General features: G+C 40.8%; 3 protein-coding genes across 5 annotated transcripts; 1 reads left to right on the forward strand and 2 right to left on the reverse strand.

Annotated features, from left to right (window-relative positions):
• Positions 1-4704: 4704 nt before the first annotated feature.
• dusp3a (dual specificity phosphatase 3a) lies at positions 4705-45170 on the reverse strand. Its single transcript, XM_043675041.2, has 4 exons — positions 44996-45170; positions 37185-37445; positions 25608-25834; positions 4705-13129 (listed from the first exon to the last, which is right to left on the reverse strand). The coding sequence occupies exons 2-4, from the start codon at positions 37304-37306 to the stop codon at positions 12924-12926; spliced, it is 555 nt and encodes a 184-aa protein (XP_043530976.1). The 5' UTR covers positions 37307-37445; positions 44996-45170; the 3' UTR covers positions 4705-12923.
• A 54-nt stretch (positions 45171-45224) lies between these two features.
• Positions 45225-108171, forward strand: LOC122539890 (ras-related protein Rab-18-like). 3 transcript variants are annotated; one of them, XR_015752490.1, is made up of 9 exons: positions 45225-45433; positions 57966-58021; positions 58132-58193; positions 61275-61347; positions 64046-64164; positions 68146-68212; positions 92222-92384; positions 100209-100473; positions 107801-108171. XR_015752490.1 is itself a non-coding variant. In XM_087977848.1 (8 exons), exons 1-8 carry the CDS (start codon positions 45366-45368, stop codon positions 107820-107822), a joined length of 630 nt encoding a protein of 209 aa, XP_087833974.1. In that variant the 5' UTR covers positions 45225-45365; the 3' UTR covers positions 107823-108154. The 3 variants fall into 3 exon arrangements, 2 of the variants coding, with proteins under 2 accessions (XP_087833974.1, XP_043530974.2); XM_087977848.1 differs by lacking the exon at positions 100209-100473 and having other exon boundaries at positions 107801-108154; XM_043675039.2 differs by lacking the exons at positions 92222-92384; positions 100209-100473; positions 107801-108171 and adding an exon at positions 71171-72571 and having other exon boundaries at positions 45259-45433.
• LOC122539632 (deoxyribonuclease-1-like) lies at positions 102695-119214 on the reverse strand. The gene is made up of 11 exons (XM_087977847.1): positions 119079-119214; positions 117574-117721; positions 117413-117501; positions 116685-116768; positions 112780-112895; positions 110950-111062; positions 109796-109953; positions 109190-109286; positions 108956-109007; positions 106656-106862; positions 102695-102797 (listed from the first exon to the last, which is right to left on the reverse strand). Exons 2-10 carry the CDS (start codon positions 117709-117711, stop codon positions 106657-106659), a joined length of 1053 nt encoding a protein of 350 aa, XP_087833973.1. The 5' UTR covers positions 117712-117721; positions 119079-119214; the 3' UTR covers positions 102695-102797; position 106656.
• Positions 119215-127833: the final 8619 nt, after the last annotated feature.

Here is a 127833-nt window from a genome sequence, read left to right on the forward strand (position 1 = left end):
AAACTATTTCTACTGTTTGCTGATTCTAGAATCGGGGCACAGTCTAAGAGGTAGGGCCAGGCCATTCCGGAGAGAAGTTCAAAAGCATTTCTACACGCAAGCAGTAGCCAATGTTTTGTTAGCCAAGATTTATTTGAAAACTTTTAGTTTTGTCATTTAGTGACAACAGCCTGGACTCATGGAGAATGTTACTGTTGTACCAACTTTTATACAGTGCTATTTGTGGTTTGATTCAGTGCCTTGCATTCAAGCTCAAGTCTAAAGAACTGGAGTTAAATTTTAATGTAAATCACAACTGTATCACTGTGTGTCACTGACGTTACCTACGTCATAATTGGCCTGCAAGATTTTCCATACCACATGCAGTCAACGGAAATAGAACTGAAAAATAGAAATTAAATATGTTCAAGTTAGAATCGTAGAATCCCTACAGTGTGGAAACAGGTCCTCAGCCCAGCAAGTCCACACCGACACTTCAAAGAGTATTCCACGCAGACCTATTCCCCTATTACTGTATATTTACTCATGACTAATGCACCTAATCTATACATTCCTGAACACTATGGGCAATTTAGCATGGCCAGTTCAGCTAACCTGCACACCTTTGGATTGTGGGAGGAAGCCAGAGCATCTGGAGGAAACCCACACAGACACGGGGAGAATGTGCAAACTCCACACTGACAGTTGCCTGAAATCTCGATTCTCCTGCTTCTCAGATGCTGCCTGACCTGCTGTGCTTTCCCAGCGCCAACTCTGAACTTTGTGACAAACTATTGGACGGACTGGGAGTGGTTGGGGCGTGAGAATTGCTTATCAACTTTCACATCCTAATCTTTTAAAAGCTTTGAGTTCTTACTTGCAAGGCTAAACAAACCCTGTTTACTGGAAGAAAGCAAAGAACTGGGGATGCTGAAGATCTGAAACAATAAGAGGAATAGCAAGAGAAACTCAACAGGTCTCGCAGCGCCCATGGAGAGAAAGCAGAATTAATGTTTTGTGACCCTTCTTCAGAACATTCCTCAATTCTGCCAGACCTGCTGGGTTTCTCCAGCCATCATAGTTTTTGCTCCTGTTTTTCGGAGATGTATAGATTTTTTTCCATACCTATTCAGAAAATAGTAAGTTAGTAAATAACCCAGAAAAGAGACTTCAGAAAAGGTCTGGAGCCAGACTAAAGCCAGAAGGAAACTATGTAAGGGTGGAGGATGTATTACCCACCTGAAAAATAAGACTGAAAGAGGGACAATTTAACAAACAATCCCCTTCCACAGACAGAACCGTGAAGGGTCAAGCGACGATCCTGCCCATGTGGAAAAGGAAGATGAGATGGATTTTCTGCCTGCTGAATCTGTGGAAAATCTAGAACCAAATCAGCATCCTTGTTCCAGAAAAATCTGTTCAAGGCTTAGTTAGACAAAACTAAGACTAATTCTTGGACTTTCTTCTATTTTTAAACTTAAAAGCACATCTCTGTGAAATGAAAGGATTTCTTTTCCAATCATATCAACATGATGTGAGGTGCCTTAGAAGATAGTGGGCGTTTCGGGCAAGATCCCTTCATTGGAAAAGCCCTTCCAGATGAAGGGCTTTTGCCCAAAACATTAATTCTCCTGCTCCTCAGATGCTGCCTGACCTTCTGTGCTTTTTCAGCACCACACTCTCGACTCTAATCTCCAGCATCTGCTGTCCTCACTTTCGCCTTGCCAGAGATGATAGTTCAGTCCATATATGCATTTTGTTTTCTACTGAAATAATGACAATAAAATTACATTGTTCCATAAATACGGTATACCAGATCCAAGAAAACTTTTAACAATTCTTTAATATGAGCTGGATCTAGTCTGGTAGGGAAAGAGAACAAAAGGTTCAGCAAGGAAGCTACCTTATGAGGCAGAGCTTACTTGTTTTAAAGGGTTTCCTAATTAAATATCAGAAGAATAGTTTCTCATATTTGATGTTCTGGACACACTATTGCTGAGCTCCATTAGAAGGTGCTTCCCCAGAGAAATCACAAAACCTCATTATTTTTAAAAGTGGAGTTATGTCCATTTTGGAAATTGGCCCAAAATGTTGTCAAGACAGATTGATTTTACAGCAGATAGTTTATTTGCCGTTGCCTAAATATTCTGACATTTTTATTGCTCCTTTCTTGACAATGAAACATTGCTCCAAGTGCATTTGATGCCATCATTGCACTGTTGTAGCTGTTGCTGACATTGTTAAGTGTCTCCTGAGACATTACACTGTCAGCAATGCCCTCCACTTCTCTTTCCTATTCACGGAATTGATTAGCTCAGATTACCTAGAGGCTGCAAGGCAGCGACGTGGCAAGGCGTTTTCCCAATTTTCTCTTGCAAAATTCAACTCATATCACCCCTGTTGGTTTTTCTTTATTGTTCATTCCTTTGTGGGAGGTGGGTATTATTGGCTGGGCCAGTATTTATTAACCACCTCAACTTATCTTTGACGAGCCTTGTTCTTAAACCGCTGCAGTCCATGTGTTCCCATGGTGCTCTGAGGAAGAGAATTTCAGGGGTTTGGCACAGTGATACTTGAAGAACAATGACATGGTTCACGTCAGGGTAATGGGTGGCTCTGTATGTGCAGGTGGCAGTGCAGGCATCTGCTGCCCAAGTCCTCTGGATAGTGGAGCTCCCAGATTCCAATGGTGCTGCTGGGAGGAAATGTTTTTGCCTGATATAAGAACAATGATGAAAACTTGATGAAGTCACAAGTTTAGATCATCTCATTTTTGATTTATAATTTTATTTTCTTAATTGCCCTGATAGGGTTGAAATTCAATGGATTCACTAGCTTTCCTGATGGACCCACTCAAACATCTAAATGCAGTTTTATCCAAAGGTGAGTGACTTGAATCCAAAGCAAAACACTACTGGTACTGGAAATCCAAAAAAAAAATTAAAAAGGTTGAAAATGCTGAAAATACACAGAGGCCCTGGCAATGTCTGTGAAGGAACCAGTGACAGTTCTGATTTAAACAAAATACTGTCTCTGGCCTGGAATTTTGGCATGATAGAGACCCTCCTTATCATTATGAAAATGATAGAGGAGACTAGAAATCAGAAGTCCTGTTCCCAAACACATTACTCACCATTTTTGCAGAGGTGGAATGGAGACAGACCATACACAGTTCATACACACAGTTACTCACTGATAGCATCAACTGTCTTCACTCAAATTCAGTTTTGGAAGCTCAGGATTGTAAAACCCAAGTGCACAGAGAAGACCTAGTAAGTCCAAATTTTGTGCGTTTCTTTGGTTCACCAGGGCAGGTCTGGGAAAATTTTGGATATTGTTCCAGGACACCTTTAGGGGAGGTCAAGTGTCCTTTGAAACAGTAAAAATGAGCTATGAATATACATTAACAGTGCATAAGCTAAGGCTCATTACAACTATCCACAGACCTGTCAAAATTGACCGTCCAAACAAAGTGTCAAAAGCAATTATCGAAAGGGATTGCCAAGTTGTGAAGGCATGCAAAAGCACTGCCCTTTAAACCTTTAGGGAAAAGAGCCTGCCTGCAGTGTATAAAAATAAATATTGCTTTTTATTTCACTCTATTGACAAAGATGGAGGGTTTCAACTACTGGCTTAGTGCTCCATGACAGATTTCACAACCTCCATTATCACAGTAGGGAGCCTCCTATTTCACAGTTTGATTGACAGTGACAGGTGGTTATAGACTCTTTGAAGTGAAACTACAAATTCCAATTCTTGTTATTATAAGGGGCTGTACACTTGAATGACAAGTTTGTTCTTATAAGGCACAACGTAGTTGAAAGAACATAGATATAGTAAATGGGTTTGTATCAATGAAATGTCTTCTTCAATATATGAACTTGGAAAGAGACCATTAGAATTTCATTCTATTGTGTTTCAGTGTGGTTCCTGAGGTCTGCCAATATGGATACAGGCTGAGTTGTTATTCTAGGTTAAGGGCAAAAGGTGATGAATGAGGTTGGTACTAAGTTGACAAAGGCATGAAAAAGGGCTACATAAGTGGGTATGGTGGCATAGGATATTATGAGAGTTCCTGAATGTGTACAGGGCATAGATTGACATGAAGTGTGTGAGGGATTTTAGGGCAGGCACAAAGCATGAGGTGGCACCGAAGGGCAGAAGAAGGGAGTGGGTTGGGGAGGGCTGGTGGGATATTTTAAAATTTATTCTCTCTTTAAACATTTTGGATGTTATACTTCGAGACAGGCTTTCCGCGCAGAAACTTTCCCTGACTTCTCATATCACAGTCTCCTGCCTTCCAGGCCCAGAATGAACATCTGATGGTCAGACAGCCCCTTTTAAAGGTTGGGCTCAGCGAGCCAGAAATTTGTGAGTGATTCATGGGTGAAAAGTCAGACTTCTGTTTGTCTCTCCACTGATTCAGCCAGATCTAGAGTATTTCCAGTATTTAACAACCGGCTACACTAACCCCTTTCTTTACGTTCCTAACATTCTCTGTTTTAATTTCAGATTTCCAGTATCTGTAGTGTTTTGCTTTTATTTTAGTTAAACACATCTGCTTGTTTAATGATAACACATTGTTTTCCCGACATCCATTTCTCCACACTTTCTTTAGTGATGGGTATAAATCTCAGTTTCTCTGCTGCTGATCTGGAATCCAACATTTTTGCTAATGTCAATGGTGATGAAGTTTAAGAAAATATTTAACCAACTCTCAGAAAATCCTTCATGTCAGAAGTTTAATTTATCAGGTTGAGCTGTCAAACATAAAATCTGATGTAACATTCACATTAGTATTCACCTTCTCAAGATGTCAATTTTACATGGAAAGTATTCTGTCTTGTAAGTCAACCATTGTCATCAGCAATTGCTCTGTAGCAGAATTTTATTAAGCAAGAACTGATTATTTCACTTGTCATCTTTCATTTTTATTACTTGTCTATGAAATAATCCCATTAATCGCCAGGTATGGGGCTACCAGTGAAATATCCCATAACTTTGAGAGAATATTTGGAATACTTTGGATGTTCAACCATTGGATACATTCAAGGCTGATTCAGACATATTCTTGAACAATAGCAGAGTTACGGGGAACAGGCAGAGAAGAGAGTTGAGGCCAAGATTAGATCAATCATGATCTTGCTGAATGTTGGGACAACTCAGCATTGTTATATTTTTGCATTCTGTTTCCATACATTTATTTTAACATCTGTTGTTTTTAAAAAAATTGAATTATTTTGTAAGCCAAATACTGCTTTAAACAGGAAACCGACCTGAATCAAATCAAATGGAGCGATAATAACATCTACAACTTTTGATCAAAAGTAAAACAGAAAATTTAAAAAAGGGATAAAAGGGGAATGCCACAGTTAATATTTCTCTCCCCAAATTAGGCATTGTCAAACAACACTACAGGATTACTAAATGGTATTGAGCAAACTATTCTTGTCTGAATTTAACGCAAACAATGTGCACAACACATTCATCTATTGGTGAATGTCATCCTTCCCTTACTCAGGTGTGGCATATGAGTTTCCTATATTATGAGGAAAAGGGAAAAGTGCAGGCAAATTTAAAAGGTTAAGGCAATGGCCATTAGTCTAAGAATATACTCAATTGCTTTTCCCCTGGTTATGTATAACACACAGAATCATTGTCCTTGATTGTCAAAGTAGGAACAACCTCTACTTACTGATGAAGCTAAAATGACATTAATAACTTGCCTTGAAGGCTCTTTACAATTTTTAAAAACTTTTTCACCACAGGAAGACAGAATCTGACTATAATTAGACCATCCCTTTCAGCTTCCAATTAGTGATTTCAATCAATGGCGGAATTTCTTTTTACCAGTAAAAGGCTCTGAGATGTGCTCTCAATTAAGGAATATTGGAAGCATGTCATTTTTGTTACAAAGTGCACACAGTTAATATTTTCAAGGCCATCAGCAATTTACGCAGCATATAGAAAGAAACTATGGCTTCAATTGTAAACTGACAAATATTAACACAATTCTGAATGGTCTGCTTCATTCTTACTTCATTGGTTGTGTTTCAACAATCATCAGGAGTGAGCGAGCAAGTGCATTAATGCCTCCAGTTCGCATTCTTGAGTCATACCTGTAATATTCATTAGAAAGTTTAAATCTGCATCGATAGTTTTAATATGTGTTTCAACATAAATTGTACTTACAACCAATTATCTTTTACTTCAGGGATCTGTATTGGTTGCTCACTTACTTTGCTGAACTAGACTGTGGCTGGGATTTTAAGATTCAGAAGCCATCTATAAATGGTGAATATGTCACAACTATAGAAAAACATGATTCGGAGAGGCCGGTGTTGGACTGGGGTGTACAAAGTTAAAAATCACACAACACCAGGTTATAGTCCAACAGGTTTAATTGGAAGCACACTAGCTTTCGGAGCGACGCTCCTTCATCAGGTGATTGTGGAGGGCTCGATCGTAACACAGAATATATAGCAAAAATTTGCAGTGTGATGTAACTGAAATTATACATAGAAAAACATGTTCCAGTCAGTTTTTCATCCACGTCCATCTGAAATGTCCAATTATCTTGTGATCACCATTTGCACTTACAGCTTTATGGACTGAGTGGTTTTGTTTTGTCCCATTCATTCAGAACAAATAAAAACTTTTTACTCTTAGTCAGGTGAAGGAATATAGCTTCAGTATATTTGTCAGTTTACAGTTACAGAATTAGCAAACATCAAAAGGGAAGACAAATTGTTCCTCTCTGTTCATTAAAAGTCAACAAACATTTTTCAATGTAACTAAAATGTAAAACATGTTCATATACATATTCGAATACATTATATATAATTATATTTCTGGACTATTTGTGTGCCATGTTAAAGGACTGTGACAATCAAGAACTACATCAATACATTTCATTGTTTGATTAATAAATTTGGTACTTTATTTCCCCACTGTGATTTTGAAGAAATCATTAAAGTCAACAGCTGACACATTTTTCCAATTGAGTTCTTTGTTATACCTAGATCCTACAGTATTCCTAGGCACCCTATTCATTGATTCTCCTTCACTTTTGTGTTGTTTAATGTTACTGCTGTCCTCACACTTCCTAAATCATACATTAAGAGTTGTTTGCACACAAAGCACAAATTTACTAGTGTAGGGCATGTTAAAGATTGCTGTGAGGTTATGAGGGCAAGTCAATCAAACACAATGTTGGTGTGCATTATTTGATTAAGTTAGGTAATGCTAAGTTAAGAATGAACTGGTTTAATACTCAACACTCTTTTTGCATTGCAACAGCTAAAACCAACAAGTTTCTGACAGAGGGGACACTGTTCAGTTCAGCATTTGTTCTCATTTATTTGAAATGCTGACTCATCCTAAGTTACTGCAAAAGTTACCTAGGTTTATGAATAGATACTGTTATCTTTAACGGCCAAGTGTTGGTCACTACAATCAAGCCAATGTATCTTCACGGTGGTCACATATGTGCTTTTATGTAACTATCACTTGATGGAGATCATGAGGAGAAACCTCAGCTGATTTTATTGGCCCCTCCCTGACCAGGGCTACTGAGGTCATCTGCAGAAGCTCACTGTCACTTTTGCTGGGAAACATTTACTCAGCAAAGAACCTGGCACCCCCTTGGTCTTAATAGCTCAATCACTGAATGGCGCTGCAGATACCAATCAAGAAAAGAACTATTGTTTTAATATCATTTACAGTCATTATTTATCATACCATACTATATGAACTGGGTATGCATGTAAAAGAAGAAGCCAACAAATCTATAAGTACAATCCAAGCTTAGCATATATTTAAAATGACTAGACAATCTTTAAATTCAACAATTGTATCCAAAACCTCAAAGTGTGCACTTCTGCCAGTCACAGACTCCCCTTACTGTTCATCATCTGAACACACATGTATGCAATTATTAATTCAAGACTCTGGTCATATCTAGTCAAATTTAAGTACAAATAGTTTGATATTTCTCAAATAATTAAGCAGTACCAATGAAATGGTCTAGATTGTGAAGCCTAACCTCGTACCACTTGATGCTTAGTTTTAAATGCTACTGTCACAGCAGCTGAGTGAACTTTTGAAAAATTGGCATAGACAATCTGGCCGTTTAGAAAAAGGGAAGACTTACATTTACATAGTGCCCTTCATAACCACCAAACATCCCAAAGTGCTTGACAGACAAAGAAATTACCTTTGTAGTGTAATCACCATCTTATATAAGACAGTGGCAGCTAACTTGCACACAGCAGCTCCCTTAAATGGTGACGTGATTGATTTAGTATGCAATTGAGGCACAGGCTCTAATGTCTACTTCACAATAGTGAGAATAATATGTTTGAGATGACAATGCATAAAGCTAAAGATAGGAAAATTTTCCTGAGTTCAACACCTGCATTTCTATAACAGAAAGCATCTCTGTACAGCCTGTGTTAACTTGTAAAATAAGGAACATTTTAAATATGCAATTGATTTAAGTGCAGAGGGTTATAATAGAAAATGTTTATGCATATTTACATAGGCTTGAAATAAAATCAGTTAGTCTAAATTTTAAATTCCTTCAGAGTACACAGAAGCGCTATCTATAGACGACCACTAAAACATTTCTTTCTCTTGTATTTGGCAAGCCCATTTTATAACTTATCAATTATATTAATTAAATTTTATACCGATCCAGCACTGAACTCCCATTGGCGTACGATCATAATGCTGGTGAAATACATCCCTTATACTACAGTACACTATATTGAATTACAAGCTAGAAATGTCAGTTACATTAGACCTTAACGACCTAAATCAGAACAAGGGTAAAACAACAAAACTCTTTGTGGCAATTTATATATCGTTTCCTGAAACCAAGGAAAGTATAAGTTGCAGCAAACAATAACAAGACAAGAATGACAAGGCAACATAAAGGGTCTTGTGATGCAGTGGTAGTGTCCCTAAGATCCATGTTCAGGTTCCACTTTCCTCAGAGATGTGTCAGAAACATGTCCAAACAGCTTAATTAAAGTAACTACAAATAGGAAGAGGAGAGAAACAAAAGAGAAAAGCCTAGAGGACCTTTAGCTTCTCCTGGCCAATCAAGGCACAAATGATTAAACAAATTAGGAGGCCTTACAGTGCATTGGGTTGAAGTCCTAGCTGCTCCATAGTTGCGTCATACATAACGTGTTTGAAAAAGTTGGTTAAAAAGAATCCACAAAAAACTATGCTCTTCTTGAAACTACTTGGGTAACCTGCTGATCCCAGCTTGTGATTCTCCCAATTGTAACAGTGTGGTTATTCCAAACACCGTCTCTCAGAGTTTCCTAATTAATTTCTAAATCAGTGGTCACTATATTTGAAGATTGGAATCACATTAAAAAGCTTCAGTATTCAATAAATTGCCTTGGGCCAGTTGTTTAGAGTGACAGGGAGCACTAGAATTTGGTAGCTCAGTCCGGGTAATGCAATCACCTGAACACTGCTCTAAGTGTATTTTATCCCACTTCTCAAACAAAGGCAAAATCACAGCAATATTGAAAATATACAGATAAATATATATCATATTTCTATCAATAAAATGAAAATCCAAATTTAAATACATTCTCTTCTGAAACAAAATGCACACATCTCATATCTTACTGCAAAAATAACAGCTGAAAAACAAAATAATCCTTTAAACCCAAATATTTAAAAAAAGACACCCAATGAGTCTGATTATCCTGTCAACAGAAACTAGACGAACAATGACTAGGCAGCTGATTTTTCACCGCTCGCCCTAATTTTTGAAAACAAGATTTCAAAATTCTCTTGAGAGACTTGTTTTCCAGTCTCACTGTTACTTAGTTTGTAATTCAAAATCTTGGCAATGTTTTCCAAGTCAACAGAAAAGACAAAGTGTCACACTGAAAATTCTGCTGCCAATTCACTATGAGCTCATTTTGCATGGCTAACACAGACGAATTTCAACCCCCTGCCCCCAGCACAACTCCTAGAATATGAAACTGGGTTCAGTGAAAACTTCATTATCCACGCGCTGTCAGTTTTCATGGCAAGACATCATCCGACTAAACTGCTGGTTAACATTCTCATTGTTTAATTCTCTTCTACCTTTTCAATGAAATATAATTTCTCCTTTCAGATTTTAAAATTGTATTTGCTTTTAGGTGCTCGATATTGTTGTACCATTTATGGAAGCAGGGAGTTTGAGGGACCTGAAAAGATTCTCAACTTCCTCTTTCATTCACCTAGAAAGGGCAAGGATTTTCCTATCACTATGGTGGAGAACAAAGATTACATTGTAAGATAAATATTTACATTAACAAAAAGCATTTGGAGCTCATATACACTAGATACACTTTGTTGTTTAAGGTATTTACTGTCTATTACTGTAAGTCTACTTTCCAAATTATACACACTTTACATGCCCACATTATGCCCATTATATCTTTTCAAACCTTTCATGAACCAAATATAAAATTATCAATTCATCACATATGATTAACTTCAACTGTAAATCTACAGTTTTGCAGTTCCTGCATGTGTAAAGTCAGTTTATCCTCTACTTAGAAATGGAACAGCATTCATCTTACTTTGCTGACTGATGGCTACAAGGGACATATGCTATCAGTCACAAACAGAAGCCCAACCAATGTTAGTCATGTTTTCACTATACTTTGCTTTTCATAGCTACAAGTCTCAGTGTTGGTTTCCACCTATAACGAAGTGTTAAAAGAGCCAGTTAAGTAAGTATGATGTATTTCATTTGTAGCCTGAAAGCCACATAGATCAAAACCAGAGGTAGAATAAAATGACTCAACTCTCATCTGCCCCTCTCCCCATCCAAAATATTCTCCCCTTCCTTCTTAAAGGTAGCTACTCTGGGATACTATCCCATGGATTCTGGTGCACTGTTTAAGTAATTATTCTTCAAGTGTGAGCATTTGGGTGGTGAGAAAAAGCAGCTTAATTGGCCAAAGATTGTAGCATAACAGAATTTGATTCTGTACTCACAGAAACTTGGACACCTTTCCAACATGAGCCACAAGACAGCAACTGGTAACGGAGAAACTTGTTCATTAATCCTGTACCCAGCCTCTGAGCACCAAGGATGGCTTCCAGCTAATAGCAGAAAAGTTAAATTGTTCTAGATACGGAATCCTTCTTGTTACTTGAGATTCAGTGTGTCATAGTTCAATCGTCAGTCAAACTTTAACATGTAAACAAAAAAGGAAAGCTCTTGACTTGACATAACTAGTGATCAAAAATCACTAAACATTTCGGCATTAGATTTGGACAAAGAAACGTCCATTGCACCTTTAGGTTATCACCTTAAAGATAATTTCTGTTTCGTCCACTGGTAGCTAAAAACACAATAAAATATTTGAACAATTGCCAATTTGATAAATGTCTTACTGCTACTGCTAATGACACACACTTTCCAGAAATAAGAACAATTACAACATCTTGCAAACTCAAAGTTAGTTAAATCCGGCAAGGACCAAAGCTATTTTTCAAGTTTCTTCAGGGAACTCTTCAATCCACTTTTCTCCTTCCCCTACCTCCCCCATTCCCTCGACCTAAAACAAAGCTTTCTAAAGCTGACAAAGATGCAAACTGAGCCCTGTTCTTTTAAAGTCATGTGCTTTGCTATAATTAAAAAGGGGTCAGACTCTCACCAGTAGATTTGCCGACTTAAGACTTTTGACAAACTGTCAAAGTGGGGGCTGCAAAGCAAACTGAGCACAAGAGGGAAGTGTCACAACAGTTGAGTCATAACAAGGTTAACAAGGTCACACAACATTATGGCGGCCAATCACTTTCTGCCAAAGGAATTCAAACCCATCACCAAGTTCTAAAGTCCAAAAGAAGACATTGTTTGAATAATCAGTGTGCGCCTTCAGGATTGCAAGGAAGAATTTTTCCTTGTTGTAGGATAACTAATAACGTACATTTTAGGATTCACACAAGTTGTGAGAAAACATCTGACACATTTGGGAAAAATGTTGATCATGCGCTGTCTTTATTTCCTTAGAGGAGCTCACAGGCAATCACAACCAGCTATCGGCTGCCTGTTACAGAAAGAAATTATGGGTCTGATTTTCATCCATTCAAACTTGAAGATAAGTCCAGCTTTGAATCAGGCAAAGAAGCCTACTAATCTGATAGCAACTCAGTGTAAGGTGTTGATATTTTTTTCCAAAATGGGTTCACAACAAGAGCACCAAGTAGCTCATGCTCCAGACTTAATGTGCAGGTTAACTGCATTCAGTTAGTACCCACAGCCATTACCATCAGTGGAGGTAAGTGCAGACACTGAGCACTCTGACACTTCCATGCATTATTTCTACTGGTCTGCTTTTTTACTTGGATTGATACCTTCTCATTTTTAGTTTTTACTTATCCTGTTTTTCTCATCAACCTGTTCAGAAATGTCAGTACTCACCTCTGGAGCAGCTGGGACTTGAATCTGTGCCTCCCGGTCCCCGGGAAGGGACACTAACACTGTGCCACAAGAGGGCCTAAGAATATCCTTCCAAATCAACCAATTCAGAGACGATATTACATACCTCTGAGGTAGGTGGGACTTGAACCCACGCCTCCAGGTTCAGACATAGGGGCAGTACCACAGCATAGGTCACTATCCAGAATAGTTACATTCCACCGCACAATGAATCTTTCAAAGCTGATGGATGCATAATGAAATTGGTAATAATGAGATTAGTTTTAAAAACAAACTTTGAGCTGCTGAAACCATGGCTTTATACACATACACACACACGAAAAAATTCATTTAAAGAAAGCCAATTCCCCAGAAGAAAGAATTGAAATATTGGAACTTTGTCCTCGCCCTAAAATCAACACATAACATTTGGTACAATAAAACCTCAGGTATCTGTAAATTCAAACCAGGTGCTGGCTACTTCCAAAGTGGTTCTTTAAGGTTTAATTTTACCCTCCTTAACCAGTTTCTCATTTAATTGACAGAGTTGTCGCAGAAATCCATCATTCGGCCCAATCTCTCTTTTCTGGCGCACGGTTAAAAGGGCTGTCTTCACATCCATCTTGTGTCGGAGCATGAGGTAAGCGATAACGAGAGTAGGTGATCGGCTATATCCTTCCCGGCAATGCACAAGAACTCGTCCTGGAGAAACACAGCAACATAAAATTAGCCTCAAATGCCCTACACATGAAATAACATAAACCACTTGCTGCCTCAATTAATCTCCTGAACAGCCATGTAAATTGCACAGTAGAATGCCTAAACAGCTTTTCCAATGTTTTAAATTTCCTGCGTTATTATCGGCATAAAACAAATTCAGTTCTTGTGGATTATTTCATTGTTATTTGTGTTAGTTTAAATTTTTTTGTGATCAACCTGGCTCTGTGGTGCAGTGGCAGTGTCCCTATCTCTGAGACAGGAGGCCCAGGTATAAGTCTCACCTGCTCCAGAGGTGAAATAACATCTCATGTTAGATTAAAAGTTTGTACATCTAACAATAACTTATATGTTTATAGCACCTTTAGCATAGTGAAATCCCCCAAGTATCTTCACAGGAGCATGAGAAAGCAGAAGCAGAATTGTTAGTCAAGCACAGAAGGTGACATGAGGAGAGATAGCCAAAATCTTGAACTCTGAATAGTAACCAACTCAAACCCATTCCTCTACCCTATATTTACCCTTGACTAATGCACCTAACACTATGGGCAATTTAGCATGGCCAATTCACCTGACTAGCACAGCTTTGGATTGTGGGAGGAAACCAGAGTACAAGAAGGAAACCCACACAGACATGGGGAGAATGTGCAAACTCCACACAGACAGTCACCTGAGGTAGGAATCGAACCCGGGTCCCTGGTGCTGCAAGGCAGCAATGCTAACCACTGAGCCACCATGCCGCCCCCCGTCTTGAATCAAGAAAGATAAGCAGAGAGACAGAGAAGTTAAGGGAGAGAATTATTCAGCTTAGGGCCTGGGCAGCTTAAAGGCTCAGTCATGAACAGCAAATTGATTACAATCAGGACTGCTCAAGAGAGCAGAATTGGATAAAAGGGTGTCATGGGGAGGCTGTGAGGCTGGAGGTGATTATACAGAAAGAACAGGGATGAGACCATAAAGGAGATGAAAACAAAGATGAGAATTTTAAAAGAGGTATCACTTGACTGTACCCCAGTGGACGTCAGCAACCATCAGAGTGCTAGGTGAACAAGATTTGATCTAAGTAATGACATGGACAGTATTTTTGGGGTAATCTCAGGCTTTTGGAGGATTACATGTGGGAGTCAGGCTTGGAATATATTAGAATTATTAAGTCTAAAAGTAGTGTAGACAATGATGAGGGCTTCAGCAGTGGCTGAGCTGAGGTGGTGTGGAGTTGGGCCATGTTATGGAGTTGGAAATGGGCCATGTTTTTACAAAACAATACAATAAGGCACACACAGACACTTGGATTTCTGACAGAAGTGTCAGGAATTTTCTGGTGGGCTTGGAGATAACTTGAATTATTTGGATATTTCATTCGGGAGAACAATAATGCTTATTAACACAGGATCTTGCTCCATTGGACACGTTACTGAACTGTGAGTCAAAAAGCTGCACTCTGAAGTGCAGCTAAAGGATGCAGCTGGTACAATAATCTTCACTGAACCAAACCTCTTCGAAGGAACAGGAAGGAATTTAATAAAATAAGCAGGTTCTTTGTACAAGTTCACAGAAGATAGTTCAAGACTCTCAGCAGGGTAATGTCTTGACAGAAACTCAAAACTATTATCCTTTAATGGCTATCAAAACTGGTTACACATGGCATTGTTTATATTTATATATAAACCTGTCAGCAACATGGAACATTATTTTCTCCATTATCAAAACCTATGAAGGCCATACCTGTTATTTATGGCCCAAAAATATCATTCATTTGGAAGCAAACAAAGCTTGATTATCTCAGCAAACAGCCTTTCACAATTTTAAGGCCAAAATGGAATATTATTAGACAGGCATATAGAAGTCAGAGGATTACTAGAACAATATCATGGGACCAAGAAAGAAGTCTGAGAGATAATGTCAATAAATTTGCTCACTATGAAAATGCACTTCACAAATGGCTTGGAAATAACTATTTTGGCTTTCCTTTGTTTTGTCTGTAGCCAATGTTTGCTCACACGACAGAAATTTACTAACCCTAACACAAATCTCGTGATTATCAACTAAAACGATCAATAAATTAAGAAGAACTTGATTTGGATCCCAATTTCCTCTCAGGTGAGTTGGAAATAACCCAAGCTTGCATTTTGACCTAAGCTTTCCAAATAGAGGGTTTTTTTTGTGTTGGATTCCTGCTTGTGATAGATCTCCATAAAGAAAGGCTGGCTTTTTGTCTACAACTTTCTGGTCCTGTGCTCTTCTACTTTTTGGAAAGCTTCAGGTTTTCATGCACAAGTCGAGGTCCACATTGGAAACCAAGCCACTGCATTGTGTATTGTTAGGCGGATTTCCGTGAATCATATGGAAATTTATGAAGGCCACATTCATTCACTATATATTGAACAGTGTGATCTGAGCGGCCAAAGATGCAAACTAGATTGTCCTTGAAATTCCATTTGTGAAGGAGGTGTTATAATGTTGCAAGGGAGATAACAACCCTGTTAGAGGAAAGGCCTGTTTGAGGGAGGTCAAATCCTGCATGCTGTACCATTGTATCACTCACCAGGACTTTGTGGTAGATATGAAGAGAGTCTAGAGGTTGTACCTTAAATCACTGATGCATTCACAGACATTCAGACAGGTTTGTGTGGTTTGGGTTACATATTCATTAGATTCTGAAGTTTTTCATGGATTGACAGTTCTATGTTGGCTTCAACACAGTCCCACTCTTAGCATTTTTGCCTATTGGCATACGTCAGGAGGTGGGAGTATTAGACAGGAGTGGGAGTCCCTGGATTTATTTTTGTCTAACTTTTACTGGAACTGCAGCAAGTAGATGAAGAAAATAGGGAAAATACTTTTGTCTGACCACAAAGTACACCAGGCCATAAGATGCAGCAGGATTTTAAAGGTACTCTTGAGGAGAAATTTGCATGCAAATATCAGACCATAAAATGCACATATAAACATCTTACGATCCAGCAAACACAGTAATCTCAGTCTACTTTCTGCTCCAAAACCATTTTAAAGATTTAACATTGATAACTTGACATATAATCCATGAACATAAATTACTTTTCAGACCTATTACATCCAATTAAGACCATTGTCATTAATCTAGTCATTGGAGACACATTAATTTTTAAAATTCATTGTTCAACATTGACACGGGTCTATTACAACCAAGAGCACAAACATCCAAACTGATTCACAATGACTATCTAATCATTAACAACTAGGATGTTCTGAAGAATATTTTTGGTGCATTAGTTTGTTGATCTTATTTGGAAGCATATAGACATACTTGTACAATATACAAGACAGCACTAATAGATATAAAATATTGAATGTCTAATACAAATGCCTATTCTGTCGTTTTGTGGAGTGAACTGGACATTTAGTAATGAATGAGAAGCTGTAAGTTAACAAACCAGAGCTGCAGCAGAAGGTAAAATGGAAAACTGAACTGTGCACATTGTAATCCATTCAATTCTAAGTGCAACATACATACTCTACTAGTCGATTTTCTAGAGCTTAAAAATGTGTTGCTGGAAAAGCACAGCAGGTCAGGCAGCATCAAAGGAGAAGGAGAATCAACATTTCGGGCATAAGCCCTTCTTCAGGAATGAGGAGGGTGTGTCAAGCAGGCTAAGATAAAAGGTAGGGAGGAGGGACTTGGGGGAGGGGCATTGGGAATGCAATAGGTGGAAAGGGTGAGGGGGTGGAAGGTTAAGGTGAGGGTGACAGGCCGGAGAGGGGGTGGGGGCGGAGAGGTCGGGAAGAAGATTGCAGGTCAAGAAGGCGGTGCTGAGTCTGAGGGTTGGGACTGAGAAAAGGTGGGGGGAGGAGAAATGGGGAAGCTGGAGAAATCTGCATTCATTCCCTGTGGTTGGAGGGTTCATGGGCGGAAGATGAGTCGTGTTGCCATGGTCTGGCGATGGAGGAGGCCAAGGACCTGCATGTCCTTGGTGGAGTGGGAGGGGGAGTTAAAGTGTTCAGCCACGGGGCGGTTGGGTTGGTTGGTGCAGGTGTCCCAGAGGTGTTCTCTACTCTACTTCCAAATTCACAGCTCCAGCTCTGATGCAGAGGATTGGGAAAGGGTCTTGGAAAATGAATATAAAACAAAGAACTGCGGAAGCTGAAATTCTGAAACAAAAACAGAAATTGCTGGAGAAACTCAGCAGCTCTGTCATCATCTATGATGAGAAAGCAAAGTTTCTGAATTCAGAACTTAACTCTGCTTTCTCTCCACAGCTACTGCCAGACCTGCTGGCTTTCCCCAGCAATTTCTGGCCTAGAAAATTGAACCTATATTGGTAAACATATTGGGTGTTTACAAACTGGCCTTCTCAGAATTGGCTTGAGGATGTCTTTATGCCATTAATGAAAATATTGTCTGGCTGTAAAGTTTAAAGGTCACTATTCCGAAACATATCAATAAGGCAGTGGGACAGTGAGAGCATTTTATTTCCACTAATAAGCGCATCGCAGAATCTTGAGACTACGTTGCTGCATTCTGGGTTAATAGGTCGACAAAACTTCTCAATTGCATCGTAATGATTCACCTTCTCTGGTTTCTGAATTATTGTCGATCTGTATCTTTCCCAATTATTATTTGTACATAAGTGATGAATAATGTCAAATGCCCTTGAGAACAAGTAAATTCAGCACTGACAAAGATGAAGGAGGTTGGCTTCTCATGTTACACAATCAACTTTTCAGAACTCATCGAGCTCCGATTTTTATCTACAGGAAATGCTTAACTAATGCCACATCAGAATGTGTGGGTCATCACAAGGTTTTGGTCCAAAATTAAGCAGCTAACATCAATCTCCATTATTTTCTAATAATTTAGTATTTAATATAAATTGCTGGTGACCTACAATTTATGATCTCCTTTCAAATTATCCAATTATTTCTACTGTGCACTATGTACCTCACATTAATTTGCGAGTGGAACTCTGCAGACACATCAATGTGCTGCCACTTTATTGCACAAAATATTTTCATTTTAGCACCACTATACCAACTTAGCAATTGTTTTATTTAATATGTTACAATAGTAATAAAATATAGACAATTGATTTTCAAATTCTATCATCTGAATTTTATTCCTAGGACGTTTGTGTTCTGAAATAGTCTCAAAAGGGGAAAAAAAACACTTAAACATAACCACAGTAAACATCTGACCACAGATTGAGCCAAGTTTCATGGAACCATTAATAAACAACAACCAGTCAAACCTGAAATCAAAATTCTTATCAAAGCAACTGAAACCAGTCAAGTGTGAATTAACTTGAATCCCCTCTTCGATTTTTCAACATTATGAGAAGCCCACATATTGGAAATAGAAAGAAATGACCTCCAATCAGCCAACTTAGAGATAATGAACCCTGAAACTAGAATACACAAATGAAGCATATTTCAAGCATGGCAGAGCCAAGGAGATGGATTTGAATTTGGAACTAGAGGAAGGACAAATCCTAATGACAAAGTGAATTGGAGAAATATCCAAACACTGAGAACTCTAAGATATTGGCAATATTCATGGTTGTCCTCAATTTAGGATGTCCCTATCCAACCAGATTGTCAAGTCTTCAAGTCCTCAAATATACCCCAAGGACCGAAAACAGAATATTAATTTCTCTTCATTCTTGCACTGGACACTATTCCCATTTTAACTTTGCAAATTTTGTTTGTGTGTAAGAGAGTTTGCTATCACATCTTTGATTTTTTTTCTTGGCATCAGTCTATAAATAAATTGAAAGCCACAAATGCCAGAGATCACAGCAGGTCAAACAGCATCCATGGAAAGGAAACTAATGTTTGGAGCCCAGATGACTCTTAATCAGAGCTGAAGGCTTGAAACTTTAGCTTGCCTTCTCTCCTCGGCTGCTGTCCGACCAGCTGTGACTTCCAGCATTTGTTGTTTTCAGTAGAGATTCAAGCATCTGCAGCAATTTGCTTCGATAATTAAATTCATCAGATTTTCACTCAAGAAAACCTTGTATTTTGCTTCTTATTGTTTGTGGCAAACAGATTAACTACATAAGTGCTACATTACATTTTTGATGCAGCCAAGCAAAGAGGTTGGAAATGGGAGCTGATTCAACCTTCCTTTGTGGTTGTAGCAACTACCTCATAATTTTGCTACCCTATGCCAAATACAAATAGATTCTGTGTGTGGGAGAAAGTTGAGCTTTTTTGCAAGATAGAAACTAAATTATTTTGATCCTTTTTCTTGCTGTGTTAATGTAGGATGAGCCAAACCCTTCAGAGAACATTGCTGGTACACACACGCACCAACCAACCCCACCACCTCTTGGCAGAACACTAACTCCCCCTCCCACTCCCCCAAAGGACACGCAGGTCCTGGGCCTGCTCCATCACCAAACCCTTACCACCCACCACCTGGAGGAAGAACGTCTCATCTTCCACCGTGGGATTAAGGTGGATTTCACCAGTTTCCTCAGTTCCCCTCCCCCCATTTTATCCCAGATCCAACCCGCCAACTCAGCACCACCCTCTTGACCTGTCCATCTTCCTTCCTACCTATCCACTCCACCCTCCTCTCCGACCTATCACCTTCACCCCACCTTCGTCCATCTATCACTTTCCCAGCTACCTTTCCCCCAGCCTCACCCCCCTCCCATTTATCTCTCAGCTCCCCCGGCCCACAAGCCTCATTCCTGATGAAGGGCTTATGCCCGAAATGTTGATTCTCCTGCTTCTTGCATGCTGCCTGACCACCTCTCAACACTGGGGACAAGACTGCCCACCCATAATTGCTCTGGGGAAGGTGATGGTGAGCTGCCTTCTTGAACATCTGCAATGCTGTTACAGTATGGTTAGGGAGTTATAGGAATTTGACCCAGCAACAGGGAATGAAGAATAATAGTTTTGAGTCAGTATGGTGTGTGGCTTGGAAAGGAACTTGCATGTGGTGATATTCTATGCACTAGCTGCCTTTGTCCTTTCAGGTGATGGAGATTGTGTCTTTGGAAGGTGCTATCAAATCACGCTTGGTGATTTGCTCTGACGTAGATGTTGTATATGTTACATACTTCTGTCACTACGTGTCAGTAATGAAGAAAATGAATGCTGGACCTGGTAACTGGAATTCCAATAAGAGAAATACTTTGTCCTGGATTAGGTTAAACTCATTGAATGTTGTTGGAGATGCATCCATTCAGGCAAGTAATGAGTATTCCAGCACACTCTTGCCTTGCATATGATGGAAAGGCAACAGGGAGACAGAAGATGAGTTGTTTTTCACAGAATTCCTAAACTCTTATCTGTTCTTTTGGCCAGTTTTTCTATGACTGCTTCAGTTCAATTTCTGGAAAATGGTAACCCCCTAGGATGTCAATAATGAGTGATTCAGCAGAAATATCATTGAATGTCATGGAACAAGGGTTAGATTCTTTCTTGTTAGAGATGGCCATTTGTGCCATACATGTACCAAACAATGTTGCTTGCTATTTATCAGAACATGGTTAGAGACAAAAAAACTGCATAAGCTGGAAATCAAAGTAGACAGGCAGGAGGCTAGAAGAACACAGCAGGCCAGGCAGCATCAAGAGGTGGAGAAGTCGACGTCTTGGGTCTAACCCTTCTTCAGGACTGGGTGTGGGTGTAGGGAGAGCTGCAGATAAAGGGGTTGGTGGGGGCAGGGTGCTGAAGTGGGCATAGGTGAAGACAGGTAGAGGGTACAACCTGGTTGGTCAATGGGAGGAATGAATCCGATTGGTGACAGGGAGGAGTGGAAGGGATGGGGAGAGCTGGGAAGGGAGTTGGGGGATGGGAAGGGAGGTTATTGAAATTGGAGAACTCAGTGTTGAGTCCTCCGGGCTGTAGGCTGCCCAGGTGGAAGATGAGATGTTATTCCTCCAATTTGCGGTTTGGTTCGTTTTGGCAATGGAGGAGGCCAAGGATGGTCGTGTCAGAAAGGGAATGGGAAGGGGAACTTAAAATGGGTGGTGACTGGGAGGTCTGGTCAGCCCTTGTGGGCCAAACTGAGAAGCTGGGCAAACCGTTCCCTAAATTTACATTCGGTCACCCCGATGTAGAGAAGATCACATAGGGAGCACCTGATGCTTGGAAGTAGCAGATGTAGTGGAGGCAGAGGAATTGGGAGAATGGGATAGAGGACTTGCAGGATGCAGGGTGGTAAGAAGTGAAGTCCAGGTAGTTATGGGAGTACGTTCATCTGGAGACTGTCACCTGAAATGGAAATGGCGAGGTCAAGAAAGGGGAGGGAGGTGTCCACGATGGACCAAGTAATTTGAGGGCAGGGTGGACGTTGTGGGCGAAGTCGATGAATTGCTCCAGCTCAGCCTGGGTGCAGGACGCTGCACTGATGCAGTCATCAATGTAACGGCAGAAGAGTTGGGGCACAGTGCCTGTATAGGTACCTAAGAGGGACTGTTTGATATAGCTGACAAAGAAGCAGGCATAGCTGGGGTCCATCTGAGTGCCCATGGCCACTCCCTGGATTTGGAAGAAATGGGAGGAGTTGAAGGAAAGGTTGTTCAGGGTGAGGATCAGTTCGGCGAGGTGGAGGAGGGTATTGGTGGAAGGGGGGTGGAGGGGGACTGAATGGGTCTGTTAGAGATGAAGAAGTGAACGGCCTGGAGGCCACCCTTGTGGGAGATGGACGCGTATAAGGACTGCACATTCATAGTGAAGATAAAACGCTGGGGGCCGGGGAACGGAAGTTACTGAAGATATGGAGGGCGTGGTTGCTGTCACGGATGTAGGTGGGAAGTGCCTGAACCAACTCTCCAACACCACGTCCTACCTCCCCCTTGCCCACAACCCCACCATGAACCATCAGACCGAAATCATTCACACTGTCCATGCCCTCGTTTTCTCCACTGATCTCCCTCCATTGCCAACAAACAAATAGTTCCCCCAGTCCAGCACTGCCCGGTTCTACGTGTACTCCAAGATCCACAAGCCCAACTACCCCGGCCGACCCATTGTCTCAGCATGCTCCTCCCCCACCGAACTCATCGCGTCGTACCTCAGCACCATCCTCTCCCCCTTGGTTCAGGCACTCCCCACCTTCATCTGCGATACCAACCACACCCTCCATCTCTTCAGTAACTTCCAGTTCCCCAGCCCTTTCTCTTCACTATGGATGTGCATCCCCCACAAGGATGGCCTCCAGCCCCTCCGCTTCCCAACAGACCTATCCAGTACCCCTCCCACAATATCCTCCTCCGCCTCGCCAAACTGGTCCTCACCCTTAACAATGTTTCTTTCAATTCCTCCCATTTCCTCCAAATCCAGGGGCTGGCCATGGGCATCCGGATGGGCTCTAGCTACACTTGCCTTTTTGGCAGTTATGTCGAACAGTCCCTCTTCAGCACCTATACGGCACTGTGTCCCAACTCTTCCGCTGCTACATCGATGACTGCATCGGTGAAGTGTCCTGAATGAACTGGAGCAGTTCATCGACTTTGCCCACAACGTCCACCCCAACTTGGTCCATCTCAGACACCTCCCTCCCCTTTTTTGACCTCTTCACTTCAATCTCTGGTGACGGTCTCCAGACGGATGTTTACTACAAACCCACAGACTCCCATAACTACCTGGACTACACCTCCTCCCACCCAGTACTCTACAAGAACTCCATCCCGTTCTCCCGATTCCTCCTCATCTGCTCGGATGAGGAGACATTCCACTCCCAAGCATCCCAGATGCCTGTCTATTTCGAACAACATGCTTTTCTTCCATCTGTCATCCAGACAGTCCTCCATCGCACCACCTCCCTTCCCCTGCAACCGGAAAAGGTGCAAAACCTGCTGATACACCATCCCCCTTTCGCCTCCATCTAGGGCCTCAAACAGTCTTTCCAGGTGAGACAGAGGTTCACCTACCTCTCTTCTAATCTAGTTTACTGCAGCAGATACTCCTGATGTTGTCTTCTCTACAATGGGAAGATCGAATGTAAACTTAGGGAACAGTTCACAGAGTATCTCAGCCAGGCCAGCAGGGGCTGACTGGACATCCCAGTCACTGCCCATATCAATTGTCCCAACCACTCCCATTCCGACATGACCATCCTTGGCCACCTCCATTGCCACAATGAACGAAACTGCAAATTGGAGGAACAAAACCTCATCTTCCGGTTGGAGTCCAACTGGAACTCTATCAACAAACACATCAAGATGGACCCCATCTACCACCCCCTGAGAAAAGGAACTGGAAGTGACTTCACCACAGGAAATAACATCACCACAGGAAATGACATCACCAACCCAAAGAAACCCAAACATATAAATAGAAAGCAGGAATTTTCAGCATTGCTTCGCATGAGGCTCACTGAAGATGTTATCTAGTAAGGTAACGAAACATCTGGAAATGAACCTTTCAGCTCAGCGAGTAAACCTACATCCAAATCCTTAATCTGAGCTACAAATCTTCTCGCTAATATCTGGATGTTGTTCAGGTCTTGCTGAATATGGACATGGGCTGCTTCAGTGACAGAGGTGTTGCAAATGGTGCTCAACATTATCAACTCTCAGTGAACCTCCCAACATCTGACCTCATGATGGATGGAAGGTCATTGAAGAAGCAGCTGAAGACAATTGAGCCTAGCACACTGCATAGAGGAATTGATTGTCCTCCTTAATGTGGAAAAGATTGAGAGCTAAAACAGGACATAAACTTCACCTAAATTATATACAATAATATCATAAAGATTAATGCTTATAATCTCCCTTCAAGACTAGTTGCTGTTTAGTTGAGTATAAAACAAATCTGTGCATCAAATTTTAAGATAAATAAAAATTGTGTATTGGCATCATTTATTAACATCAGTGGCTCAATTTCAGTCTAGGCTACATGAAATCTAGAAAAGCATATTCAATGAGTACCCATATCAAAATTAATTGTTTTTATTTTAATGAGAGGTTTAGGCATATATCAATCCTATTGTCAACTAGAAGGAATACTTTACATAATCATTAGTCAAAGATAATGCAATGTCAGTGACTAATTTATTTTTGCCTGGTTAAACATGGGTTCTGGTTCACCTGGTCTTCCAAGTACCCCATGCCAAACCATATTTGCTGATTAAAACCATGTGTTTTAATTCCAACCTTGTGCTGCTACTGCTAAAGCTGGGTGCTGGGAAATGCTGAATGATCAACTCTCCATCCATTACTTTCATAGCACCATTTCAATCTCAGCTTTTGAGTACTTGAAGAAACTCAACAAGTGGGTGCCATTTGCAAGGTCAGGATTTACTGGTCATCTTGAGTCACTTTGCGAACGTGGTGGTAGGCCCTTGTCTTGAAGCTGTTTAATAAGAATGGTTTGATAAACCATATCACATCGCAGTTGGAGTCAATGGGGCTAGAGTCCCATTTAGGCAGCATCAGGAAAGGATAACAGGCTTCCTTTCCTCAAGAAATACTAGTGAGCCTGCTGAATTTTCACAATAATTTGATAATTTGATTACTTTTACTGATCGCAGCTTTTTAACTTCCAAATTTGTTCAAATATCATTGAAATTTCCCAAATGGAAACCATGAAAATTGAATTTATTTTCTTTATGTTATCATCCAAGCTTCTGGATTATCAGAGCAGTACATAGCCATTGACTATTTTGCATAAGTTAACATAACCAGGTCACACAATACCCTTTTGTAGGGACAAACCACTATGCAATCATGCCAGAGTACAAGATATTTATGTGCTAAATTCCTTTGTAGTTCGCCAATCTAATTCAGGCATTATTTTGCAAAGAGAAGTCCCCTTTGCTCTCTTGTACAGTTCAGTTTTGAGAATTTGAACTTTGTTCTTAGAATTTATGATCGAGTCCAGATAGATTACTCTTCTTATGAGATTGAAAAACGAAAAGTACTGTTCGTTAGTGCTATGTCTGTCAAAATAGAATTAATTCTTGCTAAATAACGAAAAAGAGGTTTATCTCATAGAGTCCCTACAATGTGGAAACAGGCCCTACGGCCTAACAAGTCCATACCGACCCTCTGAAGAGTAACCCACCCAGACCCATTTCCCTATATTTCCCCTTGACTAACAGACCTAACACTATGGGCAATTTAGCATGGCCAATTCACCTGACCTGCACATCTTTTGGATTGTAGGAGGAAACCGGAGTACCCAGAGGAAACCCAGACATGGGGAGGATATGCAAACTCCACACAAACAGTCGCCCACGGCTGGAATCGAACCCAGATCCCTGGCACTATGAGGCAGCAGTGCTAACCACTGAGCCACCATGCCGCCTACTTCATTCTTTCTTTTTTAGGACCCTATAACTTAGTGGGTACCAACTTAATGGCTGGCTTCATGTAAGGCCTGGTGGAACCTTTTTTAAAACCAATGACTGGCAGAATAAGTCAGTTATCATCACAACAGGGTTGTGGTGAGATAGCATAACTGTCTACAAACAAAACTAATAGTGATTACGATATGATAACATTTCTGCCGTATACTTTCTGCTTACCATCCTTTTGTGCTAGTGATTTATCAATAAAATCTGCAGCTTCTTCAAAGTAGGCACTGAGATTAAATGCTTCTGTGTCATTGGCCTTAATTCCATGGTAGACGATTCCAGACCCTGCGTAGAACTCGGCATTGGTGTTAACGTGCATGAATGAGTTGCCTTCTGCACTGTTCAGTACATGCGTTATCCCCAAACGCTCTAATCTCATTGGATTTTGTGCAACAAATCTGCAAAACAAAGGATTGAAAACCTTAGTCCTTCAAAAACCAGAAGTATTCATTTATGTGAATAGCTTCACAGTCAAAAAAGATTTGCCATTCCCTCCAGGACAGACCTAGGAACATCAGGAAATGGCAATTATTTTTCAGACAAGGAAGCCTGGAGAAGACTACTTTTGTTACAATTCAAGGCATATGTGTTTTTTCTCCACTGTTTGCTTTTCACATTCTGCTTCAGTTGCTATATCTGGAGTATGAAGTCTGAAGTGGTGCAGAATTAATATTAACTTCCAAAACAAAATTGGACTACAGCATGAAAAGGAAAGGAAAGGAAATGCATGGTTACTAGGCAAAAACACAGTTTGGGATAGTTCTTTCAAAGAACAGATGTAGGAATGATGGGTTGAATGACCTCCTTCTAGATGTACTATATATGTTTCAAACATTATAAAAATGATAAAAGTGCTTTGTCCTAAGCACCAATATAAACATATCAGTCTTTATTTGTTTCTTTAAAAATCTATGATTCTGTTACCCACATAAATATTGGAGATGGGGATATATTGTCGTTGGATTGGCAGTCAAGGACCATGTTAGTCGATAACAGAGATTTTTTGCTTTCCTACTGGCTTGTGAAGATGGACAGACATGCTGCATGCAAGGCCACTGGTTGGGATGAGTAGTGGAGGGGCAGCAGGGTGAAGCACTCATGGTGGTTATGGGGTGTGACCTGCATGATTACATGGCCTCAATGCAAAATAATTAAGGTAGGACTAGAAATTGACACGCTCGCAGTATAAAAATCTCCATTTCCATGTAAGAGTTTTTAATGCAATCTTAAAAAAAGGGCTAATACCCACATCAGGGGTAATGAGTGGGACAATGGGACAGTGTAGGTCAGTGAGTACAGTGGTGATAGGTGAACGGGATAGTGTAGGGTAGTGAGTACAGGGGTGATGGGGGAATGGGACAGTGTAGGTGAGTGAGTACAGGGGTGATGGGGGAATGGGACAGTGTAGGTGAGTGAGTACGGGGTGATGGGGGAATGGGACAGTGTAGGTCAGTGAGTACAGGGGTAATGGGGGAATGGGACAGTGTAGGTCAGTGAGTACAGGGGTGATGGGGGAATGGGACAGTGTAGGTCAGTGAGTACAAGGGTGATGGGGGAATGGGACAGTGTAGGTCAGTGAGTACTGGGGTGATGGGGGAATGGGACAGTGTAGGTGAGTGAGTACAGGGGTGATGGGGGAATGGGACAGTGTAGGTCAGTGAGTACAGGGGTGATGGGGGAATGGGACAGTGTAGGTCAGTGAGTACAGAGGTGATGGGGGAATGGGACAGTGTAGGTCAATGAGTACAGGGGTGATGGGGGAATGGGACAGTGTAGGTGAGTGAGTACAGGAGTGATGGGGGAATGGGACATTGTAGATCAGTGAGTACAGGGGTAATGGGGGAATGGGACAGTGTAGGTGAGTGAGTACGGGGTGATGGGGGAATGGGACAGTGTAGGTCAGTGAGTACAGGGGTAATGGGGGAATGGGACAGTGTAGGTCAGTGAGTACAGGGGTGATGGGGGAATGGGACAGTGTAGGTCAGTGAGTACAAGGGTGATGGGGGAATGGGACAGTGTAGGTCAGTGAGTACTGGGGTGATGGGGGAATGGGACAGTGTAGGTGAGTGAGTACAGGGGTGATGGGGGAATGGGACAGTGTAGGTCAGTGAGTACAGAGGTGATGGGGGAATGGGACAGTGTAGGTCAATGAGTACAGGGGTGATGGGGGAATGGGACAGTGTAGGTGAGTGAGTACAGGAGTGATGGGGGAATGGGACATTGTAGATCAGTGAGTACAGGGGTAATGGGGGAATGGGACAGTGTAGGGCAGTGAGTACAAGGGTGATGGGGGAATGGGACAGTGTAGGTGAGTGAGTACAGGGGTGATGGGGGAATGGGACAATGTAGGGCAGTGCATACAGGGGTGATGCGGGAATGGGACAGTGTAGGGCAGTGAGTATAGGGGTGATGGGGGAATGGGACAGTGTAGGGTTGTGCGCACAGGGGTGATGGGTGAATGAGACTGTGTAGGGCAGTGAGTACAGGGGTGTTGGGGGAATGGGACAGTGTAGGTCAGTGAGTACAGGGGTGATGGGGGAATGGGACAGTGTAGGTGAGTGAGTACAGGGGTGATGGGGGAATGGGACAGTGTAGGTCAGTGAGTACAAGGGTGATGGGGGAATGGGACAGTGTAGGTGAGTGAGTACAGGGGTGATGGGGGAATGGGACAGTGTAGGTCAGTGAGTACAGGGGTGATGGGGGAATGGGACAGTGTAGGTCAGTGAGTACAGAGGTGATGGGGGAATGGGACAGTGTAGGTCAATGAGTACAGGGGCGATGGGGGAATGGGACAGTGTAGGTGAGTGAGTACAGGAGTGATGGGGGAATGGGACAGTGTAGGTGAGTGAGTACAGGGGTGATGGGGGAATGGGACATTGTAGATCAGTGAGTACAGGGGTAATGGGGGAATGGGACAGTGTAGGGCAGTGAGTACAAGGATGATGGGGGAATGGGACAGTGTAGGTCAATGAGTACAGGGGTAATGGGGAATGGGACAGTGTAGGGCAGTGAGTACAGGGGTGATGGGGGAATGGGACAATGTAGGGCAGTGCATACAGGGGTGATGCGGGAATGGGACAGTGTAGGGCAGTGAGTATAGGGGTGATGGGGGAATGGGACAGTATAGGGTTGTGCGCACAGGGGTGATGGGTGAATGGGACTGTGTAGGGCAGTGAGTACAGGGGTGTTGGGGGAATGGGACAGTGTAGGTGAGTGAGTACAGGGGTAATGGGGGAATGGGACAGTGTAGGGTTGTGCGCACAGGGGTGATGGGTGAATGGGACTGTGTAGGGCAGTGAGTACAGGGGTGTTGGGGGAATGGGACAGTGTAGGTCAGTGAGTACAGGGGTAATGGGGGAATGGGATAGTGTAGGGCAGTGAGTGCAGGGGTAATGGGGGAATGGGACTGTGTAGGCCAGTGAGTACAGGGATGATGGGGGAATGGGACTGTGTAGGGCAGTGCGTACAGGGGTGATGGGGGAATGGGACAGTGTAGGGAAGTGCGTACAGGGGTGATGGGTGAATGGGACAGTGTAGGGCAGTGAGTACAGGGGTGATGGATTATATGCAGCAATGCTTTTAAACCTGTTGAGAACACAACTGAAGTCAGGAAACTTTGTGCATCCTCGATCACATTCAAAGCTGGCACCCTTCAAAGGATATTTTCAGCGATACTTTGATATTGCGGATTCTCTACATGAAAGGGGTAGGCAAGTTCTGTCAAACCATCCCTGCTGGCCAAACATAAGCATTTTGTTGCTCATCTTGCAACAGGAGAGTTAGATTATTTTCACGTCTCAATAAAAAAAAGAGAAGTGATTATGGCCCACTTTCATCTTTTCTCTTTTCCAGGCGGTGACTCAGACTTGGGCATTCACCCAAAGGGCCCTTTTTCATCTGGAAGTGTATGTGTGGGCAGATTATACCCACAAGGAAAACAATACTAAAGCTAGCGAATGACATGTACAGGTCTGACTCATCTCACATACCTCTAAATGTAGATTCAGTGCATTCATTTCCAAGTATGACAGGCTCTTTATAGTTTTTCTCTCTGGCTATGCAACCATAGGAATTAAAAACATCAGCCAGGAGCAATTTCAAGGCACTGGCAAAGCAGTTAGCTTTTGCTAGATTGTTTCTATCAATTCCCTAAAATGATTCTTACAACTAAGTTGCTTTATCTTGTCCTATAAGCCAATACTGCTGCTTACACATTGATATTGTAGGTAAAGATTCCATAGTCCCAGAGGACCACATAGCTGCTCTCCCATTGGAGAGAGATGACTGGTTGTGGTTTCACCTGAGGGTCACTCCACCTCAGAGGAGGGGAGAAGTGAGAGGTCAGACCTTCTTGGTAACTATAGCCAAGGATACCATGGTCTGAAGTATTTTGGACTGAGTGACTGCACCTACGGTGTGTCTTTATTCATTCATGGGATGTGACAGTTGACAGCGAGGACTGCATTTAGTGTCTATGACTAATTTACCTTGAATTGAGTGACTTGGTTGGTCATTTCAGAGGGCAGTTAAGGGTCAAACATATTACTGTAGTCTGGAGTCAGAGGATCATGGAGTTCCCTTCCCTAAAGTACAGTAGTGAACCAAATGGATTTTTACATCATTTGGGAATGGTTTCATGGTTATCATTAGAGCAGTTGCTTTTAAAAATTGAATTTCAAATCTCATCATCTGCCATGATGGGATTCAAACCATTAGCCTGGGCATATGGATTATTAGGAGAAAGTGAGGAACTGTAGATGCTGGAGATCAGAGTCGAGACTGTGGTGCTGGAAAAACACAGCAGGTCAGGCAGTATCCGAGAAGTAGGAGAATTGAGGTTTCTGGCATAAGCCCTTCATATGCCTCATTCCTGATTGAACGGGTTATGCCAGAAATGTCAATTCTCCTACTCCTCGGATGCTGCCTGATTTGCTGTGCTTTTCCAGCATCACTCTCTGGACATATGGATTATTAGTTCATTGACATTACCACTGTCTCTCATCATGTTTTATCCTGTGCTTTAAGCCAGTACTGCCACCTATATATAAATATATACTGATCTAGATTATCTTGGGCTGTTTGCGTCTGCACATAAAGTGGTGCCTGAGGTTGCTTACTCCTTAATACCACGTAAGACTCTTCAAGTCCTTTATGTGAGTGCTTCCCATACCTTTTTCAACTGCAATCCCGATGTGAAGCTTGAAGATTGTTGTGACCCCTCCCTTGGTGTAATCTGAGAAGGGGGAGGGCAGGGGAGAATAAGCCTACCAGAGTGAGTTGTACAAAGTTAGAAATCACACAACACCAAGTTATACTCCAACAGGTTTAGTTGGAAGCACTAGCTTTCAGAGCACTGCTCCTTCATCAGATGATTGTATACTCCAGTCTAACACCAGCGTCTCCAAATCAGAGTGAGTTGGGCATGCAGCAATCATGTGTTCACTTGCATCATTGTGATTTACACAAATCTCAATTTATCATATAAAAAGTACCTGCACAACTTGGATATTTTTAAAATCACAATGATAATACTGGAAGACAACAAACAATGGGAACTAAAAGAAAGACTTATTTAGAAGCTATTTTTGAAGAAATAGAGTTATCAGGTACTGGTTGGAATCAGTCTGACAGTATAATGCTACCCCTTGGAATAATGTGTGACTTTACGGATATTAAACTGAGAAGAAAATACTCCACTTGATCTGAACTAAAAGGTAGAGAAGCCAGTTCTTTTTTTTCTTCATTCACAGGAATATGGTCGCCATTAGCTAGGCCAGCAACGTTTACCCTTCCCTAATTGCCCAGAGGGCGATCAAGAGTCAACCACACAGGTGTGGGTCTGGTGTCAAATGTAGGCCAGACCAGTTAAGGATGGCAGTCTCCTTCCCTAATGGACATCATTGAACCTGGTGGGCTTTTCCTGACAATTGCCGAAGAATGTGGCACTGGAAAAGCACAGCAGGTCAGGCAGCATCCAAGGAGCAGAAGAGTCGACATTTCGGGCTTAATCAGGAATGTGTGTGGGGGAGGGGGGTGGTGTGGAAAGGGGGCTGAGAGATAAATAGGAGAGTGGGGGTGGGATGAAGGTAGCTGGGAAGGCGATAGGTAGATGCAGGTGGGAGGTGGTGGACAATAGTGATAGGTCGGGGGGGGGAGTGGAGCGGACAGGTGGGAAGGAAGATGGACAGGTAGGACAGTTCAAGAGGGCAGTGTCGAGTTGGAGGGTTGAATCTGGGATGAGATGGGGGGAGGCATCAGACAAAATGAATGCTAGTAACATGATTGATTTGGAGATGCCGGTGTTGGGCTGGGGTGGACAAAGTTAAAAATCACACAACACTAGGTTATAGTCCAACAGATTTATTTGGAAGCACTAGTTTTTGAGCACTGCTTCTTCATCAGGTGGTTGATGAAGAAGGAGTGCTTTGAAAGCTAGTGTTTCCAAATAAACCTGTTGGACTATAACCTGGTGTTGTATGCTTTTTAACTTTAGCAACATGATTCTAATTGATATCAATAGCATACATATGTCTGTTTGTCCCTCACACAAATTCATCACTCTGTGGAATCAAGCTGCTTCCTCTACTCAGGGAATGACACTGGTTGCACAGCGACCATTAGGCTCCTAACCCATATCTTTATTGAATTCAAATTCCATCTGTTATGGCAGGATTCAAACCCAGGCCTCCAGAATATTACCAGGGCTTCTGCATTAATAATCTAGTGCTAATACCACTGGGCTATCACCTCCCATTTGAGTGGGTAGCTCACTAAAGCTAAGTAACTAACAGTAGAATCTCATTGTGAGGTTTCAAGGGGGATATTTTTTGAAGGACTTTTCTCCACAAATTGTTTAAAACTTAAGGGGCTAAAATGTTAAGGGTGTTAAACAGCTCCAGCGATGATCTAACTGTTTGCCAAGTTGCCTGACCGGCAGCTGAACTGATGCAATTTCTATAATTAGCTCCTCATGTTCCTGACAGATGTAACATTTTGTTTGGGCTGTATTAGTGTTAAAAATAAATGCACAAGTCCCAGCATAGTCCCAAACCTTATACTGTACAGTATTTCAGACACATGCATTGGTTATAATTCAAGGTTGTGACTGAAATAACGTATGGATACGGGTACAAGATGCATATTTTCACAAATTCAGGCTGAAATTGCTGCAATCAAGTTCTAGAGTAACTAACTATTGTTAGACGTTCTTGAAAAATTCATTGCAATTCATGCATACGCTCCTGGGATGGCTGTAAATATAAAATGAGTCAAATAGCCTTGGATGCAACCTTCCTGTATAAGGCTTTCAGCCCAGCATGCCTTGACAGAATGACTTTTATTCACGACTTGTCAGTTTTTAAAAGGTTTTCCCAAGTCTGGAGTTTGAAACAGTGACTCCATTTTCTTCACTTGATTCGCTTTTTTCCCTCATTTCTAGAAACAGCTAGATTTGGCTTTGCAAAGTGTCATTCCCTGAGTGTGAGGAGGTAGCCTGATGCCCTTGAGTGATGAATTTGTGCAAATGGTCAAATGTGCTATTGAATTAAAGCTGCCTATCTTGAGAAGCAGCTGAATATTATGGTGGGAGACACGTCTCCCAATTTCCTATCCAGTGTGCTCCTACAACAGGCGGGCAAAGGGTTGGAATGAAAACCAAGTACTTCCTGACAGGGTATGAGGACAAACAGACACATGTACACTATTGATATCAATTAGAATCACATTGCTTGCATTCATTTTGTCTGATGTAGTACTTAATGTAAAGAAGCTCCAAAAAGAAGGTTAAAGAGAAAATAATACAACTGAAAGAATTGGCAAATATGTTATCTCAAAAAAGATCAGGAAGCAAAAAGCATTGAATTCATTTCTTGATTAATATGTCCTCACACTCAAAGGACTCCTTTCTCTCTTAACTAATCATGTTTGAAATACATCAATCCCACAGATCCCATAAATGTGTTTTCCGATTGCTTTTCAACAGAACCTTCCATTTGTTCCACAACCTTTAACTACACACATAGCTGTGTCACTAAACCCCATTAATGCACAATTATCTGCAGTTCATACCAAAATATGAAAAGAAGTGTACCATAAGTGAACCCAACGTTTACTGACAGAATTCTTTTCATAAAGGTTCTGTTAAACAAATCAGCCCGGGTAGTTACTTCATCACTTGATCAGAGGCAGGAGTACTTTTAAACAAGCCTTGCTATTTAGCTCTTATCCTGTCATTGACTAACAACCCGGCAATATCATAAGGGGAGTTGTTAGCGTAGTGGCAATGTCATGGTAATCCAGAACCCCAGATTAGTGGGGATATGGGTTTGATTCTCATTATGGCAGAGGGTGAAATTTAAATGCAATAAAAATCTGGATAAAAGCTAGCCCAATGGTGACCACTGTCCATATCTGTAAAAACCCATCAGGGTCACTAATCTTCTTTACAGACCTGGCCATACTAAATTGGCCTGATGTGTGCAGGCTAGGCAGATTAGCCTCAGTAAATGCACGGGTTACAGGGATGGGGGAGGGGATGGGGCTGGGTGGGATGCTGTTTAGAGAATCGGTGCAGACTCGATGGGCCGAATGGTCTCTTTCCGCACTGTAAGGATTCTGTAGTTTTATGATTCTTATAGGGTGTCCAATGTTTGCCTGATAAATAAAAAGAAATTTAAAAACCCATAGGACAAATCCAAAAGCAGCACTAGTGCAGTGAATTGAAGAGTGAATTATTTTTTAAAAAACGTTGTTTAAAAACAAATCTCAGTAAGACAGAAATACCCTCTTAACTGTCCTCTGGGCAATTAGCGACAGCAATAAATGCTGCCTTAGCCAATGACGCCCACATTCCATACATGAACAAAACACATAAGGACAACATAACATGGTGAAAGGTAGGCAAAGCCTTATTTTTGCGAGGCTAATAAATCAGTTGTAATTTCTGACATGGATTTCTGGATGCTCTGTTCTTGGCATGATGGTCACTACCTCATATAACTCAAACTGCCTTGTCCCCAGTGACAAAATGGTTAAACAAATGTGGAAAGAAAATTTGCAGACATCAGTGTTTTTGAGCCTATTTTTACTCTCCAGCAGATGTGATACAGTAAGTCAGCTGTGACTCCTCACAACTGTAATAAAAATGCAATGTATCCAAAATAGTCTGGCCTTCAGTGTGCTGCACTCCTTCATTGTCCAGCTGCTTTACTTTTACAACATCCAAAATTAAATTGCTCACTCTAACAAATATTAGTAACACTATTCATTTGTTCATACCTTCACAAATTATTAATTATGCAGTCTTAGCATTTCTTACAGCAACAATGATTCCAGGGGCAGCACTTACAATTAAGGAATTATGAAGTATGAAAGTCATAGTTTAATGTACTGCTTCTCTGCCAACAACACTGTTAAAACACTAAGCTGTGAAATAAGGCTGAATTCAGAGATTTTAGCAAAAGAACATCCCCTTTTACAATGCTGGCTTAATGTCAGGTGAGAAATCTGTAATTCTCCCTGTATAATGTGGTGTCCTGTGAAAACAATGGGAATCCAGCAATAATATAAAACAGGAAATGTCACTTAACTCTGAGTTTGTTTCCGTATTCAATTCAATCATTGCTCAAATCCATTTACTCACCTTTTTTCTGTATTTCTTCATATCCTTACTTAACCAAACTCTATTGATCTCAGTCTTTAAAAATTTCAATTGATCCACTATCCATATTCTTTTGGAAGTTAGAATTCCAGATTTCCAGTATTCTCTTGTAAAATCGTGCTTCCTGATTTCATTCCTATATGACCTTGCTCAGATAATAGCTGAAAATGTGTTGCTGGAAAAGCGCAGCAGGTCAGGCAGCATCCAGGGAACAGGAGAATCGATGTTTCGGGCATAAGCCCTTCTTCAGGAATCAGAATTCTTGCTCAGATAATATTAAGCCCTCTTGATCTAGATTCCTCTTCCAGAGAAAATCATTCTGCCCTATAATTGTGCCTTTACCATACTAATGACTTCAATCACTCCTCAATCTTCTCATTTCAACAGAAAATAAATGAAGGTAATGCAACCAATCTTCCTAATTTAACCCTTTAAGAACTTGTACCATAGAATTTTAATTTGAAATTCTCCACCATTCTGACTGAATTTTATTGGTTCATATGTATTTTTAAAAATCACACAAATTCCCAGAACATTCTGCTGCAGCAGAAATTAATTTAAATTGATCAAATTTGATTTAAATCTAATTTAAATGAAAAAGTGACAAGATAATGGCTGTCCGACAGACAGACAGGATTATGCTAAATAATCTAGCTGACAAACATAGGCTGTTCAATTCTCCAGAAAATGTAAGTTATTTTTGACACTGTAGCCCTAGAAATAATCTGACACTTTAAGGTAGACAAGATACTTACTTAATCAGTTCATACTTTGAGAAGACTACTACTTAAAACATCTAGAACTGTATTATTGATTTTGTTGATTTAAAAAAAGGTTTAAAATAATTATTAAAAGCAGCTAGGAACTCTATAATCCAGTGTGTTAGTGCTGTCTTTGGATTTGTCCTGTAGGTTATATTTTTGACACACCATTATCAGGCGAGTATTGGACACCCTATTGCCAGGTCCTCACCATTCTGTCCCAAGGTCAACCAAGGATGGTTCTTTCTCTAGCTGTCTTGCCTCTGTGTGGCACTGTATTTTTGTCAGTACTGTCGGTACTAATATGAAACGGAGATCAGTAGCACAGCACATGGAATGCTGTGTGTGCAACACATTATGCCAGTCCTGCAGTGCTTACGGAACAATTTCACCAGTCAATACAAATCTGCATTTACAATGAGTTTTATTAAGGGACAACTTCCAAAGGTGACACAGTAAAATTAATAATCACTTAATGTTTTCTGCCAGTTTTCTCTCCATCTGAAGTTGGCATCTGCAGCCCTCATTACCTCACTAAAGTAGTCACTCTTCCTATGTAAACATATGACTATTTGAGCTTAATCCTATGATTAACTCAGATGTAGATATTTTCTCATCCACCTGTTCAGAGATGTGGTTACACTCCTCTGGAGCAGGTGGGACGTGTACATTTAGACATTTTCTAAAAAGGTCACGGCAATGGGTTTCCTCTTTGGCATACCCAGGAGTCCAATCATAACTTAGCTCAAACTGGCCAGGAATGAACCTGGGACCTAAAACTTAATATTTCATCACTCACTTAAATAAGGGCTTGAAAACTTTGGTGATATACTAACCTGTGCTTAATTGTACATTAAAAAAAAATCTAATTTCAGATCCATTCCAATGTGGCAATCGGACTTTTGCATTATTAGGCCCCTGGTTGGACTGTGAAGCCATCTCCCAACCTCACAGAAAACTCCAGCTCTTGACTACTGCTTCTGTGTAGCAACAGGGCAAGGTGTGGGCACAACCCCTCTGTACAATATGCCCAGGTGAACAAATTCCAGGACATCTAAAACCATGAACAGAAATTTAAATATCCAGTTAAAAGGGTCATTTGTATCTTTAAAAAAACTGTTGACTTTGAAAAAATGCATTGCCACATTTGTGTGTGAATCAATTGTTGGGATTCTTCTGAGAACCTATATCTGGCCGGCTATAAATAATGTTTACAACGTGAGAAAATATGTTTAGGTATGATTAGATACACTGTTAAGATCAGTTCAATCGAATTGCTAATAAGGAGACTCAAAAACAGCAGCTGCTGCCTGTAAATGTAACACTTACGCGTTGCCCACATAGATCCTGGAGTAAACTTCATTGCAGTGCTGGGATGGGAGGCTGTAAAAGCCGCTGTCATTTGCTAAGAGCTCGTTGAGTTCCTCCACCATCAAGCGGTGCTCTGACATGTTCCGTGGTTGAGGCTGCACTCAGTAGCAGAGACGGAGGAGCTGCTTCGAGACTGTGTGTACACGGGCGTTTGTAAAGGTTGCTTTCTCCTCGCCGGTGTTAAAGTTCCCGCATCTCCAATGGACACGGAGGGAAGATCTTAAGGGAGAGGGGTGGTGGGGAAGAGAATAAGGAAGAAAATCTGAGAGGCGATCAGCTGTTGGCAGCCGCTGCAACAACGCCCGTCTCCAGCAGGCGGCACTCACACTGACACAGCAATCAGGAATAAATCCTTTCCGAAAGTGAAATCTGAAACACTCAGCTGCCACCAGCCAACATTCTCCAGCACACCCCAGTCCCTCAACCCACCTAGTGCTCACTCCCCAAAATGTAAACTTTGCAGTTTAGTCAGTGAGAACACCATGACAGTGCAGGAGAACTATATTCAGTAACAAGGGCATCAGGTGTGTTTTTAAGCTCCTGGCTGCCCACCGCATTGTTAAATCTGCCCACTGCTGCCTCTGCCTGTCTCTGCCCCCACACTTGCTCATCTGTTGCTGAAACTCTGGCCCATGCCTTTTGTTTATTTTAAGCTGGATGATTCCAACTCTCTGCTCGCTGCTTTCTTCCAGGAACAACCCCCGTAACGTTGAGTTCATCCAAAAATTTGCTCTGCATATTCTAACTGGTGGCTGACGTCCAATTAGTTTCTGGTCTGCCAATATCTCCTTTTTAAACTTATTTTTATCTCCAAGCCATTTTACAGCCTTGCTCCTTCCTATCACCTTACAATTATCTGAGAGCTCTGTGCTCCCTCACTATCTGCAATATTTATCATTATAGATATGGTGGCTGTGTTTAGACCTCAGGCACTTGACTTCCCTTCTTAAACCCTTCAAACTCTGTACATTTTCTTAAGATGCTTCTTCAAACCTCTCTGAATATGCTTTAGATCATCTTTCTTAATATCTCCTTATGTGGCTCAGTGCCGAACTTGTTTGAAATCACCCCTTTGAAACCCTTGACTCTTTTTTTATGTCAAAGGTGCCAATATAAATGCAAATTGTTGTTGACAGAACTATAGGTATGTTTACAGCACACAGGGAGGCAACTGAGCCCACTTTGCCTCTGCCAGCTTTTCATCACTGCAACCCAAAATTAACTCACGTACCCCATTCTCTCCACATTAACTCATTTGCCTATGCAGTAGCTAATAATGAAATAACAAGTGAAATGAACAAAGATTTTGCTTGTCTTCACTACACAGAAACATTCCAGTAATAACGGTAAACTAGGAGGTGGAAGAGAGAAAGGAACTTAATGAAATTATAATCACGGGGGAAGCAGTACTTAAACAAACTGATAGAGCTGTGGGATGACATCTATGTGTCCAGATGGTCTTCATCCTGGGCTCGAGGCTCTTAAACCTTAGTAGCCAGTAGGTGCATTGGCTTTAATTTTCCAAATTCCTTTTATTCAGGAAAGGTTCCATAATAACTGGAAAGTAGTCAATCTAACCATTTTAATCAAGGAGGGACAGACAGAAAACAGGAAATCATAGGCCTATTATTCAGGTGCGTTTCATAAAATCAATCACTAAAGTGATTCTTTGAAGGAGTAATATGATGTGGACAATACAGAATCTGTAGTTTTACTGTACTTGGGTTTCCAGATGCATTTGATAGCGTGTCACATCACAGATTATTGCAGAAAATAAAAGTTCATGGCACGGGGGTAACAATATCAGCATGGACATAAGATTGTTGCATGACAGAAAACTGAGAGTTTGCATAAATCGATCTTTGTCTGATTGACAGGTTATGACGAGTAGTGTCCTGCAGGGGTCTGTCCTGGCTTCTTAACTTTCCATAACTTACATCAAAGACTTAAATCTGGGGAATGAAGACATGGTCGCTAAATTCATGTAGTAAAGTATTTTGTAAAGAAGACTTAAGGAGATTGCAGATGGATGTTAATAGGTTAGTGAGTGGGTGGGCAAAAATCTGGCAGGTGGAGTATATGGGAAAATGGGAAGTTGCTCATTCTGGCAGGAAGAATGAAACAGCAGAATATTACTTCAATGGAGAACGACAGTGAAATTCCAAGATGTTCTCATTTTCTCCTACAAAATTCATCCGCAGATGCACACAATCAAGAAAACTAATGGGGTGTCATCTTTTATTACTTTTATTTTCAGTTCTTGTCATAAGGATGTTATACTTCAGTTATATGGGCCACCGGTGAGATCACATCTCCAAAACCATATGCAGTTTTGGTCTCCTTATTTAATGATAAATATAAATGCATTTGTGCTGGTTCAGAGGAGATTTACGAGATTGATCCCTGGAATGGGTGGATTGTCTTATAAGGATGTCCTGGGCTTATTCCATTGGAGTTTAGAAGAATGAAGGATAACTCCATTGAAGTCATACAGCAGAGTTTATACAGCACGGCAAGAGTCCCATCGGCCCATCATGTCTACACTGCTCATTATGCATCCATCAATTTTCGTCTCATTTTCCAGCACTTGGCTTTGTATGCTAAGGCATTTCAAGTGTTAAGTATTTAAGATCCAGAATGGTGCTGTCGAGATGGACACAGAAAGGATGTTTTCTCTTGTGGGACAGTCCAGAATTAAGGGCCACAGTTTCAAAATTTAATCTGAATGCATGGGCAATCTAAACTATTCCTTTACAAAATGATCTCCACTCAAAGTTTCTTCACCCCTACCTTCCCACTGTATAACTTTCAACCAGACAACTCAATCTTTCCATCGGTAAGGGATATGCAATATCAAAAGACCAATATTTCTCAAACCTCTGTTAGATTATCGCAAGTCTTGAGTGTGAATAAAGCTTTTATAGTTTTGTGCAAATTGATCTAAAGTTAGTAGGAAAAACAACACTTTACACCAAGATGCATTTCAAGTTGACAAAACTACATTCTCACAATTAAATATGTGTTTAATAAATTGAACTATGCACTAAAATCTTAGGAAAAACAAATATTTGTACCTTTTCCTGAATCTCTTTTCATTTCCAACTAGAATAATGTGTTAGTAAAAGTTCATTTTGGAATGTTAATTTATCTTGGTAAAGAAAAAAATATCATTGAATTACTAGTAGCTATGTTGGTATTGTAGAACTGTGTTGTTAATGTAGCACACTCTCTCCACATAATAAATAGACCATTTCTGCAATGTCCAGGAGGAATGTCTGAAATGTCCATTTCCAAGAAGACCCTCATAAGTCACTTGTGAAAAATGCAGCCTATTTCCAAAAAAACGTGTAATTCATTGTCACTGGTGTGATAATGTGAAAGCTGTGTAACAGTAATGTCTAATGTAGATTGTTTGACTTGTCAATATTCTTGAAATGGACATCCGAGGCCTTGCCAATAATCAGTGCAATCTTTAGTCTGCCAAGTCTCCCTCTTTATGTGCTGATAAATGCTATTTATTTGGGCTGTAACGGTGGCTCTGTGAATCACCAACATTTGTTGAATATGAAAGTGCACAAGTTGCTTGTAAGCTCATCGGTAACACACTGTGGCAGTAATTAGTGTTTGATCTAGTGTTAGTATCCTCTCCACAGAGAGTCAGGCTGCATGGGAATGCAGATTGCTGTCTCTGACATAGAACACAACATATCTGATTTGCCACTCTTTGATGAAGGTCTTGCAGATACATCCAAAAATTGCCCGAGAGCATTTGTTGAGGTCGATGAAGTATGTTTTTTTACCTTAAAATCCCAGGTAAATGCATGGTAATAGGTTGAATGAACAAGCTAGCGATTTGGCAGAAGCCTAAAGATTGGGACTTACAGCACTTACAGCACTGTGGATGTATCAATGCCACATGGAGCTAAGGCTCATCTGAGGGAGTTAGTGGACTGCAAATTTCAGTTCATTTTCTAGTTGGGGTTTGATACCACCATGCATGCTAAATAACTATCTTGAAAAGTTGAAAGTGAAGCAAGAGAAGTGAATGGCAGATGTGCCCAACGTAGATGGTGTGAGAATGTAAGATGGAAATGTGAACAGTTCTGAAGAGGGGTCGCTGGACTTAAAACACAAACTCTATTTTTTCTCCACAGATGCTGCCAGTCCGGCTGAGTTTCTCCAGAAGTTTTTGTTTTGGTTCAGAAAAACCAATACCTGCAAATTCCCCTCCAAGCCACATGCCTTCCTGACTTGGAATGATGTTGCCGTTCTTTCACTGTCACTGGATCAAACTTCTGGAACTGTTGCTGTAGCTCCACTGAAAGGACGTTCGTGGTTCAATTGCGTCATCACCATCTTCTCGAAGGTGATTAGGAATAGGTAACAAATGCTGGCTCCATCCATAATGCCTAAATCCCAGGAAAGCGTAAAAATCTGACTGGTGCTCAGCTAACTCTTATATTTAGCAAATGCAATTTAACGCGCTGTCTTCCAATTTCTGTTCTGAATTCTGAAAATAGTTTTGAGCCTGGATACAGCAATCTTCTCAGCATGGTACATTACTATCTTCTAAAAGGACGACATTCTCCAAGGCACATTACTTTGCCTGACACCCAACATGGGTTTGATATTTTCCCTGCCTTTACCGATGGGTTCTACTTTTTACACCCAGGATGAATTTCTTTTCTTTCACATATGCATCCATTCCCTCCTTTGTTCAATCTTTCCATATTCCCCATCTCTTTCTCCATTCAGGATCTTTGCAAAGTTTGTATAATTTTTGGAAACATTTCTGAATTCACAATTATGGTCCCCAGACAGTATTGCTTCCCTTAAGAAAAAATGCACGTCCTACATCTTAGCCACAAATATTTGATAAGAACATTAATTACTTTGGAAATTCAGTCACTTTTGTTACGTAGGCATAAAGTTGCAATGAATTTACACATAGAAGGTTCTCACAAACAATGACCAAAACAAATTAACAGTTAATCTGTTGTCTGGTTGAGGGAGGAATATTTCTTGTTTCACCTCAATCAGTGCTAATGGATCAGTTATACTCACCAATGATGCTTCAACAGGGCTATTGTAGTAGTGGTAGTGTTCCTATTCTAAATCAGAAGATCAAAAGTCACATGACACCAAGTTATAGTCCCAACAGGTTCATTTGAAACCTCAAGCTTTCGGAAAGCTGCCCCTTCGTCAGGTCCACCCACTGAGTAAAAAAAAACTATTCTCATCTTGGATCTAATTGTGCCCCTGGTTCTAAAATCTCCAACAAGGAGAAACAGCTTATCTGCATCTACCCTGTTTGTTCCTTGAAGTATTTTGTAAGTTTCAATGAAATCAGCTTGCATTCTTCCAAACTCGAGAGAATGAAGGCCCAGTTGCCCAGTCTTGCTTCTCACCATCCTGGGTGTATGTCTGAACCTTTGTTGCATTCCTTTTATAATAATAAAATCTTTCCTGAGAGAAGGAAACCAGATACCCAACATGGGTTTGATATTAGTAATCCAGGTGCGTTCTAACTAAGCTCTTATACAATTAAAGCAAGAATTCATTACTCCTGTGAACAAATCCTCTTGCAATAAAGATTAACAATGCTGTAATAACTTGCTGCACCTCTATGTTAGCCTTCAGTGACTTATTGACAAGGACATCTAGGTCCCTTTGTACAGCTATACTTTCCAATCTCTTACTGTTTAAGAAATACTCTGCAAATCTGTTTCTTCTACCAACGTCAATCACCTCACATTCTTCCACATTATATTCCATTTGCCATTCACTACACCTGTCCAAATCCTCCAGCAGCCCATTTCACATCTCCCTCCAACATACAAAGCTGAATGGGAATGTTTCATTTACAGATTTTAATATACAACAAACTTTGTTTTAATTGGGACCCTTTGAACCAGCACTCTTGACAAACTGGCAAAAAATTATAAAGCTCAAATAGCATGAAGTTTACTAAAAAAAAAGTTTACTGTATTACATTTGATCCCTAACTTTAAATAATTGACAACAAAAACAAAAATTGCTGGGTAAACTCAGCAGATCTGGCAGAGAAAGCTTTCTGCCCACAGATGCTGCCTGACCTGCTCCAATTTCCCAGCAAGTTCTGTTTTAGTTCCCGATTTCCAGCATCTGCAGTTCTTTGGTTTTCATTGTCTTTAGTAGATATTTCCAATCAACCTGTTCAGAAATGTTATTAAAAACCTTTTGGAACTTGAACCTAGACCTCTTGGCTCAGAAGTAAAGACACTCCCCCACAAGAATCCTTTCCTTCTTTGGTTTTCAGTTGTTGTGCTGTCACTGTCACTATGTCCTTTTTGGCATCACTGGCTAAGCCATCCCTAATTGCGCAGAGAGTAGGTAAGCACAAGGACAGCAGATTTCCCTCCCAAAAGGATATTAGTGAATCAAGTGGGTTTATAATTGATGAGGATGGTTACAATCCAAATTTTTATTGATTGCATTGAGGTAACACCAACTGCAATGGGATTTAAACCAATGTTCCCAGTACATTATCCTAGTACATCTAGATTCCTAGCCCAGTGATACCACCACTGTACCATCACAAGCCCACCTTCTATGGTTTTAAATCATTAATACATATTTCAAACAGCTGGACCCCAAGTACTGATGCTTGGAGTAATCAACAACTTAATTAAATAATGTACATTAAGTTTGACTCAAATTTGTGTTAGCTGTAAGAAACTTTCAATTGTACTCATTTTGGAATTTATTTAATATATCACGGCAAAAAAAGGTTAAAGTCACCATGTAAAATATTTGATTGGATACACGCGTGTTTTTACTGGGGGTGGTTAAAAAAAAGTCTCTGAAGTTGGTGGTGGCAAGGTGCTCAGAGTGTGATAAGACCTCTGGGTACAGAGAGAAATCTTGAAATCACCATAGTTCCAGAGGAACGTAGGGCGTCATACACAGAGTTCTGGTGGTGATTTAACCTAAAGGTCACCAAGCCTCAAGCGAGAGGCGAGGTTGAGAAGTTGGAGCTTGAATAATAATCTGAAGGTGTCATACTGTAATGCAAATCGGCAGTCCAACCGGCTGAACTGCCAAAACCATTTTATTCCGTAATGATAATAATTAATGAGCGATTTCATTCTTGTCGTTTGCGATTACCTGAATCATTTAGCTAGATTATTTTTGGCGTAACTCTCCACTAGTTTAGTAAGATATAATTTTCCAAATAAACATTCCTCTTCTTGCAAGTGATATCCCTGTACTGAATTGTAGGTGTGGAGACCCTGTATCTTTCCGGTCACATGCTCTTTACAGCAGGAAATCTTCCTGTTTCTGACATGACATCACAACGTACTCAGTGAATCGGAGATTACAAAGTTTAACATATTTTAAATCTGTTACACAAAATTGAGTTGGATGGCAACATTATCTTTAAATTTAGTAAACTTAGGAAAATTGCAAACAAATTGAGTCTTTCTAACAGACTCCCAGCCCTCCAATATTCTCTGCGATAGCCCCTTTGCTAAGTAAGAAAAATAAAGTTCCTGCCCTCCTCTTAGAAGGAAAACCAACCTTTAACAATTTATATATTGCAAAAATAAAACTGATGCCAAAATACACGCCTACCGCGAGGATTATGGATTGCCACACAATATTTCTTCAAAAATAACTTGGTGCGAGCCTTAACGAGTCTGAATTGCAATTGAAAGCAATACTTCAATTTAAAAACACGGACTGTATATTAAAGACTCACAGCAAACAACTTTTTTTAAAAGTATTACTTTTAGTTGCTATCCAGAATTCTGCTGCCCGCGAGTTTCACAACTGGCAATTTAATAAGTCCATGAACAGGTTTGAGAAATGATCAACAACAAAAAAAAACAGAAATTGCTCGAAAAGCTCCATAGGTCTGGTGGCATCTGTGCAGAGAAATCAGGGTTAATGTTTGTTGTCGGGTGACCCTTCCTCAGAATGACCATTGTTTTCAGACTGGGAATGCTGCTGCCCTGAAAGGTTAAAAGGGACGTGGGAAGAAATTGCGCGACTGCGTCAGCCCACGCTGCAACATCTATGTAAGGAGGGAAAGTAACAATTGGGTGATCAGCTGACGCGGCGTCTTTGTTCTTTTGGAATCCTGAAACATTCGGGACAATGGAAGAGGGAATTCTCGCTACATTGAAGATTCTGATCATTGGGGAAAGTGGAGTGGGCAAGTCCAGGTAAGAGGCAACACACAACGTGTCAGGTTTTGGCTCCCTGCAATTCACTGGCGACTGGTCTAGCCACTCGACGTGGAAGGCTAGGAAGGCGTCAATCCGCCTGAACAATTATTACATTTTTAGAACTAAAACAAAAATCTCTATAGTATTTAAAAATTGAAATTAATAATCCATCTGATTTACAGAAGTATATTTGATTTATGGTATTACCGTTGTTATATAACGTTTTTAGATTCGGTTTGGGGTAATGGCTGCCTGGCGTGTTCTCGAAATGCTACGATTTGCCCAATTTTACTTGTTTATCCTGAATCAATTTAAATCCGAATTACCTTTTGAAATCAGTGTCAGGAGAGTGGGAGGCATTGCCGAGGCGATTGTGAGAATTCGAAACGAATATGTTCCCAGCAAGAACAGGGGTGGGACTTTTGGTTTTGAGGCCCCCCCGCTCGTCCAGAAACGCAAGGTTTTTATTTTTTTATAAAGAAAGGGCCTTTGACAGATTGAGAGAGCTTAAAGCTGAGAGAACTGCATAAAGAGAAGGAATTTAATTAGTAAATAAATTAAGAAACCAAAGAGATGGTGTCAAAACATGCTGAAAGCAAAATCAAAGAAAATCCCCAAGATGTTTTGCAGAGAGTGGGACAATTTATTTTCTTCACAATTTTTATAGGATGTGGGTGTCTCTGGCAATTTACCCATTCCCAATTGCCCTTGAACTGTGTCACCTATTTAAGAGGACAGTTAAAGATCAGTCATGTGATTCCAGAGTCACATGTAGGCTGGACTGAGTGACTGTTTCAGTGCTGTCTGGTGTTCCCTTGAGGAGACAGAACAGTTCATCAACTTCACCAACATCATCTATCCTGACCTCAAGATCACCTGGACCATCTCCAACACTTCGCTTCCCTTCCTGGACCTGTCTGTCTCTGGATGCGGCAAATAACTTAACACGGATGGATATCTATTTCAACCCCACCAACATCCACAGCTACCTTGACTACATCGCCTCCCACCCCCTCTCCTGTAAAAATGCGATCTCTTACTCCCAATTCTTCCATCTTCACCGTCTATGCTCCCAGGAGGAGCAATTCAACCAGGACATTCCAGATGTCCTTTTATTTCAAGGACTGCAATTTCTCCTCCCACATGATCAACAATGCCCTCTATCACAACGCCTTTACTTCCCGCACCTCTGCCCTTGAACCAACCCCCACAACTGCAACAACGATAGAATCCTTTGGTCCTCGCATTCCACCCCAGGAATCTCCAGATACAGTTCATCATCGTCTGCCATTTTTGACACCTACAGTAGACCCCACCACCAAAAATATTTCCCCCCCTCCTCCCATCTGCGTTCCACAGAGACCATTCCCTCTGTGACTCCTGCGTTAGGTTTGGAAAGGCAAGGACTGATTCGGGATAGTCAACATGGCTTTGTGCGGGGGAAATCATGTCTCACAAACTTGACTGAGTTTTTTGAAGAAGTAACAAAGAAGATTGATGAGGGCAGAGCAGTAGATGTGATCTATATGGACTTCAGTAAGGCGTTTGGCAAAGTTAGATCTCATGGAATACAGGGAAAACTAGCCATTTGGATACAGGACTGGCTCAAAGGTAGAAGGGTTGTTTTTTAGATTGGAGGCCTGTGATCAGTGGAATGCCACTGGGCTCTCTACTTTTTGTCATTTACGTAAATGATTTGGATGCGAGCATAAGAGCTACAGTTCGTAAAAGTTTGCAGATGACACCAAAATTGGAGTGTAGTGGACAGCGAAGAAGGTTACCTCCGATTACAACAGGATCAGTATCAGATGGGCCAACGGGCTGAGAAGTGGCAGATGGAGTTTAATTCAGATAAATGCGAGGTGCTGCATTTTGGGAAAGAAAATCTTAGCAGGACTTATACACTTAATGGTAAGGTCCTAGAGAGTATTGCTGAACAAAGAGACCTTGGAGTGCAGGTTCATTGCTCCTTGAAAGTGGAGTCGCAGGTAGATAGGATAGTGAAGAAGGTGTTTTGTATGCTTTCCTTTATTGGTCAGAGTATGGAGTACAGGAGTTGGGAGGTCATGTTGTGGCTGTACAGGACATTGGTTAGGCCACTGTTGGAATATTGCGTGCAAATCTGGTCTCCTTCTTCCTATCGGAAAGATGTTGTGAAACTTGAAAGGGTTCAGAAAAGATTTACAAGGACGTTGCCAGGGTTGGAGGATCTGAGCTACAGGGAGAGGCTGAACAAGCTGGGGCTGTTTTCCCTGGAGCGTCGGAGGCTGAGGGGTGACCTTATAGAGGTTTACAAAATTGAGAGGCATGGATAAGATAAATAGACAAAGTCTTTCTTTTCCCTGGGGTCGGGGAGTCCAGAACTAGTGGGCATAAGTTTAGAGTGAGAGGGGAAAGATATAAAAGGGGCAACTGTTTCACGCAGAGGGTGGTACGTGTATGGAATGAGCTGCCAGAGGATGTTGTGGAGGCTGGTACAATTGCAACATTTAAGAGGCATTTGGATGGGTACATGAATAGGAAGTGTTTGGAGGGATATGGGCCGGGTGCTGGCAGATGGGACTAGATTGGGTTGGGATATCTGGTTGGCATGGACGGGTTCGACCGAAGGGCCTGTTTCCATGCTGTACATCTGACTCTATGACTCTGAGGTCCATGCCTGCCACTGATTCACCCTCCTCACTTGGCATGTTCCCTTGGTATAAAAAACCTGCGCACTCGCCTCCTCCCACGGCCCCCCCCCCCCACCCCTCCCCCCACCTCCTTCCAAGGCATGAAAGGATCATTTCAAATCCAGCAGAGATTTTCCTGCCCATCCACCTTCACCTTATTTACTGCATCCATTGCTCTCACAGTGCTCTCCTCTACATCGGCGAGACTGAGTGCCAACTTGCACAGTGGTTCAGGGAATATCTCTGGTTCACATGCACCAAACAACCCTGCCATCCTGTAACCAACCACTTCAAAACCACTTGCCAACTGGAGGAAGAACACCTCCTCTTCCACCCGGGACTCTACAACCACATGGCATCAAAATGACTTCAGTTTCCAAATCGCCCTCCCCCTTCCCCCCCCCCCCCCCATTTCAGATCCAACCCTCCAACTCGGCAGTGCCCTCTTGACCTGTCCTACCTGTCCATCTTCCATCTCACCCATCTGCCTTCCCCACTGATCTATCACAATTGCCTCCTTTCTACATTCATCTATCGCTTTCCCATCTACCTCAGCCCCAGCTGCACCCTTACCCTCTTATTTATCTCTCAGCCCCCTTCCCCTCCACATTCCTGATGAAGGGCTCATGCGCGAAACGTCGACTCTCCTGCTCCTCGGATGCTGCCTGACCTGTTGTGTGTTTTCCAGTGCCACGCTTTTTGACTCTGACTGTCCAGTATCTGCAGTCATAGAGTCATGGAAACAGACCCTTCGGTCGAACCCGTCCATGCCAACCAGATATCCCAACCCAATCTAGTCCCAGCTGCCAGCAGCCGGCCCGTATCCCTCCAAAGTCCTTCCTATTCATATACCCATCCAAATGAATCTTAAATGTTGCAATTGTATCAGCCTTCACCACTTCCTCTGGCAGCTCATTCCATACATGTACCATCCTCTGTGTGAAGAAGTTGCCCCTTAGGTCTCTTTTATATCTTTCCCTCTCACCCTAAACCTATGCCTCTAATTCTGGACTCCCCGACCCCAGGGAAAAGACTTTGTCTCATTTTCTGTTGGGTAAACCTGACAGGATTCCTGAAGGGCATGAGTGAGACAGATGGATTTGTATAACGGTTACTGATATTTGTCAGTGAGACTAATTTATATAATTCAATATTTTATGAATTTGATTTGAATTCCGCCAGCTGCCTTGGTGAGATTTTGGCTACTATTCCCAGAGTGTTTAGCCTTGATCTCTGGGTTGTTAGGCCAATGACTTTACTACTATGTCATCACCTCCCTAGCTTGAGATCTCAACATGTACCTTTTATGTGGAGGAAGCCTTAGACATGGTTCTTTGTCGGTGTTTGGTGTCTGCTTCTCAAAAGAGGGGGTTGATGTTGACATTGTAGTTGACATCAGGAGTGTGAACTAATGGATGGGATAAGCCCTAAGAAGAGGTGATAGGGCCAATCAATGAGGCAAATGTGTTTAATGCAATCAATATAGATTTTAGCAAAACTTTTGACAAGACCCCGTGCGTCTGACTGGTCAGAAAACTTAAGAGCTATGGGATCCAACAGCAAGTGACAAGTTGATTCTAGCATTGGTTTGAAGGAAGGAAAAAGGTTGCTGAATGCGTCTTGCGAAGGTTGTTTCTGATGTGGTTTGGCAGACGTAAGTACAGGCAGTCTTGTTTTTCATGCTACAGATTGGTGCTTGAGACTCATGTAGGGGATGCGATTTTAAAAGTTTGCAGGCGATACAAAAATGGGTGTGTGATTGTGAGGAAGATGGCTGCAAGTTGCTGAACAATTTCAATAGACTAGTCAGCTGGGCGAATGTGTCAACTGAAATTCGGTCTGACGAAGTGAGAGAAGGCAAACTAAGCGAAGAAATAAACAATAAATGGATGAGTACTAAGAAGTGTAGAGAGACAGAGACCTTGGGAGTACACATTCATAATCCCTGAAGACAGCAGAACAGGTAGATGAGGCCAGTCAAGAAAGGTACATTACGTACTTTTTCTTTCACTGAGGACAACCATCTCCAGCAAGGATGCTATGGTAGAAGTATGTAAAACATGAATTGGGCTATAGCTCAGGTAGGAGTACAGAGTGCATTTGCTACCATGGTCCATCTAGGTTGCAAGAAGTCCTTCATGAGTTACAGCAGTGTATCGTGTAGATAGTAAGCATTACTGCTGTTGTGCACTGATGTTGAAGGGAGTGAATGTTAAGGATGGGGTCAAGAGTGTGCTGCTGGAAAAACACAGCAGGTCAGGCAGCATCCGAGGAGCAGGAGAATTGACGGTTCAGGCAAAAACCCTTCATCAGGAATAAGCATTAAGGATGGGGCGTCAGTCAAGTGGACTTGTTTGCCTTGGATGTTGTAAAGCTTCTTGTATTGTTGGTGTTGTAAGTGCAGGGTATTCCATGACAGTCCTGAAATGTGCCTTGTAGATTACAGACAGCTTGGAGATATAGATGAGTTATTCGCCACAAAATTCTTAGCTCTGACTGGCTCACTCCTGTAGTCACAATACTTTATATGGATGGTCCAGTTCAGTTTCTGGTCAATGGTCACTCCCTGGATGTTGGGAGTGGGGAATTCAGGAATGGTTGGGTTTCCTTTTTAATGGAGACAGCTGTTACCCGGCACTTTTTTAGCTCAAATGTTACTTGCCACTTGTTACGCTCAGCTTGAATGTTGTCCATATCTTGCTCTCTATGAACAATCTTCAGGATCTGAGAATTCACCAATTGTGCTGAACATTGTGCAATCATCAGTGAATAGTCCCACTTCATACCTTATTAAGAAGAATGGTTGAACCTAGGATACTACTACTTCAAAAATGGAGAGCATATAATAATGTCTCTGAAGAGATTAATATTAAGAAAAATCCACTTTGGAAACCACTGGAGGAAATCCTCAGAGACTGTCATGAATTACTTTCAAATTCATTCAAATTTCTGTCTCTGGGTCCTCCTCTTGCCTACACCCCTGGGTGCTGCTAACTTTCCAACTTGGGGTCTTCCTCTTGCTCTCTCCTTTTATCACCAAAACAAAACAATTTTGCTCCAAAGTCTTAATTCATTTGTCCAGACAGATCCTCTAGCTACCAAACACCTTCACCTCCCACCCATGTAATTTGCAATTATCTTCCATTGTAGAAGCATTCTATCATCATGTACAGCACATGGACTGCAGCGCTTCCAGAAGGCAGCTCGCCACCACCTCAAGGGCAATTAGAGACAGACAATAAATGCTGGCCAGCCAGTGACAGCCACGTCCCACAAGTGAATAAAGCAAAAAATAAGCCATGTTTTTGTGGAAGTGGGTCAAGTGTGGCATGAACTTCCTGAGGAAGTGGTGGATGTGGCTATAATTACAATATTTAAAAAGGATAAGTATATGAATAGGAAAGATTTGAAAGGATATGGGCCAGGACCAAGCAGGTGGGACTAGTTTAGTTTGGGATCATGTTTGGCATGGATTAGTTGGATCAAAAGGTCTGTTTCCATGCTGTATGACTCTGAGAGTTATTGTTTTTTGAATCTGAAGACACTTGCCCATTTACCCTTAGTCTTCGCCACTGCTAGCAACTTCCCTAAATCTCCAAAATGACAGGTACAACAACAAATCAAAAAGATGATTGGAATGTTCGCCTTTGTTGTCAGAGTGTAGGATATAAAGGGAAGATAGTTTTGCTGTAATTATCCAAAGCTGTGATTAGACCACATCTGGAATATTGTGTATAGCTCTGAGCAGCACAGTTTGGAAGGGACTATGATGTGGAGGAGCCAGTGTTGGACTGGGGTGAACAAAGTTTACAAATCACACAACACCAGGTTATAGTCCAACAGGTTTATTTAGAGGCACTAGCTTTCGAAGTGCCGCTCCTTCATCAAGTGGTTGTGAAGCAGGACCATAAGATGCAGAATTTTATAGTGAAATATTAGTCTCATTGCAAGTAAAATTATATATTTAACAAATCTAGATTGTTGTTAAGTCTTTCATCTTTTAGAATGGGTTGCAAGTTTTGGTTTATTAATATGTAAATCCCAGAACTACTTTTAAGTCACATTCCTGAGATAACTTAAGGTTTTATTAAAAAAAAGTGACAGCTCAGACAATGCATTAAAAGTGTGAAGTCAGAGTCTGTCTGAATCCCAATCTTGAGTCAGACTGATTCTATTTTCAAAGTGAAATTTACAAAATATTATATGGATTGAATGTCTGCAATGACTGCCTACAGGTTGTACCTTTAACGCATTGTCACCTTTAAACACCCTTAATGCATTGTCTGAGCTGAGATGCCACTTTTTTTATATATATAAAACCTTAAGTTATTTTGAGAATATGACTTAAAAGAAGTTCTGGGATTTACATATTAATGATCTGAAACCTGTAACCCATTCTAAAAGATGAAACACTTAACAGCGATCTAGGTTTGTTAAACATATCATTTAACTTGCATGACACTGTAATCTTTTGCTATAAATTCTGTGTCTTATGGTCCTGCTTCACAACCACCTGACGAAGGAGTAGCGTTCCGAAAGCTAGTGCCTCCAAATAAACCTGTTGGACTACGTCCTGGTGTCGTGTGATTTCTGACTGGGAAGGGCCCAGAGTGGCCTTGGAAGTTGTGCAATGTAAATTTGTCAGCAAGGAGAAACTATATAAACTAGGCTTCCAGTTCCAACAATTATAAGGTCAGGGACAATTTAATTAATTTTTGGTTTTTTGAAGGAATGGATTAAATAGAAGCAGAGAGATTTATTTTTGACCTGGCCTGCAGTCTGAATCAAGGAGACATGATCTTAAAATCTGAGCCAGAGAGAAGTTATGAATAAAACACAGAATTCTGGATGCTGGAAATCTGAAACATAAACTGAACTTTCTCGAGAAACTCTGAGGGAGGGTCACTAGATTTGAAGGTCAACTCTGTTTTCTCTCCACAGATGCCGTCAGATCTGCTGAGTTTCTCCAACTATTTCTATGATATGAAATTGTATTGTAACTGAGATTGTATTTCTTGAGACAATGGGTAGTAGACCAGTAGAATCTCTCAGAAATGAGTAAATGCTAGCTGAGTTACTAATTGTAAATTCAAGTTTAGATTTTTGCTAGTGATTTAGTATATCAGGATCTGGAATCAAAGCAGCTAGATGGGAGTTAAGATATACGTCATCATGATCTTGCTGCATGCGGAACAGGAATGTGGTCCTAAATGCTTTCAGAATTCTCAATCGTTTCTTCATAGATGCAACTCCACATCACTAACAACTTTTCCATTACTTTGTCTTGCCTCTTCTACAAAGTACATGCTACTTAAAAATGTCTCGATAGAAAATGAAATTATTATTATTATGAAATGCAACAAATACCATTGTGTTTGCTCTCATTTCATGGAATATAGGGAGAACTAGCCATTTGGATACAGAACTGGTTCAAAGGTAGAAGACAGAGGGTGCTGGTGGAGGGATGTTTTTCAGACTGGAGGCCTGTAACCAGTGGAGTGCCACGAGGATCAGTGTTGGGTCCTCAACTTTTTGACATTTACATAAATGATTTGGATACGAGCATAAGAGCTACAGTTAGTAAGTTTGCAGATGACACCAAAATTGGAGGTGTAGTGGACAGTGAAGAGGGTTACCTCAGATTACAACAAGATCTTGACCAGATGGGCCAATGAGCTGAGGTGTGGCAGATGGAGATTAATTCTGATAAATGTGAGATGCTGCATTTTGAAAAGCAAATCTTAGCAGGACTTATAGACTTAATGGTAAGGTCCAAGGGAGTATTGCTGAACAAAGAGACCTTGGAGTGCAGGTTCATAGCTCCTTGAAAGTGGAGTCGCAGGTAGATAGAATAGTGAAGAAGGCATTTGGTATGCTTTCCTTTATTGGTCAGAATATTGAGTACAGGAGTTGGGAGGTCATGTTGCGGCTGTACAGGACATTGGTTAGGCCACTGTTGGAATATTGCGTGCAGTTCTGGTCTCCTTCCTATCGGAAAGATGCTGTGAAACTGGAAAGGGTTCAGAAAAGATTTACAAGGATGTTGCCAGGGTTGGAAGATCTGAGCTACAGGGAGAGGCTGAACAGGCTGGGGCTGTTTTCCCTGGAGCGTCGGAAGCTGAGGGGTGACCTTATGGAGGTTGACAAAATTATGAGGGGCATGAATAAGGTAAATAGGCAAAGTCTTTTCCCTGGGGTCGGGGAGTCCATAACTAGAGGGCATAGGTTTAGGGTGAGAGGGGTAAGATATAAAAGAGACCTACGATGCAACTTTCTCACAGAGTGGTATGTGTATGGAATGAGCTGCCAGAGGATGTGGTGGAGGCTGGTACAATTGCAACATTTAAGAAGCATTTGGATGGGTATATGAATAGGAAGTGTTTAGAGGGATATGGGCCAGGTGCTGGCAGGTGGGACTAGATTGGGTTGGGATATCTGGTCGGCATGGACGAATTGGACCGAAGGGTCTGTTTCCATGCTGTACATCTCTATTTTAAAGAAACTCTACCTGGATGACCCAACCAGACCTATTCTCTAATCTGGAAGAAAGAGTGTGGTTTGGAGAATGGGGAGAGGGGGGTATATTTGAAAATAAATCCTACCCTCGCCGAACAACTGGTTTTCTTTCAGTTTCCTAAACAAGCTTGTGGTAGCTGAAATATTATAGTGAACTCTGTCTGAATATTGTGTTGAAATCCGCAGTGGTAAATTATGAAATTGGACTTGACAAATCTGGTACTTCATGTGTACCGAGGGAAAAGAAAATGACCATAAAATGTGGTTTTGTAGTTTTAGCAACCCTACATGTTCAGTAGTGAATATGCCACTCCTACTTAGTTTGGCCTACATACAATTCTCCTTCCACACTCTGAGGTTGACCAAATGTGGTCAGTAAACGGGAACAACAACTAATTCTATCCTATATTTCTGTTAACATGTGAAGGGCAAACAGAAAAATAAACATGTTGTCAGGAATCCAAAGTAACAATAGTTTAAAGTTGTAGAAATGTATCTTCAAAGAACTAAGTGATGTGTAACATTGAAATTACTGAAATTCTTAACTTGTCAGAATCCCAGACGAGGAGCATTTGTTTCGGTTGTAACTTTTGATTTCCGTGGAGCTATTTTTAGCATCTTGCTTTGCACTATACCAAACAGCATCTAATATTTATTTCCTAAAAAAATGTTGCCAGTCTCACATTGTTTCTGCACACTTTGTATCTAAACAGGGACAGGATGTGTTGTTCCAGATTAAACACTGGTTGGAGTGCAACTGTCAAACAACATTTTTAACTCCAAGTACAGAATTTGTGCACAGTATTTGGTGAGCAAGTGCATAGAATACTAGGATTTATACCGTTGTTTTTTAAAAAAAGTAATGTTAACTTGGATTTTGCACTAAATTAACTTTTTTTTAAAAAACTCAAGTCAAAGGAAGAATTGAACAAATGCTTATAATGGATGTTGAAGGCACCTATAGCAACAAACTTGTTTTATGAAATTGATTCTAGTAAGTGCCCAGTGCATGAAGTGCTCAGATCTGTTAAAGGGTGGCAGTGGAAAGTGAGCATCTTCCATTAATTTATTGGCTCTTTTGGTCAATAGATCTAATCTGCATTTAAAGCTCTGGTATATTTTCCAAGCTGACCTCTTTGATTCAGTGGTAACACTCTCTCACTTCCAAGTCACAGAGCACAGGGTCAAATTCCATTTTAAAGACTTGAACATACATTTCAGTGCATTGTGCAGGGACAGCTGAACTATCAGCTGCATTCCTTGACTGGATGTTAAACTGATGTTTTGTCTTCATTTACATGCATAATTGCATGTAAAAGGCCTTCAAACGCTCACCTGAAAAAAGTGCTCAATAATTCTCCAGGGTCCTGGCCAATAATGAATGCTCAGCTATCAGGTTATTTATCTCTGCCTTTTATGGGACTCTCCCAAATGCTAAAGCTGTGGTAACAAGTTGTAAATTCAGCTTGATGCCAGCTGGGTAACAGTAGATTTGCATCAATTAGGCCAGGATCCTTGAGTTGAATGAAGGGAAGACAGCCAGGACTCTGCCACATGGTGGGATGCACTCCATACAATTGAATAGCCCATACCTTCTCGGCTTGTATAGAAAGATCAGTGGCTATGGAACTGTACAGCAAAGGAATTAGTGCGTTCAGGAAGGAATACTTGAAAGATGTAATTAAAAAGGGGAATGTTGAATTTTCACTTTATCTGATACCTTTTGCTGATATATTCTTGAATTTCACTTTGTGCAAATGATTCTTTAAGCCTTCCATTTTCTCAGGAGCATCTGGTTGATATGAACATTGTCCAGGGATTCCCAGCATTCCACTCTTACTTCTGAAATACTGTATTGCACGTTTTAGTAAGTTGTTCAATGATTGTGGAGACTTTATTACATTGCGATTCAATGATGGGCAAAACAAACATGGGCAATCTTTTGGTTGGCCTAGGGATCTATAAGGTGCTGTCTAAGGTACAACATTCCTCATCTGAAACCTGCATATTAGTCAATGTAAAGGATAGGTTTATACTAGATCTGCAGAACATTGTAAAGTTGAAGGGAACCCTATTTGTGCTAATTCTTTGTAGGGCATTTGATGTAGTGTCCCATGTGACAGCATGATAAAGCCAGTAGGGTACCTAGTCAAATCTATCTGGTGCAGATTCTGGTTCTAAGAATCATATAAAGGTAGATGTAACAACTGTGAATTGTGGCAAGATTGTTCACTGTTGCACATTCTCTTTGAATATATTCATTGTCGGCTATAGCCTTAGATTGTTGGTTTCAAGTATTTCTGGAAGTGTTATTTTCTCAGTCAGTGATTACTGTGGTGTTCACTTAGCGTTATTTTCTTTCTGATTGTGCCGTATTGTGATATTAGGGTCATGTGTGGTTAAAGATGCAGATTGGCAAATAGTGAAGTTAACCACCTAATTATGAGCTCATGTCTTGGGAGGAGATTCCTATTGGGTTATGTCTCATAGTCAGTAAACCATTGAGACATGTTATTGTATCGTTTGTGCATGGTACGAAGGTCCAAGACTCCAACTTGACTCTGATCACTTGAAGCATGACATGCTATTAGAAACATAGTATAATATTAACCCAGATACTTATACATGTGAATTTGCAGTTATCTGTAATAAATATCTGGTGGATCTTTCAACAGACCACACAATCCACGCTGAGTTTCTTAGTAGCAATGGATAACATAGGCATTGCCTCATCGGGAATGTACTTTGCTGGGGAAAGAATCCACATTTGTCCCTAATGTCCACCCAGTGAGAGCCCAAACCTTTGATATCAGTTGCTTGGCCATAAACGGGTGACTTGCTGTGGAGAGAAATAATCTCAAGGTGATGTGCACTAGAAACTCATCTTTGCATGCTTTCACTTTAATATATGATTCTTCCAGTTTTGCAAAATTCCAAAGCATAACTCTAATGTTTGACCAGCTAGCCTGACTTGCAGCACCAACCTGCCCTAGCTTCCATTGATGATTCCATTTTTTGCAATGACAGTTCTTGAAGGCATTGCTCCAATCAGTGCAGCGGTCTGACTTAGACAAAAGCAGTTGTTCAAAGCTGTGCAATTTATAACTTAAGTTTCCATCTGTGCCCAGTTCTACTTGTGGGAATAGCACTGGTAGGTGGAGGTCTCCAAACATTGACTTCCAGAGGTAATTGGGATATGCTCTTATAGAAACACAGCAAGGTCAGAGAGTTGGTGTAGTTTGATTTTTTGAAATTGATGCTTAAGTGTGCTACTGGTTTTAAAAGAAATTGCAGCAATACCTTTTTATATACAGAACTAAAAATCTCTTTTTATATTTTAGCCTTCTACTAAGGTTCACAGATGACACATTTGACTCTGAAATTGGTTCAACCATTGGTGAGGTTAAACTGTTTTTTTTACATATTCTATAATATCTGAGGATGTTGAAAAATCACATTTTTCCATGTGCATGTATTGATTTGATTCTTTGCAAACTTTTCTTTTAGGGGTTGACTTTAAAGTGAAAACCATGAAGTTTAATGACAACAGTATTAAGCTTGCAATCTGGGTAAGTCCATTAAATACAGCTTGCAAACAGTGGCTAGCATCTTGAATTAAGGCTGAATGTAATGCCTGGTTTTTGAATTCTTCACTTTTCAAATCTTTGAAACACATGCCAATGGCCTATTATCTACAGTTATTTTTAGACAGTGGAATGTGGAGTGGAAGGAAACTTCAAATGATAAATAATATTTATAGATTAAAATGGACACATCTTTTTTTAATTCTCTTGTGGGATGTGGGTGTCACTGGCTGGCCAGCATTTATCTCTAGTTGCTGTTGAGAAGGTGATGGTGAGCTGCCTTATTGAACTCTGCAGTCCATGTGCTGTAGGTAGAGCCACAATACTGTTAGGGAATTCAAGGATTTTGACCCAGCAAGGGTGAAGGAATGGCAAAATGTTTCCAAGTCAAGTGGCGAGTGGCTTGGAGGGAACTTGCAAGTGGTGGCTTTCCCATGTATCTGCTGGCCTTGTCCTTCTAGATAGAAGTGATGGTCTAAGGATCTTAGAATTTCTAAAGTGCATCTTGTAGACAGTACACACTGCTGCGACTGAGCCTTGGTGGTGGCAGACATAGTTGCCTGTGGACTTGGGGCCAGGCAAACAGGCTGCTTTGTCCTTGGTGGACAACTCCAGTTTCATGCGTGTCATTGGAGCTGCACACATCCAGGCAGTAGGGAGTATTCTGTCACATTGCTGACCTGTGCCTTATCGATGATAGACAGACAAGCTTTGGGCAGTCAGAAAGTGAGCCTTTGACCTGCCATTATAGCCACTGCGTTTATATCGTGAGTCCAGTTGAGTTTCGTTCAGTGGTAACCTCCAGGATATTGAGGATAGTGGGTTTCAGTTATGGTAATGCCATCAGATGTCAAGCGGCATTGGTTAAATTTATCTCTAATTGGAAATGTTGATTGCCTGACATTTGTGTGGTACAAATGTTACTTGCCAGTTTATCAGCTTGAGCCTGGATATTATCCAAGTCTTGTTGCATTTGAATTGAAGAGTTGCAAACGGTGCTCACCATGGTGGAATCTTCGGTGAATGTCCCACTTCTGAAGTTATGATGGACGGAAGATCACTGAGGTAGTTGAAGATGGTTCGGCCCAGGACACTGCACTGAGGAATTCCTGCAGCAATGTTTTAGAGCTGAGATGAATGACCTTCTTCAACCATTACCATCTTCTGATGTGCCAGATTTGACTCCAACCAGCGGAGAGTTTGTCTCTGATTCCTGTTGATTGCACTTTTACTAGGGCTCCGTGATGACATACTTGGTCGAATGTGGCTATGACATCAAGAGCTGTCACTCTCCCTCTGGGATTCAGTGCTTCTATCCATGTTTGAATAAAGACTGTAATGAGGTCAGGTGCTGAGTGGCCCTGGCAGAACTCAAACTGGGCACCACTGAGCAGGTGCTGTTTGATTGCACACTTGATGACCCTTTCCATCATTTTACTGATTGGGCGGTGATTGGCCAGATTGGATTTGTCCTGCTTCTTGTGTACAGGATGCACCTGGGCAATTTTCCACATTTTCAGGTAGATGCCAGTGTTGTAATTATACTGGATCAGCTTGGCGAGGGGCAGCACATTCTGGAGCATTCTGTGCGGTTGTGAAAATGATGTCAGGGCCCATATCCTTTGCACTAACCAGTGCCTCCAACAGTTTCTTGATGTCATGTGGAATTAAATTGGTTGAAGATAATTGTGAATGCTTCAGCCTTCCACCAGCATGTTCTTTTAATTGTCCACCACCACTCTTGACTGGACCTTAAATCTGATCTGTTGGTTGTGGGGATTGCTTAGCTCCGTCTAATCACTTGCTGCTACTGATGTTTGGCATGCACATAGTACTGTTTGGTAGATTTAAAAGGGACCTAAGGGGAAGATTTTTCATGCAGAGTGGTGCATGTATGGAATGAGCTGCCAGAGGAAGTGATGGAGGCTGGTACAATTGCAACATTTAAAAGGCATCTGGATGGGTATATGGATAGGAAGGGTTTAGAAGGATATGGGCGATGTGCTGGTAAATGGCGCTAGATTTTTATAGGATATCTGGTCAGCATGGACGAGTTGGACTGAAGTCTGTTTTCTTGCTGTACATCTCTGACTCTTGAGTTGTTATAGCTATGCCTGGTGCTGCTCCTGGAATGGCCTCTTGCACACTCCGTTGGAAAGTTTACTTTTTGTTCTGTTACTTCTGAATAAGCCACTTCAGGTTCGGCTCGGCTCAGAATTGTAGCACCAATCTAGCCTTTGTCGTTTGTGATCGTGAAGGAAATTAAGCCACACTCTGTTTCTATCCGACCGGAAGAAGGAGAAATGTGGTGAAATCAACTAGAAGGATGTGATCATCTCTGCTACTTTAGGTGATGAAATAAGCAATATTCTGGTAGCTAATCATGATCTTACAAGAAGTTTGCACTGCAATGGATAGTGTCCTTACCTCTGGGCCAGAAGCTCTGGGTTCTGTTCCCCTGCCAAGACTTGTTAGCTGCAGAAGGACTGGTTTAATGGACTGATAATCAGTCTGGGTATCCTTCGATCACCTTCCCACTTTTGCAGAAAAGGGAAAAAACAAAGGTGCTTATTCTTAAAAAATGTATCCTAAATATCAAAATCGTGGAACCTTTTCATACCATTTAGTTTCTCCTTGATCTTTCAAGAATCAAACTCTCAGGCTTATCTCTGTAAGCTTACTTTCCTGATTTCTGACTGTCTCACTCTCTTGCCCATTAATAAGGTCCAGAATGGCCCTAATTTGTGAAAACTACAATATCCCCAGGCTTGAATGATCTCAGGCCAATGTATTCTCCACATTTAACTTAAAATGTTTGAATATTTGAAAATCCTACATGATCGTCTTAACATTTAAAATGTATCTCAATGCTGTGAAGAGTACCTTGAAGCTTTTGAGATAATCATTTTGATAGAAGAATGATCTTGGATTAATCCGGACGATCATTAAATGATGCCCTTCTGCCAACATGCTCTATCCATATCTTTTGCTTTATTGTAATTGTTGTTCATTTGCATTGCAGGTTCCTTTAGCCTTACTTTTCAGATTTTATTTTTGCTTTGATAGGACACGGCTGGACAGGAGCGATTCCGGACGTTAACACCAAGTTATTACAGAGGTGCTCAAGGTGTTATTTTGGGTAAGGAGTTTATTGAATTGGAGATTCTGTGTCATTCACAATCCTTCTCTCTTGCAAGATCGGCATGATTGTACAAACCTCTATGATGTTGCAACAGAGTTGACCAAAAAAATATGTTTTGGAACCGAAATGAGCCATTTGTGAAGTGGTTATTGTGCAACAGTTAGTTCAGTGGGCTAATTCCAGCACATGTTGTTAGTACAGTTTCTGCTTTAAGTTTATGGAGAAGACTCATATGTAATATAATTAGAGATCACCGTAAAAGCCTTGTTTTTTTCACCTTCTCCTATGGTGGATTAAACTTGCTCCTGGTTGTCTCTCTCAGAACAGCCTGTGGTGCTCAGGAACCATGATGACGTTAACTTTCGCTTCAGTACATGAGTATTATCCAAGTCTGTTGCATGGTCTAAATTACTTTCTTCAGTTTAGAATGATCTCTAAGTTAAAAGCTGCTGTACGGAGCTTCCCAGACTGTTGGGACTTTGTGATCTGAGCAAGTATTCCTTGTAGCCAGTCTTAAACTCTAGGTAAACTTACCAAGTGGACTGAGAAAGAGTGCTGATGTTTTTTTTTGTTCATGACTGCGTATTGGTTGACCTTGAACTATCTGGTATGTGGTTGCTGGTAGCTCCAACATGACACCATTTGTAAATAGAATATACAGGACAGAATTGGATGAATCAGTCCGACAAATAAAACCCTCATAATATGTAAGAAGCATTTGGATATGCTGTTGCAATGTTGAGGCATACAAAGCTATGGAACTACATTAGTTAGGTGGTTGCTTTTGACCAGCAAAGAGTCTTTCACTGTGCTGTACATCTCTGACTCTGTGCTCTGCTTGAACTTTCTTTTATCCTTTTCATCTTGATTCTATCAGTATAACCTGCTATTCTCATTCTCCCAAATGCATGTCTTGTCTCTATAAATGCACCTGTTAGAGTCAGAGAGATGTACAGCATTGAAACAGGCCCTTTGGTCCAGCCCGTCCATGCCGGCCAGATATCCCAACCCAATCTAGACCCACCTGCCAGCACCCGGCCCATATCCTTCCAAACCCTTCCTATTCATATACCCTCCAAATGCCTCTTTAATGTTGCAATTGTACCAGCCTCCACCACTTCCTCTAGCAGCTCATTCCATACATGTACCATGCTCTGCGTGAAATAGTTGCCCCTTTGGTCTCTTTTATATCTTTCCCCTCTCACCCTAAATCTATGCCCTCTAGTTCTGCACTCCCCCACCCCTGGGGAAAAGACTTTATCGTATCCATGCCCCTCATAATTTTGTCAACCTCTATAAGGTCACCCCTCAGCCTCTGATGCTCCAGGGAAAACAGCCCCAGCCTGTTCAGCCTCTCCCTATAGCTCAAATCCTCCAACTGTGGCAACATCCTTGTAAATCTTTTCTGAACCCTTTCAAGTTTCACAACATCTTTCGGATAGGAATGAGACCAGAATTGCATGCAACATTCCAACTGTGGCCTAACCAATGTCCTGTACAGCCGTAACATGACCTCCCAACTCCTGTACTGCATACTCTGACCAATAAAGGAAAGCATACCAAACGCCTTCTTCACTATCCTATCTACCTCCGACTCCACTTTCAAGGAGCTATGAACCTGCACTCCAAGGTCTCTTTGTTCAGCAACACTCCCTAAAACCTTACCATTTAAGTGTATAAGTCCTGCTAAGACTTGCTTTCCCAAAATGCAGCACCTCACATTTATCTGAATTAAACTCCATCTGCCACCTCTCAGCCCATTGGCCCATCTGATCAAGATCCTGTTGTAATCTGAGGTAACCTTCTTCGCTATCCACTACACCTCCAATTGTATTCACATTAACCAGTGCTGGGAGTTCTCACTACACTCAAGGTAAAGACATTTCTTCTGATTTCTTGGTGACTATCTTTTTGTTGATAGACTCTAGTTTTACTCTTTCCACAAGAGAAAATACTTGCTCAGTGTCTGGTCCATTAAAACCTTTTTTGTTGTTTTTGTATTTTTAAAGACCTCGTAGACCTCAGCCGTTCCTTTTTGTTTGAAGAGTATAAAGACACAGCTGTTCTACTTTGTATTGTATGTCAATTATCCAGCAATTAAATTTGATGCAGGAAGTGGAAGCCTAGTTTTGTTTTACCCATCCTTCTCAATCAGCTGATTAAAATGTTTGACTGAATTATGATGGTACTGTATATCATTATAAGGGAGTTATGACCTGGAGTGCCGTTAAGTTGAATTTTTTTGCTTGTTTCTCAGATGCAATTTTAAGGAAATTCGGTTCACTAACAATACATGATTTGTGCAATGCAAATCTAATAACCTTATTTATTTATTTACAGCAAACATGAATTGGTATTTGGAAAGATTGTGTTAATATTAACTGACCAAAGCAAACTGGTATTTTTGCATCTGGAATTTTGGAGACAAGTTATAAAAGTAAAACATTTCCATTTTTGCAGTCTTTTCTGATTGACTGACTGAGCAATGCAAATTTACAGACACAATTACATAATTTCTGGGCAATGTTTTGAATTATTTATGCTGCAACCTAAGGGCAGCAGCAAATACTGGCTGAACCAATGATACTCTTATTCTGTGAAAAATATAAGTTTAAAGAAAGGTAGCTCAGACATTACGTTTCTGTAGATTGGCTTATAGTAAACTATTGTTCTAAAATGAAGGTGTTTGTTACAGTATATGATGTCACGAGGAGAGAAACCTTTGGAAAGCTCGATAATTGGTTGAATGAATTGGAAACCTTCAGCACAAAGCATGGAATTGTAAAGATGCTTGTTGGCAACAAGATTGATAAGGTAAATCTTTTAAAATATTTTAGAAGCTCAGTGATGCTCAGTTTGGGTGCTGCCAGGACCACTTGGCTCCTGACCTCATTTACAGCCGAGATTCAAACATGGACAAGAATTGAATTGCAGACGTGAAGTCAGACTGATGGCGCTTGACATCAGACCTGCATTCGACCAAGTGTGGCATCAAGAAGCCCAAGCAAACTCGGAAACAGTGGATATCGGGGCAAACTCTCCACTGGTTGGAGTCATACCTAGCACGTGGGAAGATAGTGATGATTGTCAGTCATCTTAGCTCTAGCATATCTCTGCAGGAGTTCCTCAGGGTGGTGTCCTCAGCCTAACCAACCTCAGCTGCTTCATCAATGACCTTGCCTCCCTTATTAGGACAGAAGTGGGGATGTTCGCCGATGTTTACACAATGTTCAGCATCATTCACGATTCCTCAGATACTGAAGCAGGCAGTGTTCAAATGCAACAAGATCTCGACGATATCCAGGCTTGGGCTGACAAGAGGGCTAGTGCCATTCATGCCACACAAATGCCAGGCAATGACCATGTCCAATAACAAACAATTTAACGACTGCCCCTTGACATTCAATAGTGTTACTGTTGCTGAATCCCCCACTGTCAATATACTTAAGGTTACCATTGATCAGAAACTCAATCGGACTTGCCACATAAACGCAGTGGCTACAAGAGGAGATCAGAAACTAGGAATACTGCAGCAAGAAACTCCCCAAAGCCTGTCCATCGTTCACAAGGCACAAGTCAGGAGTGTGATGGAATACTCCCCATTTGCTTGGTTTGGTGCAGCTCCAACAACACTGAAGAAGCTTGACACCATCCAGGACAAGGCAGCCCGACACCACGTCTATTATTCCTTCCACCACTGACACTCAGCAGCAGTGTCTACTGTCTGCAAGATACACTGCAGACATTCATCAAATATTCTCAGATAACATCTTCCAAATCCAAGAAGAAGGCCAAAGGGCAGCAGATGCATGGGAACACCACCACCTGCAAATTCCACTCCAAGCCACTCGCCTTGACTTGGAAATATATGGGAGTTGCCAGTCAAAATCCTGGAATTCTCTCCCTAAGGACAATGAGTCAACCTTCCACAAGTGGACTGGAGCGGTTCAAGAAGGCAGCTCACTACCACCTTCTCGATGGCAACTCGGGACTGGCAATAAATGTCAGCAAGCCTGAGATTTCCACATCCTACAAGTTAATATTAAAGAAAACATATCAGCACTTTTTTCAAATATTGATTTGCCACAGACATTAGTGCTCTCAAATGCATTTTGTGTGTCATAGTTTGTAGAGCCCTTTTAAGTGGCAAATGTCTACAGTTTATGAATTTGACTTTTTTTGACCACTCTTCAACTCAAAATGTTGAAATCATAAAATTGAAAAAGAAATGGAAAGTATTTTAAGGAATGATTGTTAGATTTGTGATTCCTCTCTGGGAACTATTGGGATGTTAGGCGGCAAGTTTGCCTCTGTTTTCTTAATGCTATTCAATTTGATAAGGAGACTTGGGTACAAGTTACTGTCAGTTATTAATGCACACAAGAAGAGTCAGTCCTAAACATTCTAAGACTGAACTTTAACAAAGCTGCACAAGTTCTTATCTCTTGTACATCTTTGATCAAATATTCAACCTCTAATCTGGTCAAGTTACAATCATAAGAACAAAGAATAAAGAAAACTTATGGCCCAGGAACAGGCCCTTCAGCCCTCCAAGCCTGAGCAGATCCAAATGACTGTCTAAACCTGTTGCCCAGTTCCTAAGTATCAGCTCCCCACCTACTCGTGCATCTGTCCAGACGCATCTCAAATCAATCTGCCATGCCTGCCTCTATCACTTCTGCTGGCAATGCGTTACAGACCCCCACCACCCTCTGTGTGAAGTACTTGCCATCTGTATCCCTCTTAAACTGTTCACCTCTCACCTTGAAAGAGTGACCTCTCATTATTGAATCCTTCACCCTGGGAGAAAGTCTATCTCTATCCACCCTGTCTATACCCTTCATATACCCTCAATCTTCCTTTTTCTAATGAAAATAAACTTAACCTACTCAACCTATCTTCATAGCTAGTACCTTCCATACCAGGCAACATCCTCATAAACCTTCTCTGCACCCTCTCCAAAGTGTCCACATCCTTTTGGTAATGTGGTGACCAGAACTGTAAACCGTATTCTAAATGCAGCCGAACCAATGTCTTGTACAATTTTAACATGACTTGCCAGCTCTTCTACTCAATACCCTGTCCAATGAAGGCAAGCATACTCTTTGCCTTTTTGACCACTCTATCCACCTGTGCAGTAACCTTCAGGGTACAATGGACCTGCACTTCCAGATCTCTCTGCACATCAACTTTACCCAGGCTCTTCCGTTCATTGTATAATTCCCTCTAGAATTAGACTTGCCTAAATGCATCACCTCACATTTGTCTGGATTGAACTCCATCTGCCACTTTTCTGCCCAACCCTCCAGTCTATCTATATTGTCCTGTATTCTTTGACAGTCCCTTATGCTTTCTGCTACTCCACCAATCTTCGTGTCATCTGCAAACTTGCTAATCATACCAACAGTGCCCTCTTCCAGATCATTTATGTATATCACAAACAACACTGACCCCAGTGGAACACCACTGGTCACCCTTCTCCATTTTGAGAAACTCCCTTCAACTACTACTGTCTGTCTCCTACTGCTCAACCAGTTCTTTATCCACCTAGCTAGAGCACCGCGCACATCATATGACTTCACTTTCTCTATTAGTTTACCATGGGGAACCTTATCAAACGCCTTACTAAAGTCCATAACAAGATGTTATTTATTTCCCACAGTGCATACAGGCTTTGAGTCCATCCAAGGCCTCCCCTTATTCTGCTGATTGTGCAGGCCAGACTGCATTCTTGTTTGTATCACTCACTTCCTGGCCTGGGTCTTTTGAGTACATGTGTCTAACCTTCAAATACTGCTTACATTTATTCTACTAAAACATTTTGAACTGAAACTATATTTCACCCTTTTCAGCTTTAACCCTTGCATTCCTTACACAGCAAATGTGATCCATAGGCTAAAGAATTAAGAGAGAGTCTGGGAGAAGGATGGCATTGTTGAAGCCTTGGAAGAACCTTGGATGAAAAGAAAAGATGCTTGCTTTTTGCAGGAAAGGAATAGTTGAAGAGCTTGCATTTTTATGCATGTTGGGTGTTGAAAGAAGAATTTGTAAAATTTTTTAAAATATCCAGCTGAAGTGGATCGAAACCAAGAGTTAACTTTGTTTGATACTCTAATAGCTATAATGGATCACTTCATCTGTCTACATTCAATTAAATAAAGTTGGTTGTGAAGCCAGTTTTTGCATTGTTTAGAAACTCGGCTGAAGTTAGAAGGTGATTATAGTGGCAGAGTTGTGAATGTAATTTTCCATGCTAGCCAAATAACATTGGTTACTTCATTGGTACTGGAGACTATGTGCAGCATGATGGCTCAGTGGTTAGCACTGCTGCCTCACAGCACTAGGGACCTGGGTTCAATTCTAGCCTTTGGCAATTATCTGTGTGGGCAAATTCTCCCTGGGTCTGTGTGGGTTTCCTCTGGGTGCTCCGGTTATCTCTTACAATCCAAAGGTGTGCAGGTTAGGTGAATTGGCCATGCTAAATTGCCGGTAGTATTCGGGGATGTGTCAGTTAGGTGTATTAGTTAGGGGAAATGTAGAGTAATAGGGGAATGGGTCTGGGTAGGATACTTTTCGGAGGGTCAGTGTGGACTTGTTGGGCCAAATGGCCTGTTTCCACACTGTAGGGATTCTATGACTTCTGTAACAGCAGAAACATTGTGTCATTTTCCATCATATCTTTTCACTTGCAAATTCAAATGCAGACTTAGTGCTCTTTAACATTGATAAATCTACTTTGTTCAGTAAATTTGATAGCTTTAAAAATTGTCTAAAACTTCCTTTTCTTTTTGTTAGCAAAACCGTGAGGTTGACCGGAATGAAGGGCTGAGATTTGCCAGAAAACATTCAATGCTTTTTATCGGTAAGCTCTATATTTTTTGGCCGTTTTTTTATTTCTTGCTCTTTTACATTTCCAGTTCTATTTTTGCCAGTTCAGTTTTCACCTCATGCCTCAAGGCATTGATTCCTTGACATGGCCATGTTCCATCTGGTCTGACCACCCTCTAGTTCTCAAATGACTGATCGTTGTTGGCAAGCCCCAATGGTGAATCTTCAGTTATTTTAAAGATAGGAAGAGGGTTAAGATGAAGGGCATTGTGTTGAGCTAAGCTCAGTCCTATCTTCCCTGATGTTCTCCAGTGCGTGTGTCAGTGTCGATCTTCCAATAATCATTGCAGTTCAGCAAGTTGGGACCTTTTATGATCATTTCCCCTTTTCCCTTACTTCAGCACGGGAATCCTGGGAACACCGTTGTTACATTCCTATTGTTCTTCCTGAGATTCACTAACAAGGCTATGAAGGAAGAGATTTACAAAGTACTTGGAAGTGCATGGTAAAATGGGCCTGAGTCAATGCAGCTTCATCAAGTGGAGGTCATGCCTGACAAATCTGTTAGAATTTTTTGGAGGAGGTGACAAGCAAGTTAGACAAAGGAGAGCCAGTGGATGTGATCTATTTCTAGAAGGTCTATGACAAGGTGCTGCACAGTAGGCTGCTAAATAAAATAAGAGCACATGGTGTTAGAGGCCAGGTACAGGCATGCATAATGGATTGGCTGACGGGCAGAGAGTGGGGACAGAAGGGCAGCCAGTGACTAGTGTTGGGACCATTCACACAGACGTGAATGATCTGGACAGAGGAACTGATGGCATTATTGCTAAGTTTGCAGATGACACAAAGAGAGGTGGAGAGACAGGTAGTATTGAGGACACAGCGAGGCTGCAAAAAGATTTGGATAGGCTAGGAAAATGAGCAAGAAAGTCGTAGATGGAATAAAATGTGGGAAAGTGCGAGATTTTGCACTTTGGGAGGAAGAATAAAGGCAAAGACTATTTTCTAAATGCGGAAAGATTTGTGAAGCATGAAGAGACTCAAGAAAATCCTGAACTAGGACTCCTAAGGTTAACATGCAAGTTCAGTTGGCAGTTAGGAAGGCAAATGCAATGTTAGCATTCATTACAAGAGGACTAGAAGACAAGGAAAGGATCTATTGCTGAGGCTCAATAAGGCTTTGATCAGATTGCATTTAGAATATTGTGAACAATAATGGGCCTATATCTAAGGAAAGATATGCTGGCATTAGAAGGGGTCCAGAGGAAGTTTAGGAAAATTATCCCAGGGACAAGGGTTTATCACATGAGGAGTGGTTGAAGGTTCTGGGTCTGTACTCGATGGAGTTTAGGAAGATGAAGGGGATCACATTGAAACTGACAGAATACTGAGAATGAACGTGGAGAAGATGTTTACACCGGTAGGAGAGATTAGGACCCAAGGGTACAGTCTCAGAGTAAAGGGCTAATCCTTTAGAGCTGAAATGAGGGGGAGTTTCTTCAGCCATAGGTTGGTGAATCTGTGGAACTCACTGTCACAGAAAGCTGTGGAGACAAGTCATTTGAGTGTATTAAGATAGAGAGGTCCTTGATTGGGGAGGGGATTAGGTGTTGCATGGAGAAGGCAGAAGAATATAATTGAGAAACTAACCAGCCATGTTCGAGTGGTAGAGCAAACTTGATTGTCTGAATGGTCTTATTGCTCTGAGTGGGACTTATAACCCACAACTTTCCTCGTCTGTGTCATAGCACTGTCAAATAGGAGGAATTGTTAAATCAAAGGAGTTACAAAGTTAATTTAGAGTTCCATTGGATTTGGCTAAATAGCTGATGTCTTTTGAGGTGGCACCTGAAATCATTGGAGCATTTCAAAACAAGGCAATAAAATAATCCTATCACTTTCAACATTGGGAATAACGGAGCAGTGGCTGTTGGACATGTATCTTTGTTTGGCTCTCTGTTGTGATCACTGCGTCTTTATAGTAGTCCATGGTGAATGGAGTCTACAACACTCTGGTCTACTTGGTAGAGATATTGAGAGTCAAGAGGGAAAGTGGGGACTGCTGGACAGTCAGAGTCGAAACGTGTGGTGCTCAAAAAGCACAGCAGGTCAAGCAGCAACCAAGGAGCAGGCGAGTTGACATTTTGGGGATGTTGAACGTTCCTGATGAAGGGCTTATGCTTGCAGCGTCAATGCTGCTAGACCTGCTGTGCCTTTCCAGCCACACACACTTGTCGATCTTGAGAATCAAGTAGAGTTAATAAGACTTTCTCTCATGCAGTCGCACTATATGCATATTACATAAGAAGAACTTCAGTCTTCCTGTCTCTCTTGACGTCATTACACTAGGTAGTGCTCATTATGTTCTTCCTGATGTTAACTTTTTCAGATCCTTATGCTAAAAAATCAGCTATTCTTTCTTCATGCTACTACTGAAGTCTAAGAATGGAGAGGCAAGTTTAGTTGAGATTATGAAACAAAAATAGAAATTACTGAAGAAATTTAGCAGGTGTGGAAACATCTGTTGAGAGGAAGATGAGTCAAAGTCTTGAAATGTTAACTCTGCTTTCTCTCCACAGATACTGCTAGACCTTTGTTTCTGATTTACAGCATCCGCAGTGTTTTTCTTGTTTAGTTGAGATGATGTTATCATCTGGATTTTGCTCCATTCACCTTGATTCATTTAGGGATGAGTAATTAAATTCTGGTTTAGTCAGAAATGCCCACATTCATTTATAAATTAAAGCAAATACCTTGGGAAGTCTGAGAGGAATTTTCCTGATAGTTTTCTGAATTAAATGCAGATTTTCTTTTGCTAGGGGTTAAATGAACGATGTGAAATTCGTGATTGATAGGATTTTTTTAATGTGTATATTGCTATGAATGCAGCAAGGAGGAAAACATATTCACTGTAGTAAAACTTGCCTTTTATGTTAAATTATTCTTTCCTGTTGGGAGATGCCTAATTATTTGATTGCTGTTTCCCCAGAGGCCAGCGCTAAGACCTGTGATGGAGTGAACTGTGCATTTGAAGAAGTGGTAGAAAAAATTCTACAAACACCAGGACTATGGCAGGCTGAGGGACACAATAAAAACGTGAAATTATCTGAAAGCACATCCAGTCAGGGTGCAGCATGTAGTAGTTTCTGCTCCCTGTTGTAAATGAACTGGGACTGTCTCACTATGTAATACTGTTACTATGTCAACAGTAGTGACTCTTGGTCTACAAAGGCGGGAAGCTGCTGTGATCTTGGACCTCTGACCATGAAAGCGATATGAGATAAGACAGCGTATTGCCTTAATGAGGTCTTTTTTTTCTTTGCATACTTCTCTTGACAGATTGACATGTATTCTACTTTTTAATTTGGTTTCTCTGTCTTTACGTATGTTATTTTAACTTAACAGAGAAATTATGGAAGTGGAATTCCTATTGATCTGACACATTGCTTTAATTCATTTAAAAATGGAAGCCTGCGGGATGGTGAATTGGCTAAGTTGTGGGGACCAATATTGTCGATGGCTCAACATTCTTTCAGAGATATCAATTTTTAAAAATGTACTCTTCAGGAGCAGGATAACAAAAAGTTTTTAAGCTTCCTCTGTCTATTGGCTTATATGCCTAATTTCAGGTGACCCTTGGATATGGGATCTTTTAGTCACTTTTCATCCTCAGCACACTCAAGAGAATAATACATTCAGGTTTGATGTGCTGGGAGTTGCTGTGTTGAGGGGGCACATTTTGAATCCAATCTTGGGACCGTTTTCCATTATATTGTTCCTCTGCATGAATGCCAAGACACCTCCAATCTTTTTCTAGCTCTCTGGTGCAAAGTTATCTTGCAGTGCCGAGTTAATAATTGTAATTTAATGTTGTGCAACTACTTGTTGTTAAGATTAAGTAGTAGGGTGGTTTTCCCACCAATAAATGTTAGATTTGAAAGGGCTATTATGAAGATTTCAATACAGTGAGTGTTTTGGCTTCATCGGATGTATGCACTCATTCTGTATCAGTTTGTTTACAGTATTTAGTTTACTTTAAATCACATTCCTGACTAGGGAGGATGAAAATAACACTATTTTAATCAATTGCAATGTGATCTTTTCACATCAACTACAACTTGTCAGCTCTACCTTGAATAACTGAATATGCAGAGCTCGTATATGTAACCTGATCCTTTTTTAATCATTGGGTGAATTATGTCTTAAACTGCATAATTTACGCACTAAATGTTAGTATTCTTCAACATGATGTCATACAAACAGATGATACATGTGCAGGTTTAAGTGGGATAACAGTATTTGCAGATTACTTTCTAGAACAGGAAAGAAACTATAAAAAATTCCAAGTATACTTAAAATAATCAGATTTAATAAACAGTGACTGCCTTAATCTCTTGTTTTTGATTCTTGTGAATGATTTTGTTTTGAATGAGTTGCCTTTCGTTGTAAGGTTGGCCTTCTAGATTATTATTCCAGTGATGTAATCACACGGAAAGATGAATTCACTAATGAAGCAGACCTTTCTAGAAAAAGCATGCGAGTGCTAATTGAGCAAGGAAGGTGTTGCTGGTTTGGGTACGGTGTTAGAAGCTGGCTGAATCCACAAGCGTATGCTATATTCTGAAGTAACCTGTACAAAAAGAGGAGCAGATTGCCAAACTTCTGACTCATAATTGCTGTCGAGATATGAAAGTCCTCAATATTAATCACAATGAAATGGAATATTCCAGCTGCTGGTTGATGCAAATAGCAATACAAACTGTTGGTGGGAGTTTGCCACCAAGATGTTGGTTCAGAAGCTCCAAAGTAAATGCCAGGTCTGCAAGGGAAGTGTCCACAGAGATTATCCTGCTTTACCGGCAGTGAACAACATCATGAGTGGCACTGGTGGCAGACCTTATCTTTTGGAACATTTGGTTGTTCAACAATCAAAAAAAAAAGTGCAGCAGGTGAACGCGTCTGACCTCACCCAATTTTGTCAGTGTGTTCTCAACAATTCTTGCAGATGGAAAGGCGATCGATGTAACTGTAGCATGAAAAGTAATACATTTTACATTAATCTTACTATATAAGATGGAATTGCACATGCAATCTATTGTGCATTGTTAAATCCCAGTTCTAACTAGCTAAACCTGGTATTGCAAATCTGCCTTTGCCTTTATAACACGGTATTTTTTTTGAAGTGGAAACAAGGTGGTGGGGCAAAAAACCTAGTGGGTACCCACACATTCCTCCACATGATGTCCATTTCTGTCTGCCTGCTGTTGCCTTTGTGTGACTTACTCCTGGTCTGAGCTTGCAAGACATTCTGAATTAAGTGCTCCAGCAGCACTTTTAACCTTTCCCAGAGCAGCATGAAGGTTATGCTGAGGTTATATCTCAAAATGTAATCGCCACCCAGAAACAAAGTAATTTTCTCACAGGCTTCCAAAGTGACAGGAAATTGTGTAGCACTTTTACTTCTCGTGACCCTTTTTAAGGAAAAGGCAATCAGGATGGTGCTTTGCACAGCCTGTTCTGATGAAGGAAATGTGGACTACAGACCATCATGTAAAATTTTTGAATTTATCACTGTAGAGTGCAAGAGTGTGGGTGAACCAATAGCTTTTTAACGCACAATTTTAGTATCTTTGTGAGATTAAAGTTGTATATGATTGGCATCCCAAAAGTGACATATCTAGTGTGATGGATCATGGTTGTGTCTTATTTCCGATCATGCCTTTTTATAAAAAGATTAGATTCCCTACAATGTGGAAACAGTCCTTTTGGCCCAACCAGTCCATACTGACCCTCCGAAGGGTAACTCACCCAGACCCATTTCCCTCTGACTAATGCACCAAGCACTATGGGCAATTTAGCATAGCCAATTCACCTGACCTGCACATCTTTGTGACTGTGGGAGGAAACCCACCCAGAAACAGGGAGAATGTGCAAACTCCACACTGACAGTCCCCCAGGGCTAGAATTGAACCTGGGACCCTGGTGTTGTGAGGCAGCAGTGCTAACCTGTGAGCCACTGTGCCACCCTAATTTTGCTGCTGTAGTTGGCCAGTTTATAATGCTAGATTTGTAAATAGTCTCTTGTGTCCTTTACCAGGAGTATTGTTTATTAACTTTGTTTGTTTGAGAAACACAATGGGTTGCAGAGACATTGGGATTTAATGGCAAGATTAACAGAAAACTGCGACCTACAGTAAACTCGTGAAAAAAGGAAACATCTTTCTACTTTGAAAAGGTCTCTGTGCACGGTCCTGATTTTTTTTTTCAGAAGTCAAATAACTTCTCCAGTAAATTTCAGAGAGTGGACAATAATACAGGATTGTACACATCACACTAGCTCTATAGAAGTACTGTAGTTGTAGACAATGTGATGCCAACTAGCTTGCAATTAGGGTTGTTTGCTGCCATTGTGAATCTTAACAAGAAGAGGTCCTCATTTAAACAAGATGTAGTTTATTGCATGACTGCCATCAGGTTTAAACTACATGTTAAGATAGACTTTGTTTACTCTGACTTGATGAAACTTGGGATATAGCTCTTCACTCTATAAAGTCGTACGCTGTTCTGTCTTTTTCCACACCAAGACCACCTGACATCATCAGATTAGATCGAACTTAATGCCATGGCCAATGTTAACACTCTTTCAGCCAGCTACAATGTCACCATCCATGCTAATCTTCCATTGCTGTCCTGGTAGAGCAATGGTCTCGTTCAGCCTGCTTCCAGCATGTAGACAAAAAGTAAATGAGATTGTTGTTCTTGCTGGCTAAACTTTATCTAATGCCTGATTTCTGATTCAGTACACAGTCAAACAAGGAAATTGTGTATATGCAGTTCATGAGTTGAAATTATAAGAAAACCAGAATTGTAAACTCTGCTGAGGGAGTAGGCATTGAGGTGAATTCTTATAATATCAAACATGTATGTATTTGCATCTGGATCCCATGAAGGTGGGAATTGAATGTGTTGTTATGGTATCTTTTATATTTGAAGCTGAAAACTGTATCAGTTCTATTTTGACTGATGTTGGCATCAGAAGAAAAACAAAGTAATGACAACCATGTAACCTCTGGATTAGCTGTAAAAGCCCATCAGGTTCATAAAATGCCCTTTTAGGGGACAAAATCTTCCACTCTTACCCAGTTTGGCCTCCATGTTACTTTGGACCCACAGCCAGGAGTTTGGTTGATCTTAACTTTTAGCTTCATCAGAGAGTAATTTACTTGACAAGATAGATGCTCACCACTACTCAGGCAATTGTGGTTGGTCAATAATATTGGTCTATCAATCAAACTACTGTGAAAGGGTGTTTTAGAAGAAGGCCTCTTATATGTATGAACTAGAATACAACTTATAAATGGTGATACAAAAAGGCTCTCAGTCTTGGCTTGAAATCCTTTACTGGACATTGGTGTCACACATTCAATAATCCAGATGCTAATGTTTATTATAAATCTAGGTAATTCAGCCTTGATAACTTGAGTTGAAAGAGTTATCATGACTTGATTTGCTATTGCGTTGTCTTTATAGAAATTCCAACCTACGTAAATGTTTTTTTAGCCAGAGAGAGTTATTTGAAACTGCTTTGTAATCTCATTCAGTTTTCAGACAGCATGCTGGTGGAAACTGTTTGTCAATCTCATTTTGCCATTATGCAGCTGCCCTGGTGCCTGTTAGCTTTGTTGGCTCAATAGCTAACATTTGGTTCAGAGTAGTTTCTGTTTTGATTGAAAAAAACTTAAGACTTGACCGCATGTTTAGTGCAAAGTGGATCCCTTCCAATATATAACTAAGTTTTGTTTCTCACAATTCAAGAACAATGTATATGGCTCCTTTTCCTTTATTCATTCATGGGATGAGTGTGTTGCTGCCTAGGCCAGCATTTATTGCCCCTCCTTAATTGGCCAGAGGGCATTTAAGAATCAATCATATTGCTGTGGTCTGGAGTCATATGTAGGCCAGACCAGGTTATGACTTAAAGACTTCCAAGTGAGCCAGACGTATGTCAATGAGGCCTGGAAACAGGATGGCAGTTTTCTTCCCTAAAGGACATTAGTGAACCAGATGGGCTTTTCCTGACAATGGTCAATGGATGCATGATCAGCGTTAGAATGTTATTTCCAGATTTTTATTGAATTCCAATTTCACCATTTGCCCTTGTGGGATTCGAACCGAGGTCCACAAAAATGTGTATTGCCTATTTCAATGCTTTTTGTCATGTGGTTTTATACCCACACCTAAGAGTTTGAACTCAAAACAAACTGATCAAGGAGAAGGCAAGATGAAGAACTGTATCCAGGCTTAGACTTGTTCAGAATTCTGTTTTTTGCATTTTTATGTGCAATACAACTGTACATAATAGTCTGAGATGGACAGACAAGGCTTTATTCTCATTGTTACAATGTTAAGAGATTATTCCTTGAACTTCTTCTTCCATCTTCTCTCTAACTAACTCTACCTGCTCTACTTATTGCAATATATTTACGCCCAGTGGGAAGAACTGCCTGACATCACTGCAAGGTTGCTACATGAATGAATCTTCAGTCCAATGGTGGCAACAAATGTTTGATGACTGAAAGGAAGCATTGAACTTTAGAATTTTGTTAACGCACGCTGAACAAAAAGACTTGTTTGATTAATTGAAATCTTGTGTTGACCTTGAAGTGAACCCTGTTAAGTACAAACTGCGTTTTCTAAAGCACCATACTTGGTATAAACTGAGACTGGCTGTAGAATGCTTGAGGTCATCTAAATATTTTGTATGTAGCTATTACAGGCTAGTGATTTTATAAAAACAGAACATCACTGATTTTTAACTCTGGATGTGCTGTGAGCAGGGAGCGAGACGAAACAAGATTAGAGTGGTGCTGGAAAAGCACAGCAGATCAGGCAGCATCCGAGGAGCAGGAAAATCGACGTTTCAGGCAGGAGCCCTTCATCAGCAAGATGAAACTTGTCTAATAACCAACAATGAGGCCCAGGCTGGTTCTGTTTCCAGGCCTCATTGACATATGTCTGGCCTACTTGGAAGTCTTTAAGTCATGACGCCATTGTAGGAGGTCATTTGACCCATCTTCATACCAGTTCTCTGTACACTAAAACAGTTAGCCCCACTCCCCCGTGCTGTCCCTATAGTTGTGCAAGTCTATTTCATTCAAGGGCTCATCCGATTTTTTTCAGTTGAAGTCAGCGATTTCACCTTGTCCATTTGTGTAAGCAGCAGAATCCAGGTGTAGTTATTGTAATATGGTCAGCTAAGAGGACTTCAAAGGAGGAGTTTTCTGATTGGGGCTGTTTATCTGGTCCCATCAGGAAGCCCTGGCTGCTAATGTGAGAAACAAAACTCGCATATTAATAAATTTCAGTCCGAGTCAAATTCTGAAGCAGTGAATTTTATTGATACGTACTTGCAAGAACGGGTGCCTAATGAATAAGCACACCGATCTGAGGGTTACATTCTGATTTATGCTGTTCAGCTGAGTCTCTCGGTCCTCCCCTTTCACCCCATAGGCTACGCGCTACAGTAAAAGTAATCAATCACAAGCTCTAGCTTTGCTCCACCTTTGTCTAGCTTCTCTCCGCCTCTGTTTATTTCTCCCATTACTCTAAGCCTGTCACCCCTGACTCTTATTTATCTCATTCCTTATATGTGACTATCCTGGCATAGTTTGCTGTCTTCGTGCAAACATCCTGCCAAACTAAATTCCATCCGTTGGCCACATCCCTCCTGAGACTGGCACACTATTCTCCTGTTACTGGTACATCCCGCTACACGGTCGCTCTGCCCTTTTAGTCATAGATAATTTGGCCTGTTTTCGCTTCTCCTATTTAGTATTTGCATGCACAGCCTTATTTTATAATGTAAGTTTTTGCAGAAACAACACCTGTTCCCTTATTCTGCACAATTTTAACCCTATACCGTACATAGATAAGGACAGGAGTGTCAGCATTGCCCTTTGATGTAAAGGGCACTGCTTGTCATTGGCCACTTGGGTGTTTCCTTTCTTCCTGGTGGTAGAAACTGAATAAAGATTCATGCACCTTATGTCTTACACCTGCACACACACAACATGGATGCAGGGGGAAAATAAGGACTACTGCAATTAGGCGGTAGTGTAGGGGTAAAGAAAATAAAACATTAATGTCAGGAGATCTGCTGGCTCTGAGGGAGCTGGATCAGGATCAGGACTCTCCATGTGTTAATGAAGGGTGACTTGGTTAAGGGATACCGGCCTCTTTGGAGTTATTTCAAATAAAGGACAGGAGTGTCAGCCATCTGGCTTTGAGGGAGCTGAATCAGTGTCAAGGACTCTCTACATGTAAAGAAAAGGAGACTTGGTGATGGGATACCAGCCTCTGTGCAGTTATTTCAGTGACCAATGATATCTTTGAGTAACCTTGACCAATGAACATAGCATAGGGCACATTAGCTGAGAGAGATGAGTGCATGGTTTAGACACTAATGTGGGAGAATTGGGTTCTACCTCCTGGGGCACTGGCATCAATACTGAGGAAAGTAGGGGCTGTATCATTCTCACAGTCTTCATCTGTGTGAGATGGTGTCTGGGGAGCTGTATAACTAGGAAGATCGAGAGGCTTTTGAACTGGAGGCAAGTGATCAAATTTGGCAAAATGTGATGACGAGTTGAGGGGGAAAAAAAGCAAAGAGAAAAAAGGACAGGAGTGTCAGACATTCCTGACATTCTGACAGCTGGCTCTGAGGGAGTTGGATCAGTGTCAAGGACTCTCCACATGTAAATAAAGGGAGGCTTGGTGATGGGATACTGACCTCTGTGGAATTATAGAAGAAAAAGAGAAAAAAGGACAGGAGTGTCAGACATTCCTGACATTCTGACAATGGCTCTGAGGGAGCTGGATCAGTGTCAAGGTCTTTCCATGTGTAAATAAAGGGAGACTTACTGACTGGGTACTGGCCTCTGTGGAGCTATTTTATCAGGCGCTTGTGTAAATAGATTATCATTCACATCTTTCCTATATTTCTTGACCAACACTTTTAAATCTATGTACCCTAGTTCTTTATATAACCAGCTAATGGTAACAGCTTTTTAGATAAAGTAGATTAGCCTGTCATAAACTTGTATGTTCTATCAAATCTCCTCTCGACCTTTTGTTCCTGGGCAGACAACACTAGCTGCTTCAACCTCACCTTTCAGCTTAATTTTTGGAACACTGGAACCATGCTGGTAACTATCCTCTATACCCTTTTAAGGACAGTAAGATCTTCCCTGAAAGTCACCTTGAGGAAAAAGTACGCATAAGGAGTGAGATGCAGCAGAAAATATTGCAGTGAGGGAGGCAGTAGCATAGTGGTAATGTCACTGGAATGGTAATCTGGAGGCCCAGACTAATGTTCTGGAGAGATGGTAAATGGTGAAATTTGAATTCAATAAAATCTGGAACTTCAAAAATAAAAATAAGGCTAGTCTAATGGAGACCATGTAACCACTGTCAATTATTATTAAAAATTGATCTGGTTGACTAATATCTGCCATCCTTACCTGATCCAGTCCACACATGACTGCAGATCCATTACAATGGGGTTGATTCTTATCTAACCTAAGACAGCCAATCAATTCGAAGGCGATTAAGGAGGATAACACATGCTGGCTCTGCCATCAATGCCCACATCCCACGTAAGATTAAAAACAAATTTAATCTTAAAGTTATAAAGATTAAATACTTTTGGGCCATCCACCACAACAAGATTTATGGCCAGAGCAGACACTGTGGCCATTTCACATCAGGGGCCAGAAGTGATTGGGTCAAGAGGCAACTAAAGTGTAAATCCTTTTGCATAATCGCAACCCATTGATTCACCAGAATTAAAATCAAACCCCAGTCATTTTATTTATTCTTTGTAGAAGTTCTTGTCCCTCCAAAGAGAGAAAAACAACTCGCCATTTCTCAGCTTCTTGTTCTTCCTGACTGGATGAGAAAGCTCCAGTCTGGATATGCACATGTGAAGAAAGGCCCCATCATCTTTGGGCAGGCATCTTCGCTAACTGCTTGAGAGAGCAGATTAAAATTGCACCAACCTCCTGACTGCTTTTGGAGGGTCCGTAACCTACGCCATTTTATTTGCTCTTCTCCTTGCCCAGTCATTTTTTTGGGTGTGTAAAAACAAAATCACAATTTCCACCATTTGTATCATGATGTCGTAAATCGAAGCATCAGCAACTCTACAATTAATATTCCACATGGATGTGGATGATGGAATGGGAAGATCTATGTTTTGGTTAATCTGTGGAGAGAGGTTTACTCCCATCAGTTGTTATGCTCAGAACGGAATGCCTTTGTTTTATTTTTGCTTCTCTCTGAACACATGCACCTCCCTTGTGTGTGAAGTGGGATCAGCCATTCTTACTTTCAATAGGCAAAAAACATACTGGCAAGGAATGTGTTATTAAGGTATCAGACTAACAATAGAGGCTTTTATGACCCATTGGTTTAGCACAAAGGAATAGCCTGTTAAAATGAATGGGGGTTTTGTTCACATTGGATAGGCAGGTTTAATAACATGGTTTAAAAAGAAGTGTGATGTGTAAATTATGCCTTTCAGCCATCCGAGTGTTGTAAATCAAAATGTCATTAGGTTACAAACAGCCAGGGTTGATTTTTGCTTTCAATAACATCACATTGCTAACCAAATTCTATCCTTGCTTGCAAAGACAAAGCTGATTGCAGTCTCAGCAATACATTAAATGACCTCATCTGAAATTCACTTCCTTAAACCTCTCCTCCTCTAAATTCCAAATCCTTCTCTTAGTGACTTTGCTTCCTCCACCACATCTGGTCTCCTTTTGTTAACATGTATTTTCAAATTTCTTCATTCATCTCTAGAAATATAACTTGATGTTCAGTAATCCAGGTTTGAAACAAAATCCTAACACATGTCGGACCTAACATTTAACTTGTTAGTTACCAAAATATTTGTGTTATTACTAATCCTTAGTGACAGTTGGCTATTGACCACCCCATCACACCCCTTCTCTTTTTTTCTGTATTTAATTCTCCTGATTGGCATTTCTTTTAATTGTTGTTAATTTCAGGGTATTATATTTTTCTGGATGCAGAAGTCTTTTTTGGTGAAAATTGAGAGTCTACTTCAGCTTCTAATAATTCTTGCCTACTCTTTATTAATGTCAGAAATATAGTTCTTCGTGCTTTGCTACAGGGCTATTGAATCTAATCTTAACCTGAGTTATCTGTGTTCTAAACCTTTTTGCTCAGCTCACAATGCTGGTAGGACGTTTTTTTACAAACCAACACTGATGTCCCAATGTCAGAACCTGTTTAAAATTGCTGAACTCTTCTCCACAAAAGCAGTTGTTTGTCATTATGTTTTAACTTTTTTTTAGTGCTACATCTCCCTCTAGTGCATTTACTACTGCATTGTAATTCCAACTATTAGTCATATGTTTATTTCACAAACTGTTCAATTTTTCATGAGATTGTTGACTGTCTATTGTCTGAGTTGGAGGTGCTCAGACTACTCTTTCTTCTCAATAGTCCATCCATGATGTTAGATCATAATTATCTATGTACATCTTAAATAAAATCAGATGTTCTTACAAATCAGCATTCAACAGTCCTTCTCAGTTTATCAATAATCCTGCCTTCTTCATTCAAACCTTTCTTCGAAAGTTATATTTTAAAAAAAATTCCTGAGCACTTTTTCATTACTATACCATTAGCAGATACAATTAAAAGGTTGGACCCAAAGCTTACAGATAATTGTAAATAAGTTTCTTCTGCGCCATTTTGCATCTTCGTATTATCTGACAGGGAAGGAAAAGTTCCAGTGGCGAGCACTGGCAGATCAATTAAAGACACATGATATGCTGAATAGAACACTTTTGTAAATCAAATATAACAACTGGACGTGCCAGTGTAGAAACAACAGGAGATCTCATTTTGAGTTTGAATGTGATGATCCTCACCAGAATTGAATGACACACAAAAGCCTGCAATGGCAGTTTGATTTCGGCAATGTGAAAATATAGTTCCAAGTTGAATGCAGTAAATCAATATTTATGAAGTCAATGCCTTTTAAATTTTATCCACTTCAGAAAGATTAACTTCATGACAATGAGAATATATTTAATGAGCCCAGATGGAGGATAATAAGGTGAGAATGACCTACAGAAATCCTAGAATGTTGAAAATCCTTTTTGAAAACGGTGTTGATTATGATATTGGTCAAGGCTTTCAGATTTTCAATGATCCAGGCACAGCCTTTAGAGTTCAAAGTAAGTTTAATAATTTATATCTGTACAATATTGTAAAGTGGTGTCCAATGCCTCGAAATGTTTCCTATCCATATGTCTTCCACCTCCTATAGAATATTCAAGGATTTTTTATTCGATTATATGCGTTTTCAGCCTTACGTTGCACTTGCATTTTATTTCCGCAATAATCATTGCAAAGTGTAATATTTTTGTGGGCCATGGATGCAGAACTTAAATTGTTGGGGAATTGCTGTCTCTTTCTTCACTGAAAGAACTGTTGCTTCAGATTCTTGTGATTGATTTGAGACATTGGGATTTTTAATCTGTTTGAAGTTTTGTGTAAATTAGTAGGCACATGCATTTCATTCAGCAGCAGCAGTAAGCGATGGTCCAGGCTTTGTTCATATTGAGGAGAAAAAAGAGTGTACCCAACTGAACACAAGGATTGGTGAAACAATAATGTGGGTACTCCATTTGAATGTAAAACTATACACCTATAGATTTACTAGGAAGCTAAGGTGCTACATCCAGTCTCTACCCTGTTTACTGACAGACTACGAGTCATGGGGTTAACATATTACATCATGTCAAGTTGTGTAATGATTGATGTACAGGTCATCAACACGAATTTGGTGTAACACGATTGATGTTTTGGGGCCGTTGTTTCTAAAGCGCAGATTTTTAACGTGTTTTGGCTGTAATGCGATTACAGTGCCAACACTTTAATCTCTGTTTCTAAAGCATGATTTTTCTATAATGGAGGGCTGCACAAGAACGCAAACGTAGCGTTATAGAAGCGTTGACTGTAATTTAAAAACAGCCCTTTAAAGTTATCCACACATCTTATAGTCTTCCTTTATTTCCTACTATTTACCATAAAGAAACAAACTATTTATATGACCACGAAACAAAATAACAATGCATCAAAATAAATTTTAACGCAGGAATAAATTTGCAAGTCTTTGAAATGTAATGATGGTTTGCTTATCCATCTAGATATCATTACAGTGATCTTTGCTGGAGGATGCTGTCTGTTTGCAGAATGCTTGAAAGGGTTTATTTTTGTTTGAGTTCATCTTAGACTATGTTTTTATTGCATTTTGGTGATTCTGTGTTCTTGGTTGTAGTATTATTCTGATTTGGCATTCCATTTGTTGTTTATATTTGATATGATCTTGATTAAGGGTGTATGCTGACACTTTCTGTTGGATTCCACTTGCCATCACTTCCAGTCTTCAAGTTGGTTAATTTGTTAACCTCATGCCAGTCATGGACATGTTTCTCTGTTAAAAGTGAAATGTATTACCACACTGTGGAGAGTATTGATGAGTGATCTCTGGGTAGGTTTGTCTGCACTTGTTTGCCAAATTGCAATTCTGTATTGGTTCCACAGTCTGAAGAAATGTGCACATTTGGAATAATTTGGAGGTGCCGGTGTTGAATTTGGTGAACAAAGTTAAAAATCACACAACACCAGGTTATAGTCCAACAGGTTAATTTGGAAGCACTAGATTTTGGAACACTGTTCCAACCACCTGATGTGGAGTAGTGGTCTGAAATCTAGTGCTTCCAAATAAATCTGTTGAACTATAACCTGATGTGGTGTGATTTTTAACATTTGGAATGAGTATAGTATTCTGTTCAAACAATGACATGCAGCACATGGGTTGCTGATTGCATAGTAGATGGTGGTATTTTCCCAGATGACCCCTGCTTTCACCATGTGACATTTGACACCCCTATCAGTAAGAAGTAACAGGTAAGTGCTGTTTGAGGTAGTTTTCTGCCATTAATCTTTTTTGACTTGGACCCATCTAGTGATTAATGGTAGAGGATACACTACCATACATATCTACAAAAGAGAGACTGTGCTTAGATAACAAGACTGTTTAATGCAATAATTGCTATTAAATTTGGTCAGGCATCATTGCCAAGATTTTAGAGAGATGGATTGAAAAGTGTGCTGCTGGAAAAGCACAACAGGTCTAGCACATCCGAGGAGTGTGTGTGTGTGTGTGTGTGTGTGTGTGTGTGTTGGGGGGGGCGGCAGGGAGGTGGGTGGGAAGCTGAGGGAAATGGGTGCTGAGAGATAAACAGTAGGATGGAGTTGGGGCGGGGCAAGATAGCTGGGATGGCAATCAGTTGATTCAGGTGGGGTGTGATGGTGATAGGTTGGAGGGGAGGGTGGAATGGATAGGTAGGAAGGAAGATGGATAGATGGGACAGTTCAAGAGGATGGTGCTGAGTTGGAGGGTTAGATCTGGGATGAGGTTGGGGGAGGGGAGATGAGGAAACTGGTGAGATTGACATTGATGCTGTGTGTTTGGAGGGTCCCAAGGTGGAAGATGAGGCGTCCTTCCTCCAGGCGTCGGGTGGCTTGGATTTGGCAGTGGAGGAGTACCAGGACTTGCATGTCCTTGGCAGAGTGGGAGGGGGAGTTGAAGTGGAGTTATTTGGTGCATGTGTCCCAGAGATGTTCCCTGAAATGATCTGTGAGTTGGTGTCCTGCCTCGCCAGTGTAGAGGAGACCACATCGAGAGCAACGGACACAGTAAATAAGGTGTTTGCAAGTGCTGGAAAATCTCTGCTGGAAAAATCCTTAGAGGCCTTGGATAGAGGTGAAGCGGGGGAGGTGTGGGCACAGGTTTTACACCTCTTACAGTGGCAAGGGTAGGTGCTGGGAGTGGAGGGTGGTTTGGTGGGAGGCATGGACCTAACAAGGGAATAGTTGAGGTTATGGTCTCTGAAGAACGCTGATAGGGTGGAGAGTGAAGTATATCTCTGGTGGTGGGGTCTGACTGTAGATCGTGGACATGGTGGATGACAATGTGCTGTATCTGGAGATTAGAGGGGTGGAAGGTGAGGACCGGGGGGTTTTGCCCTTGTTGCGGTTGGAGGGGTGATGTTCAAGGGCGAAGGTGCAGGTAGCGGAGGAGATGTGTTGCAGGGCATTTTTAACCATGTGGGAGGGGAAATTGTGGTCCTTGAAATAGGAGGCCATCTGGGATGTCCTGGAGTGGAATTGCTCCTCCCAGGAGCAGATACGGCAGAGGCAGAGAAATTGGGAATAAGGGATAGTGTTTTTACAGGTGGCGTGGCGTGGGAGAAGATGTAGTCCAGGTAGCTGTGGAGTCAGTGGGTTTGAAATAGATGTCCGTGTTGAGTCGGTTGCCAGAGATGGAGACAGAGAGGTCCAGGAAGAGGAGGGAGGTGTCCGAGATGGTCCAGGTGAACTTGAGGTCAGGGTGATAGTTACTTGTGACTTTGAACTATTCAATCTCCTCATGGGAGCACGACGTGGCACTGATACAGTCATCAATGTAGTGGAGGAGAAGGTAGGAAATGGTGTCAATGTAATTGCAGAACCTGGACTGTTCCACGTACCTAACAAAGACAGACATAACTGGGGCCAATGTGGGTGTCTATGGTTACTCCTTTGGTCTGAAGGAAGTGGGACAATTCAAAGGAGAAGTTGTTGAGGATGAGGACCAGTTCAGCCAATCAAATGAGTCTGTCGGTGGAGGGGTACTGGTCTGGCGAGAGAGGAAGAAACAGAGGGCTTGGAGGCTTTTATCATGGTGGATGGATGTATACAGATACTGGATGTCCATGGTGAAGCTGAGGCACTGGGGGCCAGAGAACCAAAAGTTTTGAAAGAAGGGAGGGCATGGATGGTGTCCTGAATGTATGTGGGGAGTTCTTGGACCAAGGGGGATAGGACGGTGTCAAGATATGAGGAGATAGGTCCAGTGGGGCAGGAACAGGCGGAGACAATAGTTTGAAAGGAACAGTCAGGTTTGTGAATATTGGGTAAGAGGTAGAGCCAGGCGGTGTGGGATTCCGGGACTATGAAGTTGGACGCTGTGGTTGGGAAATTCCCTGAGGTGATGAGGTTGTGGATTGTCTGGGAGGTGATGGATTGGTGATGTGAGTGGAGGTTGTGGTCGAGGGGGCAGTACGAGGAGGTGTCCTGGCTTCAATGGTGTAGAGGTCGGTGCACCAAACCACCACTGTGCCCCCTCCTTGTCCACTGGTTTAATGGTGAGTTTGGGGTTGGACCGGAGGGAGTGATGGTCTGCGCTTTGTGAGTGTGGGGTGTTTGAGTGGGTGGGAGGGATGGACAGGTTAAGGCAGTCAATGTCACAGTGACAGTTGGAGATGAAGAGATTGAGGGCAGCTAATAGACCAGCATGGAGCTTCCAAGTGGATTGAGTATGTTGGAGATGGGAGAAGGGATCCTCAGAGGTGGAGGCGGTGGAAGGAAACAGAGCTGAAGACAAATATATCTGCTCCCTCTGAAAGCTGGAATAGAACTGTCAACCACCTTTAAGTTTTGACATTCTGATCATTCTGTTATGACCGAAGCTGTAAGAACGCATTAATGCTCCAGTTCTACTAACCTACAGGTCACAACATAAAATAAAAACACTTCCCAGTTGACAAGATGTTCGCCTTAACGACATCAGGTTTTAAACAGAAAGAGCTATTAACAAGCACAATTATGGATTGATTATCAAAGCATAATTTATTCAATGATGCAGAATTTGTTATTGCAATGGAAGTACAAATACGTTCCCCCTAAATGTCTCCCAAAACATGTGTGCACAACATACACGCATCAGGAACAAGCAAGAGATTTCTATGCAGAGATGATTTTCTGGGAAAAAAAGCGCTTTGGCCAATGGGATATTCTTAACAGCAAAATAAAAGTGTAGTATGCTCCAGAGTTTGTTATTCTGATGTTTTGACATGATTGATCAAGCATGGTTTTCCCTGCAGTTTTATATACACGGCTTGCCCAGGAAATATAACTGAGATGTTCCTTCAAAAATGGGAGAGATCTGAAATTGGAGAGATCAGCTGGGCAGTTTGTTCTTAGCCGGCTTTCTTCCAACTGAATCAGATAGAACAAGAACCTCTCCTAGCAAGTCACTGTTCAAAATAATCTAGCAGAAATTCATAACAAAGTAATCACTTATCGTCAGTTATGTGTTTTTGAGGAAACTTTGTTGAACAAAGAACTCCAATGTCATAGAGTCATGCAGCACAGAAACAAACCCTTCGGTTCAACTCATCTAAGCTGACCAAGTTTCCCAGACTAGTCTCATTTGCCTGTGTTTGGCTCATAACCCCTGTAAACCTTTCCTATTCACATATTCAAATGTTTTTTAACTGTTGTAAATGTCCACAGCAATCATTTAATAACCTCTTTCAAAGAAATCAATTGAGGTTGAAAATAACTTGATATAAATCAATTTTCTTCATAATCCTTACAGACGTAAGTCTTCCAAGAAATATTAACTATGAAATATCTGTATGAATTAAAGAAAAAGGGGAGAAAAAGATTTGCATTCATATGGTTTCTTGAAAGTCTTCACAGATAATGAATGACTTTTGAGGTGTAATGACTGTTGCATGGTAGAAAACATGGCATGCAAATTATCCACAGGGAACTCCTACAAATGGTAACATCCTAATGATCAGTTTATCTTTTTGTAACATTAATTGAGGGAGACATATTCATCAGGGCTTTGCTACTCTTGAAGGTTTTTAAGATCCATTTGAGGCAGTAGATGGGATTTGGTTTGAAAAAAATCCAAAAAATGCACCTCTGACAATGCAGCACTCATTGAGTATGACACTGATAGCGTTAGCATTGGTTTTAATGCTCACGTCAGACTCCTGCTCATTGACTTTAGCTCTACTTTCAACACCATCATCCCCTCCAGGCTGATCTCAAATTTCCGTGACCTTGGTCTTGGCTCCGCCCTCTCCAGCTGGATCCTCAGCTTTCTGACTCACAGTCCGCAATCAGTGAAGATAATAATTGCACCTCCTCCCTCCCCCCAAGATGCATTCTCAGCCCCTACTGTAGTCCCTGTACACCCACAACTGTGTTGCCCAATTCCGAGTGAACACCACCTACAAGTTCATTGACCACCACAGTAGGATATCTAACAACAACAAGTCAAAATACAGAAGGGAAATAGAGGGTTTGGTGACATAGTGCAATGAGATTAGTCTCTCTCTTAATGTTGGCAAAACTAAAGAACTGATCATTGACTTCAGAAAGGAAGGAAGAAAGTATGTCCCCATCTACAACAATGGAGCTGAATTTGAGAGGGTGGAGAGCATCAAGTGCTTCGGAGTGACGATAACCAACAATCTGTCCTGGATATCCCATGTAGATATGATGGTCAAGAATGCACAAAGCCTCTTCTTCCTCAGTGGCTCAGGAAATTTGGCATGTCCGTAAGGACTCATAGAAACTTCTATAGATGCAGCATCAAAGGTGTACTGTCCAGGCCTTGTATGGCAACTACTCTGTTCAGGACAGTAAGGAACTACAAAATGTGGTGTGTACAGCCCAGTCCAAGCCAACCTTCCATCCATGAATTCCATTTACAAGGCTCACTGTCACGGAAAGACTGCCAACATCATCAAAGACTCATTGCACCACGGTAATGCTCTCCTACAACCTCTTCCATGAAACAGAAGATAGAGAAGTCTGAATACATGCACCAGTGGCTTCAGGAACAACTTCTTCTCTGTTGTTGTTATACTGATGTATAGACTCTTTATCCTCAAGTAATGTTGATCTCGCCTAGCACACACCTTGTGTAATGTAACCTGTATGGCTCTGTCTAATTCTTTAGACAACCTCTGATCTGTACATCCTAGCTTACTATGATTTGCCTGTACTGCTTATGCAAAAGCTTTTCACTGTAATTCAGTACACATGACAATCAATCAATCAAATTGTGTGGTGGTGTGGGTATGGAATGAGCTGCCAGAGAAAGTGGTGGAGGTTGGTACAATTACAATATTTAAAAGGCATCTGGATGGGTATATGAATAGGAAGGGTTTAGAGGGATATGAGCCAAGTGCTGGCAAATGGGACTAGATTAGGTTAGAATATCTGGTCAGCATAGACGAGTTGGATCGAAAGGTCTGTTTCCGTGCTGTACACCTCTATGACTGTATGACTCAGGAACAAGAGCATCATCGATAAGCTACCGTTGACATAATCATGCAGCTACAGCTACTTTATGGTCACCTAATGAATAGAGGTCTTGTTTATTGCTTGGAATTTCAGAACATTTGGCAGTTTTGTAGGGCTTGATTCCTTTATGTTCATCTGTTCAAAATCGACCTTTTGCTTTTTTGTTTATTAGAAAAAGATGTTCAGTTTTATATTATTGGATTTTGTGAAAGTTTCTTGGGAATCATACTACATGCTTTCACTCTGTTTTCTTCAGTGAGAGCTACAGTGGTTGTCTAAATCCAATGTACAGAGCAATGTCAAGACCTTTGTATTTAATGAGTCATAATGTATTTGCAGTCGAAGTGTTCTATTTGATCTTCTGCTTTCCTGTAGTTCCAGAATTCCCAGAACTGGAGATCAGTTTCTACTTGTATTTCCTCAGATTTTGTGAAGTACTGCATTGTATTAAATTTGTCAAAGTACAATTTTTGCCCCTAAGATGTTCCCTCTTTTCATATTGCAATGAAATACTTTAGGATGGACTAAGGAGATGATGATGTGGTGTTGGACTGGGGTAGACAAAGTTAAAAATCACATAACACCAGGTTATCGTCCAACAGGTTTATTTGGAAGTACTAGCTTTCAGAGCGCTGCTCCTTCATCAGGTAACTAGTTTAGAGCAGCACTCCAAAAGCTAGTATTTCAAAATAAACAAGTTGGACTATAACCTGGTGTTGTTTGATTTTTAAATAAGGAGATGATGGCACTGCATAATTACTGGTATTTATCTTTGTTTACTTTCTTTTCACTTTGTTGTATTTCATTGCTACATCAATGCCTGGTGGTATTGAAGTGTGTGTGAAACAGCCTTATGTCCCACAACAGAGGAAGATAAATACCTCATGATGCAGCCAAACTTGTCATATGACCGACTTTCTGGTTAGTCCAAGGGATGGCCTAGTGGTATTATTGCCGAACTGTTAATCCACAGACCCAGGTAATGTTCTAGGGACCCAGGTTCGAATCCCACCATGGCAGATGTTGGAATATGAATTCCATAAAAATCTGGAATGAAGAATCTAATGATGACCATGGATCTATTTGAAAAAATACCCATCTAATTCACTAACGTTCATTAGGTAAGAAAACGGCCATCCTTACCTGGTCTGGACTACATATGACTCTAGACCCACAGCAATGTGGTTGACTCTAAACTTAGGGCAACTAGCAATTAGGGATGGGAAATAAATGCTTTTCCAGCCAGCAACACCCTCATCCCATGAATGTCATGAAAAATCCTTCTGGTTTAATGCAGCAAACTATTACCATATCATGTTCACTTCACATTTATAGACAGCATAGCAAAATTATAATAGCAGCAAATGAGGTTTATAAATGACTACTTTGGGGTCTTGTATGAAATAACTTTATTTTTGGGAATAAGGACTCTAATTCAGTTACAAAATCCAAATCCCCTAGTCAGAATGAACAGCAGCCTTGTAACAGTATCCTGCCATAAATCAGGATAGCTTATGGAAAGATTGTATTTTAAAAGCTTGCTTTAGGAAATAATTTACTGTTGAATTATTGCAGTTTATATCCCAGACGCAATTGAACTCCCAACTATATTGCTTATTACTGCTTCCTCTAAGAATCCAAACATTGAAACAAAAGTACGTTTTGTAGCCCCTTGAGGCTTTCTCACCCTTCAATGAAATCTGATGTTCAGCTACACCTTCCCGCACTCTCCCATATCACTTACTTCCCTTTAATGTTCAGGAATCTGTTGGTCTTTGACATGAGCTGAAAATGTGTTGCTAGAAAAGCGCAGCAGGTCAGGCAGCATCCAAGGAGCAGGAGAATCGATGTTATTCTCCTGCTCCTTGGATGCTGCCTGACCTGCTGCGCTTTTCCAGCAACACATTTTCAGCTCTGATCTCCAGCATCTGCAGTCCTCACTTTCTCCTGATTTTTGACATGAACATACTCAATGACTGAGCATTCACAGTTCTCTGGGTGAAGTGCTTCAAATATCTATGAATGCTGCCAAATATGCTAAATATTACCAAAGTATTCACTTACCAAACACATCTTCTAAAAGCTTCTACGTGTCTGTGAAGAGAAAAAGATTAATGAAGACAAATGCGTGTCCTTTTCAGTCAGAAGTAGGGGAAGTTATAGTGGGGAATAAAGAGATGGCAGACCAAGTAAATACATAATTTGGTTCGGTCTTCACAAAGGAAGACAAATCTAAATCCCAAATAATTTTGGGAACACTGAGTCTCATTAGAGGGAGGACCTGAAAAAAGTCAGTACTGAAAGGGAAATGGTGTTGAGGAATTTAATGGGATTAAAAGCTGATGAATCCCCATTGTCCAATCATCTACATCCCAGAGTATTAAAGGAAGTAGCCCTAGAAATAATGGATGCATTGGTGGTCATCTTTCAAGATTCTATGGATTCTGAAACAGTTGCCATGGATTGGAGAGTAGCTATTGCAACCCCTCTAGTTAGAAAAGGAAGTTGAGAGAAAATGGGGAATTATAGATTAGGTAGCCTGACATCGGTAGTGGGGAAAATGCTAGAGTTCAATCATTTTTAAATGTAGCCCCATTGTTTTGCTTTGTGCTTTTCATTTCTTATTTCTTTGAATTTGTTCTTAGGTAGTGGTTATTAAAAATTCTGTCTTTCATCCTCCTTCAATGTCATATTTTGTTTCCTCATTTCTTTATTTATGACTCCAAATGGCTCTGCACTATAAAAAGCTTTTGTTGTTTAATCTATCCTTTCCTGTATCCTTTCCTAGGACTTCCCTTTCGTTCTTTCTACCATTCATTGATGGAGGGATTGAGTTCCGGAACCGCAAGATCAGGCTGCAACTATACAAAACGCTGGTGCGGCCACACTTGGAATATTGTGTACAGTTCTGGTCGCCCCATTACAGAAAGGATGTGGAAGCATTGGAAAAGGTACAGAGGAGATTTACCAGGATGTTGCCTGGTCTGGAGGGAAGGTCTTATGAGGAAAGGCTGAGAGACATTGGAAAGAAGAAGGCTAAGGGGGGGTTTGATAGAGACATACAAGATGATCAGAGGATTAGATAAGGTAGACAGTGAAAGACTTTTTCCTAAGATGATGATGTCAGCTTGTACGAGAGGGCATAACTACAAATTGAGGGATGATAGATTTAAGAAGATGTCAGAGGCAGGTTCTTTACTCAGAGATTGGTAAGGGCGTGGAATGCCCTACCTGTTAAGGTAGTCAACTCAGCCACATTAGGGAGATTTAAACAATCCTTAGATAAGCACATGGATGATTTTGGGATAGTGTAGGGGGACGAGCTGAGAATAGTTCACAGGTCGGCCGAACATCAAGGGCTGAAGGGCCTGTTCTGCGCTGTATTGTTCTATGTTCTATGTTCCCCCTTTCACTGGTTCAAAGCATTTCTAACTTTTTCCAAAGTTAAAAATCACACAACACCAGGTTATAGTCCTACTGGTTTAATTGGAAGCACACTAGCTTTCAGAGCGTCGCTCCTTTATCAGGTGGTAATGGAGGGCTCAATCCTTACACACAGAATTTATAGCAAAAATTTACAGTGTGATGTAACTGAAATTATACATTGAAAAATTGATTGTCTATTAAGCCTTTCATCTGTTAGAATACAGTGATAGTTTCACTTCTTTCATGTGTAAATCACAAAACCTTTTTTTAAAAAGTTGCATTCTCAGGTTAGCTGTTAACAATGGTGATAGCTAGACAATATGTTGAAGGTGTTGGCCCCCTGTGTTCTCTGTCTATGCCATGATGTTTAGATTGATTCCAATCTAAAAAGTGAGATAACAGAGTTCTACATGAATGCATGCAGTTTTGAGCAAAGTACAATGTAACCCTGAAAGTACAAATTCACCCCATAAAATATATGTGTGCATGTGGGTCTTTGTCTGTGTGTGTCTGTCTGAGTTGGGGGTTGTGAGTGTGAAAAGGTGTATGTGTGTGTGTAGTGAGTGCAGAGCGTCTTAAGTCTGTGCGGGGGTGCATATGGGAGTGCGTGTGTCTGTAAGGGTGTGTGTGGGTGTCTGTGTGCGTGTCTGTGTATATGTGTGTCAGTGTGTATGTGTGTATAGGAGTGCCTGTATGTGTGTGAGAGTGAGTGTGTGTGTGTTTGTGTGTGTAGGAGTATCTGTGTGTGTGTATAGTGCAATGGTGGTCACCTGTAATGTGACATGAACCCAACAACCTACAGGGTACCCTTCGTTGTTCAGTATTTCCCAGGAGCTAAGAAATTACGCCATGTTCTTCGTGACCTGCAACACATTATCAATGAGGATGAGCACCTCACCAAGACCTTCCCCACACCTCCACTACTTGCCTTTAAACAACTGCCAAACCTCAAACAGATCGTTATTTGTAGCAAGCTGCCCAGCTCTCAGGACAACTCCATACAACCCTGTCACATTAGGTGCTGCAAAACGTGTCAGAGTGTGGACATAGATACCAGCATTACGCTGGTGACACCTCCCACCTTGTACATGGCAGGTACTCATGTGACTCAGCCAAAGTTGTCTACCTTATACGTTGCAGGCAAGGATGCCTGGAGGCATGGTACATTGGGGAAACCGAGCAAAGGCTACGACAATGGATGAATGGGCACCGCACAACAATCAACAGACAGGAGTGTTCCCTCCCAGTTGGGGAACATTTCAGTTATCCAGGACATTCAGCCTCAGACCTTCAGGTGACCATTCTCCAAGGTGGACTTCGGGACAGGCAGCAGAGAAAAGTGGCCGAGCAGAGGCTGATAGCTAAGTTCGGTACCCATAGGGAGGGCCTCAACCGGGACCTTGGGTTTATGTCACATTACAGGTGACCACCATTGCACTATACACACACACAGATACTCCTACACACACACACACACACACAGACACACACACTCTCTCACACACACACAGGCACTCCTATACACACATACACACGGACACACATATACACAGACACGCACACAGACACCCACACACACCCTTACAGACACACACACTCCCACACTCACACATGCACCCCCTCACAGACTTGAGACGCTCTGCACTCACTACACACACATACACTTTCTCACACTCACAACTCCCAATCTAGACAGACAGACAGACACACACACAGACAAAGACCCACATGCACACATATATTTTGTGGGGTGAATTTGTACTTGCAGGGTTACATTGTACTTTGCTCAAAAACTGCATGAATTTATGTAGAACTCCATTATCTCACTTTTTAGATTAGAATCAATCTAAACATCATGGCATAGACAGAGAACACAGGGGGCCAACACCTTCAACATATTGTCTAGCTATCACCATTGTTAACAGCTAACCCAAGAATGCAACTTTTTAAAAAAAGGTTTTGTGATTTACACATGAAAGAAGTGAAACTATTACGGTATTCTAATAGATGAAAGGCTTAACAGACAATCAATTTTTCAATGTATAATTTCAGTTACATCACACTGTAAATTTTTGCTATAAATTCTGTGTGTCAGGATTGAGCCCTCCACTACCACCTGATGAAGGAGCTATGCTCTGAAAGCTAGTGTGCTTCCAATTAAACCTGTAGGACTATAACCTGGTGTTGTGTGATTTTTTAACTTTGTACACTCCAGTCCAATACCGGCATCTCAAAATCATAACTTTTTCCAGTTTCTGATGAAAGGCCATTGACCTGAAATGTTGACATTGTTTCTCTGTGTCTTGCTAAAGGTGTTGCCAGATCTATGGAGTTTTTTCAGCATTTTTGGTTTATATTTCAAAAGTTCACAATTCTGGGCAAAGAAATTTCACTTTATCATTTTCCCAAATGGCCAATTTCTTCCTTTGATTTAGAGATGCAGGTGTTGGACTGGGGTGTACAAAGTTAAAAATCATACAACACCACATTATAGTCCAACAGGTTTATTTGGAGGCACTAGCTTTCGCAGCGCTGCTCCTTATCAGAATTTATCGCAAATGTTTACAGTGTGATGTAGCTGAAATCATATATTGTAAAACACTTGGATTGTTTGGTAAGTCTCTCATCTTTTAGAATTGGCATGTTGGTTTCAGTTCTTTCATACGTAAATCATACAACTTTTTTAAAGTTACAGTTTCAAGTGGACTTTAACAACTGGTGTCATGTCAGCCCAGATAATGCATTGAAGGTGCAAGGTGCCCTGTGTGAGACTGTCTGTGCCACAATGTTCAGACTGATTCTAACCTAAAACATGGATTTACAGAATCTTACATGGATTCATGCAGTTTTTGAGCAAAATAAAATGTATGTATGTGTGTGTGTGTAGGAGTGTCTGTGTGTGTAGGAGTGTCTGTCTGTGTGCTTAGTGCAGTGGGGTCACCTGTAGTGTGACATGGTCCCAGTTGAGGCCATCCCCGTGGATACCCAACTTGGCTAGCAGCCTCTGCTAGGTAACTTTGCGTTGTTGCCTGTCCTGAAGTCTGCGTTGGAGGACAGTCACCTGGAGGTCCAAGGTTAAATATCCCAGACCACTGAAGAGTTCTCTGACTGGGTGGGAACACTCCTGTCTGTTGATTGTTGTGCGGTGTCCATTCATCCATTGCCGTAGCCTCTGCTCGGTCTCACCAATGTACCATGCCTCAGGGCATCCTTGCCTGCAGCTTATGCGATAGACAATGTTGGGTGAGTCACATGAGTACCTGCCATGCACATGGTGGGAAGTGTCCGCATGTGTAATGCTGATATCCATGTCGACACTCTGACACGTCTTGCAGCGTCTACCATGACAAGCTTGTATGGTGTTGTCCTGAAAGCCGGGCAGTTTGCTACAAGCAATGATGTGTTTGAGGTTTGGTGGTTGTTTAAAGACGAGAAGTGGAGGCGTAGGGAAGGTCTTGGCAAGGTGCTCATCCTCATTGATAATGTGCTGCAGCTGCGAAGCACATGGCATAGTCTTTTGGCTCCTGGGAAGTACTGGACAATGAAGGGTACCCTGTCTTTTGCAGCTCATGTCTGTCTCCTGAGGGGGTCATTACGGTTTCGCGCTGGGGCACATCGGAACCGGCAGTCGATGAGTTGAGCATTGTATCTCGTTCTTATGAGGGCATCCTTGAGTAATTCCACATGCCCATCTTGCGCCCCCTCATCTGAACAGATCCTGGGGATGCATATGGCTTGTCTATAGAAGATGGCTGTTTTAATATGTTTTGGGTGGAAGCTGGAGAAGTGTAGCATCGTGAGGTTATCCATGGGTTCGCGGTAGAATGAGGGGCTGAAGTGCCTGTCCTTGATGGAGATGTATGTGTCCAAGACTGAGACTGATAGTAGAGGTTAGTCCATGGTGAGTTTGATGGTTGGATGAAACTCATTGATATCACTATGTAGTTGTTTTCAGTGTCTCATCACCATGGGTCCAGAGGAAGAAAATGTCATCAATGTACCTGGCATATAGTGTTGGTTGGAGGTCCTGCGTAGAGAAGAAGTCTTGTTCAAATCTGTGCATGAAAATGTTGGCATACTGGGATGCAAATTTCATCCCCATGACTGTTCCGCGTGTCTGGATGTGTCATAGCAAACTGCCTGGCTTTCAGGACAATACATACAACCTTGTTGTGGTAGATGCTGCAAGTCGTGTCAGAGTGTCGACACGGATACCACTATTACATGTGGGGACACCTCCCACCCTGTACGTGGCAGGTACTCATGCAACTCAGCCAATATTGTCTATCTCATCCGCTGCAGGCAAGGATGCGCTGAGGCATGATGCATTGGCTAGACTAAGCAGAAGCTACGGCGATGGATGAATGGACACCAACAATAATCAATAGACAGGAGTGTTCCCTCCCAGTTGGAGAGCACTTCAGTGGTCAGGGACATTTGACCTCGGACCTTCGGATGACCAGCCTCCAATGCAAACTTCGGGACAGGCAACAATGCAAAATGGCCAAGCAGAGGCTGATGGCCAAGTTGAGTACCCATGGTGATGGCCTCAACCGGAACCTGGGGTTCATGTCAAACTAGAGATGACCCCATTGCACTATGCACACACATAGACACACACACAGTCACACACTCACTGACAGACAGACACACACTCCTACAGACCCATACACTCACGCAGATCCTCTCTCATACATAAGCCTTCTCTCATATGCTCACACATACACTCCCATGCTCACACATACACTCCCATACTCACACACACACATGCACCCTCTCGCAGACCTCTACCCTTTTACACTCACACACATACACACACTCTCTCACAGACAATCATATGTCCACCCACATGTCCACACACACATATAAGTTTGTGGGGCGAATTTGTACTTGCAGAATTACATTTCATTTTGCTCAAAAACTGTATGAATCCTTGTAAGATTCTGTAAATCCATTTTTTAGATTAGAATCAGTCTGAACTGTGGCACAGACAGTCTCACACAGGGCACCTCATACCTTCAATGCATTATCTGGGCCGACATGACACCAATTGTTAAAGTTCACTTGAAAGTGCAACTTTAAAAAAGTTCTATGATTTACATACGAAAGAACTGAAGCCAACATGCTCATTCTGAAAGATGAGAGACTCACCAAACAATCCAGGACTTTTTCAATATATGATTTCAGTTACTGTAAACTTTTGCTATAAATTCTGTGTCTTATGATCTTATACTCCACAACCACCTGATGAAGGAGTAGCGCTCCGAAGGCTAGTGCTTCCAAAAAAATCTGTTGGACTCTAACCTGGTGTTGTGTGATTTTTTAACCTTCTTCTGTTAAAGCTGTGACTTCTAGTTCTTACCATGTAGGGTGGGCATCCACAAAGCATCTTCACCCGCGAAGCTATTTAAAAATTGTACATCTTTCAAATCAATCATACCTTATCCAACTAAATCATGGAGAATGTAAATCTCTACTGATAGAACAAATCCCTTTATCCCAGAGTCAATCCTGTAAACCCTTTAAGGTATAAGTATGTAACTTAGCTTGCTGAGCTTGAAGGTTTGTTTTCAGACAGAGCTGCATCAAGACATTATTCTTTCCACCAGAATACATGAACACGAACTGGCCACCAACAGACATGACCCACTATCACTAGTTTCTATATCTACAGACAAAGAAGGACACCACTTTGACTGGGACAACACACACATCCTAGAACAGGCGAAACAAAGACACGCACGAGAATTCTTAGAGGCAATGCATTCCAATCAGACTCCATTGATAAACACATCGATTTAGACCCTATCTACCTTCCTTTGAAAAAAAGAACTGGAAATTACGTTACCCACCTTAAGAAACCAAGCCCTATAAATAGGGAGGCAGGACATACCACCAGCACTTCACCAGAGACTCTCACTGACAATGTTATCTAGTAATGGCGACCAAATGTTTGAAAACAAACCTTCAAACTCAGTGAGCTAACTTACATACTTATCATCAGCCTGAGCTACAAATCTTCTCAAAATCCCCTTTAAGGCATGTATATGTCAGTGCTCTAGACCCAAGTGATGCTTTTAGAATATGATTAACATTCATTTTCAAACTTATTGGCTCATTCCAATGATTACGATTTCATATTATGCACCTGTTCTTTGTTACAATTCTTCTGCGTATGTTTTCCTTCAGATGCCTTTATATTGCCCTTATTGAAGTTCATTAATTTAATTGGGCCAGTCTCTTTGAAGATAGACCACAAAAATTGACACATCTATCTATGGGGAGAAAGTGAGGTCTGCAGATGCTGGAGATCAGAGCTGGAAATGTGTTGCTGGAAAAGCGCAGCAGGTCAGGCAGCATCCAGGGAACAGGAGAATCGACGTTTCGGGCTTATGCCCGAAACGTTGATTCTCCTGTTCCCTGGATGCTGCCTGACCTGCTGCGCTTTTCCAGCAACACATTTCCAACACATCTACCTATGGACCATCACTGATTATATTTTCTCAAGCAGAGGATTTATCTTCACCCTCCCTTGTGTTAAATCCACCCAAGTAATTTTTCAACTATTTCACAAGGTATTTTACGAGCCTTGCTGGAGATACTTTGTCACATACCTTTTGAAAATCCAAGTAAACTGTTTATACTCTTTGGATTATCCTCAAGATTGCAGACAGATTGTCAGCACTGCCAAAATGGATTCATATCCTAATTGATATCTTCAGCTTTTCCATTGCATCTATTCCCATATGTTAGGAACAGGAGAACTTGTTTTTTTGAAATAAACACTCAGCTATTATCAACCCATTTTGGAATAAATTCTGTATCTGGAGAAAATGTTTTGGTTTTATCAAAACCTCTCAATTCAAACAAGTAGAGTTGAATACAACTATAATAAACATTTATTCTCCAGTCTTGTAGGACTATTGAGCCTCTCTCTCCCCATTTTTTTCTGGCAAGTGTGTAACTTTCCTTTTAACTGTTCTGACTAGGAATAGGTTAATGAGCAGGAGAAATACACACCAAAGGCTTTGTTGAAAGTATTTAATCACAATGTCATAAACCAGCGGTAAAATGATTTTGATATTTTGATTTGCATTTTCCAACAGCAGCTGCTTTGAGTTGCAGCTGTTCACACATTTTGCAGTTCCCTAGGAATTTAAAGATAGATCAAGTGACACTTAAAATTGGCTCCAAACTACTGCAAGCAAGACTGGCAAATGAGGATTTGATTACAGTTGATTTTTAAACTGAAGGATTGTCCATAGAGACGTTACAAAGTATGGCAGTTGAATAATATTATGTACTTTACCTTTATATGTTTCTGATTCACTCTTTTGATGATTTCCCAGCTGAACAGTTAGCCTGACTGGAAGAGGCAAGACGATATAGTCAATGCGGTTCTTGAAACTTGAGGAGTTGCTTGGCCTTGGCATCTCTATATTCTTTTTAGGGACAGCTTCCTGATGAAGGTCTTATGCCCAGAACATCGATTCTCCTACTGCTTGGATGTTGCCTGACTTTCTGTGCTTTTCCAGCACCACATGCTTGACAACTTCATGACAGTATACTTTGTTTGCCATATTCATCAGGCGACTCTTACTCTTGTTTTCAAAGGTGAATGCTCAAAGGTTTAGAGCATATTGAGGTGACTGTGAGTCTTGATAATGTGTGGTCATGTGTGTAAGAGCCTCAGTAAGCTATTTTACATTGTTCTGAATTTTTTTTCTTATTGAAAAACTGGGAGAAATGCAAAAGGATTGGTGCAAGCATATGATCTCACAGAGTGCCTTATGTTGCCTTGTTTTGTTTTAGTGGGTGTAATCAGAACACATGCGGATCACAGTTTGATTTGAAGCTATCGCTTTGTGTTTTATGTAACAAAAGTAGCTAAGGTCAAACTGTCAGTATTTGACTTCACAATTGAAGATGATGGTACATGAATTGAGCAATGCCACGTATTTAGAAATTCATTTTAGGTGCTAAATGTTAATTGATGCAGTTTAGCAGAAGGCATTTTATTGTAATTGCATTCCAGATCACACCAACTTGCCATGGAAACATTCTTGCCATCAACCTCAAATTTCTGTTTCACTTTATTGGCTTTTAGGAAATTCCAGATTTCAATATCATTTCCCAGACCATGTGGTGAGGGCCAGGTCAGAAATCATGGGAGATGGGTCTGCCCTTGGTCTGGGACCCTGGTGCTACCCCGAGCCTCCACCTGGAACACAGTGGTCCCAGCCCCAGCTGTCAATCCAAACACAGTGTCACCCACCACCCTGACATAAGCTTAGTGAGCCCCATTGAGCCTGGGCATTCATTATTGGGCTGAGATGTACTCCCCTGCCCAGGCCCTGCTCATAAGGGTGTTCCTATTATGCTCTGAACCATCTCCTACGGTTTAATTACTATTTTACCTGTCAATCTTTCATTCCACTTCAACAAGGCCAGATGTCTTTTCAATTCACTGAAGTTTCCGTTTGCCAGTTAATTGTTTTTGATCTTTTTCATGAAAATGCCAAGTCAACAATCTCATATTCAATGTTTCTCAAATGCTCCTCCCCTTACATATGCTCCAATGTCATTCCCCTGAAATAAATCCAGTGCGGCTTCCTTCCTTAAGATATTTTGAGCTGTTGTAAATTAAACATTGGAAGTAGCTGATGGAGTGACACAATCTCACTCATAATGGTCATTTGCACAGCTTCAGAATCAGCCAAGATTTAGTTTTATGTGAATTAATAGCTTCTATCTTTTTTATCACATTTTATCGCTGTTCATATTTCCATTAGTCAGTCATCCTGAAACATTTTCATTCTCCCAGAAAATAGTGTATTTGAATAAGCTCTTATCTGGATTTACAGTCACAGAAATGATCTCAAAAGGAAAACATACCCAGGACACTATTGGGTCATTAAGCTGGTTAGACCGAGATGTTAATCAGCCTCCAAGAAACAGCTTAATGGTTCATTTAGCTCTAAATTGTATTTAGCTGAAGGAATGGACGTTTTATATAGTAAAATGGGAGTGGGTGGGAAACAATTCAGTCAGGTAAGGTAATGGAATTCAGAAATACATGCCATGAGCTAATAATGCCTTTCCGTGATGAATGATTCATTTTTTTTTTACTTGATTGTTAGAATTCTAAGTCAGTATAGTGTAACCAAATCATTTAACTCAGACTTTGTTTAATTCTAAGAACTACAGTTCCCTCAGAAGTCTAGATCAAATTTTAAAGTATTAATCTGTCATTGTAATTAATGGTGTTGATTAAATGGGTATAGAGACTTTTTGCATGCATTGAGTTAACATATTTCAGCTTGGCTGATGGCTGGAGTGCTACAATTAAGTTCAAATTCGCTTCAGGATTTCTGCTTCCTATTGCTATCCAATTATTCCTGTTAGAAAGTATATATTGGGAAATTCAGAGGAAACTTGGGAGCAAAATTACTAACACTCATTTGTTTAGACTGGCAGATGGAAAATTATATTGAAAAGTAATTGATGTCTATAAGTTGTAGGTGAAGTTGTACCCGACCCTTCAAGAGTACAAGGGAATTCCATCATTGAATTGCAGAACAGGATCACAGGGTGAAACGGAGCCACTCCTGCTCCTAAGCCCTAAGCTCTTAAGCAAAAGGCCCTTTGATAATGTTTCCCTCCTGGCAAAGTTTGGATCTAGGTAGTTCCCAGGTATTCAGCAATCAAACCTGTCTGGTAATGCTGCTTCTAAATTTGAATTTGACCATTCCATGCTCAGGCACATTGTGACTTTTCTGATTCCAAGTATTCTGTTGACAAGCCTATTTGTTTAATAAAACTGAAACACAGCAAATTGCAATGATCAATTTTATTCTCTGCTTCCGGAGTTCATTTGAGATTTTTTCTTATTAAGCTTTCGTGACTTCCAATAACTTTCTGCTACCATTACGTGCAACCTGTAAGAAGAATAAATCATTAATAATCCAAATGGTAAAATATTTGACTTAGACATTTCTAAGAAGTTGTACTTTATCAATGATGCTTCAATGGTGCATACATTGATACAGCACAGGCTGACCAGGAAATGAAATACATAACTCATCCTTTCATTTATAAAATACCAGAATTTCCTGAGCCCCCTACATTGCTCTTCTTATGACCCGAGGAGAAAGTGAGGACTGCAGATGCTGGAGATCAGAGCTGAAAATGTGTTGCTGGAAAAGCGCAGCAGGTCAGGCAGCATCCAAGGAGCAGGAGAATCGACGTTTCGGGCATGAGCCCTTCTTCAGGAGGATCATTCCTGAAGAAGGGCTCATGCTCAAAACGTCGATTCTCCTGCTCCTTGGATGCTGCCTGACCTGCTGCGCTTTTCCAGCAACACATTTTCAGCTCTTCTTATGACCCTCCTTATTCAGCAAAGAAAATTATCATAATGGGTGGAATAAATTTGAATTTATTGCTTTGGGTGTCACAGTCATTGAGATTGATGATCTGAAACAAATGTTTCAACCTCTGCAAAAATATAACTTCATATTTAAATTAGTTATTTTAATTTAATGCTTAATTCACTTGATCTTGAAACATAGGATTTCAAATGAGTTGTTACATATCCAGGCTACTCTTTGCTGTTTTTTGGATGAACTCAAATGGTTCACAACTGTAGTAATTTGAACCATGGTCAGGTGGATCTCACTTACTATGAGATTCTTGATTGGGGTTGTTAATTCAGGCCAATTAGGGAGCCCTGGCTGACAGATATAAACAGGAGATTTAAGCCGGAAGGTGGGTAGGCCGTCCTGACTGCTGTCACCCCGAGCGGGTACCGGGGCGGGCTGTCCTAGAGGTGGTCGAAAGGTGTGTCAGGGCGGACCGAGAACTGGAAGGGGCATGGAGTGGACCGAGAACCGGAAGGTGGGTAGGGGCGGGCTGCCTTAGAGTGGTCGGAAGGTGGGAGGGGCGGGGGCTTGCTGGGTCTGTATTGTCTGCACTTTTGTATGTAATGGTATTGTCTAATGTATAAATGTCATTGTCACTGTCTTGTCATATGTGGAACTGGGATTTGAGGTTTGTCCTCCTCTCCCTGTAAAATGGTTGAACAGTAGGGTTCGGGGCCTAGCTTTGCTGCTCCTCTCCCTTGTAAAATTGCTGTCTTTTGTGTACAGCTGTCAATGTTTTTTGTAAACTGTTTTGTAATTTGTTTAATAAAATTAATAAAAAAAAAAAAAAAAATTAACAGGGAAGTTAGAATCTCCTCAGATCAAGGACTGACTCTGAACTGCAGGTCACAGCCAGTGTATAAAAAAAACACAGGAGAAAAAAAAAAAAAAAAAAAAAAAAAAAAAAAAAAAATAAACAGGAGATTTAAGCCGGAAGGTGGGTAGGCCGTCCTGACTGCTGTCACCCCGAGCGGGTACCGGGGCGGGCTGTCCTAGAGGTGGTCGAAAGGTGTGTCAGGGCGGACCGAGAACTGGAAGGGGCATGGAGTGGACCGAGAACCGGAAGGTGGGTAGGGGCGGGCTGCCTTAGAGTGGTCGGAAGGTGGGAGGGGCGGGGGCTTGCTGGGTCTGTATTGTCTGCACTTTTGTATGTAACGGTATTGTCTAATGTACAAATGTCATTGTCACTGTCTTGTCATATGTGGAACTGGGATTTGAGGTTTGTCCTCCTCTCCCTGTAAAATGTTGAACGGTAGGGTTTGGGGCCTAGCTTTGCTGCTCCTCTCCCTTGTAAAATTGCTGTCTCTTGTGTATAGCTGTTAATGTTTTTTGTAAACTGTTTTGTAATTTGTTTAATAACATAATATAAACAGGAGATTTACAAGGACTCATCAGCCTAGGGACTGGCTTGGATCTGGTAGGTCACAGCCCATGTAAATAGAAGGTAACCTGGTAACAGGATACTAGCCACTGTGCAGTTATTTCACCAATCAATGATCCTCTCACTTTGATTCAGAGGGAATATTTTCATCCAGCTCCCTTTAATCAGATCTGCTTTTACATTTAATTTTGGAAATATACCAAATATTACATGGAACGCATTTGCTACAATATTTTATCCGTTAATATAATGGGGTGAATACATTGGTCATTGAGTGCACCACTTCAAAAGAACAATTAACATCACTGTGGCATGTTCCAATATTGTTTGAGTGTTTTTTCTTCCCATTGGAAGATCAGAAACTCCTAACATCAGGTGCATGGCACCAAATTCACCATTCACAAAATTCATAACCAATACATCTCTAAAGTTGTACTTTTGCATTTATGGGAGAATCAGGTGGGGTCAAGTGCATGCCAATAATGGGAGACCAGCTAATTTTAACTTCAGGGAGTTGTCATAGTTCATATCTATAACATCAAGTTGAATTTTTGCTTGTGAATTGCAATCCGATCATTAGGAGGAAATAAAGATGCTACTGTTGGCAACTAGAGGGCTATTTCCAAATAAATGGTCACCAGCAAGGATGCTGTCCAAATAAATAGATGGTGGACTCCAGGATTGACACTCTGGGAGCCTCACTATCCATGTTTGGAGTTGCCAAAGTGGGAAAGAGAAAGAACTGATATCTTAAGAAGGAGGCACCTTCTGAAGACACTTAAAAAATGGAAAGGAGGGCTGCAGCTGCCTGGCTGTTATCATGGAGGGGGAGTTCTCTATTGCTACAGATTGCCATCTTGTAATTTTGGCCATGGTGGGGTGGGGTGAGGTGTTCACTGGCTTGCCAGCTTGCTGTCTTGAGGTCACTACAAGTCATGCCCAGGGAGCTGGCCAAACTACCATCTCCAAGGGCACCAAGACATTCATCAAGTACATTGGTTCCAAGTGGGGCTGTTCGCTATCCTCTCATGGATTATAAATAAGAAATAAAAGCCTCCCATTAAAGCAACCCCAAGAAAAAAAACAGCTCTTATAAGAGTCACTCAAAAAAAAAATGAACTGACGTTTAGTCTTAGCGGAGGACCTCAATTGTCAGCTGGAACATTCAAGTCACTGACTGCACAATGGCCTTGACAGATTTATGCTGCCTGACCTGTTGTACTTTACCAGCACCACTCTGATCTAAACTCTGGTTTCCAGCATCTGCAGTCCTTACTTTTACCTAGATTTAGTGAGGGACTTATTTGGCTAGTCACCACATGCAAAAGGATACTAACTCTTCCAAACAGGCTCTGCAAAAGTGCTGGAGGCGTGGCCAGGCTGGCAACATGCTATGCCATTTGGAGACCAGAAATGGCAGTCCAATATAGACTTGGTCCTCACCTCTGAGTATGTTTAAAAATGTGAGCCCAAATATCATCTTCAAAGCTATTGTCTGCACTGCATGTTGCCCTGTAGTTTTTATTTTATGACCACATCTGTATGTAGTATTCAAGGTATGGGCTGGTCTGACCGCCATGAAGTTTGATTAACACTTTAATTTCTATTCTCTTGTCTTGCTGCAAAGTTTAACATTATGTAGGCTTGTTGATTATTACTCTAGTAGTTTGATATTTTGTGACTGGAGTCTACAAAGGCTTTTTGGATTCTTTCAATGTTTTCACAAGTTGAAGATTTGCCACCAATTCCATAGCCCTGCCCAGCTTGGTATTGACAGCAAACAGTGATTTGGCATTAGTCTGCTTGCAATGCGATCCACTTGCAGATTGCAGGTGTAAGACAGATGTATCTAGCATGTTCATGTTTTGATTGAAACTTTGCCACTTTTATGCTTCCAAAACAGCCAACAGAGTCAAAAGGTATAAATATGTGTGTATTAGTAAAGATCTAACAACTTTTGGAGAGAGACTACACAAACATGTTGTGCCATTACCAACCTTAACAATAATTTCCATAGTCTGCACAGCAATCCTGATATTTAGAACAGCTTGCAGTACAACTGCAAGGAAAATTAGGTGAATATGCACCACACCGTCCAGCGCAGGATGTTAAATCTACACCTTTGCAGCTACATGGACCACCACTGATTCCACCATTGATACCAATACTTGTCCCAGTCTTGTATTTAGCATCAGCAGTGCTAGCTATGCAAAAAGAGAAAATGAGATAACTCAAAAGAAATCTTCACTATATGCATGACAATTGCAAGAACCAGTAGACAAACAGGCAAAGTCTTTTCAAACAATATTCTTTAAAAATGAATCTAAATTTATAATGATATTGATACATAAATTAATTGGATATGCCATTGCTGTCTTTCTAATATTTGCTTTCTAATTTACTGCTCATGTTCCCTCAAATGACTGTATTGCACATCACATTGCAAATTACTATTAAAATTATGAATCAGTTGTTTTAATTCAGCTGTATACCATACACATACCTGAATTTTATACATACCACAGTCAAGAATTGAGTAAATGTTCTGGTTTTTGGAGGTCAGGGCTGGTGACAGAGGAACGGCAGAGATTGGGTGTTGGGTGAGCTTTGACTGGAGGAGATGTTAGTGTTGGGGATCAGTGGTGGGAGTCAGTGATCGAAGGTGGTGTCAGGTGAGACTGTGGAGTTGGGGGTGGGGTCAGATAAGTTTGTGATGTCTTGAGTAAACACTTCTCCTAGCCCACAAGCAGTGCTATTAAACTGCTCACTTAAAGATATAGCCCTTTTAAACTGCTGGTTGCTTTAGGCCTGGGAAACTAGGTTGACATTGGTTAAAAATAGAAGTATGCAGCCTCTTTAAAAGACTTTAGCAATTAACCCACCTCCTGAGAGCAGATTGGCTGCCTCCCTCATTCTTTGCCTCCAATAAAAGTAGGAGCGCTCAGGTTTGTGGCTGGTTGGGGTCCCATTTCAGATTTTTATCTATTTCATTTCTCACTGAACCCTAACTTTTCTATTTTGGGCCTTCTAAAATCTCAGCAGTTTAAGAAGTCTTATTATGTTGTTAGAAAATATCAGACTGAATCTGAGTACTTTTGCCAATGGTTTCAATTGCCTGAAATATATCTGCTTTTGCCTTCAGGTATTTAACTGGTTGGAAGTAATGATGTTTTGGTGCCCAATGCCTGCTGCCAGAATGACTGCAAATGGTCTCTGGCCCTAATCATAGCAAAGCAACAACAAATTCGACTCATCTGAATAACGCAAAAGTTCATTTCTCCAAGACTTCGCCTGGTGAAGGAGCATCGCTCTGAAATCTTGTGATTTCAAATAAACCTGTTGGACTATAACATGGTGTTGTTTGACTTCTGATTTTGTCCACCCCAGTCCAACACAGTGTCTCCACATCTCAAGTCGTTCAGCTATTCTACTAAAAATGTGGAAAAATGAGAATACCATTGAATATGAGAAAAATGGTAGTTTCATATTGGTAGCCTAGTTACTGGAGTAGTAGTCCAAAGGTCCTGGGCCAATAACACAGCAAAGATTGCATCAGCAATGGTAACCAAAAAATCCCCACCAAACTGTTGTAAAATTCCATTTCATCTCCTGATGTCATTTAGAGAAGGAAATCTGTTGTCCTTACCCAACATGGCCTGTTTATGATTCCTGATGTGTGCCAATGTGTATGACTCTTAATTTCCCTATGAACCGGTCTGAAATGTGATCTGTGAAGGGCAATGCTGACATTGACAGCATTCCATGTATTGCCATAAAAATGTTATCTGTCCCTTTTTTTTACAATTTTAACATCACCATCATAGTGGTTAAACAACAAGGAAAACAGCCTATATTTTGATTTCTATATGTGGGCTATTGACAAAGCTGATAGCAAAATGCTGGCCTTCTTTCTTTATACAATTCATTAAACTTGACAATTCAGACATTTTAAAGATAAGAATGAAATATGAAATTAAACACCAGTTGAGCATATTAAATTTCATGGAATGTGTTTGACTGGTATTAGAACTTGAGGGAATTATGCAACTATTTTGCACTTGTCATAAAGAGTAACAAATCTCCATTATGAACAAAAAACCTCTTTGAAACATTGTTCAAAAAGTACCTTCAATATTTGAAATCTTGACTGGCAATTTTTTTTAAAGCTGGTTATTATGTGTTTTTAATCAGAAGTTAATCTAACTGAAGTTATCAAAGTTTAAGCTCCATTATGTTATTTTGCTTCACAATTGGATATTCTAACCATTTTAGTAAAGGGTATTGCTTATTTACTTACGATCATCCTCCAGTTCAAGCTCAATAGGGTAATGATCTGAGACTTCTTTCACCTGTAATATAAAAACAAATCAAAAATGTACAATGTCAACAATTTATTTTTCATATATTTAAACAAAGAAAAAAAAGACACATACAATTTGACCTTCAAGTGTTCTACTAGTAAATGTTTTCTAACCTATTGTGAGATTTTTTTTTACAGTTCAACAGATGCGTACAGATGTTATGTTCTTACTGTATAATATGGGAGATGAAAAGCTTCTTGGAAATTGAAGGCCTTGACTGAGCCAGGAACTATTGTCTTAAGCAATCCTTCTGTGGTCACAACAAACCTAAGCATAAAAAGAGAGATTTGCATTTATATAGTACCTTTCATGATGTCCCAAATCACTTTACAAACAATTAAGTATTTTTGAAGTGTAGTCACTGTTAGAATGTAGGACAGGAAGTGGCCAGTTGGTACTCCGCACAGTCCCACCAGCAGCAATGTGATAATGACCAAATAATAGTTTTTGTGACATGGATTGAGGGTGAAAAATTGGCAAAACCACTGGGGGTAACTCCCCTGCTGTTCTCCCAGAAATCACCACAGGATCTTGTATGCTATCCAAGAGGGTAGACAATACTTCACTAAAAGACAACACATCTGACAGGGTGATACTGGAGCATGATTTGAACCAGCAACCTAACTCAGGCAAGAGAGCAACAGTTGAGCTATAACTGCTACCATGCAAAATGTTGTCAAAATTGGAAATATGACTGGGTTGGAATAGTCAACATATATTTGAAGCATAAAATACATGCATTATAACTATTTACATCAATGTGCAGCAAGCATTACCTGTCATATGCGCAATGTGTGTATTTACTGACAGTTGTGTCTATCTCATCACCAATCAGCCAATGAAATTTTTTATGTTGACGCAGTCGTATATGAGGCCAATCACTATCTGTGACATAGTTACAAGCTGCGTTGTAATCTCCAAGTATCAAGATGTTCTGTGTTGGAAACCAAGAGACAACAAATTGAATTAGTTTTGAAAGTGTCTATTTCTTTTAACGGTTGAGCCATATTAGCTAAAGCAACAATTTGGTAAGAGGTCTGGAAGAGAAATCCCCTCAAAGCAGAGAAGTAAATATGGACAGCAAACTAGGAGTTAATGTCACAAAAAATCACAAAAATGCATGCAATAATTGAATTGAACCGATGGATGATTTTTACTGCCGATAAAACTGCTGAATACTCAAAAGAGATTTATTCAAACCATACCAGAACTGAGATGTTACACCTATCGGCAAAGTTAAACAGGATTAGTGCTTTCTTTCTCTAGGAGAAAGGAGACTGACCTTTTAAGAAATTCTGAGGTTTGAAAGAAATATCAAAAATATTTGATAGAAATAGGAAATGTTATTTACTTGAGACTCAAATGAGGGTCTGTAAGGATCTATATGGACTTCATAGAATCCCTACAGTGTAGAAGTAGGCCAATCACACACTGACCCTCCGAAGAGTACCCCACACAGACCAACCTTCTAACCTATCCCTGTAACCCTGCATTTCTCACGGTTAATCCACCTAGCCTGCGCATCCCTAGACACTATGGACAATTTAGCATGGCCAATCCACCAAACCTGCACATCTTTGGACTGTGGGAGAAACCAGAGCACCCGGAGGAAACCCACGCAGACACGGGGAGAATGTGCAAACTGCAAACAGACAGTTGTCCAAGGGTGGAATCAAACCTGGGTCCCTGCCACTGTGAGGTAGCAGTGCTAACCACTGGGCCATCATAGCACATACAAAGTTCATGAGGTGAGAGTGGTATAAATTTGTTTAAGGAGATGCTAGACATGATGGAGAAAGGAAATGAAGGATATATTGATAAGGAGATAAATAAGGATTGGAGGAGGCTTGAGTAAACCATAAGCACCAGCTTATATCTATTATATCTTATATCCATCTTTTGGACCGAATGACCTGTCTCAGTGCTATACCTCAGTATTGAAGTGATCCTTTGCATCAGCCCAAACATCATACAATCCATCAACCTCTCTGACTGCATAACTTGGACTAGTGTGGATGGCTGCGAGTACAAAATCCTTGACAGCTGTCAAAACACATTGTTACAGATGTTAATATCAAAGAGTTTGTGAAGGGTATTATTTCTTAGAACTCACCCATTGAAGGTTATTTTGAAGGCGAAAAAAGCAAGCACAATATTTCAATTTCCATTTAGGAAATATAAAGATTCCATTTTACAGCATTGCCTTTGAGTCTTAGAAACAAGGGTATGATTTTCCCTTCCAGGTGAAATAATGTTTTAACATAGCCTGCAGAGAAACTCACTTCTTTCTTGCCCTCCTACTAATTAAATCACAGGCAAGAAAGTCAAAGGGTGATTTTCTTGGCCTACCATCAATTAAGGCCCTTAAGTGACCTCAACTTGCCATTTCCCTGATTACTCACCTATCTGGTGAATGAGTTGTGGTCAGTTACCTGAATGTGAAATAAAGGCAGCATGCCTGTTGATTTCGAGGGGCCTCTAATTGCCCTGGGGTCAATTTGAGGCACAGATTGGAAGAAAGAGATGGACTCTGCCCTCACTTCTGAACCTCCCCGGACCTCTGCTTCCCTGTGATCCACCTTCTGCATGGCAAGAGCATAAAAGCTATTTATCTTCTCGATTATATAAACTATCAACCATTCAATGGTTGATAGTTTGAAGGCCTCGAGCAATGGACTTCTGAATGGTTGATAGTTTATGGTGAACCAGGATGTTAGTGTCAAAGAAACTCACTCACGCTGTCTGTCAGCTCTTAATGAGCTGATGGATGGGCGATAGATTTAGTTTTCTCAGTGGTAGGGGTAGCATGATTGTCACACAACTTGCACACCCCCATACTTTTAAAACAGAAGGGAAAATTCGACAAGTTACATCAAGAGACACAATCACCAAGAATTTTTACTTTGGGCACAACTGACCCAGACTTGTAAAAACCAAAAGAACTGTGGATGCTGGAAATCAGGAAAAGAAACAGACGTTGCTGGAAAATGTCAGCAGGTCTGGCAGCATCGGGAGAGAGAAATCAGAGTTAACAATTCAGATCCAGTGACTCTTCCTCAGAACTGACTCAAACTTGTGCTGCTTTTCAGATTTCCAGATTTACATAGTCTAAAATAGACATTTTATTTTAAAATAAAAATAAGCCCATCTTTAGTCCCTCACCAAGAGAGAAAAATCATCAGAATTATTGAATGACTTGTGTGTCATTTTAAATAGAATACAGTAATGGGAAAAACTAGAAATGGCAGCTTGAGTTAGGAAAATAAAATAATAATTATTAAAAGAACTCTTATAGTAAAATAATAGTTTTCCACAGTTTCAATCACAATAAATTGTTCTCTGCTATATGTCACTTGGTTTATGATGTAAGGCATGTGGGGCTTGGACACTTTAGCTACTTAAACCTGTTCAATTTTTTTGTGTTATTGACTTTGTATAAGACAAGATGTTGCTGACAGAATCCGGATGGTATTTAATGCTATTAAAAATCTGCAGTTCAAATCAATTTTTCTAAGCAACATAATTCTTGGTCACAGCACAAGCCAGTGTAATGTGGCAATATATTATTTGTATTTCCAGCTGAGGCGCTGGTTACTAACAGCATTTTTCATCGGGATTGAAGCAGATCACCTTCCCACTCAGGTTTTCAACCTTGGTTTTTCATTTGTCAGCAGGCTCACCAGAATAACTTATTCGTTTCAGTGGATCGCAGATTTTCTCAACAAAACTAAATAACTGTTTGAGATGACTGAAGGCATACTTGTAGTGAGGGAGTGGAAGTGCACTATAAAAGGTTCCCGGATGAAGGTGTCAGTTCCACACTGTTCACAGCCATCATCAAAGTGGTACCACTCCATAGGTTTGAGAATATTCTCGCTGTCAGAAACAAAACAACATGAAACAAAATCAGTCGCTATGTTTGATTGTAAGGCAAGTTGTATATGAACAGAGAACTGTTAATCCTGGAAATCTGAAACAAAAACAGAAACTCAGCAGGTCTGACAGTATCTGTGGAGAGAAAGCAGAGTTAACGCTTTGAATCCAGTGACCCTTCTTCAGCATCTGCAGTTCTTTATTTTAAGCTGTATTTTAATGCTATGAAAGGTATATCCAACAATTTTCCAAGTACATTAAATATTGTATACATCTTTGTAGCTTTGGGAGGTGCTGTAAGCAGGCCAGTTCCAGGTTTTAAGTCCCCAGGTTGGAATGTAACAGTTCAATTGAAGTGATGTTGTAAATTGCATGTTTTGCAAAGTTTTAGTCAAAAACGAACAGCTGTTGAGCTCTGAGTATACTGTGAATCAATTCTCCATGGATACCATTCACCTTGTGGCGCCACATCCTAATGCCTGTCTTTTACTTGTGAGAATGAGAAGCAAACTGTTTTTTCTTTGTGGGATCATCCTGATTATCTGATAAGCACATTTTACAGTTTTAAAAAGTGTGGTGCTGGAAAAGCACAGCTGGTCAGGCAGCATCCAAGGAGCAGGAGAGTCGACATTTCGAGCATAAGCTCCTCATCAGGAATGCTGAAAACGTTGACTCTCCTGCTCCTTGGATGCTGCTGGACCTGCTGTGCTTTTCCAGCACCACACTTTTTGACACTGATCTCCAGCATTTGCAGTCCTCACTTTCTCCTGATGCATTTTACAGTCTATTGTTTAGGAGCAGTAAAGCTGCTGTGCTGTTGTTGCTCTTTCTTCACTCTATACGGGGACTAACTGTTTTGTTGTTCAGCTGTACTTTTGTAAAAGATTTGTTATTTTGAATCAACAAATTAGAAGATGGAATAGAATACTGCTTCAAGTGGCACTGCTTTGAAAATAATTAGTCATCAGCCTGTGGCTTTGTGTGAAATGTCATGAGCAGGTAGTTAGATATTTCAGATGCAAAATCCTTTAATTTCAATCACAAACAAAACCAGAAATTGCTGAAGAAACTCAGGTCTGACAGCATCTATAGAGAGAAAACAGCATTAACACCAACGTGGTTTTCTCTCCACAGATTCTGCCAGACCTGCTATGTACACCCAGCAATTTCTGTTTTTGTTTCAGATTTCCAGCATCCACAGTTCTTTGTTTCACAATTTGTTTCATTTCAATGGTTGCCTGGATCATCCAAAAAATTCATAAAATTATTGGATTGCAGATCAGATACTAATTTCATGAAAACATCTTGCATTTTGTATCATAAAATGATATCAAAAAGAAATTAGAATATTACTAAGTTTAAGATCTATGTTTATTAAATCAACAGGATGTAGAATCCATCAGATGCCAATGTTACGCTCGTCATTAGAGTCTAAAACCAGAGGCTTAAGGTGAGAGGGAATGATTTATAAAGGGGTAACCTTTTCATGCAAAGGCGGTGAGTGTATGGAATAAGCTGCCAAAGGTGGAGGTGGGTACAATTACAACATTTAAGAGGCACCTGGATGGGTACATGAATAGGAAGTGTTTAGAGGGATATGGTTCAAATGCTGGCAAATGGAGCTGGATACATTAGGATATCTGGTCGGCCTGGATGAGTTGGACTGAACGGTTTCTTGCCACACTGTATACTTCTATATATTGGCTACATAAGTTTAATATTGAAGTCACATACAATTTTGTTCAAAAATGATCAGATTTGGAAAAGCAATGGCAAAGTATGATAATCAGATCTTAGCCAATAAAATAGATTTTAGATTGAAAATGCCCTTTTAATTAATTTCTCACATCCAGATTTGTTAATTCAAAAATAAAATGTTCATTACAATAAATGCAAGTCTGTAGGAAATGTTAGAAAGATAAGAAAGAGAAAGAAAGGTTAACATTTTCAACTAATTTCATTGGCCTTTAAATTTCCAAGATCCCAACAATTGTCATATTTCCTTCAGCAATCGGTGCAGGAGTAAGCCATTCAGTCCTTAGAGTCTGACAATTAACCTTCAATTTAGAAAATAATTCATAGGATACAGGCTTCATGGACTGGACCAATATTTATTGCTCATTAGTAGTTGCCCTCGGGAAATTGGTGGTGAGCTATCTTCTTGAACCACTGTGGTCCATTTGATGTAGGTACACCCACAATGCTGACAGAGAGGGAATTCTGGGATTATGACCTAGTGACACTGAAGGAACCACAATATATTTTCAAGTTTGGATGTTTAGTGACTTGGAGAGAAACCTGCAGCTGGTGGTTTGCCCATGTATATGCTTCATTTGTTCTTCTTGATGGTAGTGGTCTTAGGAATTATGGTGATTTTTTGCTATGCATCTTATAGATAATGCATACTGCTGCTACTGTACATCAATGGTGGAAGGAATGAATGTTTGTGAATTTGGTGTCAATCAAATGGGCTACTTTGTCCTGAATGGTGTCAACCTTCTTGAGCATTGTTGTGTTTTCATCCAGGTAAGTGAGAGTATTCCATCACACCCTGGCTTGTGTCTTGTCAATGGTGGTCAGGATTTGGGGAGTCAGGAGGTGAATTACTCACTGTAGGATGTCTAGCATCTATCTTGCTCTTGGAGTCATAGTATTTATATGGCTAGTCCAGTTCAGTTTCTGGTCAATGGTCACCCCTGGGATGTTAATGGTGGAGCAATTCAGCAATGATAATATGATTGAATGTTAAGGTGCAGTGGTTAGAGTCTCTCTTATTGGACAAGGTCATTGCCTGGCATTTGTGGGACATGAATTACTTTCCACCTGTCTGTCCAATGCCATATATTGTGCAAGTCTTGCTGCACTTGGACATGGACAACTTCAGTATCTGAGTTATTGCGAGTGGTGTTGAACATTGTGTAATCATCAGTGAATTTCCCCATGATCATGATTGAGGGTAGGTACTTGATGAAACAACTGCAGATGGTTGGTCATTGGACACTAACCTGACAAACCCCTACACAGCTGTCTTGGAGCTGAGATTGCTAACCTCTAAAAAACACAATCACCTTCCTTGTGCTAGGTAGGACTCAAACCAGTTTTCCCCTGATTCCCATTGACTTACTTTTACAAAGGGTGCTTGATGTCACGCTCATTCAATTGCAGCCATGATGTCAGGATAGATATCAGGATGTTTCTTTTACAATTGGATAATGTGGCTCTACAGGCACAATCTAGATTAAACGCACTTGCACCTCCGTGGCAAAATATGTTGCAGTTCTTTGTTTTATATTTGTTTTACTTAAATATATCTTTATCTGGGCTGGCAAATAGAGTCATAGAACATGAAAACAGACCCTTTAATCCCACCAGTCCATGCCAAACATAATCTCAAACTGAACTAGTCCCACCTCCTTGTTCCTGGCTGCTTCCTATAACAGGGTGACCAGAACTGGACACAGTATTCCAGAAGAGGCCCCAGCAATGTAATGTGCAGCCTCAACATGACTTCCTAACTCCTATACTCAAAGGACCGAGCAATGAAGGCAAGCATGCTAAATGTCTTTTTAACCACCCTGTTTGTGTGTGACACAAAAAGTATTATGATTTGTGTAAAATCCTCAGAATCCAGAAGATCAGGTCATTATGAGATGGGGAAACAAATATGTTAAGTAAATAGGGAAAATTTTTACAGAGAAGCTAAATGAATCAAGCTAACTTAACTCAAATCTCCATTTCTGCAAAGATGGGAGATCAATTGATGGACAACTTGTGTTAAAATAGGAGACTTACTTATACACAAATGCATATTTTTCTCTGTATGAACTGCGACCAAGATGATCAGAGATGATGTAATTATAATGCAGTTTGGTCGATCTGAAAAATAAAATAATTAATGTTGTCTATTTTAAACAATTCAAAAATATAAGGATGTATAAAATCATCAAATTATGATCCATTTGAAAAAGATAAGCTGCCTTTAACATGCTGTAAATTATGGAATGATTATAAATTCCTGCCTCAGTAAGCAAGAAAGGGTGAGCTTTTTTTGTACCTTCAGTTAGTATATCGAATTCTATGGTCATTACTCAGAAAACTATACTGAACAGTAATTTAAATGCTTCAGAGAGGATAATTTATTGTTAACATGAATACAAATTGTTCAAAATAGTATGTTTGGCACAGCACACTGTTAGTGTGATGTACAGATTCATGGATTAATAGGACTTCCCCACCTTCTTGTGACGATATTGACTCTTCCTAAAACCATCTGACAATTCAAGCTTTCAGAACTGTTCTTTTCAGAACTCCCTCCCAACATTCCTTTTCCAAGCACTAATCAGCTAATGTATCCCTCTAGTTTTGGGGAGGGAAATGATGGAATTTTGTGTAGATAATGCCTTGGAATTCATATCTCCCAGATCTCACTGAGGCCAGGATATTTTAACATCTATCTTAGTCCTGACCCGAATAACTCCATCCCTAAGTTAAGGATAAGGCTAATGTGTCTAATTACTTACTGATTCAGTTTCATCACTAGTTCTGTTATTGCTGAATTGTCAGCGTCCATAACTTCTTCAATGGTGATAAGGTCATACCTTTGTAAAATCTAAGGGAAAATGAAAATAAGTCTATGCTCAACCTATAGATGTTGCAGAATATTTGCTTTGATTGTGCTTACCTGGATGAGAATGTTAAGAGTTCTGTGATCACTGACTTTTGACTGATCAAATCTCTGGATGTTAAATGCTGCAATTTTAAGCCCTTGACTTCCCTGTATAAAGCAGCTAATCAGAATTATCATCACAATAAATGCCATTGTTGTGGACCTAGGATTAAAAGAGAAATGAAAGTTAAATGAGGTAATGGCTTTAAGACCCAAGTTGAAAATTAATTAGATATGTACCCTTGCACAACTCTACAAAGTACTGAACTCATCAATTTGACAGCATTTGTGACCTAGAACTAAAGCTATCAGATTTATTGGACTTTTGGGATAAGCAGTTTGCCCACATTCAATGGATGGCGCATGCACTGATACTTCAAATGACTCTTTTATGCTGGCAAGCTCTATAGACGAATGCTCTATTCATGCCAACTTGAGAAAACAACATCCTCCTATCATGTACTCTTACATGGCATCATGTGAACCAAAAATGCATAAGTTATAGTTTCTTCCCCCTTGCTGAGTTATCTTCTGATTATGAGTCATAGAATTGTTATTTACTCATATTTATTCTTTTCAAGACTTTTGTTGAAATAGTCACCTCCCCTTTCTTCCTCCTGCAACCCTATGCTACACCAGTTAATCGCCAACTCCTTCATTTGCTTTATAGTTTCTCCTACTTTTTTCAATGTCTGTACATACTGCATCATGAGCCTTGGAATAACCTCTTGGAATAAAAAGATTGACTCAACCTGCATTTGGTTTTCTCCTCATGTTTCACTTCTTTCACAGAGACAATAAATTTTACTGGAATACAAGTGACCTAAGTGGTCATTCTTTTGGAGTGAGTTTGGATAGTGAATGTTGACAGATTATTTTGTTATGGTGGAACTTCATGTGATGTCCATTCCAGGAAAGGTCAATTATTATTGGGCAAAAGGAAGTTCTTTGTCTATCTAGGAATATAAATGCTACATTGATTGAAATGTGCTAGAACAAGATATTCAACCTGAGGTCTCCCTGAGGAGTAGAAATCAAAATCACACATGAAGGTACCTTAATTTCCAAAACCATCAAGATGTTCTTATTCTACTTCTAAGGTTGTCTTAAATGCAGTAATGTGCACCAATTTTCCTTCAAGACAGCACAAAGAAAGTTCACACTATTTTTTGTCAACATATTTCCATTTTAGAAACACAATTTCAAATAATTTTGATCAGTGACAGTGATCTCCTAGTTATATAATTCCACTGTAATTCTACAATCTATGCCTGAGCAAGTGTAGATATTTTCAAGCATAAAATATTTTACAATAAAAAAAATCACAGAATTGATCATCACTGATTATCCAAATGTAATTGTTTCCTTGCATTAAAATTCTTAAACTTATAACTGATCATTATTGAAGTTCTTTGGAAAATGCATTAAATTTCAGAGTTTATAAATATGTATCAACAATATCACACCTTTTATATTTTAAGAAAATTCACAGAATAATATTGAATTTCAATTTACAGTACCTGAAAACAAAACAATCTTCGGTCAAATGAATCTCAAGAAAATGAGACTACACCCGGTTTGTTTTTCCAGTTATTAATATACTGTGTGACTTGATAAGCATTATTAATATACATTATTAACTTTCAGACATGGGAAAATCTGTTTAGAGACATCTGCTCTCAGAATTTCAGATGTGTGAATGAACATTTATGTGTGTGTAATAAAAGGGTAAGAGATATTTCCTGGGAAGGTACATATCTTCCAATGATTTGCTGATAAAGTAAGAGTACTTTACACTACACCACAGCTGTTACCTTCACATAAAAATCCACCATGTTCAGTTTCCCTTTCAGGGACTTAAATAGACTTGATTCTGCTCCTGCCTGGGGATGTTTAGCTTTCCAGTATCTGAACAAAAAGCCCTTCTTCGTGTGCTAATTCAAGTACGCTCAGAGATCTGTTAACCGCAAGAAAGCATCACGATCATGTCCAGTTCTACCTTCATCTGGAAACGAACTTCCAATGAAATCAGAATGCTCATGCAGAGATAGATCACCCGTATATCTGAGACTTTCATGGATTAATGGAGAGTCGGATTAAGGGACATAGTTGATGACTAAGTGATCTCTCTTTTTAAGATGGAAGTGAGGAGAATTTATTTTCTCTTTGAAGACAGTTAACTCTGTTGAACTCTCTTCCAGAGAGCAGTGAATGCTGTCACTGAATGTATTCAAGGCTGACTTGTGTAGAGTTTGATGGGAGAAAGTGAGGACTGCAGATGCTGGAGATCAGAGTCAGGAGTGTGGTGCTGGAAAAGCACAGCAGGTCAGGCAGCATCCGAGGGGCAGGAGAATCAATGTTTCAGGCATAAATCCTTCACCAGTTGAGTTTGATGGACAAATTTCAAGACAAGGGTTATGGGGACAGACAGGAAGGTTCAGTTAAGAGCAGCCATGATCTTGTTGAATGGCACAGCAGGCTTGAAGTGCTGAGTGGCCTTCTCTTCGAAACATATTCTTAAGTATCATTGAAAAATACTGCAGTCAAAACACATATCATTTGACTCAGTAAGGAAAGCAGATTATAGAACATAGAACAGTACAGCACAGAACAGGTCCTTCAGCCCACGACGTTGTGCCGACCACTGATCCTCATGTATGCACCCTCAAATTTCTGTGACCTATGCATGTCCAGTAGTCTCTTAAATGTCCCCAATGACCTTACTTCCACAACTGCTGCTGGCAAAGCAACTCTCTGTGTAAAGAACCCGCCTCTGACATCCCCTCTATACTTTCCTCCAACCAGCTTAAAACTATGACCCCTCGTGTTAGCCATTTCTGCCCTGGGAAATAGTCTCTGGCTATCTATGCCTCTCATTACCTTGTATACCTCAATTAGGTCCCCTCTCCTCCTCCTTTTCTCCAATGAAAAGTGTCCGAGCTCAGTCAACCTCTCTTCATAAGATAAGCCCTCCAGTCCAGGCAGCTTCCTGGTAAACCTCCTCTGAACCCGCTCCAAAGCATCCCTCTGTTCCTCCACTCTGCCAAGAATCCTATCCTTAATCCTGTACTCAGCTTTCAAATTCGACCTTCCAAAATGCATCACCTTGCATTTATCTAGGTTGAACTCCATTTGCCACCTCTCAGCCATCTCTGCATCCTGTCAATGTCCCGCTGCAGCCTACAACAGCCCTCTATACTGGGCTCCAATGACACCTCCAACTTTTGTGTTGTCTGCAAACTTGCTGACCCATCCTTCAATCCCCTCATCCAAGTCATTAATAAAAATTACAAACAGTAGAGGCCCAAAGACACCACTCACCACTGACTTCCAGGCAGAATATTTTTCTTCTACTACCACTCGCTGTCTTCTGTTGGCCAGCCAATTCTGTATCCAGACAGCTAAGTTCCCCTGTATCCCATTCCTCCTGACCTTCTGAATGAGCCTACCATGGGGAACCTTATCAAATGTCTTGCTGAAGTTCATATACACCACATCCACAGCTTGACCCTCATCAACTTTTCTAGTCACATCCTCAAAGAACTCGATAAGGTTTGTGAGGCATGACCTGCCCCTCACAAAGCCGTGTTGACTGCATTTAATCAAGCCATGCTTTTCCAGATGGTCATAAATCCTATCCCTCAGAATCCTTTCTAACACTTGCCGACGACAGACGTGAGACTTACTGGTCTGTAATTGCCAGGGATTTCCCTATTTCCTTTCTTGAAGAGAGGAATTACATTTGCCTCTCTCCAGTCCTCAGGTACGACTCCAGTGGAGAGCGAGGATGCAATGATCTTCGCAAGTGGCGAAGCAATTGCATTTCTCGTTTCCCAAAGCAGCCGACGACAAATCTGGTCCTGGCCTGGCGACTTGTAAATCTTAATGTTTGACAAAATTTTCAGCACATCAGCTTCCTCTATCTCTATCCATTCCAGCATGCACACCCGCTCTTCAAAGGTTTCGTTCACTACAAAGTTTGTTTCTTTCGTAAAGACAGAAGCAAAAAACTCATTTAGGGCTTCCCCTACCTCCTCAAACTCCACACACAAATTACCTATGCTATCCCTGATCGGCCCTACTCTTTCTTTGACCATTCTCTTATTCCTCACATAAGTGTAAAATGTCTTTGTTTTCTCCCTAATCCGTTCTGCCAAGCCTTTCTCGTGCCCCCTCCTGGCTCTCCTCAGACCATTTTTGAGCTCCTTCCTCGCCTGCCTGTAATCTTCTAGGGCTGAGCTTGACCCTAGCTTCCTCCATCTTATGTAAGCTACTTTTTTTCTTTCGATGAGAAGCTCCACCGCTCTCATCATCCAAGGTTCCTTTATCTTACCACTTCTTGCCTGTCTCAGAGGGACATATTTATTCATCACTTGCAACAAGGTATTCAAGAGCAAACTGAGAAGTTGTTTTCTCATAGGTTTACCTTGTTAAATATTTAAAGGTAATTATGTAACTGTGGTCAAGGAAGGCAGACGAACAGATGTAATGCAAACATTGACCTTGTGATTTGTGTCTTCTACCACTCTGCTACTGCAAATTTGAAGGAAGTATAACTGAAACCCATAGATTTCCAGTACAGTTCCAGCAACATTTTGACATAGGAGCAAGATGAGTTTGTGAAAATTACAGGCCTGCATTTGTGATAAAAATTTGAAGTCAACTAAGCCACCCACACAGAGGTTCACAAGAGAGTTAACAGCCAAACAAGGAAAGAGGATCTTTCAGCAGAAAATGAGGCTGTATAAAAGAAACAGTGTCTGAAAATCCTGAACAAACAGAATATTGATAGAAACATCACAAAAATGCAAAAGGGAGGGAAAATAAAGCTTGAAAGAAATTTAAGGGTGGATAGACAAGGAAAAAACATTCGTGAATGTGTTGAATCTGATGCAGAAAAAATGCTCGAAAACTCAGATATAACTTCAACTTAACTGAATTATCAACCAAACTAAGTCGAAAGTTGAAGTGCAGCCATGTTTTGAATATGAAGTCAATCTTACGTCACTCATAACAAATTTCCTGTTCTTTGAGGCTTGTAGCCAGTTGTTAAATACAGCATGTGACACCATTGTACCACAACAGCTGCTCCTCACCCATATCAAAATGAAAAATGTAAGGCATGCTTTATTCACATTGCCAACAACATCTATTTAACAAAACTTCACTTAGTGTTTAAACTTCAAGACATGTAGAATTGGGCGTAATGTTCAGATGTTTTGAATAGTCACTATGGCAGCTTGTTAGAACTATAAGAAAACTGTACTTTGAACTAATAGTGTTTAATGTACAAAATAGGCATGATGTTACTACAACCATGTCATATAGAAATAAATGGGCTAGAAACTTTTTTTGTGATTGATTAAGATAGAACAGAAAATGCAAGGAGTACTGAACAGGGTAAGCAGTACAGAGATGTTTATGTCTCCATCCACAGATGGTGCCTGACTTGCAGATTATTCTTACGCATTTTCCCTTATATTTCTGGTAAATTTGCACCATTGAGCCTTTAAAAAAAAGTTGACAATTTATTTGAGAAGAATGAGACAGAATCTTCAGCTTCTGATGATGCTGAGCTTGGAATTAAAAAAGGCATTTAATTAGGCAAGATGGGGGTGTACCCAAATCCCACCAATTTCATGCTTTTGCCCAAGGGGAATCTCTAATTAATCTCATTGTGGAGCTCATTGAGTATGAGTTCCCTTGATCACAATCAATGACTGACATAACTGGAACTCATCACCTGAGCCCATTATAAAGCAGATCAAGGGATGGGCCTGTAGAACTGTCTGTCCTGTGTTAGGATTGCCTATGTACGCCAGGAATAGTGGCTATATTTTGGTGTTTAACAATGAATGATGCTCCTTTTAGTTGGGTTTCCTGAGTTGTAAATCTAAATTAATGTAAAGCTAAGTTACATTAGCTATGGGAGTCAAGAAAGGCTTTGCACAGCCTTGCCTTTCAATGCACTCTGTAACGGTTTGAGAGGAAGTATTAAAAATATTGTTTTTTGGCATACTGGATCCTTATGATGCAGTTGTGGAGATTGGCCCCAGAACATCAAATGAATGAGCTACTTTTTTCAGGCAACTGGGTTTGAAGGGGAACATCAAAAAAGGTCATTCTCCTGACTCTTGTAGATGTCCGTCTTTCAGCATCATAAAATTTTAACCTTCCCAGCAGTCCTGGAGTCAAAACCTTTTGAAGAACTGATCAAACCACCATGACCCCAAACCTGTAATATTGCAACATTACAGGTTTAACATGACAAATAGACTTCCTGGGATCTAGTTACTGAATTCTTGATGAGATTGCGGAAATTGATGTAACACTGTGAGTCCAGGTCAGCACTTTGGGAAAAGTTAAGGGATTGCTTAGTTTGTGGAATTAATAATGTTGCAACCCAAAGGAAGCTCCTAACCGAACTAGATCTGGACCTTGAGAAAGTCCTAGAAATGACTCTTTCCCATGAAAAAGGGGCTTGAGCTTTTCAGAGGTGTATAGAAGGTTCGGTCCTGAACCTTAGGCAACACCCATACCACACAACCAAGTCCCCAGCAGATAATACTCACAGGTTCCGGTTGTTTCCAAGTAAGGGTAATTGGAGTCAGAGGCCGCAAGGTTCTAGACCTGGACAGGAGGTTTCTCCACAATACAGTGAGGAACAAGAGCATCAGGTCACACTTGTGGTCATAGAGTTCACTGCAGGCAAGGCTATCGGAATGGGCAAAACGTGTATCACCCCGGCTGAAGAGCGAAGCCACGTCAAGACAGGACTTCACAAATAAATCAGCCCAAGGATCAGGAATTGATAAATTGATAAAGCTAAATTACGTCACTGCTCCCAAAGTGTCCCCAATTAAAATAAAACTCCAGTTAAATGTTCACCCCCAGACATAGAGATAGACATAGGTGCCGCTGTATCTATTGTTGGGAAGAAAACTGTAAGGAAACCGATGGGCCATCTTGTCTGGGAAGCACCATGGCTAGATTGGCCGGTGCACTGGGATAAATATTATTGAGACCACTATAACCCCAGTTACAGAGGGGCAGCAGGCAGTCAGACTCCCCTTACTGATGGTACAAAGGTCAGATCCCAATCTTTTGAGAAGGGCCTAACTACAGAAAATGCAATTGGATTGGCAACAAATCTTTAAAATAGTTATTGGTGATCAATGTGAAGTCATTGAGTAGTATCCTGAAGTGTTCCAGGAGGGCCTTGGGAGGGTAAAAGGCACCAGGGCCAAGATCTATGTGCACCCAGAAGCTTGACTTAAATATTTCAAGGCACAGCTAGTCTCCCATACCCTACTTCCAAAATAGAGGCCGAATTGTAACATCTCAAGGAATTAGGCATCATATGCACAGTGAATGAGCTGTGCCAGTAGTCCCAGCTTTAGAATCTGACAATGTGGTCCTTCTAAATGGAAATTATAAGCTGATGGTCAATAGAGCTTCCAAGCTTGGACAGATATGCTATGCCAAGCATAGAGAGTGTATGAAAAGCTAGCTGGAGGTCACACATTTTCTGAAATGAATATGATACATCTGCACATTTGGAGGATGTTTTAATCTAAGGAGTTACTGCAAAGCAACATTTGGAGAGTTTGGAGGAGGTTTCTGTTACTGGTTTCATACAAAGAAAAAGAAAAATCTGTGTTCCACATAAATGAGGTAACATACCTTGGGTAAAGGGTTGACAAGGATGGATTATACCCTGTTGAAGAGAAGGGGAAGGCCATTAAAAGGGCTCTGACTCCAAAGAGGAGTCTTTTCTAGGTCTCATAAATTACTATGGGAAACCCTTCCCCAACCTGGTGACCCTGCTGGCACCCTCCATTTCCTGCTAAAACAAAGCTCAGAAATGGTGATGGCAAATGCTGCAAAAGAAAGCCTTTGCAAATGTCAAAGAACAACTACTGTCAACAAATATATTAGCTCACTATGACCCCCGAGACCACTCACTTCAACCTGCGACATTACCCCAAGGGATAGGGGTGTTATTATCACAGTGTTGGGAGAACATCCAATCATATACGTATCTCGAACCCTGGCAGAGGCAGATAGGAAGTATGCCTAGATTCAGAAAGAAGATTGGGCATGATGTTTGTGGTGTAAATGTTCCACCTGTATGTCTGTGGTCAGCATTTCACCATAGTAACCGATCAAGAACTTCTGCTGGGCCTCTTCAAGGAAGACAAGGCAATTCTGTCCATCATGTCAGCTCGGATCCAAAACAGCACTGCTGTTAGGTGTCTATGAAAATACCTTGGAACATCATCTAGGGAGACATATAGCCAATGTAAGTGTCTTGAGCTGGCTGTTGCGACCCACCAGCCTATCTTCATTTCTGAAGATGGCTGAAGTCATTATGACTTTGAACTTTATGTACACTCTACCAATTTCTGCCAAAGGCATTGACCCAAAAGGACTCTATCGGCAAAGCTACACCATATCATCCTAAATGGTGAACCACAAGGACATCTTACAGAAAAGCTAAAATCCTATATCTTAAAGTTTCAGAAGTTGAACAAAGGAGACGCCATTTTCCTGTTTGGAGCCTGACCAGTGACCAATATTCCAAGGATTGCACAATGGCCATCTAAGAAAGACGAAAATGAAAATGGTCACAAGAAGCCAGTCTTGAGGACTATGAGGACTCAGACTTGGAGATGGAGATAGCGGCAGTGGAAATTCAGTAGGAGGTCGCCACTGAGGATGAATCCTCTAAAGTGGCTCTTTAATGGTCTTCATGGAAAAGATGTTTGCCTCCTTATTATATGCCCCCTCTGACCAGGACTGAAATGCAACAGGAATAGGACCATGGGCAAAGCAACACAAGAAGTCCCATTGTGACAGGAGTGAGGTGAAACATTCAGACTCGGTGGCACAGTGGTTAGCACTTCTGCCTCACAGCGCCAGAGACCTGGGTTCAATTTCCACCTCAGGCGACTGACTGTGTGGAGTTTGCACATTCTCCTCGTGTCTGCATGGGTTTCCTCCGGGTGCTCCAGTTTCCTCCCACAGTTCAAAAATGTGCAGGTTAGGTGAATTGGCCATGCTAAAATGGGTGAAGGGGTAAATGTAGGGGAACGGGTTGCGCATTGGCAGGTCGGTGTGGACTTGTTGGGTCGAAGGGCCTGCTTCCACACTATAAGTAATCTAATGAGAGGAATGTGATAGCCCCTACAAGGCCAATGGGGGATCACTAATTAGTTTCCCTGTGGAACTTGTTGAGTATGAATGCTCTTGGTAGCAAGCCTGCTCACCTAGAACTCAGCACCTGAGCCCTTTGTAATGCAGATCCAGAGATGGGTCTGCAGAACTGTCTGTCCTGGGCCGGGTCTAGCCTGCGTATGCAATGAGTAGTCGCTCTATTTTGGTATTCAATAATACAAGATGCAACTTTTCAGTTGGGATCCTTGTGTTATTAGAATAGGAAAGCCAAGGATGCTCCTCCTTCCACCCTTCTCACTCCTCTTTTCACCAATTCAGAATGGCAAATTAAGAACCACTTGAAGTTTTCAGCCCACCAGGTGGAGGAATATATTCAGCTACAGTGTAGGCATGTACTATATGGGGTTCACGATAGCTGCTACCCAGTAGGCAGCTTGTCACCTTCCTCTGTTTGGTGGGGCCCACAATCAAAGCCAATCATTGCCTGGTCGAGAGACTAGACATTTATCTCTATTTATTTCTTATAAAACCTACTCTGAACAAAGTTAAAAATTACACAACATCAGGTTATAGTCCAACAGGTTTATTTGGAAGCTTTTGGAGCACTGTTCCTTCATCAGATGATTGTGGAGAATTGATGAAGGAGCAGCGCTCCTAAAGCTATTGCTTCCAAATAAACCTGTTAGCCTATAACCAGGTGTTGTGTGATTTTTAACTTTGTATACCCCAGTCCAACACTGGCACCTCCAAATCATTACTCCTGAACAGTCATGATTTAACTTGAGGATTGATGGCATTACCATTCATAAAGTATCACGACAATCGTTTTAGTGAAGATGAATGATGTAGGCGACGCAGGAGGAATAGGAAATTGTGCTTTATATACTGATGTATATATATTGCATAAAATCAACATGCCACTAAAATAAAAACAGAAAATGCTGGAAAATCTCAGCAGTCTGAACGTACTAGTGGAGAGAAAAACAGAATTAAAGTTTGAATCAAAAGGCTGTTCTTCTGAACCACAGAATTTCTTCATACATTTATATAAATAACAAAGTACATAGTAGAATAGGGCTGTATCCCAAAAAATTCCTC

This window comes from Chiloscyllium plagiosum, unplaced genomic scaffold, assembly GCF_037043375.1.
Source record: "Chiloscyllium plagiosum isolate Xiang-an unplaced genomic scaffold, Cpla_swu_hap1 HiC_scaffold_32, whole genome shotgun sequence".
Taxonomy (NCBI): Eukaryota; Metazoa; Chordata; class Chondrichthyes; order Orectolobiformes; family Hemiscylliidae; genus Chiloscyllium; species Chiloscyllium plagiosum.

What these genes read in the sequence shown, in the direction of transcription:
- LOC122539632 (XM_087977847.1), bottom strand. Translation starts at nt 117,711, where the DNA reads ATGGCATTTATTGTGATGATAATTCTGATTAGCTGCTTTATACAGGGA. An exon ending in CTTCCACTCCCTCACTACAA is followed by an intron (nt 111,063 to 112,779) that starts GTATGCCTTCAG and finishes GTGTTTTGACAG; the next exon opens with CTGTCAAGGATTTTGTACTC. An exon ending in GCTTGAACTGGAGGATGATC is followed by an intron (nt 106,863 to 108,955) that starts GTAAGTAAATAA and finishes CTTTTTGCATAG; the next exon opens with CTAGCACTGCTGATGCTAAA.
- LOC122539890 (XM_087977848.1), top strand. Translation starts at nt 45,366, where the DNA reads ATGGAAGAGGGAATTCTCGCTACATTGAAGATTCTGATCATTGGGGAA. An exon ending in TTGGCAACAAGATTGATAAG is followed by an intron (nt 64,165 to 68,145) that starts GTAAATCTTTTA and finishes TCTTTTTGTTAG; the next exon opens with CAAAACCGTGAGGTTGACCG. An exon ending in ACATTCAATGCTTTTTATCG is followed by an intron (nt 68,213 to 92,221) that starts GTAAGCTCTATA and finishes ATCCTTTCCTAG; the next exon opens with GACTTCCCTTTCGTTCTTTC.
- dusp3a (XM_043675041.2), bottom strand. Translation starts at nt 37,306, where the DNA reads ATGTCAGAGCACCGCTTGATGGTGGAGGAACTCAACGAGCTCTTAGCA. An exon ending in AGGATCTATGTGGGCAACGC is followed by an intron (nt 25,835 to 37,184) that starts GTAAGTGTTACA and finishes TTTGTTTTGCAG; the next exon opens with ATTTGTTGCACAAAATCCAA. An exon ending in ATCACTAGCACAAAAGGATG is followed by an intron (nt 13,130 to 25,607) that starts GTAAGCAGAAAG and finishes GTGTTTCTCCAG; the next exon opens with GACGAGTTCTTGTGCATTGC.